The sequence below is a fragment of the Crassostrea angulata genome, chromosome 4, assembly GCF_025612915.1.
Source record: "Crassostrea angulata isolate pt1a10 chromosome 4, ASM2561291v2, whole genome shotgun sequence".
Lineage (NCBI taxonomy): Eukaryota > Metazoa > Mollusca > Bivalvia > Ostreida > Ostreidae > Magallana > Magallana angulata.
In genome coordinates, this window is record NC_069114.1 from 8,278,317 (window position 1) to 8,418,758 (window position 140,442).

General features: G+C 35.7%; 3 protein-coding genes, 4 long non-coding RNA genes and 7 pseudogenes across 7 annotated transcripts; 6 read left to right on the forward strand and 8 right to left on the reverse strand.

Annotated features, from left to right (window-relative positions):
- Positions 1-3,108: 3,108 nt before the first annotated feature.
- LOC128179441 (uncharacterized) lies at positions 3,109-13,697 on the forward strand (annotated as a pseudogene).
- Positions 13,698-15,611: 1,914 nt separating this feature from the next.
- Positions 15,612-19,848, forward strand: LOC128179442 (uncharacterized). The gene is made up of 3 exons (XR_008243081.1): positions 15,612-15,672; positions 17,066-17,131; positions 19,250-19,848. It is a non-coding gene; the product is annotated as an uncharacterized LOC128179442 (long non-coding RNA).
- Positions 19,849-24,802: 4,954 nt separating this feature from the next.
- On the reverse strand, positions 24,803-33,017 carry LOC128179392 (uncharacterized). The gene is made up of 10 exons (XM_052846802.1): positions 32,936-33,017; positions 31,887-31,958; positions 30,234-30,341; positions 29,966-30,141; positions 29,468-29,585; positions 29,248-29,314; positions 28,852-29,001; positions 27,264-27,379; positions 26,427-26,511; positions 24,803-25,081 (listed from the first exon to the last, which is right to left on the reverse strand). The coding sequence occupies exons 2-10, from the start codon at positions 31,947-31,949 to the stop codon at positions 24,966-24,968; spliced, it is 999 nt and encodes a 332-aa protein (XP_052702762.1). The 5' UTR covers positions 31,950-31,958; positions 32,936-33,017; the 3' UTR covers positions 24,803-24,965.
- An 11,871-nt stretch (positions 33,018-44,888) lies between these two features.
- Positions 44,889-45,541, forward strand: LOC128180380 (ATP-dependent DNA helicase RecQ-like). The gene is made up of 2 exons (XM_052848448.1): positions 44,889-44,952; positions 45,072-45,541. Exons 1-2 carry the CDS (start codon positions 44,889-44,891, stop codon positions 45,539-45,541), a joined length of 534 nt encoding a protein of 177 aa, XP_052704408.1.
- A 466-nt stretch (positions 45,542-46,007) lies between these two features.
- On the reverse strand, positions 46,008-51,932 carry LOC128180638 (uncharacterized; annotated as a pseudogene).
- A 16,215-nt stretch (positions 51,933-68,147) lies between these two features.
- Positions 68,148-69,775, forward strand: LOC128179930 (putative nuclease HARBI1; annotated as a pseudogene).
- On the reverse strand, positions 69,426-70,558 carry LOC128179931 (myb/SANT-like DNA-binding domain-containing protein 3). Its single transcript, XM_052847617.1, has 2 exons — positions 70,121-70,558; positions 69,426-69,804 (listed from the first exon to the last, which is right to left on the reverse strand). The coding sequence occupies exons 1-2, from the start codon at positions 70,556-70,558 to the stop codon at positions 69,451-69,453; spliced, it is 792 nt and encodes a 263-aa protein (XP_052703577.1). The 3' UTR covers positions 69,426-69,450.
- A 1,472-nt stretch (positions 70,559-72,030) lies between these two features.
- Positions 72,031-82,170, forward strand: LOC128180639 (uncharacterized; annotated as a pseudogene).
- A 508-nt stretch (positions 82,171-82,678) lies between these two features.
- On the reverse strand, positions 82,679-90,389 carry LOC128180640 (uncharacterized; annotated as a pseudogene).
- An 898-nt stretch (positions 90,390-91,287) lies between these two features.
- LOC128179933 (uncharacterized) lies at positions 91,288-92,483 on the forward strand (annotated as a pseudogene).
- Positions 92,484-95,312: 2,829 nt separating this feature from the next.
- Positions 95,313-96,109, reverse strand: LOC128179938 (uncharacterized). Its single transcript, XR_008243166.1, has 3 exons — positions 95,906-96,109; positions 95,724-95,783; positions 95,313-95,634 (listed from the first exon to the last, which is right to left on the reverse strand). It is a non-coding gene; the product is annotated as an uncharacterized LOC128179938 (long non-coding RNA).
- A 1,297-nt stretch (positions 96,110-97,406) lies between these two features.
- Positions 97,407-98,449, reverse strand: LOC128179939 (uncharacterized). The gene is made up of 3 exons (XR_008243167.1): positions 98,401-98,449; positions 98,252-98,289; positions 97,407-98,153 (listed from the first exon to the last, which is right to left on the reverse strand). It is a non-coding gene; the product is annotated as an uncharacterized LOC128179939 (long non-coding RNA).
- Positions 98,450-98,543: 94 nt separating this feature from the next.
- Positions 98,544-99,447, reverse strand: LOC128179937 (uncharacterized). The gene is made up of 3 exons (XR_008243165.1): positions 98,892-99,447; positions 98,724-98,793; positions 98,544-98,620 (listed from the first exon to the last, which is right to left on the reverse strand). It is a non-coding gene; the product is annotated as an uncharacterized LOC128179937 (long non-coding RNA).
- An 8,323-nt stretch (positions 99,448-107,770) lies between these two features.
- On the reverse strand, positions 107,771-111,989 carry LOC128180641 (uncharacterized; annotated as a pseudogene).
- Positions 111,990-140,442: the final 28,453 nt, after the last annotated feature.

Here is a 140,442-nt window from a genome sequence, read left to right on the forward strand (position 1 = left end):
GTCGTGAATGTCGTTATGCGCTATGACCAGATTTTTTACTTTCCAAATCTGGTCATGACCAGATTTTTACATGTTGGAGGTTGGCAAGTACGCTGGCATAAAAAATTCAAGTGACCTCGAATTTTTACAAAAGTGGGAAAATCAGGCAGTTTACACGTTGTTTTTTATCTCATAAAAAACTACAGTTCCTGTCGCTGGCGGAAAACCCCAAAAAACGAAGGGAAATTCGGGAATTATTATGCCTCAGCCATGTTTTGTCGTGAACCTTCGGAAAAATAGTGTTGTGAGACCATAAATGTATGTCGCTTAAGGGCTAAGGATGTTAAAAATGTGTGAATTACCTTTACTTTTTCAGGATAGAAATGTTTCTATGGGCTAAGATAAGAGGGGTGCCCGATCAAATGAGATGGACTGTAAAAGCTCTATCTGAGGATAATGAGGATGATGTTAGAATTCAAGTGTATTGCTTGTCCGATGATGCTATGTAAGTATTCATAATTAATAGTTCTAGTAGAATCTATTCTAAGTAATTAACAATGATTATTGATTTAATAATGGTAAATGGATATTTTAGTTTGTAAAAAATCCATTTCTATATTGCATTAACATACATATAGCTCTATTCTCTAATATGATTCTGTGTGTCTTCATTTGTGAAAATGTGCAATGTATTACATGTATTTTGACTTCATTTGGGCAAAACCAGCAGGCATTTCATGTTTGCCCTATTTGCAATGATGTACACCTCTCTGAATATTTTTATATTCCGGTTTCTTAAGAGGTGGTTCTCCTATGTAATGATATAAAAAAAAAATTATTTTTTTTATTTTGGCTAAATTAAGGTGATTATTGCAATTCATATGACTTGTCACTGTAGATTTTCTCTCAAGAGAGGTGATGTAGAACCATTTGAAAATATCCCGAAATGGGAAGAAAAGGCAAAAAGTATATAATATATACAATTCAAGGGTTGAATTTTTATTATCATTTAAAGAGGAAGGTTTGTAATTTAGTGGAAAGTCAAAGGTAAAAGAATGGTATCAAGTCGATATTGTTTCAGAGTTTCCAGAACTTGTCATTTAGAGTGATTATCATGATTTACTAATACTGATGCAATGTTGATAAAACAAACCTGAATAGATGGTGGGACGTCATAGATTGAAGTTCAATGGCAGCTCCCATAGTGGCGGGAAATTTAAATAAAGCTATCGATTTTTCTTGATTTTTTCTTTGTTCCGAGGGTTCTTAATGATAATAAATACAATTTACAATTATAGTAGATGATAATTGATTCATTATACAACATATTTTGAGTTTCCTTCCCCTTTGACAACAAAATGCTGTCCAGAGTTTATGCTTGTAGTCAGAATTAAATGTAGGGGGTACATATTTTTGATTATGAGAAAATACACTGCACCTGTGCATGGACCTCATGTTTCCAACTTTCATGATATGATAAATACAACTTTTGTTAATTTTTACAGAAATTGTGAAAACTATCTTGCCTATTACCTAAAAGATAAAAGCAAGTCAATTTTGGGGTTATTTTTTGTAACAAGATTATTTCAAACTTGCATGAACTCTATCTCAGCTGTTTACATGCATGATAAAAAAGTTCAACTATTAATAGTCAAGTTCGGTTTTACTAATTGCCACAAACTGTGTGGAGCCAATTTATCTTGTGTATGTACAGTAATTTCTTCATGAGCCAAGCATACTAACTGAATCATTTTTGTTTCAATTGTTGAATTATAACACAAAAAGACAATACAGCAAAACTTGAATATAACGAACACAGATATAGATCTATATCAAATATATACATCTATAACAAATTCATATTTTGACATGTCCCTGCAAAAGTTCTTATATAAACCTATAGAAAATTACTTAGTCTAGATAAAACGAACACAAATCTATCGAATATGCAGCTATAAGAAATTGATTTAAAGATGCCCGCTGGCAAAATTGTTATTTTTTATTCAGGATAGATTGTCTGCACATAAAAGCTGAATATACAAATTTGAAGTTTGTCTAGGAAAGTTAGATATGAGAAAACCAGTGCAGTCTGAGTCTGAAATGATTAAAGCCAATACTAGTAAAGAATTCGGTTCTAAGTTTTGAATAAGGTGTACAATATAATAAAAAATGAAATTCGTCTTCTATTGCTTCTACAGAACGTATAATACATAGCCTATCGTTTACTTCCTCCCCCCTAAATCGCCCTGTTTGTATTCTGATAGGAAGAACACCACACACACCTAAATTGTGCTAATATAGATCTGTGAGGTTTGTGTATGTCCATTGTAATATATTTTTCTAAATTAAAATCACTTTTAAAAGACCTGTAAGTTCTGAGTTTTGAAACACTTTGTAGTTCATTGTGCCAATCATTCACAAATTTTGGTTGAAGATTGATCTTGGCTAAGTTCAAGTTATATACCTCCCGATTTATAAAACATGTTGACATATCGCTAGATTGGAGTAAAAGTTTAACATGGTGTCCCACATGAAAACTAATTTCGTAACTGTCGCATGTTAAGTTGATGGCGATAGAATGAAGGAAACCAGCCACTATCTCCTTGAATAGGCTTAGCTAAAATCGGAGTTAACCAGTGCACCCCCAGAAAGTATCGCAGCCCGTAGCTGTTCGGATTCGATGTAATGTTTTGTGTGCCCCCACACTCCACTGCAGTTGTCAAGAATTGGCACAACTCTGCATCTTTTAGTATGTGTAAAATCCTATCAATTTGTTTGAATGTATTTTCGAAATAAGGCACGTCTGCCAGATTTAACGAAATTTTCTGTATTATTTTTAAATGTAGCAAATTCGTCGAATAGAACACGGAGATATTTATAGGATGTTGTATAGTCAAGACAGTCCCTTCCGATGCAAAATACATGATCACTTCTCTTTCGCTGATGCTTACGAAAATGTACTACTTTAGATTTGAGAGAGTTAATCCGTAGCCACCATTTCCTACACCAGCCAGACACAACAACGAGCATTTCATCCATGTCACCCTCGTTTTCGGCAATTAATGCAATATTGTCTGCATTCAGAAGGACATTAAGTTTATTGGGGCCAATTGGAATCCCACTATTGAGATGTTTCAGTTACATGGCGAGGTCGTTAATTAGTGTAAGTGGGTTAAAGGGTTGGACTCATGAATACCCCAAATACACAGATCGAAGTATAAAGACTGATTTTATAAATATTGTCATTAGGCTGACACAATTAAGAAACTTTTATCTGTAAAAGGTATAAATACAAAAATACATTAATTTTTACATGAATACAAATGAAATAACCTTTTTTTTTAAATTCTAAAAAATTGTTTGATTTTTTTCTTTGCCACTTGACATGTAGAAATTAAACAAAAACTTTTTGGGAAATTTTAAATCTTCATTAACAAACTTGTATCACACACTGTGAATATATTTTTTTCCTTCTCGTTATTGCACACATGTTCTTAGTTTTAAAAATATTTTTTTTTAACTTACTTTTTAAAAAATCCTTTCAATCTACCCTACTGGTATTTTTTTGTTCTGGGTACAGTACATAAAACAAGGGAAAAATTTCCCAATTTCTATCAAAATGTCACATTTTTCCCAATTCATTAGCCCCGGCCCCAGTACCAAAAATGGGTGTGAGAGGCCTGACAAATTACGGTTATTGAAGTTTTTCTACATGGTCCCTTGAAATTAGTGAGTTTTGCTGTATCGTTCTTACATTGATTTTATGTCAGAAGTTTCTTTGATTCTGTATGTATTATGATTTAGATGTTATATTTTCAAACATTACTGTTCCACCAAAATCATAGCCTTAACTAGGTTTCAAAGTCAGTAAGCTATTTCCATGTCATGTTTTACAGTTGTAAGAAAACTTAAGTATTTCATATATAGTCTAATGTACTTGTACTTATATGTAATTTTATATTTTGAATACTCAGAAACTGACAAGACTTGCTAGACAAATTTTTACATGATTGTGAATTAAAATTTTGATTCTGAGTGCTTCTTACATGCCCATGCAAAGCTGAGGCATGGTCAGATTTTTGTCAAAATTTATTTTTCTATTTTAATTGTTTTCAGTGCTTTTAAAGAAATAAATGCATTTCTAATGATCAACCAAACTTTGAGTGTCAGTCGTCGAGTAATAAATGAGAGATTATGCAAATTTAAGCTTAGGTCATGTTTTTACGGTTACATTGCACCATTGTAAGCAAAATCATGCCATGAGCCTTGTTTATATAAAAAAGAATTGTAAGCTATTTATCTTGCTTATAGTTATAACCCCACAACTGACACTCAAATTTGGTTGATCATCAGTTACTATTGTAACTAAAACTAAACCATTGTAAGCAATAAAAATAGAAAAATAAGATTTGGCCAAGATGGTGACCATGCCCCTTTACAGTAAAACCCTCTAAGATGAATAACACACATAGCTTATTTTGTTATATGTACTATTCAACAAAATTATAAATTTCAGGTTGTCTGTCAAGAAAGAAAAACACATTAGAGTGCTTTTTGGAGGACTTAAAGTGGGCTAAAGGTAATCATGTTCTATTAAGACTTGCAAATAGGTTCTAAATATAAAACCTGAATGCATATTCATATGGCATAGAAAGTGAAAAAAGCACATGCAAGATGAAATTATACATATAGATCAGTTTTCAGATTTACAAAGTACATACATGCAATCAAGTATGGTTGTAACAAGCCTGACACAAACTATTGAATTTATTGTTTGGTTGATTTAGCATGAAATGTTTTGCTCTTAATCCATTGATAGATAAATTGTATTAATGATCTCCGAACCTCAGCAATGTTCGATTATTCTTAATTAACCTGATTTCCTTTATCCGTACCATAAATTGACTTTCATACAGACATTGTTCTATTGTTAGTATTACCACCATTTACACAACTAGGGTGTCCAAGTAGCGTAGTTAACAAAATGAATGCACTCGCTTATCACCCCTGTTTCCTGAGTTCGATCCCCGTGATTGACAGTGGTTGTATGTAAAAGGGTATGATGGTCGCCCGCTTGGACATGTGGGTTTTCTCCGAGTACTCCGGCTTCCTCCCACAACAATGACCCCCTTGCACTAACATCCGTGCCAACGAAAGATATTAATATAAGTTGTAGAACTTGTTTATCAATCGTTGTAAAATAAATAAAGTTCATTTTTTTTTTATTTACACAACTACATGCTTGGCATTGTGGATCCACAGAGAACTACTAATAAGTGACATGTTGGTAACGAGTTTGAGCCATCGGTGCACCAGCACTTTTTTTCAAATGCGTTATTTCTACTACCAGTATATCCACCGTAGGAAAATTTGCAATAACTTTGTAAAATGCATTGATGCCATCTAAAATTTTATTTTATTGCATTTCATTTATAAAGTTTAAAAGAAACATAACACTTTTATAATGAAAAAATACTTTAAGGCTGAGGATCGGAGAACCTTAAAATGGCCATTTAAAATTAATATAAACTGTTTATTCAGCAAGGGCAATCGAGGATGAAAGAGGGGAAAATAGAATAAGGGCGAATATTTTTTTGTATACTGAACTATTTTAGAAAATTGTACAAAATATTTAAATAAGCTTACAAATTGCTACATATTATATATTAAATATATTACATATTTCCTAGGGAAAAAAATCATTATTTAAATGTGAAAATCTTAAAAAATATCACCAGCAAGGGTATAAAAATTACTTCGTTTTTTGTGCATCCATGCAGTCATAATTTCAATGTCTAAGATGTAAAGTTTTCTATTAATAGAAAGTCATGATACAAGTAAGTGTCAAGTAAGGGTCTCTAGGAAGAGAAAGAAACAGAAAGGCTGCAAGGTAAATTACATTATATAAGAATTTAAGTTCATTTTAATCATTCAAAAATTGATCAAAGAAAACAAATTCAGAATGGTCACAAGGTAAAAAAGAAAAATCAAAGTACTCATAGTACTGAAAAGCGCTAACCCAGCTTCTGTTTGTAAAAGATATACATGTATGTATATAACATTTTAGTTTCTGTATACGCGATATATTTCCTCATCACTGCGTGGCAGCCCCTGCAATGATGTATGTAAGCCCTGTACATCAAATTCACAGTAGCCCGTACTATCCCGTGCAGCTCCTGAAACTGGTTCCCTAACCATGCAGTTTAAATGATGTAAACTTCTGCTCATAGGGGGCGGTTATTCCTTGCACCGGAAGTAGAAGTCTAACGACAATAAAGCGCTGAGCTATGCGTAGCGCTTTAAAAAGAACATCGGAAATGTTTCTCTAACATTAATTGTTCATACAAATTTAAAGTTGAACTGATGATTATTTTAGTATTTCAAATCTTGTTTAGGAGCAGTGCAGCAGACAGAAGAAAAAGAGAAGAAAATTCATAAAAATTCAAGACGTTAGAAATAAATTACCAATTTCAAGCTGCTTGGATTGATTTTAGAGTAATTTTTGGGCATTCGTAAAACATTTGTTTTACCAATTATATGTATATAAATGGATGATGTTTATTTGCATGTAAATGGGCGATGTAGTAGCTATTAAGTTGAATTAAGCAAATTACTTTGAATGAAACTGTGTGTAATTTGTATTAGCAAAACAAAAAAATACTGAGAAGAAGATAGGAATATTTAAAAGAATAATGGGCAATTTTCCCCTTAGTTCTATTTACTGGGCTGATATAATGCATTTATATAATAAAAAGACTTAAATTTTATATATTTTTGAAGGTCCAAGGTTCGGGTGATGTCGACTGTCCCCATTTATAGCCCAAAGACCACAGCTGTATGGAAATCCAAGCAGGTCTGGGTGATGTAGACTATCCCCAACTCAAACCTGATGACCACAGTTGTTCAGAATGCCAAGAAGGTCTGAGTGACATCAACTATCTCCAACACCAGCCCAATGACTACAGTTGTCCGGAACTCCAAGTAGGTCCAGGTGACGTAGACTATCCTCAACTCCAACCCACTGACCATAGCTGTCTGGAACTCCAAGTAGGTCAAGGTGACGTCAATTATCCCCAACTCCAGCCCACGGATCACAGATGTCAACTTCAGTACGATAACCATAACTGTTCAGAACCAGAACTCCAAGCAGGTCCAGGTGGTGTTGGCTATCCCCAACTCCGGCCCGATGACCGCAGCTGTTCAGAACCAGAACTCCAAGCAGATCCGGATGAAGTAGACTATCCCCAACTCCAGCCTGATGACCTCAGCTGTCTGGAACGCCAAGCAAGTCTAGGTGACATTGACTGTCCCCAACTCCATCCTAGTGACCACAGCTATTAGGAATGCCAAGGAGGTCCAGGTGACGTCGACTATCCCAAACCTAATCCCACTGATCACAGATGTCTGGAGCTCCAAGCAGGTCCAGGTGGCATTGACTATCCCAAACTCCAGCCTGATGACCACAGCTGTCTAGAACGCCATGTAGGTCCAGGTGACGTAGACTATTCAGAGGATTGTGAGGATCTTGATGATCTAAACTATATTGTAAAGACTGAAGATGAAGAGACTGAAGATGAAAGTGACAGTGAATCAAGCATATTGGATGATGAAAGCAGCAGCAGCTTGATGTCTGAGGATGAAGAGACCGAAGATGAAAGTGACAGTGAATCAAGCATTTTGGATGAAGGCAGCAGGAACTTGATGAACGATGTTGTAGTTGAATCATGTCCGGGTGAAGTTTACTTTCTCCAACTCCAGCCCGATGACCACAGTTGTCCAGAACTTCAAGTAGATCCAGATGATGTCGACTATCCAGGGGATTGAGAGGATCTTGATGATCCCGACTCTATTATAGAGACTGAATATGAAAGTGATAGTGATTCGAGCATTTTGGATGATGAAAGCAGCAGCAACTTGATGACTGGAGATGAAGAGACCGAAGATGAAAGTGACAGTGAATCGAGCATTTTGTATGATGAAAGCAGCAGCAACTTGATGAACGATGTTGTAGTTGAATCATGTCCGGGTGATGTTGGCTATCCCGAACACCAGCCTGATGACCACAGCTGTCCAGAACTACAAGCAGGTCCAAGTGAAGTCGACTATCCCCAACTCCAACCCACTAACCATAGCTGTATGGAATCCAAGCAGGTCCGGGTGACGTCGACTATCACCAACTCCAGCCCGATGACCACAGCTGTCCAGAACTCCAAGCAGGTCCAGGTGATGTCGACAATCCCCAACTCCAACCCTATGACCACAGCTGTCCAGAACCAGAACTCCGAGCAGGTCCAAGTGACGTAGACAATCCCCAACTCCAGCCCGATGACCACACCTGTCTGGAAAGCTAAGCAGGTCTGGGTGATGTTGAATATCCTCAACTCAAGCCCGATGACCACAGCTGTTCGGAACGCCAAATAGGTCCAGGTGACATCGACTATCCAGAGGATTGTGAGGATCTTGATGATCCTGACTTTATTGTAGAGACCGAAGATGAAGAGACCAAAGATGAAAGTGACAGGGAATCAAGCATTTTGGATGATAAGAGGAGCAGCAACTTAATGAACGATGTTGTAGTTGAATCATATCCGGGTGATGTTGGCTATCCCGAACTACAGCCTGTTGATCACAGTTGTACAGAACTCATAGCAGTTTCAAGTGATGTCGACTATCCCCAACTCCAACCCGATGACCACAACAGTTCAGAACTCCAAGCAGGTCCAGGTGATGTTGACTATCCCCAACTCCAGCCTGATGACCACAGTTGTGCAGAACTCCAAGCAGGTCCAGGTGATATCGACAATCCCCAACTCCAACCCACTGACCATAGCTGTCTAAAACTCCAAGCAGGTCCAGGTGACGTTGACTATCCCCAACTCCAGCCTGATTACCACAGTTGTGCAGAACTCCAAGCAGGTCCAGGTGATATCGACAATCCCCAACTCCAACCCACTGACCATAGCTTTCTGGAACTCCAAGCAGGTCCAGTTGATGTTCACTATCCCCAACTCCAGTCCAATAACCACAGCTGTACAGAACCAGAACTCCAAGCAGGTCCAGGTGACGTTGACAATCCCCAACTCCAGCCCGATGACCACAGCTGTCCGCAAGGCCTTGCCAGTTCAGATGACGTCGACTATCCAGAGGATTGTGAAGATCTTAATGATCCCGACTATATTGTAGAGACAGAAGATGAAAGTGATAGTGAGTCAAGCATTTTGGATGATGAAAGCAGCAGCAACTTGATGAACGATGTTGAAGTTGACTCGTGTATGGGTGATGTTGACTATCCCCAACTCCAGCCCGATGACCACAGTTGTCCGGAACTCCAAGCAGGTCCAGATGATGTCGACTCTCCCAAGCCAGAGGATTGTGAGGCTCTTGATGAAAGAGATTTAGATTGTGACAACCCACCGTGCAAAAGAAAACTTGATGAAAAAGACTGTTAATTTGACAAAAAGTTCCCAAATGTTTTCATTAAGGGATTGAAAAAAGACAATGCAAAATCCAAGCACAATAGGGTATATGATTGTGTTCATGCCTGTTTATACTGTCATGAATTGTTCACCAATATACAAAGTCATCTAGAACGTAGACATGTAAACCACACAAGGGTAAAGGCTATAAAAGAACTCAAAGACCAAAAGATTAAAGAAACTAATCAGGAGAACATTGATGAGTTGGAGAAAAGGCTGAATTCAGAAATGAAACTTCTTAGAAACTTGGGAGACCACCATCATAATATGAAAGTTCCCAGGCATAAAGAAGGTGAGCTTCTCTTGCCAAGAAGAAGGCTTGTTACCTTTAACTTTGAAGAGTATGGTCCATGTCCTAAATGTAAAGAGTGGATGGTACTGAATTCTTCTATCAGTAATCATCAGAAAACATGTCCAGTGAAAAGTACAGACTATCACAAAGGTTCTACAATCATACAAATTGGAATCCTTACAGGAAAAGTGAAGACAACAGGTTCTAAACGGATTGAGAAAGAAGTGTTACCTTCAATGAAAAGAGACAAATTTGCAGAGATCTGTATGAATGATCCACTCATCCTTGCATTGGGAGACGTTTGGTTCATGCAAAACATTGATAATAAAAGAAAAAGAAAATACTATTCTAGTTTTCATATGAGGCTAGCAGCACGGCTTCTTTTAGCCTTTAGGAATTTGGTGAAAAGAATGGACGTTTCAATGAGTGAGATGCTTAGCCCTGAAAACTTTAATAATGTGGCAGAAGTAGCTCTTCTTTGCAATAGTACCGAACATGAAGAGGATGAACTCCAGCATCCTAGCACAGCAATTAAGTCTGGGTTTGACCTTATGAGGATGACATCCTCAAAAGTAGGAATTTCTATCAAAACAAAAAACATTTATGTATCTTATGAGTAAAGAATGGGGTTACAAAGTTAACAAAGTTGCAAGAAGTACTCTGTCAGAGCGAATGTTTAATCAGATGAAAGAGCTCCCTTACCCCGAAGACATCATGAAGATATCATCTTATTTAGTGGAAAACTTGGAATCTGTAGATCTATCTTACACTGCTGTTAGTGGTATGATGTTCAGACGCATTGTGATGCTAGTGGAAGCACACCTCCTTTTGTACAACCGCAGGAGACCTGGAGAATTAGAAGCTCTGAGGTAAGACAAGTTTTGAACTCCCATTTTTAACCAAAAAAATGAGGTTTTTAAAACCATGATGTCAAATCTTAAAAGTGGTTGTTTATGCGTGGGGGAAATTTACAAAAGTTGCACGATTATGTTAAATCCGCGAAAAATATCCCTGCGCGTGTGATAAAAAATTCAAACCCTTGAGTAATGAATCGCTAATTCGCGTATTAAACCAGTGGCGTAGCTAGAGCTAGAATGAAGTATAGGCACCAAATACGGCGAGGGGTCTGGGGGCCGCTCAAGGCCCCCAGCGGGTCCAGGGCAGCGCCTGGGGGTTCAGGGGGCGAAGCCCTCCGACGGAAAACGGATTTCATGTTTTATAGAACACACAGGAACCAATTTTAGGCACTTTTCGCACATAAAATTTTGAGTTTTTTAAAAGATTTTTTCGTAGAAAAAAGGCAAAAAACATTTTTTAATACAATTCAACATTGTTTTCACCAGCAGTCTTAATTCAAAGTGAATGGCGGGAAGAAGATGGGGAAATAAGATAGGGCAAATGCCCATTCGGTTTCATCGTAAAATACAATTTTGAATTTATTTTATCAATTAAATTAATTCAAATTTATTATAATTCAAGTTTGCAAAAGCACAATTTCTAAATAAATTAAGTTTTTCATTATGTTAAACAAACGATAGAAAAAAAAATACTACCTTAAATTTTTGTGGAATCGAACCCACAACATAAAAACCCTACTAATGTAAGGTTAGCTAATGTCTGGTGCTCTAACCTCTGAGCCATTTCACACACATCAAAATAGGGTGTTTATAGATTCCGAGTGCCTTGAACTTTGGTCACGAATTTACGGACGATTTATTTTTTCAAAACGTTCAATTGCTGAGATACAAAATGAAATTTTTTTTGTATAGTGGGTCACCTCTCCACGTTTTTGTTGATTGAAACCGGTTTGTTTTCCATAAAACCTTATTTAGACTATGAGAAAAATATGGAGTAGAGACTCACTATAAAAAAAAAAGACCTTGAAGTTGTAAAAAAAAATGACACTATTGGAAGTTTTGATATACGTCGTATACGCCTGTTTGAGTCAACATATTCCAAGTATTGAACATATTTAAAAAAGGTTAAAAATTGAGGATATGTTAAATATTTATTGTTTTGAATATATCTTTTAAAAAAATCAGATTTATTGATATTTAAATTTTTCAGTATCTTTTCCGTCCGTGCATACGATTTACACGCCTTATCCACCCATCTTCTTACACTAAAGCTATTATCTGTCTCTATAGTTTAGTTTACTATTAAAGGGAAAACATTAAGACTTTGTAATTGAATGTCATGATTCAAAAACAGTTGTAATGGTTATTTTAAATTTTGATAGTAATAAGAAAACAGAAATATTGCTTTGATTTTTTTTAAGTCGTACATGATGTTTCACGAAGTCAAGGCGTCCATTTTTATTAGCGCATTTGGTAATGATAGTTGAGATCGCAATATGCCTCGATCTATGAATATGATTTTTTAAAAACATTTCATCCAGTGGTCTTACTTTTGGTTTATTGCCGGACATGTTTTTCACTGATTGGCTGCGCAATAATTAGCATCATCGACGTCACATATTTGTGACCTCAAACAATCAGTTTTGAAATAGGGAAAAGAAAGTTAAATGTGATATTTTAACATTTTTAATTTTTGGTCTTAAAATAATGTGTAGGCACGTGCCTTAAGTGCCTAACGGCAGCTACGCCACTGTAAACACACACATGTACTTAACCACCAATGTAAATAACCACTTCAACAGTATTTATGGCTCCTTTTCATAGAGCATTGTATATGTTACTGTAAAGAAAAGGTTAAGACTAAATGCAGGTCTTTGCTTTTCTTTTTAGCTTGCAGTGTTACAAAAATCGATCAAAGGAAGTCAGTGCAACCGATCTCTCTCTTAGAGAACAACTTAGCAAGTTTGAGAAGGAAATGCTTGACAATCAGGAATTGGTGGAGATACGGGGAAAGGTGAGCTTTATCCTGGAGACAATATGTTAAATATTTGTTCAGATACAATAGTATTTATATATTTTAAGCCTGTCAGGCTACATAAAATTAGTATGTAGATTCATCCTGATTTGCAAAAATATAGGGCAGGTGGATGGATTTTATTTTCTATTTTTGAAAATATCTTTTCACATTCTTGAAATAACAATTTATCTATTTTGTTTAATTGTTATTGCTGATATAAGTACTTTAACCAATTTTGATCTTTTGATTCCATTTTATTCCACCTTAACTGTTAATATGGTTAATTTCTCGAATGGCTACTTGCCAAAACACACATCTAATTATTTTGGGCAATAAAGGGGTCCTCTTAAGGTAAAATTTACCTGTGTTCACATGGATTTCTAAAATCAGTGAAAACATTATATGAATTCATTAGAAAAAAATGCATTTCGAGCTCTATAAATTTAGTTTTAAGCTTTTTTTTAAAGAAGCACTATGATAATGCAGTTTTAAGTAATTTTTTATTCAATTTAAAAAATCAATTCTTAAAAACATGTATAAATAGTGCCATTAAGTAACTTAAACATATAACCCTTTAGATTTGAAAGGCTTTTGTCCAATTTATGGCTTATAATGTATATTGTATAATTTGTTTCTTTGATTGACATACATGTATCCAAACCACTGTCCTTAATCAACATCACACCCCACCCAAAACCCATCAACAAAAAAAAAATTTGAAATTAACGTCATTGAGCATGTGGAGTACATGGAAATTTTTGAAATATGTATAATACTATAAATTGAGTTGCATTAAGTTAAATTATCTGCTCTTTGTCAAGAAGTACTCCACTCCGTTGAACCTTTTTTGTTTTGTCCTATAAAAGTTCAGGCTGTGAAGACTAATTGAATAGTGCCATGCATTAGCATTTTGTTTTGCATTCACATTAATTTTTTAATGAGCAGTTTTAGCAGTCATTTTTCAATGATTTGGAAAAAAAAATTTAATTGGTTGCCTCTTCTTGCCAGAATGGGACCAGAGTACCGGTTATTTGTCCGAAGGAGGTTATCCCTGCAATGAATTATCTTGCCAGTAAAGAAATTAGAAAAAAAGGCAGGAATTGAAATCAATTTGTCAAAAGGAAATTAATTTATTTGCTTGTAAATATCACAGTGACAATTTTGGTAAGCAATGGAGTCCAAAGTTTGATCCTTTATCTTATAAAATCAAATAAATGAAATATTTTGAAAAGCGATATGAAGGAGCAAAAAGACTCTGTCTCCATTTTCAGGCTGTATTTCATTGTCAAATATTAAGTCAATGTCTTGGCTCCTTTCTAAAATTGGACGGAAAATATGCTTGTTGTTTGCAATGAGATCGTGCCTAGTTAAGGAGGTTATGCCCCCGGACCCCCCTAGCAGGCTCGCGCCTTTGGCGCTCACCTATGGTGCCTCCTACTTCACTCTAATTCCCCTGCTACTTGTGATATTAAGGAGAACCATGATATCAATTGAGGCTACCATTACTGCACCAGTCACGTTTAAAGTATGGCATCTGATTTTTAAATAGGTTGGGAGATCATGTGACCAAAAAATCCCAACTTTTGATAGCACGATATGCCAAGGGTTTGTGAGGAGTGGTGCAGATTAGAAACCCTTGGCTAGCAATGCCGAATATAATACAGAATTTGTTTTTCTAGAAAAAGCTTTTGTATGACTTCAGAAAAAAGGGCTGACCCTTAAATTGGGGATCAAGAGGGCTTTCTTTTATCCATAACACTTAACTGAGAGATATTTTGTAATTTGTTTTAGAAGCAACAATGTTCATCTCACAGTTATATACCCATACATATTTAAAAAGTTTTCTCATGTGTTATTTAATTATGGGTATTTGGTTTTTAAATGTTTGACAACAGTTTATTTCATCGTCATATTTCAGCTGAAGATGTTGTTAGGGCTGGTCTGGGTCTGGAGGAAATACGAACAGAGTGCCGTTCTTTGAAATTTCCTGATAGAATATACGCTACAAACCTTAGGAAATATTGTGCCACTATTGCCCAAGTAAGTATTTGGACTTTATACTTAGTGGCCCATTGTAATTTGTTTTGGGATGTTACTGTCTCCAAGAGCAAATGATTGTTTAATCTTCTGTAAATTAATTAAATGAAAAATGAAATCAGGCCTTATAAAACTTAAATAAGTTCTCAAGCCAGTGTGCATCAGTTTGAAGTAATGCATTGCAAATTTGTTCAATTTTCTTTTGTTAAAAGTAAGTAAAATGATAGCCCAATGGAGAAAAAAATATCAGTTTTATTTTTGCATTGCTAGGAACTCTTCAAGTTTAACTGTTACTATTGCAGATGCTAATTGGTTTCACTTTTGGTTTTGAATTTTGACATTTCTAAATTCTAGAAGACCATGAAGATTTGTTAGTTTCTTTTAGTCTGGGCAGTGACACTATATAAGTCGGGGTTGAGTGAAACTGGAATCCTACTTACTCCTTAATTTTTTGGTCCCATTCTTTGTTAGATATTTTTCTTTATATCTCTTTTCTAGTTTTTCAAGTTACATACATTAACTCCTAATTTTACAAATTAACAGTAGGACATGTTTAGCTATCTATTCCTCCATATTGATAGTTACTTTAAGTTTCCATTCTTGCTTTATACTAGGTGTAATGTACTTTGTCTTTATTAGGTTATTGGGCTCAAGGATCATGAACTTAAATACTTGTGTAGACATATGGGGCACACCATGGAAGTTCATGAGCTGCACTCTCGCAGCACATCAGGACTAATAGAACGACTTGAAATTGCCAAACTTATGGTCATGCAAGAATGCAATGTCGTTGGAAAGTTCCATGGAAAAAGTTTGAAAGATATTACTTCGGAAGGTAAGTAACTGCAAACTTATCTTGAATTAAGCAAAACTGATTATTTTAGTTAATAAATTTTCATAATGCTGTTTTTGTATTTTTCAATCGTTCTTAATATTTAGACATTTTGGATAAGGAAGACATTTCCCCCACAGAAGGAGAAGCCGCTAGACGAGAAGAAACTCCTTCAGTAGAAGGTACTAGTTAAAGATAAATTGTTTTAATCTCCTTAAAGCTGAACACCGGTCGTAAATAGGCACCGTCACATAGTAACATGTTATATAAACCCTTCGATTTCATTACACATAATTGCACACCTGAAACTCCAGGCCGACATGTAGTATTCCTTTCGTGGTCTTTAAATTATATGCATTTTTTCTTATGTGCATATTCTGTTTGTAAATAATGCATTAACCAATTTATTTAATGTTGGTATTCTTCTGGCTTGAAAAAGATGCGTAAAATTTGATAATTTCATCGCGACTGAGTAACATGGCGAGGCAAGATGTATGTCCAGTGTCGTCCACAGGGGCGAGACCTCTACAGCGAAATACTTTGAACTGTTTAGAGGTCTGCCTCTTATACAAGGGTTGTAGGGACAGCAGTGATTAAAGAGAAATATGGCGGACAGTGCCTATTTACGAGCGGTGTTCAGCTTTAAGATGGCAACTTTCTAGAAATTTTGTCACTACCGGTACTTAAAGGGATAAGAATGAACAAGTTTAGCTTTTTTAAAAAAGCTTACCGTCTTTAGAACAAACCCTAGACAGCAATTAGTTATCAAAGACAGTTTAATTCTTTTTTATATAAATGTCACCTTCCTCTACATAGCATGGCGAGTGGATTTATCCGAACATTTTTGTGTCATGTGTCGTTTAAGTCTGTGCGTCTAAAATTGAGAACTGTGTACCCGAGCTTGTAAGTTGAGATCGACTGCAGGGTGAAAGAGATCTTAGGTAGGGTCGTAGACTCGTATTATTTTGATAAAATTAAAGTTATACCACTGCATTTATCTATCTAAGGTGCAAATAACTTTACCGGTATTAGGCATATCGCATCAATTTTTTCTTTACCTTTGGTATAAATATTTGAATAAACAATGCTAAAAAAACCAAATGATTTTAATAGATATTGTAGAATGTTACTTTCAACTAGTTGGACCTGAAAACCAAAGGCTGAATTTCATTCATAGCAATTTGTATTGCTTTTTCGTTTTCTCACTTTTCAAGATTTGAAATCTACGAAATTTGTTAAGTCGTACGTGAAAAAGATCATCAGAAAATTATCTCCCTTGCGCCGAACAGTATTTTAACCAATGAAATAAAAGTAAATTTTCACATCATGTATTTTCAACCAATCACAAAGGAGAGGAAGTGAACAACCCGGAGACTGTAAATTATTTCAACTCTTTATACCGTCTTCCAAGGAAGACGGTAATTACAATGAAATAGATGAACCTACTGTTTTCTTAGTGAGTCTCTTTCTCTCTCTATTGTACTTGTGTTATGTTGACCAAAAATCTTAGGAGATATTATTTTGCAGGTTTAAACATTTTCTTATATTATTTTATTTTCTTAAAAAAAAAAACAGATACAAGTCTATCTCTAGATGACATGGAAGAGGATGTATTAGTATCAAGAAGGAAACCTAAGAAAAGTAATTCATATAATACATCTATAAAAGAAAAATTTAAGGTCACTAAGTCACCCAGATGTCATTTGTCATTGTGCATGTACATTAAAATATCATTAACTTGGATCTGCTCAGAAGTTGCTAAGCCATAATCAACTAAAGGATAATATCACTAAACATGAAAATAGCCCCTTTCCATACAATAGAACATCTACAATGCTTTTTGATATTTTTAAAACAAAGAGTGACCATTTAGTATGACACATCTTGATTAGTGTTGATAGCTTGGATTTTCTATTGTAATGATTGATGCATTATCAATGATTTTGTATACCCTGTAACAGTGAATTTAGTTCTGGTGTCTGATCCTGTCCTTCAATTGGGTGGAACTTCATATAGTATGAAGGAATTAAACAGATTGGACTAGGCTTGTTTACTTGATTATCTATTCTTTATTTGCTTATGGCATTATGCACAACAAAGTTTACAAAGACGATTTTCTTTTGAAACATTTGTGTGCCGACCACTTTCAATAGCAAGGTTATGTGTAGACATTGTAATTCTAATGCACATCTCACTCGTGGCCATCTCGGTTGGGTCCTCTTTGTTTGGGCTTTCATAGACTATACACCTAATGTTTTTTCGACAGGTTTCTGTTTTTCCTTTTCCGCTTGGTTTTGGAACCACGAGATGAATGCGGCATTGGATATCACAACAAAATTCCCTAAGAATACTTTCTCTATATCACACTACTTGTTGTATTTACTCCCTGAGAAAAAGCACACCCGCCATGTACCTTACCATGTGACCTATAACTTATCACATGACTTATTTTCATTGCCAAAATTTGGGAGGACAACTTCGAAATTGGAAATGAAATCCGTTGTTAATTGATGTTGAACATACCTATTTCATATGCAAGTTATTAATACCTATTTCATATGTAAGTTTTTAATTTCCTGAATTTTATATTTATTTTACTTTTTTATGCCCTTTTAAAGAAGGGAGGGCATATTGCTTTGCTGCTGTCCGTCTGTCTCTCCGTCTGTCGGTCCACCAACAGTTAACAATTCATTTTCTTTGCAGAGGTTTCACGTATTGAAATGAAATTTGGTGTACAAATTTATCTTTAATATCTACGGGGTAGGTCAAGTTTGATTCTGGGTTCGATCGAGAAATTTCCGACAGAGTTATCTCCTGGACGTAGAAAAATTACAATTATTTGCAGTTTCCGTTCATTTTCTTCACAGAGGTTGCACTTACTGAAATGAAATTTGTTGTACAGATTAAACATAATGATATTTAGATCAACTTAAGATTTTGGTTTTGATCGAGCAATTTTGACAGAGTTATGCCCCTTGGATGTAGAAAAATTCCAATTGTTTGCAGTTTTCGTTCATTTTCTTCGCAGAGGTTTTCAAGGGAGGGGGCATAACATATCTTGTTATTATTTATTGTGATATCTCAGACACTGCAGTCATAGAGCTGAAATAAATACCCCAAAATCAATATTACAATATTCATTTTTCATTTGAATTTTCTATTCCACAACATTATATTTAATCACCTTACTTCTTATACTTTACTGTTCATTTTCTTGTCGTCTGCCATGATGCATGGAGGGGATGCTTGGTCAATCATAACCCTCAATTTCATTAATAGAATATCTATTGAAAATAGTCCAGCTCCTCACTCCTTATCTTTATTTATTTTTCTTGCTTATGTTGAGATGAATCAATTGTATCAGGCAGGTACCCCAGGATTATCCCATGCATCATTATTTTTGGTCACCTCAGTCTCTCAGATGACCTATTGCTATCTGTTTTCATTAGTCATTGTGCATTTATTAATATTTGAACATTTTCAGTTTCTTCTCTGAAACCTGTTGAGGTCTGATGAATTTTTTTTTGGTGGGGGGGGGGGGGGTACCATTGGTCATAAAGTAAATACTAAATAAGCTTAATTTTTTTTTGCAATTTATGTCAAATAAGTATTTTTTGTGCAAGTGCCATGTTGCAAATTGTTAAATTCAATTTTATTTTTGTGAAAAAAGATTCATGCAAACTGAAATGATGTACATTATCAGTGAATGTTATCATACTAAAAAAATTCAATTGCATTTCAAATATCATTACCATCTAGGTGTAAGAAAAGCATGGACAAAAGAAGAAGAAGAAGGAATGAAGAAATATTTTAAGACGTACTACGATGGTACTACGAAGAAAACTTGCCCAAGTAGAGCAGAATGCCAAAGAGCAATTGAGTTGGGCAAAAACAATGGTGGATACATACACCTGAGGAGTTGGGAATCAATAAAAAAAAAGTTAACAATTTTCTTTTCAGCTCTGTCAAGAAGAAGTAAAAACAGATGTGCAAATATGACTGGAAACGTTGGACATTAGGCTAGAACATATTTTTTTATCATGATTGTTTCGCATTCTTCTACACTTTTTTCAATGATTGTTTTGCAGTGTTCTATACCATTTTTTTTTAATAAACTCAGTTACAAAGTAATTGTAGACAATTCTGTTGTCAAAGCTAACTCTCTGGTTCCTGTTTAGTTAGACCAGATCTATACTGAGTTAAATTTTTTTTAATATAAAAATGGGACACAAGTCTATGTGATTAAAGTCAAGTTTTCTCTGTTGATTGTTGCCCCATTGGTCATTTATAAGGCGTCGAGAAAATGTCAGCTCGATGCCTTTGTGGCCATTCCGGCCTTTGATTTATTTTTTGCTATTGTAGAGATAAAAGAATTCCCTCTTCAAATAAATTGGTTAAATAAAGACATTTGCTTTACTTACGATTCATTGTTTCTGTTAATGAAATAGCCACGTTTTTAGACATGACATTGTCTGCAGAAAGGAAAGGAAAATTTATTCTAATGGGTTTGACGCGTCCTGTGCTTTTGGTACAATACCTGATATAATAAGGGAAAGTTGGCATTCTGCATATGGCATTGTCATTTATAAGCACTCCAGGAAATTTTTCGAAGAAATTGAAATGTGTTTTAAAGTTTAAAAGTAGACCAGAAAATTGGGTTTATTGGGGCCATTTATTTGTTTCAAAATTTTATTGTGTCATAATTCTAGAGGAAAAGAATAATCCACATAGAAAAGAGCTTAGTTTAGGAGCTAAAAGTTTCCACAGGTTAGGAGAGAAAGGGTAGTCCACAAAAATACTCTGGTTTCATCAATATTCGTTAAATACCAATTTTTGTGGATTTCGTTATTAAGTTGATCCATGAATTTAATGTTCATTGAAGTGCAATTTCTATTAACATTTTGTATTCATATGGACATTGACCTTAAATTTACGTATCCTTAAAACTGTAATTTTCACTTTTTTCACGAAAATTGATACCCTTGAATATTAATGAAACCACAGTAGAGTAATTATCTGTATCTATTAGATTGAAGATTAGGAGCTAAAAGTGTCCATAAGTTAGGGGGAAAAAATGGTCCACAAATGAAGAGTTATTGTCTGTATCTATTTCATTGAAGATTAGGAGCTAAAAGTGTCCATAAGTTGGGAGAAAAAAAATAGTCCACATATGAAGAGTTATTGTCTGTATCTATTAGATTGAAGATTAGGAGCTAAAAGTGTCCATAACTTGGGAGGAAAAGAATAGTCCACAAATAAAGAGTTATTGTCTGTGTCTATTAGATTAAAGATTAGGAACTAAAAGTGTCCATAAGTTAGGGGGAAAAGTTAGGGGATTGAAGATTAGGAGCTAAAAGTGTCAATAACTTGGGAGGAAAAGAATAGTCCACAAATAGAGAGTTATTGTCTGTATCTATTAGATTGAAGATTAGGAGCTAAAAGTGTCCATAAGTTAGGGGGAAAAGAAAAGTCCACAAATAAAGAGTTATTGTCTGTATCTATTAGACTTAAGATTAGGAGCTTAAAGTGTCCATAAGTTAGGGGGAAAAGAATAGTCCACAAATAAAGAGTTATTGTCTGTATCTATTAGACTTAAGATTAGGAGCTAAAAGTGTCCATAACTTGGGAGGAAAAGAACGAAGGAAGATGCTTGAAAGTTTTACACAGTATTTGTATAGGCATGCTATATCGTGGGATGTATTTTTGTACCAATCAGACGTCAAGTTCCTGTTGAATGACGACTTTGTTTATTTTTTGCCAAAATTTTCAAACAAATTTCCGTCAAGAGATTCTCAGCAACTATTTATTTCAGATGCTTGAAATTTTAACACACTATTTGTTTAGGCATGCCATATTGTGGGATATATTTTTGTATCAATCGGACGTCATCTTCCTGTTAAATGACGACTTTGCTTATTTTTTAACCAAAATTTTCAACAAATTTTCGTCAAAGATTTCTCAGCAACTATTTATTGCAGATGCTTGAAATTTTTACACAATATTTGTATAGGCATGCCATATGATGGGATATATTTCTGTACCAATCGGTACAAATTTTCAAACAAATTTTCCTCAAAGATTTCTCAGCAGCTATTTATCGCAGATGCTTGAAATTTTAACACACTATTTGTTTTGGCATGCCATATTGTGGGATATATGTTTGTATCAATCGGACGTCAACTGCCTGTTAAATAATGACTTTGTTTATTTTTTGCCAAAATTTTCAAATAAATTTTCGTCAAAGATTTCTCAGCAGCTATTTATTGGAGATGCTTGAAATTTTTACACAGTGTTTGTTAAGGCATGCCATATCGTGGGATATATTTTTGTACTAATCGGACGTCATCTTCCTGTTAATTGAGTACTTTGTTTATTTTAGCCAATTTTCAAACAAATTTTCCTCAAAGATTTCTCAGCAGCTATTTATCGCAGATGCTTGAAATTTTAACACACTATTTGTTTAGGCATGCCATATTGTGGGATATATTTCTGTACCAATCGGATGCCAGCTTTCTGTTAAATGTCGATTTTGCTTATTTTTCATATTCACATCAGAGCGGGGGTATCACTAGTGAGCATTGGCTCACAGATATCTTGTTTTGTGTAATTTTATTTTTCTCAATCACAATAATCTAATCAAACTCCATATTTACCAAACCCTGTTGTCTCTAAGTCAAAAATCAAGAAGGGTTTACAGGTTAAAAAAGAATCTGGTTGTTCAATGGTAATATCTTCAAGATCAGGACAGTTATCAAGCTAAATGTTGCTGGTATATGTGTCAGCTGTGAAATTAAATTACATTAAATAACTGGCATGTTAATTAAAAAACTCTGAGGCAAACTTCCTAAAAAAAAAATAAAAATTGTTTTGCCAATATCATACTTCCGAGTACAGACATTTTAAAACGACTTGAACAAGGCAAATGAGATTTCTAAAACAACTATTTATTAATGCTAAGAACTGCGAACGCTAACGCCCGTTTCCCGCCTACATTTTACATCCAAATATTTCGGAATTTCTGTCAGATATTCAAAAACTAAGTTTTCTCTTAAAAAGTATAATCAAATCCTAATCAATATATATATCAAAATAAAATTTGTAATCAAATTATTTATTTTTTAACAAAAGTTTTGCTAACGCGGGGTCTTAAAACATTTCATTGAAATCGGTCTCTATGAGTGAGGAAAATATTTAGCGGCCAATTTGTGCATAAAAACTTAATAATAACATATTTACGATTTATATTAAAGTAAAATTTCATTTAAATTCATATCTGTTAATTATTTTCCGAAAATTTACAAAACAAAATTCTTTTTTTGGAATGTTGAAGGCGAAACCTTATTATTGTATACAATGTATGTGTAAATATAATCTTACCGTGTAAGAGTGGTCTAGATCACAAGGTGAGCTCGACACATGGGAAATTAGCGAAATGTCGACATCATTCAGTTGTTGAGATGCTTTTCTTGCTGGATTACTTTTTAATGCTGACAGCTTATTATAAAGGGACATGGAAACAAACTTCCCTTTATGGCGAGCATTTCCTAAGTTAGTATTGGCAGGCGACATTTCTATCGGATGTTTTTAAGATGTAATACTTAAAACCAACTAGAGGTACTGTGAGCAAGCTCACAATTGATACCCCCCGCTAAGATAAAAATCATAATGCGTGTATTTTTCCAATTATAGAAAATATCGGATGAATCTATTTCACCGTTTATTTTCTATAAATATTTTTTTTTAAAACTGTTGGTCATAAGCAATATTTGTGTGAAGTAAGAACATTCAATGCTTCTCCATAAGAAAATGACCGGACATAAATTTTGCACTTTTTCTGCCAGTGACCTTGACCATGCCCAAATGACCTTGGGCCAAGGTCATGACGCTACCTTTGGTCTTAAGCAATATTTGTGTGAAGTTAGAACATTCAATGCTTCTCCATAGGAAAGATAATGACCAAACACGAATTTTGCACTATTTTTCCCATTGACCTGGACCTTGCCCAAATGACCTTGGGTCAAGGTCATGACATACCCTTAAGTCATAAGCAATCTTTGTGTGAATTAACAACTTCAAATGTTTCTCCATAAGAAAGATATGGACGGGACACAAATTTGCACTTTTTCTGCCCTTGACCTTACCTAAATGACCTTGGGTCAAGGTCATGACACACCCTTAGGCCATAAGCAATCTTTGTGTGAAGTAAGAACTTCCAATAATTCTCCATGAGAAAGATATGGACCGGACACGAATTTTGTATTTTTTCTTCCAGTGACCTTAACCTTGTCCGAATGACCTTGGTTCAAGGTAATGACACACCCTTAGGTCATAAGTAATCTTTGTGTGAAGTAAGAACTTCCAATGTTTCTCCATAAGAAAGATATGGACCGGACACGATTGCAGACAGACGGATGGACAGACGGACAAGGTGATTCCTATATACCCCCCCCCCCCAAACTTCGTTTTCAGGGGGTATAAAAATGACGAAATTCGGTTTGACACTTTAATGATAGACAATCTGTCAAAAAACCAACTCAGTGCTGAATAAAAGTTATTTAGTAGGGATTATTTCAGTGGGTTTTTAGAGGTTCATCAAAGAAATCGATATTAGTTTGTCCTCACTAGAAATATACACAGCGTGTATACGATGCTCAGGTGAGCGTTGCGTCCCGTGGGCCTCTAGTCTATTATTGGCTCATCCATTGTGCAAAATAGTGTCTTCGAATGTTTTTTTTAGATTTGTATCTGGAAGTATATGCTTAATTTTTATATGCGTCATGTCTTTCGTAAATCGAAATGATTAAAAGGTAAAATTCGACACAGAGCTTGCTAATATAAGGCGAAATTAAATTAATTGTAACATTCTTATCGCTACTTGCCTCACTGAAAATGGCCCGCCCCGATGTATTTTTCTCTTTTCACAAATCCAAAATAAATTTTGTTGAAAAAAATTTCAGTAAAAAAATCGTGCTCGGAATACCAAAAATTCTAAATATTTAATGGCTGCTTGACATGTAGATTAATGTTTGATTCCAGTTGATTAACAGTTAAGTTGAAATAAAAGGGAAATTAAAGAATAGGAAATGGTCCATGTACTCATGTTAACATAAGCAATTAAACAAGAAATAGAGCAGCTGTTATTGATAAAAAAAAAATGGACGGTTATTATTAATAAATAGATAGCATTTTCTACGATAGCAAACTACTTCAGTTATGATTTTTTCTCTGAGCGGGAATACAATTCGTTTACTAGTTATATTTGTCTAAAAATATTTGTATCTGACTGTGTGCATCAATAAGTATCAAGAAATCAACAGAATGTAGAAATTTATTTTAATGCTGATGTACATAAACTTCAGTGAACTGGTTCGAAGTATTCTTAGACGCATTTACACAATCGAAGTATACATCATGTTTTGTCCAAGATCGTTTTTCGTGAAATGAACAATATTGCCTTTGCAAAAGTAGAGATGTATTATGGCTGGCATAGTGTAGACAAAATATACCATCCAAATCCCTCATTCTCCAGAACTTTCATTCGAGGTACAAGCTCAAAAACTTGCTCCTTTTTGTTGTAATACACATACATATCTGAAACATTAAAAATAAATGCAGCATAACTTCTATTTTTTTGATCACAGAATCAAATCACCACCCACAGAATCACCGTACGCGACGAAGGCTAGTGGCGTAGCATAACAACGGTATTAATGATAAATTTATTCTAATCATTTCAAATTGGCCTTTACAACCATGGAATCATCTAGGAACTATACACTGAGATGGTGATCTCAAAATGCGCAGCTTAAATAATGAAATATAGTAAAAAAAAAATTCAGAGGATTTTGCTTTGACATTTACCTCTGACTTGGAAATTTTTAGGTTTGCATAAAACTGTAAGCTTAATATCCTTTACCAACAGGCAATTCTTGGTTTAATACTTAAGCATTTAGGAAATAATATGTAGTCTAAATCTAAATTTTAACGAGATCTGCGATGACATTCACATTAGACCATGAAACTTTGTTTTCGGTTGCTGCACACCTTTACTAAAAGGCCCTCTTTATGTGATGCATAAGGCAGATGATGCAAATGGATAAGGAATATGCTCTGAATGTTTTTTACGTAGTGATATGACTTTGGTGCTTTACCTCGAAACGTCATTCATTTTATGACTAAAGGCGTGCACCATGTGGGCGAAGTATGAGTAAAATTAGATTAAAGAGTAGATAATTTTGCTATGAGCTTAACCTAAGACCTTAAAACTTGGTGCATCAAGGTCACTTCACATTATTGACCCAAAGCATTCTGTAGTTGAAGTATAAGCCAGAGTGTCTTAAAGGAACAAGAATTTTGAGAGTATTCACGTTCCCTACCGGTTGGGATTATTAGTGAACGCTTCGAAGCATACAACTACTTCAGAACTATAAAGAGATAAAAGAAACAGATTAAATTCAAACAATACAATTGAAATTAAATACAAAGTGGGTACATGTATAAAGATATTCTTTATTTTATGTTCTGTGCTTTTGCCAAGTCTATCGAGTATTTGGTGGTATTTGGTATTTTGTGAAAACAATGAATTGTTATGACAATATCATTTCTTACCGTTATATTTATATGATTTTTATTTATTTTAATTTAAATTTTCTTGAGAATATGTCGGCCAGACGCTACAGTTCTTATTTGGCGTTTTGAAGCTCGTCAGCAAGTTTCATATTATTCCTCAAACGGATAAAGAAAAAAGTGTGGAAAACTGAAGAAGGACAAACAGACTGACTGACAAGAAAAGCAATAGTTCCCTCCGGTGAAACTGGAACTGGGGACTAATGTAGGGGACTAATAAGGTATTCCTCGGAAACACAGATGGATGGAAGGACGGACTAATCACTACAGGGCACCCGCAGAGCGGGGCCTAAATCGATGTGACGCTTACCGTCTTTTCCATATGGTTTTAAATAAACGTCCTTGTTAATCTCCTCTCTTCGAAATTTTTTAATGTCTGCGTCGTTTGTTTCGTCCTGTGAAATCACAAATAAAATAAATGAAACATTCAATTTGCACAGTTTCATATTTATTTTCACATATTACATGTTAAACATTCATTATATATCTTTCAAAAAACAATTATACCCTTGATTTCTACAAAGCACGAGAACAGCTGTTAATGGGACAACAAACCGGGTGTCCTTTTGTGTGAACAATAGCAATTTGTCGACGCTGATTTGATCAACACTACCTGGCCAGAGTAATGTGGTACTGTGTATGAATATTGGGCCAAAAAAGACAAAGTTCAATAGCTGCTATTTTTTGAAAAATTAGTTAATATCAAAATCAATTTAGTAACATCCACATGACTGATACATTAATTGATCCGCAAAACAAATTTTCCTATCTTTGAAATTCTAGGAGGACTTCTCCGTATGCGTAAAACTGGGGTATCCATAAATTACACCAACAAAAACCTAGTCCAACAGCATGTATTTTTTCGCTTAAGTTATTAAATTTCAAAATCTAAGTATTAAGCACATATCTATATTATATGTAAATTTCATCTTCAAAACAGATAACCTCTTTTCATAAAAACTGTAGGACGAGTATTCCGTACAACCAATGTAACCTTTCGGCTGCCGGCTGCCACCTCGCCATTTTCACCATTTCAATCAGAAGATTTTATTACGGAAAAACCGGTTAATAAAAAGTGATTTCTTTTTACACAATAATTAAAGAGATGTTTTCTGTTATTTCAAACTACGAGTAAAAGTAATCTTACAACGATAACCAACTTTGTTCCATTAATGCCCAGAAATTTTGATCTATCTTTCTGAACTTGAAATGTGTACACCATGTAGAGTCCTTCATCTAAAGTTTTTCTCACTATAAAATGATCTACAAAAGAAAAATTAATAAAACATAGATTTTCTTTTCAGGTCACCTGAGTCAGTCAATTAGTTTCCGTCCGTCGTCTTGGGTTATATGTTACAATTGACCACACACATCCACACAGCTATATATCAGTATCCAGTATGGTACTCAGGAAACCGTAAAGACCTTTTGGCCTCTTGTTCAATTTACAACTTAGTCACATGGTATCAAGGCATGAGTCTGTTACAAATTATTGCAAATAACTGTTGTTATATTTTGCACTAATTTAAAGCTGAACACCGCTCGTAAATAGGCACTGTCCGCCATATTTCTTTTTCATTACTGCTGTCCCTTTGCTGTAGAGGTCTCACTTGTGTGGACGTACATTTTGCTTCTCCGTGTTACTCGGTCGCGATGAAAATATCAAATTTTAGCCCTTTTTTCTAGCCAGGAGAATAGTAACATTCCACAATATCACATTTGCCTTGATAAACAAAACAACGATATTACAAATACGTGTAAATTTTTACTGAAAATTTGTCTTACATTCTGTTCATCAAAGGAAATACGGGAGATAATTTAACTCTAACTCATTTAATAGTGCATTTAATATGAAAAAATCCCGAGAGTTCCGAATGCTAAAATGGTGTAAATTCGAAGCGAGTAAGAAACATTGGTGAAAAACGGCCTCAAAATAGTTTGTTTTGAACAATTTGACTTATTTTCAATGCAGCTTCATTGATTTTCTCCAAAATCGTTTCGGAGCGATTCTGCAGTTTTCTGCTACATTACGGGTATATGGGAGGCATTTTAAATGTGGCATAGTCCCGTCTCGAGACTCAGTTAGATTATACTTACTGAGCAGAGTGTAGTGAAATTAATAGCATTTGTGTAGCCTTGAGGCTTGGTTATGTAAATGTCAACAATACGGTGTGTCGATGTATCTATTTCGTAAATGCTCGATATTATATGCAATAAGTCAACCCGTGCGTGCACGGGTCAAAGTCTAGTAAGATTTAAAATGCACAAATTCCAAAGACCACGAAAGGAATACTACCTGTCGGCCACGAGTTTCAGGTTTGCAATCGGGTGTAACGAAATCGAAGGGTTTATATGCGAGTTGACGGTGCCTATTTACGAGCGGTGTTCGGCTTTAACTTCAAATTATTTTCAATGACAACGTTACTTCTTCCTTCATGAAGTAACTTTTATATGTAATGCCCGTTAATGTTTTGGAATACCAAGATTAGGATAGCTTATACAAGTACTGATATTTTACTGTTTGAATAATTAGAAAAAAATGATATGGGCAATCTAACTAAAGTTCGTGGAAAACAATTCACCTTTGATAGCCTTAGATTAACATCATTTTGCGTTAAATGTCAACTACTTAGAAATGTTCTTCCTTGAGCCATTTTTGATTGCTTTCCACATGTTCTGGTTTTATTCTAATCAAAATTGTCTAAGTTTAGACCATAGAATTGCCAAAGACTTACGTGCACAGTCCGACATGACGTTGGCAGATTTACAGAGAGTCAATTTTCCGTTTTGATAAGCCAAAGATGTGAAGTCTCTTCGAAAAAGCAATGCTTCTACGGTAGGTGGCTGGGCCATTAGCTTTACGGAGTTTTCCTTGACAATGATATCTGAAAGAAGTGCCATATATTTTTACGAAATGTTAATTGGTACAGTGATTATATAGATTTTGTTACATTGCACTTTGCCTTTAAAATGAATAATAGCTTTGGAAATTAGCTTTTATAAAATTTAGATTTCTCGATATGAAATAAGGAATTAGAATAATATAATTTCTACTTTATTAATTATTAAAAATTGATATACGTCACAAACTGTATTTTTAATGTGAAGATTATAGATCTGTTAAAACAAACCTTCTTTTGTCCATTCGAGCAAAAATTCCATGGTTGTAAACGTGTCCGATTTTCGGTTGTATTTCACCTTAAAATGTACAAAAAGGTTTTGATATGCGATCAATTAAAACAAATTATTTTTTATTTATCGTTAAGTAACATAAAAGTGCAAACGAATTTAAAATTTATATTGTATTTTTGGTGTAACATTTTTTCTCTGTTACAGTAAACCGAGTATTACCATTGATATTGTCGTTGACAATGGTAATGTCCAAAAGAGTTCCAGAACACCCTCATGATCGTATTCGAATGATCCTAGAGTCATTTTTCCGTTCACACATACTAAGATATCTTTCTCTCTATTGAAAATTGAATATTAACAATTAAAGGCAGTGAATACATTATCCCATTGATAAAAATATGGTCACAAATGTAACTTAAATTTTTTTTTGTATTTTCAAAAATAATAATACATTTATATATATGATACCTCAAATTGACGAATAGTGAATTCAACTTCTATTTATCAACATAATGCTCATTACATGTATTTGTGAAAACGCCATGTTACTAAACTTTTGCAAAAATTGACACTTAAAACTAAAACAAAATGTATGCGTTATTATTGGCAAAACCTTTACATTCAAAGTCAAATATCCAATCTACTTATTTAGTTCCGGTTTAGGTAAATGAAATAAACGATCGCACTTTCTTCAAAATACCTTTTTTCGCTACTTACTTGACGACTAGGTCCTTTGCTAAGATACCGTCTTTTCTAGGGGTGCAGAATGCGTGAAGAAATGTCCCATCACTCCGGTAACCCGAGGAGAGAAACCCCCCAAAAGGGGCACCGCTGTGATTATTTTCGTCGGGGTGTTTAACAAAGATTTCAGACACAAATGGACTCTCGTCAAGCTGCAATTAAGGCGATTTTGTATATTTTTTAATGAACATTTTTACATGCATCATAAACCAATATTTAGTAATGAATTTTTTTTGTAAGTTACCGTGATACTATCTTGTGTGTTTAATCTTTGTAAGCAATATTTTCCATCGCTTTTTTCATTGGTTGTTGAACTATCGGCTTCAGAAAACGTGACAACATTCGATCCATTCTGAAAGAGAAAGGTTTTTGAAGATCATTTTATTTGAAACATGGTTCTTCTTATTTTTTTTTACATAAAAATATGAGTCATGAGGCCAACTGGCTTAGCGGTCACTTAAGTACACAAATTCGTCAAGGAATCGTATATATGTATTTCATTGTTTTCTTTTATAGCATAAAAGATATATTATGATTACCCCCCCCCCCCCCCCCCCCCCCACCCTACCTGAAACTCTTGCAAAAAGGATTATGAAACCAATAATTTTGGTGAAAACCTTCGATATCATTATGGAGTGCATTCAGCTAGGAAATAATTTTCTCATATTTTATTTTATTCGTTTTCTTACATACGAGTAGTGTTCCGATTTTTTTCTTCTTAAATTGCTTTCTTTAACTAGTCTTTAAAATTGACATAAAAACAAACTACGTGTCTTGATTTAGAGAAAAATGGACATGGATGAAAATCTATATTTATATCGATGATTATGTTTACGTAGCCTTATTTTTTATGCAGCATCTGGCTGGGTAAACAAAAATTACTGTCACTTCCCCTGTTCAACTTCCTCGTTTTATGTATGCATCATTTATTCAAATAGACGTAATATAGAATCTGTTCATTGTGTACAAATAAAAGTTTGAGGTTTATTACCAGTTTGTCGTAGTTACATAACATAACAATGTTGGCCCCGCCCTAGAGTCAGAATCCCTAAGTTGAAAGACATGAAATTTACAATTTTAGCTTTATTGAGGGCTTTAAGTTCTTTATTCATTCTTTATTAATTCTTTATTCATACGTAGTCAGTTTTTCATCAGTATAAACAGAGGTAAGTACATATATAAGACGGTTTTAAACATTAAATTACAATAAAATTGCTACTATGACCATTTGGTCCCGCCATTCAAGTCAGAACACCTATCACAGGGGTATGAAATTAACAATTTTAATAGAGGGTTTCCTGGTACAGATGAGAGGGAGTAGAGAAAAATAAAACTTTCAAATATTTTATGCATCAAATTGATAGGACTTTTTTGACCCTTATCCTAAAGTAAAAATCCCAGTCTCAGCGGGAAACATCAAATCAACAATTTTTGTAGAGGGCTTCCTTGTCTACATAATAATGAATTTGTTTCGTTATACATATGTATAAGAATAGAGAAGGAAGTTTTTGAAACATTTTCGAACTTTTACTCTTTTTCCTGTCCTTTCCTTGGGACAAGAATCATGAAATACAATTTATGTTGCCCTAACCCAAAAGATGCATCATACTAAATGGAAGAGAATTCACCGTGTTTGGCGTTAACATACGAAACACGACGAAAGACGAACACCAGCTAAAATAGGTTACCTGAGTGACTCAATATATAACAGTTTTTGTTGTTTTTTTATCCCAATGCATGTATACTTAAATATTCTAAATTTAGCGAGTCTCTCACAAATAACAGGTTATATGACTTCATTTGCTGTATTGTAGTTATAGTAAAGCAGTAATGTAACAGTGAAGTATGTGCAGCGCGAGGTGCCAGTTGTAAGTAAGAGATGCCAATGTATACAAACCTCGAAAAAATACGTCTTTGATTGTACTCGAGTAATCGAACCAGTAACCTCAAAACCATTCATATTCTCCTTCTAAAAATGATGATTTCATCAAATTAAATAATTTCTACAGCAAACATAGAAGCTAAATTGTATGTTATTAATTTATCTCTGTTGTTTGTATTTTGAATTCAATGCTTAATTAAATTTCTCAAATGTTGTTTCTTTAAACGCTCTGATGAACCAAAATATTTTTTTTTTTAATTTTCAACCCGATTGTATTTGTCTATTTGTTAGTAAAGAAAAAATACAAATTTAAATCTGACCGTTTAAAGCTGCTTGGTCTGATTTTATATCAAATTGTATGCACGCTTTTAAACGATTGTTATGCTAAGTATATGTATAATAATAGACATTGCAGTAGTTTTCCCAGTCAATTTTGCAAAAATTCAATGAAGAAAAATACGTACAAAATTTGCTAACAAAACAAACGACATAAAAGGGTACCGCGTTATTTCGCCTCATGTTAAATTTCACCCCTGACGAGGAGACGGGTATGGTTGTATTACGACTTTGTCATCGCTTTGAATAAAGGTCGAAATGATCAGACAAATTCCAAATAAACGTGTACGTTGTTCGATAATATTTCTGAAGTTTGCTTTCTTTACAATCGTTGCATAGCATGCGGGTTGAATGTCCTAAATCATTCTGGGGACGAAACCAAACGGTTTCTTTTTCTAAACATTCCCGTGGTGCATTTTGGTTTGTTTTTTCGTTTGCCAAAAAGAAATTATTTTTATTTACTTTGAATATTTCTAACTTTGAAAGGAGACTAATTCTGCTGGTGTAAACAGGAGAAAGTCTATAGCTTTCTAAGATAAATGGTTTGTATGAAAAAAAACAGCTTTAAAATAACAGCGAATTAATAATATAAAAGAACTAAAAATTGGTCTTTAAATTGCAAGAAATTCTAATTATGAAGTGACAGGGAATTTTAAAGCAGCAAGCAAATTCTAGCTACAAAAGAATTTCGTACCCTAAATTCATTACAATACACAATGAAAACTTACTTTTATGTTGAGACGCAGCAAAATAAAAAAAAATTAACTTGCCTTCCGCCTTTTATCAATTTCTGATTTAAACAAAAATGCCATATTTACTCAAAATACTTTAAAGTGGAGTCGGAAAAAACACTTAAAGGTCCCTGTCTTTAGGATTGGTTCGTCCTTATAATATTTGCGATAAGTGAGCAGTTTCCGGGGTTTTTTTATTGATACTTGTAAATGTTCTTATTTTCAGTTTTGTCTTAACCGTATAACACCCAAATGCTATTAATCCCACGCATTATTACTTCCTGGGGATTGGCCAGGCTTAGGATAATTTTTACCGCAAACATCGTAAACTTCTTAGAAACGAGTGGGCCCTCTCGTTGTAGTTTTATTTTTATCGCAATTACAAACAATACCTCAGAGAATAAACAAGGGGACCGCAAAGCGAGCATCCCCTCGCGACCCGACTTGTTGTAGCGGGAAATTCATTATTTAGGAAAATACATGTAAATTTTTCAGATCAAAATTAATCAGATCAAAAAAAATATGACACAAGTATTTCTTAAAACCACTTTGAATTCATAATATATATTTTATCCTTATCCACAAGCTTTGTGGTGTATGAATTTGATGGGGGGGGGAGGGGGTCATTATCCTTATCCACAAGCTTTGTGGTGTATGAATTTGATGGGGGGGGGGGGGGGGTCATTATCCTTATCCACAAGCTTTGTGGTGTATGAATTTGATTGGGGGGGGGGGGGGGGGGTCATGTACGTGGTTGCACAGTTTTCCTATTCCTAGCAGAAACTCAACACAGGTATACATATGCTTTAAAGTTAAATAATTTAGATTCAATAAGTGACATTCATTTTATAAAAGCATACATAAACGATCAGTATATATTATGAAACGTAGATAAAGATCTAGCGATCTGTAGTTTGCTCTGATTGACCATTCTAGTTGCTTGTGGTATGTCAACCCATAGTAGTAGATATGCAGCTATTATTAATATGGAACAATCTTCGCGTGATAAATGTGCGATATCTGTTAAAGTCTCCTCTGAATTTTGGACTAGTTCTTTTGAAAGTAATACGGGAAAATCTGTCCGAAAGTCGACTGCTTGTTTCGATGTCAATCGGATGACTTTAATTTCTTGCCCGCTTCAACTTTTACCTATGGGCAATCTTCTAACCCTCTAATTCTACAAAACGTTTGGAAATCAATAAGGTTTGTCCTTTTACCATGCCAAAGAAATGTACAAAGTTTGATGAATATTTATTGGAGGGTTTTCTGGGAATTTTGCTAAAGAGCTGACAATGGACGCACACACATACAAAAATATACAGACACGCACAGCAGCGATGCTATATCCCCCTCGCAACAAGTTCCGCAAGAGGATAACAAAAGGCCAAAAGGCCTTAACTGTCATCTGAGTACTAAAGCCCATACACAAACTTGTCGAGAAGTCTCATACATGTATCTGCATTTAATTGAATTTCATTCTGGAATAGAGAAATAATGATATTGTAATGACAACCACCTCCCTGCCTGAAATCTTTTAATAAGGACTATGGAATCTGTAATTTAGCAAAACCTTAAACCCCTGTCACACAGGAGCTGCGTTCTAATGACGATCCTGCCGCCTTCTTAAATAATGTTAAGGTTTCCCACTCAATGTTCTTGTATCAAGAATTTCTTGAAGTTATATAATTGAAATTTGTAGACAAACATACTTAAACAATTGATGTAAAACACTTATGCCCGCTCCCTCCCTTGGAAACATCTGCGAAGAAAATGAACGGAAACTACGTACAAATAATTGAAATTTTTCTAAGTCCAAGACACGTACCTCTGTCAAAAAATGCTCGATCGTATCGACAAATCAAACTTGACCTAGATATTATTATGATAAACCTGTATACCATATTTCATTTCAACATGTGAATCCAATGCAAAGAAACTGAACGAAAACTGCAAATAATTGGAATTTTTTTACGTCCAAGGGGCGTTGTGGAAATGCCCGATCGCACCCAAAATCAAACTTAACTTAAATATTATCATAATAAACCTGCAACCCTTTTCGAAAAAAAATGAACGGAAACTGCAAATAATTGGAATTTTTCTACGTCCAAGGGGCACAACCCTGTCGAAAATTGTTCGATCTCACTTAAACTCGAACTTGACCTAGTTATTATTATGATAAATCTGTTTTCTTAATTTCATTTCAATATGTTTCTTTGCGAAGAAAATGAACGGACACGGTTGGTGGACCAACTGACCGACAGACAGCAGCAAAGCAATATGCCCACCCTTCTTCGAATGGGGGAATAAAAATATAAAGAAAGTGGGGGGTCAGTGATCAACTCTCTAAGTTAAGGCCAATTTATTTTGACCTTTTTGCACCAAAAATGAAATTTCAGCCTGACAATGATTTGTTGTAGATAGTTTTATTAAAGCAAACATATCTTCAATTATTTTTTAAAATATGCACAATGGTCACACTGAATAGAGGGATTACGAAAAATTTTGTACAGAGCTGCATTAATTTTTATGTGACCTTTTTGCACTTACAAAACCAATTTCTATAACGGTTACAATTTTATTTTAAACAAAAACCTTTTGGAATATCAAGAATTATGTGATCATATATGATATAAAATATATGAAATATGATTAATCCAGTTTACCTAGATATGTATTCAGTATTATTTTGATACAATATAACATGGGGGTCAGTGATGTCATATTTTAGATATATGGTTTTAATTTAAAGGTAAAATTATCGCTAAATTTGGCTTAAACAATTCCTATATATTTGCAATATTTTATGCTATATATGTATCACTCTTCCAAGATTTAATTTTGTATATGTAAAACAGAACCTATAGAATATGTTTTAACCCTGTCAAATGGTAAAAATGTAGATAATGAATCAAGTTGATAAAAAGAAAAGTATACTGGAAATTCATAAAATAACTTGTTTCTATCAATTTCGTCTAAAAACCCTCCGCCTGAAAAAATAATTCTCCCGAAAACTTGCTTGTTTCTCGAATTCATATGGATTTTCTTTATGAATGTTGTGTAATTTGTCGTAGGTGATATCGCCTCGAACATTATAAAACGCCATTGAACTTGCACAAAGTATGGGCAGTGATTCTGCGTTCGATTTACGCGCAGTAGAAATGGAGTGAGGTCGCCGTGACAGCGCCGTCAGATCTCGAACTGCGCCACGAGTGCTCCGTTGGCGCGCTCAAGGAACGCAGATTCATGTAATCAATGTAAAGACGCAGTGATAATTAAGTTAATTGCGCTTGCGCGCGGAGTCTGCGACTCTATCGCAGTCTCGCTGCGCATCCACAGCCTTTGAACGAGTTTTGAACGACTTAATACTTTGTTAGATGATGGCCCTGCAAAGGTAATAAGCAAACTTTTTTGAGAAATGGGGAGTTGGAAAGATGTCCAAAGTGAACAACTAACCCAAGCAGGGGATTAAGTTCACCCTAATTTAATTAAACCAAGCATTTGTCTGAGCCAAATTTCGGGGTATAAGTCTATTTATCGAATTATTTCAAAGGCATATCGACGCCAGCAACGAATACTTTTGTCCAATAAATGTACGTTGTCAGTAAAACACGGTTTATATCTCAAATAAATTGAATAATTATTATATGCGTTGTAGGGTGGTAATCTAATTCTAATTAAAGTATGAGTGCATTAGAAATAATTCGAAATGCATAACCAAGAGAAATCAGTGTACACATCACAACGGAAATAAATTTCAGTTGGTGCATTTCGTAATAGATAAGCCGTCATATTTGCAACGGGTACTCGACGCATATTCATGTATACAATACTAAATGATAACTGTTTTATAGTCGATATTTTCTAATTTTATTTAACTAATGAATAAATGTACTGGCCTAATAAATTTTATTGTCAATACAGATGCAAAACGAAAATATATAATTAATGAACGAGAGAGTGTTAACTACATTGTAATTACACCCCACCTAGCAGCCCTCTGGCATATATTGCCTTTTTAAGAGAAATGTTCAATTGAAATTATTTTTTCAATATTAAATTTAGGCGTTGTGAAGTGGTTATGACAGAAACAGTGGATGAGTCTAATGACAGGAATGACCATGATGACAACGCAACCCATTCTACATCAGATGCAAGGAAGGTAATAATCTTGAATTCACATGCATTTGTCTAATTATCGGCAATCATAAAATTGTACTTGACAAAGATTTAGAATTAGGCTATATTTCAGTAGGTTATGAAAGCATTAAAAACTGCCCGCCCCCCCCCCCTCCCTGATACTTTCCAAGGAAGTTAAAGGCCGAGGTTTTTAACCGAGTGGTTTACCTCAGGTACATTTGTAAGTTTAGGTGGGGGCGGAGCTTATTTCATACAAGCGTGAAAGCCCCGAGTGAAACACGCTCGAGTGCGGATTTAAACTATATATAGAGAATGTTCAAATATATGACCTGTGTTAAAAGCAATCGTAATATTGGTTATTATAAATAAATAGTAAAATCATTATCACTTTGAATAATGTTTTATCAAAATATGTTTATATGTTTTGTAGGTTGAGGACGTTAGCCATTGACAAATTATCACTTTGAAAAATGTTATATCAAATTATTTTTATTTATTTTGTAGGTTGAGGACGTTAGCCATTGACAAATTATGCAGTAGTTAATTTATTCATTGATAATATTCAATTACTGCATAATTTGTTAATGTTTCCAGCTCTAGCAACGGGGTGGCCTCCTCAATGTTGAGCCATGTTAATGAATTATTTTCTTTTTCACTTTTTTTGTATTTTTTTCGTTTCTTTGGTTTTTTAACAATTGAATAATAAAACGCATTTGGATAAACATACGTTCATATACACATATATACAAGAACTAAGACATTCATATATTCTTCACAATAAAAAAGATCCATAAATCTTCTCCAGGTCCTCTCTCTGTAGCTGTACGTCCTTTGACCAAGGGTGCGTTTAGTACGGCCGGTTACGGACTGATATGTAAAGTCGCTTGCCGATCCACGTTTTCATGCCAATGGCAAATAGCGAGCGAAGTGAATTTCATTACTCTGTGTCATGGGGTTCAGACTCTAGGGTGGGGACCAATATGGCCATATAGTTAAAATGTATTAAATCTTAGAAAATTTTCTTCTCTACTACCATATACATTTGCATAAAACTAAATACATGATTATGATGTCCCTGAAGCCCTATACCAAAATTGTGAAAGTCATGGCCCCTTGGTCAGGGGTTCTAGCTCTAGGGTGGGACCAATATTTCCATATAGTTAAAATGTATTTATTCTTAGAAAATTTTATTCTCTACTCCCATATAGTAATGTTTGTTAAAAAATAAATACCGGGTTACAATGTCCATGAAGCCACCTTCCAAAATTGTGAAATTCATTACCCCTGTGTCAGGGGTTCAGGCTCTAGGGTGGGGCCAATATGGCCATATAGTATACATGTATTAAATCTTTAAAAATCTTTTTCTTTACTCCCACACATAAGGGTGAAAAACTGAATACATGGTTTTGATGTCCACTAACTTCTCTACCTAAATTGTGAAATTCTTGGCCCCTGGGTTAGGGGTTCTCTATCCTCACACATCTGTATAAAATACTGACTTCATAATTATGTTTACCAGGAAGTCCTTTACTAAAATTTTAAATTTCATGTAACCCGGTGAATGGGTTTTGACTCTAGGGCAGGGCCCAAATGGATATATAGTTGTTTTAGACCAATTCTTTGTAACAATCAAAATTCGGTGGCCACGCATAGTCACGGATTTTCTTCATACTTGACAATTTGATAGACTTTGGTGAGTAAAAAAGCCCAACACCATTTGTTTGTTGCTATGTGGTCTCGTTGCCATGGTAACCGCGGGTAAAGATGTAAAAATGGCATTTAAATGCTTATTTGAGAACATATTGTGAGTAATGTGCAGAACTTCTGGTTTCCAGGGTAGAATATATTATTAAAAATAGTTGTCATTTTTCAAAAGAAAGAAAAAAAATTCATGGAGAAACGCATATTTTTAGTGTTTCCATGGTTACCTTACAGAAATTTTTTAATCTGTTTTCTTCATTTAATTTGAATAAAAAGTGCAAATCTTGGATATTTTGGTAAACACTATTATGATTGTGCAATTAAAAATTTAAATATGAAAATTGAGAACCGTTGGTATGGTAACAAGCTTAAAAATAAGGAAAATCATAATATTTTTTGGCATCTTTGAAAGAATGGTATTCCTTTATAATGAATAAATATATAATATCAAATGGTGAGAAAAAATAAAGTATTTCCCTATCTTTAATGACAATTGAAAAAAATCTGAAATTTTCTAAAAATAACTGCCGTTACTATGGACTTTTCGAAAAGTAAGAATTTTTGTTTGATTTTTTTCCGCAACTTAATTTTCCATAGCAACAACACTTCTCTGTTACATAACAAAGCTTTTTGTGGTATATAATGAACATTTAGATATAATTTACAAGTTCCAACTAAAACAATTGCAGAAAAATTCTAAAATTGGGAATTAAAGCTTATCAATATCTTCTTCAATTTCTTAATTTTTCCTATTTTTTGGCCTTGTTGCCATAGCAACGGATGTCAATTTTCATAATAAAATATGTATAGCATGGACATTGATATGAATGTAAAAATTTACCGGTTTCTTTTTTCGGCTTATTAAAAAATCGCAAAAAACTGATTTCAAAAATTCGTAACGGTTTCCATGGTAACCTTTTTAAAGTATTGGTTTCTCCATCAATTTTCTGATATAATTAAATAATTGAAAATAGGAAAAGACTGTTTTTGGTAGTTTAGTTTTAGTTTAGTGGGCAAAACCTTCTAATATGGCTTCAAAGTAGGTAAATTTTGCTATTTTTCCATATTTAGCTTCTATAGCTTTAGCTTCTATTACTATGGCAACGGTTACCCCTAGCAACCAACTTTTAGTGCTTTCATGTTTAGTGGGTTCATGTATGAAATATAAGGAAAATTGGTGACTATGCGTGGCCAGACCCTTTTATAAATCTTTGATTCTTACATAGAATTGATCTTGATGCATATATTGTTGTGTGGACCCTGAGGTCCACGCAGAAAATATATAAGCGAGGTTAAACCGGTGCTATGGGGAAAATTCAGCCTGTGCATGAGCTAGCCTGGTTCCTGTGCGTAATGGGTAGCTCAGGGAACCAGGCTAGCACAACGTTTATCTAAATCGGGTTCGGGATTCCGTGTCATATGCACACATAAGTTCAAAGGCGCTGTAATTGTAAAGTTGTCGCTAACAGTACAGAAACAAAGTATTCATTTTAAAGGAATAGTTGGCATGTGATATGAACTATCAGTATTATGAAATAAGTTAATGTTATGCCGAAACTACAACATGCATCAAATAGCATAATTTGCAATGTTTTGTTGTTTTCCGAATACACATGTAACTTAACTTTACTTTTATAGTACTTCCCGATTAAACTTTTTAAGCATATAAGTATGATTGAATAATTCTGTCATTGTATACAAGTTTAAATCTGAAGAAAAATGCATCAAAATATGATTTTTTTAATTTACACAAAGCTGTCACTGCATAGTTAACAAAGTAGTGCGAATCGTAATGTGTGCGCAAATAGTAGAATTCACCGAATGCCTGATACTTTATATGCAAACTTTATTCATAGATAGATCATAATTATTTTAGAAGTATGAACCCTTTAAATTCTGAGATAACAAGCATTTTGAGAGTATTGCATAAGCAATACACGTCCCCTACCGGTAACCCCGTTGATTGAGAATGACAAAAGTTTGAGACCCTGTATATTAAATATCACCTATCATAAAGGTAGTAATTGTATAGTATGAAATTATGAAAAATGATTATAATAAACAGCAAACAATCTCAGAAATCCATTAAAAAAATACCTATTTGAAGCAAAGCAAACACAGAAGTCTAGTCTATCATTCAACAGCCCAAACCCGATAACGAACCCGATTGTATAATAATAATAAAACCCTGCCGTTAAAATGTATAACACGATACTTGACACCATTTTACAGAACTTCTTTGTTTGTTATTAGAAATGATAAATGTAATGATATAAATAATGCACGATATTATTACTGACCACATAATGTCCTCGTTCATTTAGTACACACCGAGCCCGATAACGAACCCGATCATTTAAAAATTTGGAGTAAAAAAAATTAATTTTCTGGAAATTGTGTTGACCAGACGCTACAAAAGTATAAACTTGGTCTGCTGTTTGATATTTTGAAGCTGTTCGGCAAGTTTCACATCATTCGTCACACGCTTAAAGAAAAAAACAGTGGAAAACTGAAGTGGGACAGACAGACAGACGGACGCAGAGGAAAGTTTTAGTCCCCTCCGGTGAAAACCGGTAGGGGACTAAAAAGCCAGGGCTATATACGTAATACAACGTTCAACTTTAGTGGTTAAAAGCAGAGGGCTAGAGACGGTGGAATCTCAGATAATCTTAAGGCTTTCAAGTTTTTGTTGGAAACACATGCAAATGGTCCACGTATTGTAGTCCTTTTTTAAAGGACAGCAACTTGTTTTTAAATTATCTTCTTTACTCCCACACACCTGAAAGGAAAACTTAATTCATGATTTTGTAGACCAGATCTTTAAGATTTTCGCCAAAATCATAGGTTTCATAGTTCTTTTTGAAAGATTTCAGGCAGGGAGGTGGTCTTCATTACAAATTTATAATTTTTCTACTCCAGAATGAAGCTTAATTAAATGCATAAATGAGACTTCTCCACAAGTCTGTGTATGGGTTTTATGCTGCTCAGTTGACAGTTCAGGCCTATTAGCCGTTCAGGTTTTATTAAAGGTTTCGATATCAATTGCGTATACTGCAAGTATTTTTTTAGTCCCCTCCGGTGAAACCGGTAGGGGACTATAGCTTTCCTCTACGTCCGTCAGTCCGTCTGTCTGTCCCACTTCAGTTTTCCACACTTTTTTTCTTTATGCATTTGAGGAATAATATGAAACTTGCTGAACAGCTTCAAAATGTCAAACTACAGATCAAGTTTACACTTTTGTAGCGTCTGATTGACATATTTTCGAGAAAATTAATTTTTTATATTCCAATTTTTTAATGTTCGGGTTCGTTATAGGGTTCGGTTAGTCTGGTACCCTTCCCACAATTCCGTTCGCGCACTCTCTACATTGAGGTCAGGCACCGGTTAATTTGAACACATGTAATTGCGCAATTCAAAATGGCGGACAAAGTAAGTGTGCGACTCGCATAAAGAACGTGTCTCTTCTCTCTAGTGAAATGGTTTTAGTATTATTTATTTGCCTTATTGTTTTCCTATGTTGATTTTATTATGTTTCCTTTTATTATTTTGCCGTGTCACGCATCTAGAATCGCCGAAACACCTAGAATTCATAATGTAAACAAATGGAGTGTACCAACGGTGGTAAACTTTGGCAGCTATTATTCTTTAACCCAGAGACCGACATCTAAATTGTGGTACAGCATCAGTTACAAGAGGGATCAAACTTTTCGTTGACGCATGGGTCATTTATTGTCGCGTTGTTTTTAATCCATTAATTTGCTCTGATTGTAGGTAATCATTCCTTTACTGTATGCATCGCTTTTTTCTATATAAAAATACATTTTAATCCCTTAAAAATATGAATGTAAATGTAAAAACGTAGTGTCACTCAATTCTTTGAATCTGTTTTACTCAGGAGACTTGTGGGTTCGAATCCCACACTGCTTAAATATAATTTAAAGCAGTTATAATGGTTTAGTCTCCTTTTCTTCCCTCAGCTCTCACATCAGACAATATTTTTGTTCACTTAGCAGTATTAAATGATAGTTTTTGATAGTGTTTAATAGGCCCAGTACTGCCATGTTCCTGACTACAGATAAATGGTTAATGGACCCAGGTTCGAATCCTAGTCTGGTTCTTTTAAGTGATTTATTCCACGCTGTTACATTATGTGCCATGTTTTGATAGCCAGGACCAGATAGCTCTGCCAGTAGAGCACCTAAATAGTAATTCAGGGGGTTCACGTTCAAATCCTGGTTTGGCCAATCATTAAATCTCCCATCTTGTTCCTTCATACTAAATGCTATGTTGGTTATTTAATAAGCCGTCTTTTAATTTCATGTGTCCTCTTTATTTTGATTTTGATTTACATGCGTCTTTTTTATTTATGACTGAGTTATCATGTGTCCTCTCTGGGTTTTCATGTGTCTTTTTGATTTATAATTGGTTTTTCATTTGTCTTTTTCATTCTTTATAAATTTCTCTTATTCTTCTTGCTTCTCATCAATATTGAACTATCCTGTCTTAAACAGCATGAACAAAGATGCTCAATAAAGGTCATCTTTTCTCCATCTTTCTTTAGGCTGGTATTTGCATCATCGAGGAGAACATTAAGTTTAAAAGAGGATTGCAGTTACTGAATTTACATTGTGGTACAGACATTAACTATCTGAAACCAAAGCAAGTTGTAACGATAAAGCAAGCCTTAAAAAATGATTGCATATCAGTGTTACCAACTGGATATGGGAAATCATTGATATTTGAAATTCTTCCCTTTGTGGACTTTTCATTCTATGATCGACAGTGTTTAGTTCTGTTGATATGCCCATTGAATGTTATCATTGAGCAAGAAATTGCAAAACTTGGGGCCAAGTCCATAAGAGCATCAGACCTCCTTTATAAGGATGAGAGTAAAGACTTGACACCAATATTGTACATTGTTGGCCATCCAGAAGATATCACACAGCCATCTATTTTAGAAGAAGTTTCTCGACTTAACAGACGGACATTCATTGTTGTGGACGAAGCTCACTTGGTGCCTCAGTGGGGGGAAGAATTCAGACCAATGTTTAAAAACATCTGCAATTTGAAGTCCATTAACTCACATCTTACATCTATCTTAGCCCTTACAGCCACTGCTTCCGTTAAAGTTCAGAAATCTATAGCTTTACATCTCACCATGAAGAAGCCAGTTTTTCTCAGATCATTACCTGTTCTTAACAGCAACATTAAGATGACTATTCAAGAGCGTCTTTCTTCAACTGGTGGAAATAACAGAGTCCAGTCTGCATATGACTACATTTTCAAACCTGTATTTATTAATCTTCTTATGAATATGAATTCTTTCCCTCTGACAATAATCTATTCCAAGCTTAAATGGTGTGCTTATGGGTATGATCTAGCAAAACGCATACTGAAAGAGGAGATGTATAATGGTACTCCTTGTCCAGAAAACAGCCGTGTCGTACAGTATCACTCAACGCAACCTGAAAATGTATGTTTTACTCTAAGATTTACAATTTCTTTATGATGTAATAACCAGTGTGCTTTATTTCTGTGTATAACAAAATGAGGAAAAAATTGTAATTTTAATTCATAGTTTCCAACAATAAACACTTGATGAATATAGAAAGGTAGATTATCGAGCTATGTCACACTTATTGATATTCCAAAATCTCAGCTTAACAAGCTAGAGAGCTGTGCAACATGAATTGCTGGTTGCTACTTGAAATTATACATGCATAATCAGTCAATTGTGTACCGGTAATGTACTAGGTACCTTCATGCATCTTGTACGTGTACTGGTACATTAAGCTAAAAATTCAGGACCAAGAAATATTTAAAGTGTTGAAATAATTTACAAAGTACTTTGATGAAAATTTACCCAATGCATGCTTAGATATCTATCCTTATTTGTGTCTTAATTTTCTTCAGAACTAGATATTATATCAATGAATACCTTAATAAATAGTCTACCTCTACATAATCAAAATTATGTACAACAATTTGATGGCTTTGAGTAAGAATTTCTGTTGGTATTTCTATCAATACCTAATAGGTAAATTCACAAATTATTGAGGACTTAAAAAGCAACAAGAAGGTTAAAGTTGTGTTGGCCACTGTTGCTCTGGGAATGGGTGCCGACCTTCGAAATGTGAAGCATGTAATTCATTCTGGCCCACCAACCAGTCCAGAAGGTAATCTTAAGAAGAAGAGTTAATCAAATCAGGTCCTAGTTTGCATAACCTTCTGATTCATTAAATAACAGTATTTCAATGATTAATACCTTTACCATATTCACTCTATTTTTGAACAGTCTATGTACAAGAGGTTGGACGAGCTGGAAGAGATGGCCAGGCAGCAGAAGCCAAGTTATATTTCAATAACTCTGATTTAGCAGAGAAGCTTATTGATAACAGTATGATAGAGTTCATTAGATCAAAGTCATGCAGGAGACAGCATCTATCTGCATATTTTGATGCACCCTTTGAAAGTGTGGATAACTGTTGCGATGTTTGTTGTAAGGAAGGAGCAAATGTTATTGGTTTTAAGGTTCCTTCGCTGGAACAAAGGCATTATGTTAGACTTTCTCTTCAGACATACATAAATGCTGACCCTTCAGGAGAGTTAGGATTTATTATGTCTGAAGAAAAAGTCCAGATTATTGTTGATTGTTTTGAATTCATTAAAGATGAATCATATCTTTCTAAATTGCTAAATTCAAGTGTTCCTGAGTCAGTTCCTAGTTCACTTTTTGCTATCTTATCATCATTTCAAAATGACTGAACACTGTACAGTACATGCTGTAAATGGATGGATACATTGTGTATGTTTATATTGCTTTATGTCAGTTAACTTATTTTCTTTCTTCATTTTGCAATTCCAAGTTCTAATAACACATTGATTTGCCACAAATGTTTATATGTATCCTTTAAACTGTGATTCTTGCTTAATATGCATGAATATTAATGAAACCAGGATATACTAAACTAGAATAATAAGTATGATTAGTATATGAGCACATTATGATGACTGTCACATTGAAATTCATATTTAAGGACTTATTAATGAAGAATTCTATCCTTAGCATTTTTTTTTCAATTGGCAAGTTATATTCATAATAGTAAAATCAATTGTAAATTCACAGATTGTTGTATTTTGACAGAAGCTTCAGAATCTATATATATTTTAATAACTTCAAAACCCATTTGCCTGTACTTAAACAGCAAATGAAAGGAGGTATAATATGATGACTGCTATATTTAACCCATTTACAAGTATATGCATGTATATATAAGGTGTAAATCTGTCTATATAAAGAACATGTACTTACATATGTTTCATGCAGCCTACTTTCCAGAGTCATAGTCCAGTATACTTTTATGATGTTCCACCCAGGCCTTGTATTTATTGTCATTGATAGAGAACAGAAGAGGACTAGTTAGTCCTTTGAAAAATTCAAAACTCCTTCCTGGTGTATAGACAAATGGATTGACTTCCATTACATCTTGTATCATTTTTATTTCATCGTCATTTTCATTTTTCAATTTGTGGTGATGAGATCTCAAAATTACATTAGTGTCTGTGTCATAATGATGAGAGATGGCATCCATTCCAGCTAACGCTTTTGATCTTTTAACAATAATTTCAGGTGTTTTGTTTGATCCTAGGCTTTTAAGCATACTTTTGGTCTTTTTGACCATATGCTCCATATGCAGATCTGCAGTGATAGATGAGTCTAGTTTCCCCTGTGTATTCACAAACAGACCATAAATTGACTGATATGAAGTCTGAAGGCTATATGATGCCTGGTGAAAGCAAAGGAAACGCAAAATTTCCAAAGCATATTTTGAGTTATTGTTCACCGTTTTAAACATCATCATCATACATTTCATAACAGTCATCAGTCTAGCTCTATCTGGGGATTTGCAAACATCCTGAAATTCTAGGAACATTAATCCCAATTCCATCACTAACACTCCATACTTATATACATCATCTTTTGTATTTTGATTTGTAGTACTTTGATTTTGGGGATTTGATAATGGGATGTGAATCTGAATCTGTGTCCCATCTGGTAACATCAAATTTAAAGTTTTGTGTGTGCAGGTAATTTGCTGATCTCTCTTGAATATACATTCATCAAGGAAAGTTTCAAGGACTTCTTCCTGCCATTTTTTCAGTTCTGACAGGTCGGATGGAGGTTTGTTTTTGGTCAATGTTGAAGCCCTGTCTTTAATGCCAAAAAACTCCATTAGAGCGGCAGCTATGTAGGATTTTACAAAACTCACAACAAAGTCCTTGTCATCATCATAATGATTTTTTACATCTTCATGTACAGAGGATCTGTTTAACTTGACTTTTTCTCCATTTAATGTCCCTTTATCAAATGTTTTCTTCTTAAAAAGTACTTTAAACATCAATTCAAGAAGGTTCATTGATGTATGGAATAGTTCAAAACTGATGGGATATAGATTCTCAAATCTTTCCTTGGCTGTGTATGCACCACCTTTAAGAGTTTTTGCACCTGAAAATCTTTCCCGTGTTAACTGATCACCACCAATTTGGATAGAGTCGAAACTGGTTTCTGATTTTTCATTTATTTCTGTAACAAATTCTTGATAAGAGTCCAAAATTTTGACTACATCGCTGTAGCATTGCTCATTTAAAGGTTGGACAGGAAGGAGAATGGATCCATTTTTCTTTTGAATAATGTCTGGGTATTCAGGCCTAATATCAGTTGTAGCAAGAAAGGACAATGCTGGAATAAGTTCTTTAGCTACTTTGGCAATGTGACAGGTATAATTAGTCTTCAGAGCAGCAATATCAGATTCAGATGGTAATATAAGTGTCAGATCAAGACCTCTAACTGGTCCTTGAGGGACATCAGAGTATTGAGAAAATTCACAATTTTGAATAATAGCACACGATGCAAACCAGTGGTACTGTTGACTTTGCTTTTCATTGCTACTTTGAAACTTTTTTCCAACACGAAAATTCACATTGTCACCTATGAGACGATACTTTTTTCCATTCTTTAGTTCATTAAGAATGTTTTCATAACACCTATCACCAACTTCCTCTATGACCCTCATAGCTGCAGATCTGTAGCTCTCTGGTTGAAAAAATTCGGATAGACAAACCAGAGAGCTACAGTTCCAAGCGTTGTAAAAACCTCCGATTTACGCCGCCATTTTTGTGTCGCTCGCTTCGGGAATTATATCCGACTTTAAAAGCATTCAACCGCCTAAAAATTGGATTTATTAATTAAACATATAGTTTACCCTAACTCTGCTAACTTTGTTTTCCTTTCAATGGTTCACAACGGCCATCCTTCGCCTTGGAATGTCATCGTTTTAAAAAACTCGCCTTATGACAGCCATGTTTACCTAGTAGCGAGATCTCGGGTGTGTCGATTTACCCAAATGGACCCAAATGGTTTGTCTATCCGAATTTTTTCAACCAGAGAGCTACAGATCTGCAGCTATAATGTGGAGTAGGAGCTTGTTATGCCGATGGGTTCCAATCGATCAAATACCTTAAATAATTTTTGAAAAAATTATTATCATTTACTAAAAAGCATATGTATAATGTTTAGTTGTTTTTTTGAATGAATAAATATATAGATGTATGATCATATAAGGCAATATTTAAAAGACAGGCATTCAAATCTTAAAAGGACCATTCATAAAAATTGACATTTATTCAATAAATGTCACTGTATTGTCATCGATTTACTTGGTATGCTCCAGGAAGACACCAACTTAAGTAGCTATTGAAAAACAAAACAAACTCAATTAAAATCATACGAGAGTCATTAGATGTCAAGATAATCTATGAAATGCAAAAATAATAATGATAAAATTAAAAAATATACAAAAAGAATAAGTTTAAAGAGAGAAAAAAATTATTATAAAGAAAAGGAATAAGAAAGAGATTAAATAAAGAATGGAGACTTTGCCAAGTAATATACACTACTTTTAACCATTCAAATAAGCAGTGGTGGGATTTGAACCCACAAGTTTCCATAAGACTGTTAGTTGATGCTCACAGTAAAGCAGACATACATCTATATCAAGTAGTACATGCAATTTATTACATACAAGAGATATTGCAACACAGACAACAAGGGAAGGGTAGGTACTGAGTATTTAAAGTGCAGAGTAAGTTTAGATGGAAGTTCTAATATCTAGGTCAGATCACAGATTCTGATTTACCAACAGGAACATGCATAATGATGAAAATACAAAAAATGTCAGGGTATATTTAATGATTTTCAAGTAATATTGTTTGCTGTTAACCAATAGTTAAAAATGTACCAGCACATTTAAGAAATTATCAGAGCTAACAATATAGCACCATGACATTCATAACTAGCAATTATGACTAGGCTTTTTACCTTTTCATGAGTCTGTTCATCTTTCAGCACAATAGCCAGAACTCTCTGAACCAAACTCAGCTTATGGTACCGTTCCTGCATTAATATGCTGTAGATCAGTCCAAGTTTTGGCACCAAGTTTTCTGAGAGACTGTCTGTCGTCACCTTATTTCTTGACATAACAGTAAGCAATATATTTGCTAAAGTAGGCTGGCAAACATCCATTTCACCAACAACATCAACCCACTGAAACGACTGCAAATCTTCAAAAGACTTGTTATACAAAACAGACTTATTATTTGTAATAAAGGCAGTGTCTGAATTGATACCATCTTTGACGATTTTTTCTACTTCCTTTCGCGTTTGTTTGATTGCCATAACTTTCGCTGCAATGTCATTGGCATTACCATGAGTAACTGTGCTTAAAAGATCTGCTCTGTCTTGAAGGCTAATGCTATGGTCTGCTTGTTGTATGGTATATGTTGAACTCCTATATAAGTGTCAAATTTATCAAAAATTATTTTTTTCAAAATGTAATTTCACCCCCTTTTTTATAATAGATATGGGGTTGGTCAAATAATTAGTTTCATCAATCAGAGGCATACATCCTACTCAGTATGATCATTTATGTGATAATATGATACTAACAAATGTATTATGATATGCATAAGTATATATAATAGAAAATCAGATATTGAATTAAATACATCACAACTGGAACTTCAGGTTCTGTAAAAGTTGATTTGCTGTGGCTACAAATAGGTGGTGTCTGTGTGAAAACAGATGTTATAGAAGGTTGATCTGATAGCTCCAAAAACAAGGACTTGTTCCTCTTGTATTGTTGTCTACACGAGTCTCCTTTGAATTAAGAAGAATATAAAATTTATGAATATTGAAAACATTATTTTTCATAACTTGACGCAAAAAGATCAAATACAAATTTGATAAACAGTGTATCATGTTCAGAAAGATGTCAAAAGATATTTATCCTTTTTCAATTATATAGCATTTTTGCATTAAATTACAGTTATATTCAATAAGTACACCAGTGCCTGTGGAAAAAAAGGAGTTGACACATACACTGTAATCTTATATGTCAATAATTCTGAACAACATACCGGTTCTTAACCAACCATGCACTTCAGAGAGGTGTATGGCACAATTCTGCCAGAACTCCTCAGAGTTAGAAAGAGGCACTCCACAGTTCTTAGTTACATAAGTCCTTAGAGTGCCTCTTTCTTCCTGAGTCCACTGTTGATTCCGTGCATTTTCCTTGGCGAACTGTCATAAATCAATAGAATTATTCATATATAACAGTTAATGCAAAGTTGATTAGTTCATATAATTGCAGCTCAAATCAACATTATAAGTGTATTATTTCAAATGAATTAGATTGTAAGATAAAGATTTTATTTCTGAAAAACCTTATGGGGCTGCAGTGGAGTTGCTCCTGTAGGGGTACCTCTGGGTCTTTTTGACTGGCGTGTTCTCACTGGGGACTTGCACAATGAATAATTGTGAAAGGATATAAAGAAAGGATATTCCTGCAACAATATTTACCATTTAAGTTCAAGAGCTCTTCCAGTAAAATAAAACAATTCATTATCAAATACAAAACAAAATGCAAAATTAATTAGAAGTTGTGACTCTTGACATGTTTATAGATATATATTCAAATTTATTCTACACAATTTGTACGAGTTTGTGGTGCTAAATACATTGGTTAGAGCAGAATGCGGTATATCTTCAATATCTATAAAGAGAGAAAAATGAAAAAGACAAATGAAAAACCAATTATAAATCAAAAAGACACATGAAAACCCAGAGAGGACACATGATAACTCAGTCATAAATAAAAAAGACGCATGTAAATCAAAATCAAAATAAAGAGGACACATGAAATTAAAAGACGGCTTATTAAATAACCAACATAGCATTTAGTATGAAGGAACAAGATGGGAGATTTAATGATTGGCCAAACCAGGATTTGAACGTGAACCCCCTGAATTACTATTTAGGTGCTCTACTGGCAGAGCTATCTGGTCCTGGCTATCAAAACATGGCACATAATGTAACAGCGTGGAATAAATCACTTAAAAGAACCAGACTAGGATTCGAACCTGGGTCCATTAACCATTTATCTGTAGTCAGGAACATGGCAGTACTGGGCCTATTAAACACTATCAAAAACTATCATTTAATACTGCTAAGTGAACAAAAATATTGTCTGATGTGAGAGCTGAGGGAAGAAAAGGAGACTAAACCATTATAACTGCTTTAAATTATATTTAAGCAGTGTGGGATTCGAACCCACAAGTCTCCTGAGTAAAACAGATTCAAAGAATTGAGTGACACTACGTTTTTACATTTACATTCATATTTTTAAGGGATTAAAATGTATTTTTATATAGAAAAAAGCGATGCATACAGTAAAGGAATGATTACCTACAATCAGAGCAAATTAATGGATTAAAAACAACGCGACAATAAATGACCCATGCGTCAACGAAAAGTTTGATCCCTCTTGTAACTGATGCTGTACCACAATTTAGATGTCGGTCTCTGGGTTAAAGAATAATAGCTGCCAAAGTTTACCACCGTTGGTACACTCCATTTGTTTACATTATGAATTCTAGGTGTTTCGGCGATTCTAGATGCGTGACACGGCAAAATAATAAAAGGAAACATAATAAAATCAACATAGGAAAACAATAAGGCAAATAAATAATACTAAAACCATTTCACTAGAGAGAAGAGACACGTTCTTTATGCGAGTCGCACACTTACTTTGTCCGCCATTTTGAATTGCGCAATTACATGTGTTCAAATTAACCGGTGCCTGACCTCAATGTAGAGAGTGCGCGAACGGAATTGTGGGAAGGGTACCAGACTAGGGTTCGGTGTGTAACTGCATAAACGAGGTCAGTATGTAGTCAGTATACTGTGCGTTACTTGTACCATTCCTCTTCCTGTACCATTCCTTTTATCATTTCTAACAAACAAATGAATTCTATAAAATAGTGTCAAGCATTGTGTTGTAAATTTAATCGGCAGGGTTTTTTTGTATTATTATTACAATCGGGTTCGTTGTCGGGTTGGGCTGTTTAACTGTTTGGTTTGATTCGGGGTACAGAAGACGGTAAGAAATGATATTGTGCATAACAGTGCATTGTTTTCACAAATTTTTACCAGCGAATACAGAATAGACTTGGCGAAATTACCGGAGATGAAATAAAGAGTACTATTTTACCTATTTCCTATTTAATTTCTATATCAACTATATAAATAATTTCAATTTCCTCTGTTCTTTTATCTCTGATTAAAGCATGACATCTCGTTTACAATAGCTCTGAAATAGTTGTGTGCTTGGAAGCTTTCATAGAATAATACAAACCGGTAGGGGACGTGTATTGCTTATGCAATACTCTCAGAATGCTTGTTTATAAAGTTTCTAGTCCACTTGTCAATATAAATACTTGTATCCAATGCAAATATTTGTACCAGTACTCCGCTTTTAAATCTCATTAATCCTAAACCTATTAGATATACCTGTTTTTTGTTTAGCACTCATGTGCATATGAAAGCTTAACAGGGATCACTTGGGGCTGCGCTTTTGCGCCATTGGTGCACAATGTTTGCAAATGACGCACTAAAACTTTAAAAAGGGGTCGGTCTGGTGCATGTCATACATATATGGCGCTGTAAGATGCAAAACTGCGCGTCGAAACTCTTGATGCATATTAGGACCGTTCTGTAGATCTATGTTCAAGCTGACCGATCGTCATACTCCCCATCGAGGCCTCATCTACAGAGAGCAAACGAACTCTTGTGGAAGTTTGACCAATCGTGTGACGTATCTGAGCAGGCTGTTACTTCGTTCAATTAGACGCTTTGTAGTCGCGTATGTTCTTTACATCAGCAGAGCGTCTGGTTGATCAAGACTAATATTGTATACGGAATATTTCCTTCGTTTAGATTACGCTGGAAATTATTTTCCGAATACTGAGTCAATTAGATTTATTAATATTAGATGTAATGATTTAAATAATAAGCATATGAAAGATATACTCCAGTAAAATGTTTAATATGTAATATTGATTTTTTTCTTTAAAAAATGTGATTATTTATTTCGATATGCATCCAAAGGCGAAGATTGGTATTGGGCCAACTGATCCAAAACAACGAAAACTTCTGTTCCTCACAAATTAAACGACATAAACGTTTCCATCCGAAGACTCGGCAGACGTCTCTGACTTACAAGAACAGACCAAGATGTTAACTCCTGATGCCAACGGCAACGTTTTTCGTCATTCCCAGTCCAAGTGAACTGCCCCAGCTCAGTAATGTTCATATAAGTTTGCATCCTTTAGTTTAGCTCAACAACTTTCAAGAATTAAATCGATAAAATCAAAAGGATGAGGAATTATGTATTCTGTTTAATATCAATTACTCTGTTGTATGAAGCCTTAAAAAATTGTCAAATGACATTTTTCAGTACTAAGAATCATTAATGATGAAAATTAAATAAAAAGGTTCTTTTATATTTTTCATTTTATTAAAAAAAATGAAATTGGTTGTTTCAGAAATGGCATTTAAAAATCCTAAAAGACCCATCAAACTTACTTGAAATTCATCACAATATATCATAAAAACATAAACATCAATTTTTCCCGGTGGGGGGGGGGGGGGGGGGGGCTTCGCCACCCTCTACCGGGGCGATACCCCTAAACCCCAATTGGTGCCTAACGCGGCCCCCATACCCCCGTCGGATGGCCCATGGATTTTAATGTTGATTAAAATGCTTCAATTAGCCATAAAATCAATTTAAATCATAGCCCGGATCATATGAAGACTCGTTAATTAGCGTGGTACGGTGACGTCACATGCGACATTCTTTGAACATCTGATTGTAAACAAATGGTAGGGTTAGAATTATCCCCTTTGAAGTTTTTACATTTATTCACCATCAATGTTTTGGGTTTTTTTTCGATGTTAACTAAATTAAAAGAATTTTACCATTCAGTCGTACAGGTTTGAGCCAACAGTACGGATAAAAAACGATGTAATAGACGAAGATGTGACTATGAAGTCGGCAATATTAATCAGACTGGTCGACGTGTTAACATTGTTAATATAAATTAATTAGTATGGATATTAGCTAAATAAAATGGTAACAGGTGTTTATTTTATCAAAATCTACAATAATTTTGTTCTTTGGCGTTCTCTTTATGACCCATAATGTGCATTGTTGTAAAACTGTGGTGCACAAGAAGTTTATTTCTTCGGTCAAAAGTGGTCACAACTTTCGAAGGTTCCTTACTTCATTTTACACTGTGTATGTGTGTGTGTGTATATATATATATATATATATATATATGTTTCTTCTGTAGCATCACATATCCGTTTCAATCTATTTACGTATACATGTTTCACTATATAAATAGTGCCCGTTTGGGAGGGTAACAGTTGAAATTGAAACCCCTCGAAAACCATTGTCAACCTCCGCTTCGCGTCGGTTGACAATGGTTTTCTCGGGGTGTCAATTTCAACTGTTACCCTCCCAAACGGGCACTAACAATTTAATTATACTGAATGTCTTAATATTCTTGTTGAGTTCTTGCTTGGATAGACACTGATAGACCCTCAAATTCCCCGCTTCCTTTTTTTTTATCAGGAAGATGCGGAATAGATTGACAGACCTCTTAATAGTACGTTTAGTACTAACAGAGTCTTTCTCATCAGATAATTTAGCTATTTGGGACTCTTCCACATTTGCGAACATGTTTTCCGTCGTCGTTTGTTTTTTTTAATCAATCATACTCGGGCGCACGCTTAAATAAACTTTTTATTTATTCGCATTACTTCAAACGCATAACTGACTCCTTTAGGAATGATGTGAATTCTACGGCGAACCGTACGCGCATAATTTACACGCATGTAACATTTTTTGTGTTACCCGTTGCCAAGTGCGATGCTAACGCTGAGGGTGATAGAAGGGTTTATCAACTGCGTCTAAGCCAATCAGATTTCAGTATTTAACATGAAATTATAATAATATATAAATAGTGCCGGGTAACATTTGAAATTGACACCCCAAGAAAACCATTGTCAACCGACGCGAAGCGGAGGTTGACAATGGTTTTCGAGGGGTGTCAATTTCAACTGTTATCCTCCCAAACAGGCACTATTTATTTTGTTATACTGAATGTCTTAATTTTTAAGAAAATTTTACTGCTTTTATATAGGAATAACGTGAATTCTACAGCGAACTGTACGCGCATAATTTTCGCGCATGTAACAATTTGTAATGTTACCCGTTGCTAAGTGCGTTGCTTACGCTGAGAGTAATAGAACGGATTTTGAACTGCGTCTTAACCAATCAGATTTCAGTATTTAACATGAAAGTATAACAAAAACTAATGCTATTTCTAGCGTAAAAATGGTAAACATTCAATATCAACAATTTCTTGACTTTCCTGCAACAATAAAAGTTACAGAAATTTCAAATACCGTACATATGTTTTCTGCAGAGGTGAACTATGAATGAAGAAATCATTTATACAAAATCGACGCATTCATGTATGACTAGTTTCACAATATCAATAAGAAAACAGCTAATGAAGCGAGGCGATATCCAAAATGACGTCCTTTCGTTATTTTCCTCCGATGAATTTGCTTTTTGAATACAGCCGTCCGTGCATAAACTTTTATTTTTCTCTTCGAAAAATAAATACGATTTATTTATGAAACTAACATTACAAAATTAAAACATTATTTATAATATATGTGTTGGTAGATTTTTTTTTTTTATTAATCCTCTCGTCGACAGGTATTTGTCCATACTTTTATTTGCAATGATATCAAACTCCAGGTCAGATTACTCTCTTGAGGTATATATCTACCTCTACCTGTCCCCTATTCAGTGGGTGTATCTCGTACGGTGTACATAAAAACATTTAAATTTTGGAATGTGACCTCGGATATTGATTGTCAAAACGTTCGTTGAAAATCATGTTGCCAAAGGAATACAACTTTATATACTTGTGCCAGTTTATACTGAATTCTTACGGAAGTTTTTTTTCTTTTTTACATCCATTTATCATTTCATTTGATTAAAATCAGAGCTATAGCTACCTCATCTATTTGTTTATTTGCTTCGACAAAAAGCGCTACCCAAAAATGTACACAATCGTTCATACACTGTGTCTGTAGTATATTCATTTTATAGCGTAAGAATTGGAGGATCGGTATATAAATTTCTTCCGTGATCTTAAAGTTTTTGACTTATCTTTTAGGACACTTTAAAAATTTAGATAAAGTTCTTTTCATGATCTTGTCTGAAAGTTTTTACTCCATCTTTATCAGACATTTTAAACATTTAGATAGAGTTTCTTCCGTGATCTTATCTTAATGTTTTTGACGTCATCTTAATCGGACACTTTAAACATTTTGTTTTAGACATCAGGTGCTTGAAGAGAAAGAGAGAGAGGTACATTTCATTTGTAATTCACTAATAGAAGGCATTGTTTTTAATTCAGTTATTCAGATTACTTGACATTGTGATAGAATATAAAGAGTTTCAGTCCACGTTCTACACATGTCAATCAAATCATCCCGCAAACTACATCATGTGCTCCTTCAATCTTGTTTTTCAAGTCCGTACAAAATAGAAATATGTTTGAAATTAACAATTAGGTATTTTACAGTGTTTTAAATGTATAACATGATTTTTACACGCTCTGTGTGTCAAAGTTGATTTGTATATATACAACGTTGTTTAAACAGAAAACTACACGTGTAACACGGCTCTCTCTTTCTTTCTGGGTGTATATGTATGTGCAAACAATATTGTGAAACATAAACAGATCCAATTTGTTTTTATCATCTTTCAAGTCCAATCCAATCATTTCCATTCTTTTTCATTTAATGATATGTTTTAATTGATGTTGCATATTAAACTTGCCGACAGTCGAGGACCCCCTCCTCCATTTTCCTTACCTTCTTCGAGTTCATCGTTCATGCATTTAAAATTAAAATCTAAAAGGCTATGAAAGCGTTAATTTTTTTTTTGTTTCCTGTAGTTTGTTGAATAACCAATGGAAGCCGTAAGGTTCCTGTATTTAACTGACTCACAACACATTGGAATAGTTTCTCAAATCACGGAAAATTACTTGATTTTAAAAGATGCATTGTAGAATAATGCATCAAAGTATATGCATGTAGGCCTGCAGTTCAAGAGCCTGAAACTCGTGCACAGATCATAACAGTATGTTTTTACAACACAGATCAACTTCTCGCGTTAAAATGCATGACGTCGCGTTAAAAATTTCGATGTCTTGCGAACACGGAACAGTTTTCAGCATAAATTCCATGATGTATATGTTTAAGTCACGCATATAAGTTATATACCATTAGATTTTAAAAATTCAAGGCTTTTAAAATGTTTTGTGCTTTGCATATTTGAAACACGGCTTATTTCGGCCAATAACGTCCCTTGTTCTTTCTCTAGTTTTTAATACTTGGTCAATTAGTATAATAGTTTATGTATAAAAAGATTTTTGTAACTCTGGATATTCTTATGTTAATCAATTTAAACGTTCTTTATTATTCAGGATGTGGGAACTTTTTGGAGAAAGTGAAGAAAAGTGAGAGACAAATGACCCCAATCCGGCTCAGTTCTGGTCCGTTTTAAAGGAGGCGGAGAAGATTTGCAAACTCAAAGCAGACCATCCGTAATGAGGCGCTAAGAGGATTAAGGATGAAATCGGACCTCAAATGCGCGAGACAACAATCTGGAGACATTTTTCGATTTTTTGTTTTACATCGATTTGCATGTTCTTCGGGAGCTCTGTGGTAAATTAGCAGCAGAGGAGGGTCCTTTCTAAAGATGAGCAAGTAGCGGAAGTAAAGAGGAACCGTTAGTTGTCAACCGGAAATGTGATTTCCGTTGATGAAAGAATTTATTCCATCCCCCTTCCGATAGTGGCCTATCCTACTTTCGGAGATAATAATGAACAAATTTGAACTACACAATCTGATAATCTACCAGTTAAAGCTTTCCTGGCTAAATGGTTTTTATAATGATAATAATGATATTTGATTATCCAATCACAGCTTGCATAACACGTCCAGTGTTAATGTGAGTATTGATTAAGAAATTGTCAACGATCAAGAAGTAAGGATAGGAGAAAACTTTAGACAATGACTATGTCTTGTTCTGTGTAAGCTTCAAACAGAGCTAATAAGATATTTAAGAGTCTTTTAAAAAGTGCTCATAACGGTTACCCCCGCTCTGATATAAATATACAAAGTTATGAAGATTCATATATCTGCCTATAATTATTAAATTGATGATAGGTATTTTATTTCCAATTTGATCGAATACAGAGTTCAGGTACATTCTATACTTATAAATTAAGACATTTTTCTACGAAATGCCTGCACCGGAGTAATTGCTTACATATTTAGTATTTCATTACTTGTAAGTTGATGTCCGTAAGCTATTATTAAAATTTACCCTATACATGATGGAGAAATAAATTAAAATTCGTTTCATTTTTGATAAATCAGCCCAAAATAGCAAAAATGAGAGTAATGTGATGGACACGCTTTAGCAGATCGAAGTCAGTGGGAATTAGCATCAAAATATATGCTTGCAATGAAATCATATTAAGGATTACGGTCACTCTTCTTTGCATCTCTCTCTGATTTCTTTACACCCTTTAAAGGTGGAACTAGATATAAGCGAGCTAGACACCTCAAAAACATTGACAAAGGAGGAGGTAGAAATGTTAAGCCCAATTCTTTGTGTCTTCTTGACCCTGTAAAACATTTTTTCCTTTTTTAACGAATTAACGAAACCAATTATTCCTTTGTTTTGAAGGCTGTATGGTCAACAAAATACTCGGCTGATCTATCTTAAATTTTCTCAAACGAACTGTTTACATTTTATATATGATTTATTTCAATTATTTAATTACATATATAACATATGTAAAGTCCAATTTATGCGGAGATCATATAGTCTAATAATTACAGTGACCATCCAACCCTCTTACACAATTTCGTTAATTTTAAAGAGTTTACGAGTTTAGTACCCGCATAAACCGTTACACTATTTACTTTCTTTCTTAACAGTGTCTTGCTCAGGCAACGGTTAGATTTGTGGGGTTTGGGGCAGGGTAAATTTTTTAAATTTAAATACTGATTTCTTTCCGTCATTAGAAATCATTTATTCCTATGTATCTGCGGTGATTAAAAAAACTATTTTAATTTCAATTTGGATTTTGTTTTTATCCCAGCCCGTGTAAACCACCAAATACCGATGCACTTCATGACGATGACATGGAATGTTTACATGTGGGTAAGCTTGAAAATATACAAATCAATCTAATAGATCGTTAATAAATGTAAAATGAAAAAAATTAAAGATATGAACAGTAATTACTCTAGGACATTTGCAATACAAAGTGTATTATTTTCTAAAATTAAACAAATGAACAAAATAACTTCTCGATTTGATAATTCCAAGTGCTTGATGATTCAATAATGAACATTTTACTTCAAGAAAAAATTCATTGACGACATAATCGAGGACAGAACATAAGGAATGTTGTATGGCGCAGAGAGATGACATCAAATGCAGTCTAAAAACTTACAATATCGACGTGATTGAAAATGTACTTTTTAATGCATAGAAGAATTACTGCTTCACATACAACCACCAACCTTCTTTGTTAAAGCCTTGTTTCGATAAAAATAATTTCATTTTTTTTTTTATAATTGATACATTTAGTATGAACTCTATGTAGTGATTTACGCTGACTTTGATTAAAGGCCATAAATACCTTTATACCTGCATATATATTTATAAATATTCCGTTATGAACTAGTATGTATATATTACAATGTTTAAATAGATATATACGCATTCAAATATTTATATGGATAAAGCAATGCATATGTCATGCTTGGTATTTAATAGAGAAATAACAATGGTGTTTCTGGTATACTATTTGTTGAATAACTTAATATTTTAATTGTTGTTTTAAGAAAAGATTGTATCAGTATTAAAAGTGAGTAAACGAGTATATGCTTAAAACGTACTATAAATATTATAGAGATTTAGAGAGAAGGACTTAAGCGTAAGGAATTTACTAATAAAGTGCGTTAATAATATACATGTTCATATGTGAGACTTGTGTCTTCGACATAAGGTCTTTAGGCGGGAGGGAATGTAGTTGTATTGTTGTTTAGAGTTATCTCGTTTTATTCTTGGATAGAGTGCGCGGTTGTTATTGACAACCGGTGCTATCGTCTGAGACGGTGGTGTTTATTCTCCGCTCCCTGGAGCATTCGGTAGTATTTCATTCGTAACGGACGTCTCTGACTTTGTCTCCTGTTTACATAATCATTGTCGTCCAGAGGTTCTTATTAACTTTTAAAAGTCAGAATCTATCATAGGTAAACATTTCTAATAATCCACTACATTTTCCTGGCAGTTTTTGCTTACTTAAATAAATAATCATGTTATTTGTTTTGATTTATTAAACATCGTATAAATATATCATTAAAATAAACAGATATTTGAAAACTATTGGTCATTGTTGCTTATTACATTCCATATAACAATTTATTAGTTGCGAATGTAAATTTTGATACATTAAACATGCTATGGTTTATCTTTTTAAAGAGAAATCTTGACATTTCTGGCTCCCATTGTGTGTACTGTTTTTGTTTTGTTTTGTTTTTTTTTTTTGGGGGGGGGGGGGGAGAATGCAGTTGAATAAGATAACCTTACAATAAATATTTTATATTTTTGCTTTAAATGTTGAAAAAACAACCCACAGTCTGACAAAAGGAAGTCTTTACTTAGATCACCTTTATCACTTGAATGGGTAAGGAGGAGCACTTAGGAGAAAGAAGAATCTAAATCTGACGCGAATAATTCCGAAACAACTTTAGACATGACGTCATACAATGATTCTCACGTATGTATTTTGGCCATATTTATACCCCCCCCCCCCCCCCTTTAAAGATATGCCCCATGACCTGGACAGTGATTTCACCATCTCACATCATGACAACGTGAAAATAATAACAATGCATGAGTTTATTTCCACCAACTGTGATAGCACCGGGGAGAATATTTTAATTTAAAATCGTTTTCACTATTTGGCCATATTGGCCCCGCCGTAAGGTCTGAGCACCTGACCCATGTATTCCAATGTAGTAGAGGACCTCATGAGTATCATGATCTGGCATTTAGTTTTTCTTCAATAATTTTTTACTAATTGGCCATATTGACCCCAATCAAGGGTCTGAACCCCTGACTAAGGGGCTATGAATTTCAAAATTTTTAATTAACTATGCATTTATTTTTCCCCGTATGTGTTTAAGAAGAGAATATCTTTAAGATAAGATCTTCAAGATGTCAACTTTAAATCAACGTAGGCCTAAGATTCTTCGCTGTTTGATACCTATTACATTTATGGTAACTTATCATATACTAAGTGAAAATAAAATATACAATGGTTTACAAATGCCTTAAATAATTCCATCTTATGGATTTCTAATCACGCGTATTGGCCCTTAATCATACAACTGTCTTACTTTATTTAGTATTTATTATGTAGGATTCCCCATATTCTGGGTTGCATCGACAGAACCTTCATTAGAATTATTGCTCCTAGCGAAAATGAACCAGATTTCGTCAACCGAAAAGGGTTACACTCACTGAATGTACATGTACACGCCCCAGTGATAAATAGTTTACATATACGAGCTTCCCCCTTTATTACACCGTTTGACACCGTTGTTACATGTATTGTACATTCAATTATGTTTAAAATTATATTGAGTTTTTATTTTCATTCATGTAATTTAAGCGTAGAGTCAATAAACATTTCTAGTACAAAATGAAGAAGGAATAACACTGAAATACATGTAATAGTTTTGGACAATGTTTGGTGTTTTTTAAGGCGCTGTGCGAAGCCAAATTTAAGATTACGAGTATTTGCGTGAAATCGCCCGGGAGCGTGTTTCATTCGAACAGGCGTTCATAGAGGATATCTTTTGGGTGATACAGGTTATCCTTTTGAAAGGTACCCAATGACACCTTTTCTAAACACGTCCACTGCCCCTCAGCAAAGATTTAATGCATCCCTCTATAAATTTGGAAATTTGAATCGTAGATTTTCTTGTTTTCAAGGGTGTTTTAAAATATTGTGGTCATTAATTCAAAAGCAGGACAAATCCAAATGAGGCGACAAGATGTCATTGCCTGCATGTCTCATCTTGCACAATATTGGTATAAACAGGGGTGACATCGTAGATTCTACACAAGATCAAGTTCAACTTCGCGGTGAAAACGGGAACAACATCGTTTCATTCGAACAGGCGTTCATAGAGGATATCTTTTGGGTGATACAGGTTATCCTTTTAAAAGGTACCTAATGACACCTTTTCTAAACATGTCCACTGCCCCTCAGCAAAGGTTTAATGCATCCCTCTATAAATTTGGAATTTTAAAACGTAGATGTTCTTGTTTTCAAGGCTGTTTATGTATACGAAAGTCTGTAATTAAATATCCAAATATATGCATTTTTGTTTCATTTACATAATTCATACGCTTATATAAATATTTAATGAATTAATATTATCATATTTAGCAACAAGTGCATATTTTCAACGAAATTCGGCATATACTTGGATTTTTAACCGGGTTTTCCAACGGAAAAATCCGGTTATTAAAATGGTGAAAATGGCGGGCGGGCGGGCGGCTGCCAAAAGGGTACCCTCATTGTACGGATAACTCCTCCTACAGTTCTCAAGATAGGAAGTTGTTCTTTTGCAGATCAATTGTAATTATATCAGAGGTGTGCAAATTGCTAGGATTTTGATTTCCGATAATTTATCGAAAAAATACCAGCTTTTGAACTTAGTCATTTTTTGGCAAAATATTGCATATAGGGTACCCTCATTGTACGGATAACTCCTCCTACAGTTCTCAAGATAGGAAGTTGTTCTTTTGCAGATCAATTGTACATATATCAGAGGTGTGCATATTGCTAGGATTTTGATTTCCGATAATTTATGGAAAAAGTACTAGCTTTTGAACTTAGTCATTTTTTGGCAAAATGTTGCATATACATGTAGGGTACTCCATTTCACTGGATAAGGGTTGACATGGATTATGGATACAGTTTACATAAAAGAAAACCCGGTTTGCTGTCACATTGACAGTTTTCACTTGTAAAATATTGTGGTCATTAATTCAAAGCAGGACAAATCCAAATCAGCGACAAGATATGTCATTGCCTGCATGTGTCATCTTGCACAATATTGGTATAAACAGGGGCGACATCGTAGATTCTACACAAGATCAAGTTCAACTTCGCGGTGAAAACGGGAACAACATCGTAGCTGGCGATGGTGTCAACATGAGATACCACATTTTCGACACATATTTCACTTGAACACAGTCCTGCTCCAGATGTCCTGCAACAGATCTTTAAAGAGGAAGGGCGACAACCCGTTTGCATTCAGTCGGACCAAGGGAGGGAATTCACAATCAAGGAATTTCTGCGCTTTTTTGAATTCATTCATTTCATCACAAATCGCAATGCAGAAACAAAAGCAAGTATCGTAGAGCGTTTTCAAAGCATCCTAAAAGCTCGCATTTGGAGATATATCACTCGTCATAAAAGATATCTGGATATTTTACCCGATCTGGCATATGCCTACTATCACTCATCATCGCAGTATAAAAAGAGCTCCAGCTTACGTGAATGCATCCAATGTCCTATAAGTGTGATAAACTCTGTATCAAAAGAACTCCCCTACACCTTCTTTTCTCCTAAATTTCACAAAGGAGACAGAGTGCGCATCAGTAAAGCAAAGCGAACTTTTGAAAAGGGATTTCTACCTTACTGGACCAGGGAGTTGTTTACTATATCTCATCGAGTCCAGGGAGCTGTTCCTTATAAATATAAGGTACATGACTATCACAGAGAAGAATAAGAAGAAACATTTTACGTGTCTGAATTACAAAAAGTCATGAAAGAAGACGACGTCTATAAGGTAAAGAAATCCTAGACTATAAAAAGGGGGAAAAGTCATTACAGAAATCAAAGTGCGTTGGAAAGGATACCCCCCTAGCTTTGACTCATAGATTCCTCAGATCTGCTTCTCCCCAAATGAGTTTTCTTGGAAAATGTTTGGAAAAAATTTCTAGAGCTGAAATAGTGTATTTTGTTCAACTTTTGATCTGCTTGACATTAATTATCGCTTATATCGTCATGTAAGCCTTACATAACGCGAATCGAGAATATTGGATGACTTATGTTACTGGTTACAAATGGAATGTGATTAAAGTCATGACTAATTTCTGGTCATGTATGACCTTTATCCACAATATCAATAAATGTCTTACACCACCTAAGATTATTATATTATAATATATTATGCAAAGTCCCACTCTACAACTGAAAAGCACCACCAAATTAAGAAAAGTATAATGAGAATGGAGGTCACGTGATTGTGAGTTCTTTATTAGAGAAGTGCAGCTCGAGGTTTAGATTATTATCAGACCAAGCGATGAGCAAGCTACATACGAAGAACAGTTAAGGTAGCCAATAAAAATATTGGCAAACTTTAGTTTAACTGGCATGACTTTTTTAAAATCAATAACAGTCACTCAAATGCAAGATATTTCTAATATATATATATATATATATATATATATATATATATATATATATATATATATATATATATATATATATATATATATATAACAGTACACTATTTTATGTTGATAGTGGTCACGTGATATGGCAGTCGCATGGTACAAGCAGATGAATTTGTGGTTTTGAGGTAATTTTAAAAATTCAAGGGCATAATCATGTCAAAATTCACAACTGAATTATAAAATAACTTCATGTTACATGTATATCGTGGACTTTGAAAAACGTTACGAACTTTGTAAGATAAGATTATTTGTTAGTAGAACCGTAATTTATAATGCATATGTAGACTAATTGTGAAGGTCACAGAGTTAATTTCATTGAAAAATAGTTTGTAAGATTTTACAAGGATCGTAGCATTTTTAAAGTTACATAGCATGTTTCAAATTCACATGTAAAAGTTTGTCAGGATCAGTTAAGTGTATGCTCTTTCAATTAAATGATTTATTTAGGTACTCAGCTTTGAGATATACGATATTTTACACAAAACCGAGGTTGCCTCTTTAAACAATGCATACTTATAACAAAATGAAAATAAGACTATATGGTAGCATTTTACTAATAATAATGTTGAACAAAATATTCATTTATAATTCTCCGTTAATCGGCAACATTTAATTTTTCTCGCTAATGTTAGCCTTCAATGACTTAACTTCATGCGTCATTTTGAAGCATAGGACGTCATATTTTGTAGTACAGCGAGAACGACATCTCGCTTATATTTCAGTGTGTGCGCGCGATATAACGGACATCAAAATTGTAAGTAATAGCATTTGTTGTTTTCAATTAAAAGATTAGCATAAATAAATAAGTACTTTTGAGGTTTGTAATATTCTGTGATGTCATAATGCACATTTCCCGTATTTTTTGTCTGAACGGAATTTATTGACATCCTTAACTGTGCTGCGTAGTTGATGGAGAGAGAGAGAGGATGAATCCCATACAGTATCGTTGGAAAATCATAGATCCTAAAGGAGCTCCTAAAGAAAACCTATATCTACTTGTACAAAAGGATTCAGATTCCTCATAGAAAAAAACGTTTCTGGATGATTGGTAAAATTTAATAACAGCAATTTCCATGGAAAGTCAATGGAATGTGTTTCATCCTTTTAAAGACCAGGAACCAGCATGGACTCTCAGAGAAGGAGACTGGACCGATGATTTTGAAAAGTGTTCAAAAGACTTTCGCGCCACTATCGGTGAATATTATTTGCACTCTTGTGTACCATACGAGTATGTGTACATGCGGAAAACCCTTTACATTCCGGGTCAAAATGAATAGATCTCACAGTGTACGACAAAATTCATCCATGTTTGTTTATGTTGTTGTTGTTGTGGTTCAAATAAAAAAAATTAAGAGTGTACTTTATGTATGAGAATACAGGGTTTTACATGGCTATACCCAGTGATGGGTCTATGGCCACTTTCCCAGAGAAGCTTATTTTAAAACATCTATAATTTCTTTACAGAAGTGGATAGGCAAAGGCTACTATGCCTGTCCACTTCTCAAAAGAGAATAGACCCATCTATACCTCCCTTGCCCGATCCTATGCTCCTGAATGCTAAAGAGTACATGCCGCATTTTATTGGTAAATTAATACTTTAGTTGCATGCTTACAGGACTCCGAATAGTCTACATAATTATTTACTTAAATTATATTTGATGATATGATTGATTTAAGATTTAATAAACTTAATTGTACATTTAATTAATAAAAAAATAAAAAAAATTGACATTGCATGTCATGTCCACCTCTGGGACATATTATTTATATCTTTTTTTAACCTCTGATATTTCTGCTACATAGGAAAAATGTTATCATATAATAAGTTACTTAGTTAGCTTTATAAACCGAAATGCATGATTTTCAGATGATAGCATTTTGAAGTAAGCAAATTACATGTATATAGCAAGCAGTTTCTCTACTGATTTTCTTTCAAATATTTCAATGTCATAAACATTTACACCATTTTTCCCACTTATGCAAATACAGCCTATTTACAGGTGACATTAAAAACACACACAAAATCATAAACCATTTCCCCAAGGCATATTATTAAACTTTCAGCCAAGTGGGATACTTAAATGACAGCTAGGTTTAAGTGCTCTAAAATGTATTATTTCAACTTTTTTATTGCGTAAGATTATTAAAAACAGTAGTTTAATTACGAATTGTTAACGCAATTAACAAAATGTATCATTCAGACCCAAAAAAAACCCAAATCTTACTCTAACATATTTATTCGCAATTTGAATAACAACAAACATTCAATTGTCTTCAGGCTTATTAGCTGTTGTGACTGGCAGGAAGTTGGGCTGGAAAAAAAAGAATACGAAAGATTATTCAAATATCAATTTAAAAAAAATTCATCTATTTTTATATAAACATAAAAAGATTGAATTCATGAAATGGAGTGAAAAAGTACATTAATCATTGATAAGGAACTTAAACATCATGCCACATAATGCATTAAACTTGTTGTACTCACCTCTTTAGCAGAATTTAAAGCTGTACGCTTTGACAATAATGCCATCCTCAAACAACACAGTTACACCTGAAATTAGTAAAAAGTTATAGCTGAATTGAATAATTTCTTAAACACTATTAGGTATATTGTTTTTTTATGCAAAATCTTTTCTTATTTGTTTAAAGTTAAAAAGATATTAAGTTGCTTAGTAAATGAATTTTCCGAAAAAAAAGTCCATTACATGTTCAATAAAACACATTTTATGACTATAAAGTTGTCAAAAGGATTGAACAGCACTCTTCTTTAAAATTCCATGTTACTTGTGGTTTTGCATACCAAGGAAGGAATGCATACATAAACTTAAATGAAGTATTACACAATAAGTTTGCAAATTGAGACAATGTGCTTATTAAACAAAGTGATACACTGTAATACTAAAATTACCTTTCTCTTCAATGCATCTGACTTCTGCTTTGTGGGAAAAAAACCATCTTCCCATCTTGCCTTTACTTTCCTCCCCACAGCCTGTTAAATAGATGAAATTATTGTTTCACATTGTATAGTCTTATAAACGTGAAAGTCTTTTAAATCGCTAAGCATAGCCTAGCGCTTTATTGTCGTTAGACTTCTACTTCCGGTGCATCGAATAACCGCCCCCTATGAGCAGAAGTATACATCATTTAAACTGGTTAGGGAACCAGTTTCAGGGGTTTATGCATATAACTGCACGGGCTATTGTGAATCATACGGGCTATTGTAAATTTAATGTACGGGGCTTACATGCATCATTGCAGGGGGTGTCACTTTTGGCCACTTGCATACGTTTGGCTTAAGCCTGGATCAAGGTAATCTAGGCTTAAGCCAGGCTCAAAAATTTTAAATCACTTGCACACCTCTCTGATTTATCTGAGTAGAGCTCAGAATTGAGGCTTATTGTAAACCAGGTAATGGGCAGGTTTAAAGGAAGGTTTATAGTGATGGAGCATTATTTTGATGAGATGGACCAAATTTATTTAGTGGAAAGACTTATAAGGCGAGAGAGAATAGTAAGAGACAGGACAAACCCTTTTTTGAATTACTCCGAAGAGGAATTTATTGACAGATTTCGATTAAGAAAGGAATGTGTACTTGAATTATTGAATGAGATTGGGGAACATCTTGAGCCAAAATAAACGAAGATTTCATCAATATCACCCCTTAATCAACTACTGATAGCTTTACGGTTCTATGGAACTGGGTGCTTCATCCGAGTTTGTGGAGATCTATTTGGAGTTCACGAAAGTTCAGTTTCTCGCATTGTGAAGAGAGTATCATCTGCACTGGCATCGCGTTACAAGAATTATGTAGTATTTCCATCGGGAAATAGAGTAACTGAAATCCAAAGGGGTTTTATGAACCATAGTGGTATTCCGGGAATAGTGGGTGCAATAGACTGTACCCATATCCCAATACAATCACCTGGAGGTGACATGGCAGAGCTGTTTCGAAACAGGAAAGGATTTTTCTCCATCAATGTGCAAGCAATCTGTGACAATGATTTAATGCTGACAAATGTGGTTGCAAGATGGCCGGGAAGTACGCACGACAGTCGGATTTTCGAGAATAGTAGTGTCTGTGCTCGTTTCGAAAGAAGAAATATTCCTGGAATTTTGATTGGAGACAATGGATACCCTCTCAGGTCTTATTTAATAACACCCCTTCTTACTTGCCGGACACCACAAGAGAGGCGCTTTAATTTTGCGTTGAGAAACAGTAGAGTTAAAATTGAAAATGTATTTGGCATTTGGAAAAGACGCTTTCCTTGTCTACGTAACCAATTAAGATTCAAGATTTCCTCAACCTTGCATATCATTATTGCTTGTGCAGTATTGTACAATATTGCCAGGAAAGCTGCCATCCCGGTACCAGATGATGACTATGAAGGAGATATTGCAGTTCCAGTTCCGGTACTACCAAATGCAAACCAAGGAGGACAGGCTTTAAGAGCAGTTTTAATACGACATTTTCAGTAAAAAAAAAAACAGGTAAGTTTTTTTAATTAATTGTAAATTTATTTTGTTTTAATCTCATATTTTAATGTACGCATATAAGCAAAATAATAATTATTGTGCATATGGCTGCCAGAAATATCCACTGTTGTTGTTTGAATCTGTACCCAGGGGTCCCCCACATGTACTGGGTTGAGGCACAGGCAAATCACGTTCACTTAATTTTATTTCATTCTCTAGTTTCTGTTTCTTTAATTTCAAAATGTCTTCTTTCAACTGGAGGATTGTCATCTTCTTACAATGTTCTATTTCTGCCATTTCCAGGAGCCTATTCTTGACTTGGTCTTGACGTCCAGGACCAGCAGCTTTTCGTTTTGTAGCAGAAGCTATGGATGCTGTTTGCGGCTGTTTAGCAGACTCTTCTGACATTCTCGGCGCTTCCTCCTGAATTGTGTTGGTGGTCATTATCTGTGAACCGAAGCATTAATTGTAATCATTATGACTAAATAAATGATATTATGATATTGATATAATGGTTTTGTCAAATTAAAAAAAAATAAAGCATGCACACCGTAAATTACTCATGAAACGCGAGGAATTAATAACACTGTAAATTCGTTAAATTCTATTTTAACGTATTTAAAACACTTTAATTTTAATAGCATTGACGAAAATATTGAGTTTGTGGCAATACCTACATGCTCATTTAAAATATAAGAAATTTACCATGTATGCAAAGAAATTTGAATTAAAATTTTTGATGCTAAATTAATGCAAAATTTACCTCGTCGTTATCATCTGAATCTTCATTGTCATCATCTGGTTCATCCCCATGGAGACTTGCATCATCGTCGTACTGATTTTGCAAGCTGTTAATTTGCTGCGGAAGCATTTCCGAAATTGTGCTGGCAATTTTATCTAAGCTTTTCCCAGCTGGTCCTCCACCTGTCTTCTTCTTCTCTCTCCTCTCCTTAGCAACAGCAGACTTTGTTCTGGCTTTAAGATTTTTCCATAAAGATTTCAGCTGGGTTATGGTTCTCTTATTAAAGCCGTGTCTTGAATTAAATTCCTTCTCAATATTTGTCCATTCTGTGTTCTTCTTACTAACCATTCTGCCATCATTCTGCTTGTTTTCTATGATATCCTTCTTAGCATGAATAAGTTCTAGCAAAATTTCTTTTTCTAGTTCAGAAAAATTTGCTGACTTCTGTCTCGCTGCCATTGTTTTCAATGAATGAGAAAAGCTTAAGCTGTAATCAGGTAAGATAGACTTGAGTCACAGGTTTGCAACCCAACTACTTCTCACCTGAGTACAGCTTAAGCCAGGTTTCAGACAGGGTTACCTGATCCTCAGATCACCTGTTAAATCAAGGTTACCTGAGCTACAGGTGTGCAAGTGGCCATAAGTGATGAGGAAATACAGTATAGTGTCAATACAGAAGCTGAAATGTTATATACATACACTGTTTATCCTTAATATACATTCAGAAGTTGGGTTAGCGCTTTTCAGTACTATGAGTACTTTGATTTTTTATTGTGTATACCTCTAAGGATTTGGCACAACCATCTTATACTAACAATGGATAAGCTTTCACTTCTTCTTTTGCCAACCATTTGTCGCACTGTTTTCCGTACCCGAAGTAGTGGACTTTGATGCCACACTAACAAGAATTCACCACCATGTTACTGGAGTCCTTGAGCATGGCCAAAGAAAGCCGTACCTCTTTACGTGGACGGACAAGTTTACCTGCGACACCAACATCACTATCAATTGTCTCCTCAAAGTTTAAGAAAATGTTTCCAATGCGAGTACAGATATATGGGGTCTTTTGTAAAATTATGATAATAAAACAGAAAATTAGCCGTGGTTTTATCTGTTCAGCTAAGAATAAACAAGTTCGAGTCGGTTTGCATATTAGTTTTCAATTGTTAGGCTGTCCAGACTTAATTCTACTTTTAACGTCACGTCAAAATACCAACCTATGAGGGAGGGCAATGAAATAAAACCAAACCAATTTTTTTTTCACACAAATGATTTTAATCATTTATAACAATACAAATACAATGAGTATTCAAGCTACATGTAGGCTACCTCTTAAATGATAAATTTTTCTGAAAGGTCCATTGAGTCATTCAATATAATTATATAGTCCATTCTGTGCTCTAAACATTTCAACAATTATACAGATTGCAATAATTTAGAAAATAATTAAAACTGGAAAAAAAATTATTAAAATAGGAGATTGTTTTTTCTATAAGACAATTTCTCCTAAACCTACGCATGTGGGTTACGTTAAACGTATAATTAACTTTGGACAGCCTTATAAACATTTTCCTTATCTTGTTTATATTACTCAATAAGATGGATTTTCATAACTAAAATGTGACACTTGGAGTGCCCAGTATGCTATTATATTAAAACAATAATATACAAAAAGATGAACTCTAATAACTAAAAGGTCACCTGACACTTTGAGTGCCCATCGCGCTTTTTCATTAGAAACAATAAGACTTAGTGATGAAAAAGGTGACTTAAAGTTTATGTTTTGTAACATTTTAATACTTATATTTGTATTAAGAGACAGAATTACTTCAGCATATATTTTCTTAGCAATTATATGGTACATATGTACTTGGACTTTATATATTGATGTTTTCAAATTTGACTACTTACTGATTTATCTTATTCGGGACATGTCGCCTCCACCAACGCTGTACAACCAAGCAGATAATTCAGCTGAAGACAACAAAGACTTTATTCTCATGGGCTTCCTCGCCAGTCTTGTACAATAGAATGTCTTTAAATTGGCATGGTCACGATTTTGGTCAAAAATTATGTTTCCGATTTTAATGTTTACAACGCCTCAGTAAGGCATTTTAAATATGCAACCAAAATTCGAGTGTCATTTGTTAGTTATAAGCGAGTTACGGAGCTTACAATTCTCTGCTATGTAAACAAAGCCTTTGTTTACTTTTTGAATGTTGAAGTGAAAATTACAGTTTAAGACCAACAAAAATGTGTTAAACGTTAGGAACTGTTTGTTTATGCTGAAAATGAATAAGAAGATACACAAATCAGTTTGAAAAGATGTTTACTTGTTTACATGGCAAAGAGTTGTAGCATGTGCCTACTCTTCCCATCCTCCAGGATTTGGCAATGGAGGCATACCACCCCAAATTTTCAACATCTTGAGAACATTTGGGACTACAGACAGATGGGAATTTATCGAAAGTCCAACTTGTTGGCCACAGCAGCCCCCAACAGTCTGATTCGTGAAAGAAGGAGATAGAGTACTGTGGTGTTCGTGGAACCATTTCTAGTACGAGCTACCTAGTAGCCATGACGTCAGAGGGCGGGAATCCGCTCGTGCAGATTATTCCAGAAGCTGACAGCTACATGTGAAGATGTATAGGTGAGTTCGGGGCAACCCACGGTTATTATATAGATAGTGTTAGGTAGATAAATACCATATTGGCGCCCAACTCGCGGCCCTGAACTCACGGTATATATTAGACAGGAAAAAAATTTTCCCGCAAAGTGTCAAAGCTGTTCAATAGGCGTTTTCGTTTTTTTTTTATAGATATACGGGTGTAGCCGCCATTTTGGGGGCCCGCCACGTGCTTAGGACTGTAGGGTTAATTCGTGAATTTACTTTCACCTTTGCATATTTTGTGCATAGTTTTTTTCGTTTAAAGTTTTATTGCATCGTTGATAGGTATTGTTTTTTTGCATTTAGCACATATTTTTGCATTTTCTCGCATAGTCTGTGTTGATTTTGACTTCGAACATTTTTGTGTATTGCACCATTCGCTCGTCATGAATGTTTTGTTTGAAGAGGCTTTGCAAGCCTTGGGGTTAGACGACACTTTAACTCCCGATGAGGGTATATTAGTGGCAGACATCATGGCCCAGATAATGTCGGTTTTAGAACTCCGGGTGATATGGGTTACTGTGCTCCGAGCACTGTTAGGGTAGGTCAGGCTGCCGGCCCATCCCGCTTTCCAGGGGGGCAGGCAGGCTATCGCCAGTGTGGGAGGGGGGTTTGGCAGGGTACAGTAAGGGAGCCAGAGGTCACCGTGGCACATTCTGTTGTGCCTGGGCCAGCCAGTAGTATTCAGCCGGGGGTGTCCCCCGGGTCTTCGGTTAGATGCAGTTCACCAGTTGGTTATAGGGAATTTGTCCCGCCCAGCGATTATATAGGGGTCCCCATGTCACGTCGTTCCCATGTGGCCCTTACCCGTCAGTGTGACCCAACTGTTGTCTACCGAGGGCCTGAGAATACCATTGGAGTCACCCCGCTGCATCCGCCTCATCTTCAAGGGGACCTGAGACCCCACCTGCTAGACCTGGATTCCCCCATCACCCCTTCCCCCTCCAACCCCATGCCCGGCGGGCCTGTCAGGCCTGCATACCAGCCCACACCCCAGCCCTGTAGCTATTGCCCTACTAGTTCCACCACCCATCCCCAGGACCCTGCTAATGTAAGCCAAAGGCAGCTTGTGGATTTGCCACATGCACCCCAGATTGTTGATTTTCAACCCCAAGCTTCCCTTGCTCAGCCTACCCCTGCCCCTGGGAATAGTAACTCGATGTCAGGTAGTAGGCCCCCTCATGGGGTGCCTCGCCATCCTCCCCCTGGGGGGGAGTACCTTGCCACTAGGGTCCAGGAGTCCTTGGTCCATACCTCACAGGGATCCTTTGGTGTGCGCATGTGCACTGCTGTAACCCAGCCGGGTGCACCCAGCTGTTATTACCCCACACCCCAGCCCCGGGATGATTAGTATTTAACTGCGCAGGGGGGGGGGGGGGGGCAATGTCAGGGCGCCACCAGTATTTTACAGGTTATGCGGTCCCAACACCTGTGGCCTCCTCCCAGCCCAACAATCCTGGGGGAGAGGGAGGTAGAATAGCGCAAGTCCAGCCACAGTATCATGAGCCCATGTCTTGGGAACCCCACCCCCTGGGTGACCATACATATGTCCCAGTACCCCATGAATATGAGCCCCCGGCTAGGGATGTACCTCCCCATGCAAGTCACGCGCGGACTCCCGCTGCGTCTTGCAGTCCCCCTGAGTACGCGCGGATCTCCACAGCGTCTCACCATCCCCATGAACATGTGCGGTTATCCGCAGCGCGCCATCATCCCCATGCAAGTTACGCGCGGACTCCCGCTGCGTCTTGCAGTCCCCATGGATACGCGCGGTTATCCGCAACATCTCACGCACCCCCGGAGTACGCGCGGTCATCCGCAGTGTCTCGTGGGGTCCCCGAGTTTTTGCAGACGCCCGTCGCGACCTATGGAGATGTGCAGCTGCCTGCGATGCAGTACAATCCTCAAGACTATACCGCAGTGCCAGCCAGTTCCAGCCACCCGACCGTCCGGAATAGACCTAGATATAAGGATCTCCGCTATGATGGTAAGTCCAACTGGAAAGCCTTCCTCCATAAGTTTGTTCGCCTCTCGCGCAGCCAACAGTGGAATGAGACCGAGCAACATGATCAATTCTGTTTCTTCCTGGAGGGCCCGGCCAGTGAGTATTACACCTTGATGCTGGAGACTACCCCCCGCCTGAGGTTCAGCGAAATACTCCGGAAGTTCGACAAGCGCTTTGGCTCATCGGCACCAGACCTCACTCATCAACTTAATTTCCAATCGGCGACCCAGAATAGTGGTGAGTCCCTACGACAGTGGTCTGACAGAGTGCTCACTTTAGCTACTTGTGCATTCCCCCAGCTACCGGATGTTCATACCCAGGCTATACCGCGTCTGTGTTATGGAGCTGAGGACCGGGAGGCGGGATTGTACGCTTTGGATGGCCAACCCAAGACTGTGGAGGAAGCTGTCGACCGCATGCAGTACTTCCAGCATTCGCGTCAGAGCAGACCCCCCCAAGCCTAAGCGGGAGGCGGTTAGGGCCATGGCGGATAAGGACAAGGTAGCTGAAGATAGCCAGAAGGATGGTGAAGGGGAGAATGAGATTAAGGAACTCGAGAGCCGCCTGCAGCAGTCGGAGAATGCCTTAAGGGAGAGTAGTATAGCCCAAGGAGACCCGATGTCTCCGTCACCGCCACCTCCTCCACAAGGAGGGCCGGTGGCACCCCGAGCTAGCCAATGTTTTAAATGTGGTGGGGTCGGGCACTTCCGGAGGGAGTGCCCCACCAATGTAGGGAGGAGGACTGACGCTGGTGTGGGTGGGGACCGCCCCCCTCAATACTGTGGTGGACACCGAGAGGATATGGGTCGTGGAGGATCCAGATATAGCGGCAGGGGACTGGGAGAGACAACCAGCCACCAAGGACTGTGCGTACGCTGACGCCTGACCGCGATGTTGGGTTGGAGAGACAGAGAACAGAAGACAGTCAAGAGGACCTGCAGAGTGTGAAGCCAGAGTTTGGTCAGTCAGGGGAAACCCGTCGCTCCTGCCTTAAGCATTCCAAGCGGCGTGGTGGATTCGGAGTGCGTTTCAGAAATCAACCCATACCTGAACCCTTTCCTGAGGAGGAGCTGCTGACCAAAGAGGAGGAACCCCCGGTTCCTATTGATGAGATCCTGACTCCAGTAGACCACAGTCTGGAGCTGCAAGCGCCGCCGAGGGAGGATACGACCTCAGAGTCCGGACCCCCTGGAAACAGCAAGGATGGAAGTCGGATGCCTCCGAACCCACAGGCAGTCCCTATGGAGGGGGAGTTGTGTGTCACAGTAAGCCAGCTTTGCCCACGGACTGCATTTACCATAAAGCTGAGGATCCAGGGAGCCCCCATTGAAGCTGTGGTGGATACCGGGGCAGAAGTGAGTGTTCTATGACAATTTGGAGTCAAGGCCCCCCATTAAGAGACAGGTCACTTTGCTGCAAGCCGGAAGTGGAGCCCATCTCCAGGGATTTGTTGCTGGCCCATTTGACCTTGGTGTGGGCCAGCACACTCAGCAGGTGGATCTCTATGTGGCCCCTCTTAAGGACAGGATGTTGTTGGGAATGGACATCCTATGGGAACACAAAGCCAAGATGGACCTGGAGCTCGGGGTGATAAACTTATGTGGGGAAGAGATGCAGATGACCTATGGTAGAGGTGAGACGGAGAGCGTTGCTCGCATGAAGCTAGTGCGCGAGGTCTGCGTTCGTGCCGGCTCAGCTGTATTGTGCCCCTTAAAGCTGGACAGGAGTCTGTCTGAATTCATGACCATTCCGGGTATAGAGAAGTTGTCAGAGGCGTTGCTTATGCCCCATACTTACCACGCTGCTGGAGATGCCTCTATGGCTTGCCTGGTGAACGCATCGGAAAAGGATATTACTCTGAAGGAGGGGAGCTTCTTGGGAGAGGCAGTTGAGGCTGATTTGCATGTGCCTGCGCCCTACCCTAGGAGAGCGGCCCGGAGTTTAGCTGAGGGTGAGCCTGGGAGATCCCACCCTAAGGTGCCCGCCCATTTGCAGGATCTGCTAGAACGATCCTCTGCGGAGCTGAGTGAGGAGGAGCAGTCCCAGCTCGCTGAATTGTTGTCAGAATATCAGGATGTATTTGCCCAGAGCGAGTTTGACTTTGGAAACTTTAGTGCTCTAGAGCATGAGATCGATACTGGCAGTGCGGCGCCTATCAAGGAGAGGATGCGGCGTACACCAGCATTCTTTGTAGGTGAAGAAGAGGCGCATCTGAAGAAAATGCTGGACGCTGGAGTGATTCAGCCCTCTATGTCTGAGTGGGCATCAGCGCCGGTGCTCATCCATAAGAAGGATGGACAAGTCCGATGGTGCCTGGACTACCGCAGGCTGAACAACGATACCAGGAAGGATGTATTCCCTCTCCCATTGATCGACGAGTGTTTAGACACTTTGTCAGGGAAAATTTGGTTCTCTAAGCTGGATGCAAACTCCGCTTTCCATCAAGTTATGATAAGCCCTAAGGACCGGAAGAAGACTGCCTTCGTCACCCGATATGGTCTGTTCGAGGTCCGGCGGATGGGTTTCGGTTTGTGTAATGCTCCGGCAACCTTTTCCCGAGCCATGAACTTAGTTCTGCGGGGGCTTACATGGAGTATAGTCCTGGCATTCCTGGAAGATGCCTTGGTGCTTGGGCGTGACTTTGAGGATCACCTAGCCAATCTGAGGACAGTGTTTCAGCGCTTCCGTGAATACGACTTAAAGTTTAAGCCCAAGAAATGCGAGCTGTTCCGTAGACGAGTGGAGTTCTTGGGGAGACAGGTGAGCGGGACCGGAGTAGAGATGGGGGATGAGTATATAGAGGCTGTAAAGGACTGGACGACGCCTGCCACGGTGAAGGATGTTGAGCGGTTCCTCGGCTTTGCCAACTACCACAGGGGGTTCAATGCCGGCTTTGCCCAGATGGCCCAACCGTTGTACAGTGTCACCGGGAAGAAGCCTTTTGTATGGGGACCGGAGCAGCGGACTGCTTTTGAGGCCCTCTGGAAAGCTCTTACTTCACCTCCAGTCCTTGCCCTCCCTACTGCGGAGGGCGAGTGTGTACTGGACACTGACGCGTCAGCGGAGGCGATAGGTGCTGAGCTCTCACAGATCCAGGACGGGCAAGAAAAGCCGATAGCCTACGGTAGTCTCAGCCTGTCAGCAGAACAGAGGAGGTATTGCACTACCCGGAAGGAGCTCCTAGCAGTTGTCAGATTTACGCGCATGTACAGACATTACTTGCTTGGTCGTAAATTCATCGTTCGCACGGATCACCATAGCCTTATTTGGTTGCTCAACTTCAAGTACCCTCAAGATCAGCTTGCTCGCTGGCTCGAGGAGCTTAGTCAGTACGATATGGTGATCCAGCATAGACCGGGTAGGCGCCATGTGAACGCCGACGCACTGTCCAGACCGCCACCCCCATCCAGGTGTAGGGGGGGGTGGATTTCACCGTTAACCTCAGTGATTTGCCTTGTGGTGGCTGCCCAAAGTGTACTAGAGCCCACCAGTCCTGGATGGCTTTTGCGGAAGAAGTTGATGATGTGGCCCCTCTAGCTAGGCCTGGTAGTTGGACATATTACCCCTTGTTGGGGGAAGAATCTAGCCCTACAGAGGATCAGAGCCCCGTCATTGGTGACCGAGAAGAAGCCCAGCCCTCTATCAGCGAGGCAGCACTGGACCATGTCTCCAAGAAGCTTCTGGGCCGGATCAGTGAAGACGACTGTGAGAGTCAGAGTAGTTCAGATGGCCCATGCCAGTCTCAGATCCAGATAAGTCATCACCCCCAGTTTGCCTGTGTCATGGGAATTTTCTCGGAGGGCTTGGTTGGCCCGCCTTCCTTGGTGGGCCCCACCCCCGAGGAGATGAGCCGTAGCCAGTTAAGCGACCCAGAGCTTAGTCTAATCTTGGATTGGCTGCAGGGAGATGTGGAGCCAGAGGAAGGCAAATTGTTCCTAGCCAGTCCAGCTGTCAAACATTACTATATCAACAAGGGGTTTGTTGCGGTTAGACAACGATGGGGTCCTTTGGAAAGAAATAGATGAGGGGGGAGAGAAAAAGAAAGTTCTGGTCGTCCCCATAGAGCTGAGGAGAGAGGTTCTGCGACTCTGTCACGATGTACCGGCGGCTGGACATCAAGGTATCGAGCGCACCAAGGCCCGGCTGAGAGAGCATTTCTACTGGTACGGGATGATGCGGGAGACTGAGAGGTTTGTTAGCACTTGTGGCCCCTGCAGTAGAAATAAGCGCCCACAGCGCCATGCCAGGGCCGAAATGATAAAGTATCATGCCGGGGCACCCATGGAGAGGGTGCACCTCGACTTCCTGGGACAGCTCCCTAAGGCACCGAAAGGGAATGAGTATGTCCTAGTAATGGTGGACCAGTTTACTAAGTGGGTAGAGTGTGTCCCCCTCCCCTCCCAGACAGCTGAGGTTACGGCCACAGCGGCAGTTGACGAATTCTTTGTTAGGTTCGGCTGCCCCCTTCAGATATTTACAGATCAGGGGCGCAACTTTGAAAGTAAGTTGTTTACTGCTGTGTGCAATCTCCTGGAAATACATTAGGCCCGCACCACCCCCTATCGTCCGTCTGCCAATGGACAGGTGGAGCGCTACAATAGGACCCTTATGGATACAGTTAGGTGTTACATCGATAAGGCCCAGGACTGTTGGGATGAACATCTGGCCCAGATAGCGGGGGCCTTGCGCTCAGCAGTCAACCGTAATTCAGGGTTCACTGCCAACAAACTCATGCTTGGTAGAGAGGTCAACACGCCAGCCAGCCTTATGTACAGGTCCCCCATGCAGGAGGGCCCTGCGGATATTGACACGTATGTGAGTGCTCTTGAGGACAAAATACTGACTGCTCACGAGACGGCCAGGAGGCGCTTGCACACCTCTGAGGAGAGGATGAAAAGAGATAACGACGTCAAGGCCGCCACCCGCCCCTTTGAGGAAGGAGATATTGTGTATGTGTTGGACACTGCGACGGTGAAGGGAAAGTGCCGCAAGCTTAGCCCGTCCTGGAAGGGCCCTGGTATCATCGTCAAGAAGCTGACCCCCCACCTGTACCGAGTAAAGACCAAGTCGGCAGTCATGGTGGCCAATCACGACCGCTTGAAAAAGTGTGTCGACAGGGACATCCCCCAATGGTTAGTTCGGCTAAGGGAGAACTTTGAGAACTCTGGGAGTACCAGGCAGGGGACCGGAAGCGACTTGGCTCCCAGCCCCCCTGCCGGGGCGGCGGGCGCCCGCAAGCTTTCCGAATCTCTGGACTCCACCCCCAGCCACCGGCCACGTCGAGGTCGGCCCCCTAAGCGCTCCCCTGCTGCCAGAGGGCCTCCTGACAGTCCTCCCCTGCCCCCCAGACGTCGGGGGCGTCCCTGTAAGCGACCTAACATAGCCTCACCCACATGCCCCTCGTCTCCGGACCCCTCTAATGAGATTGTGTTTTGTACCTGTCGGCGCCCGGACGACGGGAAGTTGATGGTACAGTGCGATCATTGTGATGAATGGTTTCACGGTCTGTGTGTGGGTGTCAACTCTGAAGAGGCCTCCACCTTGGAGCAATTTGTTTGCCCTAATTGTGTTTGGGGGGGGGGGGGGGGAGTTGTTAATCGTCTTGTCCTCTTTTTCAGAGATTCCGATAGTGACGAAGATTGCGCCTCCTCCCACCGGGAGTGGAGGAATGAAAGGGCACCGATGGCAGGCCCCCCTGAGGAGCCGCCATCGCAGCCTGATGATGAGGAACCGGGTGCATGAGGTCCCTCCCAACCCGGAGGCGAATGAAACCTGATGGCTGGACCCCTGTGGAGCCGCCATCACCGCCTGACGATGAGGAACCTGGTGCCAGAAGTCCCGCCCAACCAGGAGACGGCCCACTTCACCACAGGAGGCGGTCACCACTCTCTCCCTGTCCCTTCCCCAACTGTCCAGAGAGGACGCACAAGCTGAGGGACCATGTGACCCTCTACCACCTCCACACTGTGTTCCGTAGGTCTGTGCCTTTGGGGGATGAGGCTACATCCATGAGATTGAGGGTGTGCGAGTGGCTGACCGACCATCTCATTGGAAGCTGGGCCACCTTGACTGACCTAGTGTAAAGTGTGCCCACTTTCCAGGTTTTCCGGGAACCTAGTGCAGGTGTGCCAGGCGACTTGAGGGACGCCATGGACAGTTTGTGCCATTTTGTGCAGGAGAGCCCACCCCGCGTTTACCGCCTGTGGAGCGTACTCCACCCTGCCATGCTGCTGCACTGGAGGGTGCAGGTATACCTTGTCTCCCGGTTGAGCCTGGCGTTACGCAGGGCTTACCGGGCCCTGTTTTCGGACGAGACAATTGCCGGGCACCCCTTGTATCGTTATTGGCTGCGGTACCTGGTTGTCCCTCCCGTTCCTGCCCCGACGGTTAGGGGAGTGGTCGTCAACCCTCCAGCCGCCAGCAATGGGGATGCCACTCCACCCCGATGCCTCCTGGGCCAACCTGACCCCCGTCCGGATGATGATGAGGCCAGTCAAAGGAGGGATGCCCCCCAGGTGGGGGAGGTTCCCATTCCGGAGCAGAGTGAGAGCTCCCTAGTCCTTTGGGAGCCCGGGAGCAGAAGCAAGTTTCGCTCCCAACCCGGAGTACCCTCGTCCCCCTCCTGGAGCCCTGACCGGGGGGTACGTTTTGGCGGAGATGCCGCGGGGTTATCTCGCTCGCAGGGTGCACATCCTGATCCTCTAGGAGTGGTAGGGTGAGCTACCATCACCCCTACGGACGGAGGCCAGTTTTGATATGGCCTTGGCCGCCCGGCTGATTTTCATCCCGGCTGTTGCTGGGATGGGCGTTGTAGCGCCACTCTGATTGTGGGTCCCACCTGTAGGTGGGACCAGGTTCCCTTTCATGTTATCCCGGCTGTTGCTGGGATGGGCGTGATTGCCCCACCCTGAAGATCGGTGGTCCCACCTGTAGGTGGGACTGGCTCCCCAGAAAGAAGATAGAGGGGAGTGTGGTGGTCGTGGAACCATTTCTAGTACGAGCTACCTAGTAGCCATGACGTCAGAGGGCGGGAATCCGCTCGTGCAGATTATTCCAGAAGCTGACAGCTACATGTGAAGATGTATAGGTGAGTTCGGGGCAACCCACGGTTATTATATAGATAGTGTTAGGTAGATAAACACCATAGTACTGATGCATTTTAAGGAATGGCACCTCAAGTCAACAACATATCAGGGTGTTGACTTCACCAGCCTTGCTGCTGCGTACGAAAATGAGCCAGAGCCAATCCAGCAGATTGCAAAAAAAAGAAGGAAGGTTTTTGAAGCCATGAAGGGGGACCTTGAAAAGTGGCAAAACATTGGACTGTCATGTTGTTTGTTTTCTAAAAAAAATAAATCGTATAACCGTGTAATCAAAAGGCGTTATTATGTGCCATGAAGGTCTATCCCGGCCTTTGAGCAATGAGGGACTAAGAACTCGCAGCAGAAGACGGAAGAAAATGAAATTCTAGATTTCTCCCCAGAACTCGAGACCGTTCAAGAGGATGGGTGTACTAGTTTCAGCATCAAAGTTTATTTACATGTATATATATTAAGTCAAAAGTCTGTTGATGGATACTTCTTGTCTAACTTTATATTGATGTATGAGAGTTTAGTTAGAATTGATTTAATTTGATTTTGTATTACACAGGCAAATGAATGTTTTAAAAGTGTTATAGATTGATGTCATAATTTAATTTTCATATGTAAAACATGCAATTTTCATGTGAATTTCGCATGAATTTTAAATGAATTTGACACAAAAAAATCTAATCGCATCAAAAACATACGAAAAATTATTCGCATGAAAATTGAACATTTTTCATGCTAATATCATGCGAACATGTTCATATGATATTCGCATGAGAAACTTTTCATCTGATTTTCGCATGATTATTGCATGATTTTCATGCGGAAAGGTAAGCGCAGTGATAAAGCTGTTCAAACTGTAGGAGCACTTCACCTGTTCCAAGGAACATTCCCCCGCAAACCCTCAGCAAAGTATTCCAAAATATCGTGAATGGGTCAACATTCTCAGAAAACTCGCCGATGCGATTATAACACACTCTCTTTGAGTCAAATCCTGGGGGAATTTCTAACTGAAATTGCACATTTTTATCAACTTCGTCTCCAAAATATCAAATATCGAGCCAAGCGTAGTAGGGATTTTGGAAAACTTGCTTACGCACGGTGTCGGCCACCACCGCGTACTTGGAATGTTGAGTCGGAGTGTATTCTGGAATCACTGTATTCGGGTTGTTTTTGGGATAACCTGGCACGTTATTTCAATAAAATAGATTATCAACACCGTATTGGCAGTCTCTGTCATGGCTTTATTTTAATATATCAGTACATCATAAACTATTCAACTGTATGCAAAATATTGCAAATATAGCAATAGAGTAAGTTAAATGATCAACATCGACTTTTGGGTAGTTATGTTGTTAGATCTTCAATGAAACAAACAATCAATCAATCAAGATGAATCAATCAATGAAATCAATCAATCAATAATTCAAACAACATTTCAATCAATCAATCAATATGCAAATCAATAAAGTATAATCAATATTTTGCTTTAGTGAATGTCTCAATGTGACAATCAATGTATCAATTTAATGGATTACCCAATGCATTCAATTATGACAATCAACCCAATGTATCAATAGAATTATTCAATTACTCAGTGTATTCAATGACTCACTGTCAATCAATGTCTGAATCAAACAAAGTGTCAATTATAGTAAGCCCGATTATCGGCCACGGACCTGGAAGTAAACAGAATCCGGGGCAGGCTTAAGCAAAATTCATTAGACTGATGACAGCTGCACGCCACACGTGTCGTTGTAAAGCCATGACGCTTATCTATGGATGTGATGAAACTACTACTTTAAGGAATTAGGAATCTGAAATACAGAAAAAAGAAGACAGAAACACGAAAAATATGGAATATATAACCTTACAAGAGAGGGTGGGAGGGGTAGGGATTGAATTTTTTCCAGGTTGAAGCTGAGAAAGGTCGATACACTACTGCGCATGCGTAATATAAGGACCACAAAAGGGGCCGTGAGAAAAGTTACGAGAACCTCATATTGAGGAGTTATCTTTCTTTCGATGTATAAATTAGTGAAATGGTTAATCTATTCATTTCCATAACATGACTTAACTCATATCGAGTTAAGTCGGATTATAGACAGATCTGACGTCTTTTAAGAGCTTGAAGGGCTAAAAAACAGTCCGACTTGTCAGGTAAATCATGGTGTTGTTGATACGGTCAGATTGCAGCCTTTCCTTCAGCTCTTTGAACTCCTCTGAATCCGTGTACACCACCAGTGGATTCAACAGATACTTGAATACGGTCGCCCACTTGAAGTACGTCTCTGTTGAGAAATGCATGCTTCCAGAGCATTTCCGGAACGTTCCCAGATTCCAGTAGGCCGTTACTATAGTCAGGATAGAGGGCAGGTGTCTGGATCGCTGCACTGCCGATTGATTCTTGGAAGGATTGGTGAAGACATTGTCAACCGTATTTTCTACGTGTTTGTTATGCTTTGTGTTAAAGAAGGAACTCTCTCTTGTAGAAATCGCAGTTTTCACTGGATGGAAATGAAAATCGCCCCATGCCTGTAAAAAGAGTACAAGATACAATGTTATAACGATTTAATTTTAAAAAAAATGTTGCAGTTAAATCATTTCAGATTATCACGAATTAAATTTCGCGTTCTGTCTATTTTCGCCAAATATATGAAACTTTTTAGGAAATACTAATGTCATATTTCTAGTATACGCGCTATTAATAGTGTTTATACATAGGCATTTTTTTTCTTAATAAGATTAAAAGAAAGGGGTGTGTTTTATAGTAATAAAATATATAGCTTGGGATGCGTGTACAGTTATACATGGTTGTACAGGACCAACGTTGCTGTTTCTTCTAATATCCAAACCATAGGTGATGAACGAAAATTAAACCTTCCATTTCCCAGATCCTGTCTTTTTCTTTAACTACGTTAATAGTTTATTCCATTGAAAATTAGAGATATTACAATGTGATTTCATGTACCTCAATCTTCACACCCTGGTACTGCGACTGCAACGATTCAGTTAAGACTGGATTCAATTAAATATAGAAGTATTTTGCGAATTCAGTTTTAAAAAGACATTCTACACCATCAATTTATTTACTCGGCTGTCTGTCCTAACATGTATTAAAATTGATCTAATAAATCTAAAACATGCATCATCTTTGGTCTTATCTAGTTACATGATTGTACTTGGAATGCCACGTAACTTTATATCCATAATATTCAAAGAATGATTCCATATTGCTTGTATTTATGTTCACTTTCAAACAACATTATTTTAAAACCACTATTTATTTTAATGTAGTACATGATTGGTATTACTACGCGGCGCAGCCAATACCATTTTTCGGTTATGCTATAAGACACGCCCATTTTGTGTCACTCATGTTTTCTAAAGTTATTGGGTTTTAGGGTTCGAAATTGATTCGTTATGTTACCACAGACAAAAACAGTTGAAAATGTGAAATAAGTACATATCTACAATTTTCACGGTAGGAACGTTTTAGTAAGAGGTATTTTACAGCAGCATAGAGCAGAGACTTTGATAACTTACGTAATAGGCAGTAAGTCTTACGGACATGAGGCATAAAACTTTAAACAGTGAGGATCGCCTCTTTTCCATCCGTCAACAGTGCCGCGCTCTCGATCTATGCAAAACTATTTACGAGAATATATACAAGTTACTACGTAGAAAAATGACACTTTTGCCTGAAGAATAAGTGTCATTTCATAAAAATAAGCATACTCTACATGAAGAAAAGTGACCCCTGTAAAATGATGACTCCCTTACAAATTAAAGTTTTTCAGTATAATTTTTTTGTATTTGTGAAATAGTCTTTTCAATATTGAAATCTTTACTGCAGCTTACAGAAAGTAACGAAAATTATAACTCATATTCAATTAAACTTAAAGTAAAAGAAGGGGGTATATCTTAGAAAATAAAAATCCGTACGTTATAACATGACATTGACGTATTGTATAGGGGAATTGGTTTTCATCTTAATGAGTTATATTTACATGTTTATATTTCTCATTATAACGAGTGACAACACATTAAAATTAGTTTGAGATACAAGACACTATAAAACAAAATTCTTTTTATTGGCGATAAAAGAATAGACTCGATATTGTTCATGAATTATACTTACATTGACGATTTCCCCCTACTACAGACTACTGGGTATGCAAGTGTATCACCCAGAATTAATAATGAAACCAAAATTATGAAAAGTCTACTCCATTGTTTGTCATTATAACAATGCTGAAGTTATAGCAACCACTTACAGCAGCCATTCAATATGGAAAATCGTCAAAGTACTGAGAGTACTCGAACAGAAAATATATTTTACTTTATCATCAGCATATTTTAATTAATTTTGAAATGCATAATCAATACACTAAAAAAAAATTGTTGTTTAAATCATGTTTAAGTCACTTTGTAACTATAATATAAGATCGTGTACGCAGTAGTCTGATCAGTTTAAATAGCGTGTAAAATTATAACGGTAGAACATATATTGTCTCCCGTAATATTTTTTCACGAACTATATTCAACGAAATCAAATCTAAGGGCTGATGAAAAAAAATTGTATTTTCTCAAAAAGAATAATATAGTTTTATAGTTTGTGTTATTTTAAATTTTATTTTTTCTCTATAATACATGTTTGTGGTCACAGTGTAGGAACGTAAGTGTACAGTTTTGGGTAGTGATGTTTGTCGAAGCGAGAGAACAAGTAGCGCTGCGAACAGTATTTTGATCGTACATTGTAGATGGAAAATACGTAAATAACTAGTATCTGGAGGGACAATATCTCGATTTTTATACGGTAGTTAACTAGAATAAGTTAAACTTTATGCTCGTCATTTCAATCTTGAAATTTCTTTTCGGAAAATATTTTTATTGGATCAAAACAGTGCAAACATTCAATAAGTTTGATTCAAAATGTTTAAAGAAGTGTTTCTCATTTCAAAAAACATGCTTCTTGTTTTGAAAATATTTCCCCAATACGATATTTTTTAGACAAAAAAACTACGTATATGAAGGAAGCGATGCATTCTTTGAATTTTTTGGGCGGAGGGTGTTTTTTTTATTTTGTTTTTATCATGCCTCGATATTGCTTACTGTACGCGTAGCTCTTGTAAGTATGTACGGGTAGGTCTGATTTGCAGATGAACATATGTATGCGTAGCTTCGAACATAACAATGAGCTAAAATACTTATGCTGATTAAAATTACGTTTTGTAAGACTAGTTTGTTTTTTTAGAAACGGTTAAAAAAACCAATTAAGAAAAAAATCAGACAGAAATGTGTACAAAAAAAACAAAGCCCATTAACTTGTAAAATGTTATATCCCGCGATTGCGTGGGATGTCATATAGTTATTTTTATATTAAAGATTTTGGTATTTTGAACATATTTATTGATTAAACAAAAGGATCAGAAACAAGTTCTAACAACTTACAAGTTCCTCTCCTTAAATATAACAATAGTCGTCATGCATATGAATATAGAACGAAAGAAAATATAATATAGATATACACAAAGAAATATTATATTAAGGATTCGTCTATAAACTTTTGTTCAGAAGCAAAAATGCTTTTTTTTTTATATGTAAAGGTAGGTTGTTGCTGCCATATAAAAGTAAATTAGTATCAATATTGACTAAATCTAACATAACAATTGATCAAACATGTTGTTTCTCGCTCTAGAGTATTTTTTACAAGAAAAAAAAGAAATGATGTACACATCTTCTGTTTGATATCAATTGAGTATACTGTAAGTATATTATATATAAAGTTTCTAGTTCAACTTGTCAATATAAATACTTAAATCCAAGTACTAGAACTCCGCTTTAAAATCTCATTATTCTAAAACCTATATAGTTGTTTTCAAAATAGCACTCGTGTGGATATGACAGCTATGTAAAAGGATGTGCAAGGTCGATTAAATACTACTAATTACAAAATATTTCAGCAAAAATATTTGTTTTTCATCATTGAAATTATATGAATTGATGAGATTATTCATACAATGGTCATTCTATTGAGTTAACTAACTGATTGTATTTCGTAAATAATAATCATTTCAATTTTGGAATGTGACCTTGGATATTAATTGTCAAAAGGTTCATTGAAAATCATGTTGCAAAAGGAATACAACTGTTTATACTTATGCCAGTTTATTACCATAACGTATTAATTAATTGTTAAGAAGATTTTTTTAACATCTATTTATCAATTCATTTGATTATAATCTTCGACAGTTCGCAGAGCTACCTCTTCTCTTTGTTAATTTGTTTCGACATAACTGTAGACTTCCGTTCCTACACTGTGCATGTGGTATATTCATTTTTATAGAGAAATCGTAGAATATAAAGTTTCTTCCGTGATGTTGTATTAAAGTTTTTGACTTCATCTTCATAGGACACTTTAAACGTTTAGATAAAGTTCCTTCCATGATCTTGTCTTATGGTTTTTTACTCCATCTTTATCAGACATTTTAAACATTTAGATAGAGTTCCTTCAATGATCTTGTCTTAAAATTTTCGACTTCATCTTTACCATACAATTTAAACATTTAGTTAGAGTTTCTTCCGTGATCTTGTCTTAAAATTTTGGACTTCATCTTTATCGGACACTTTAAATATTTTGTTCAGACATCATTTATTTGAAGAAACTAAGAGAGAGAGAGATTTCATTTGTAATTCACTAAATAATATGTTATCGTTTAAAGTTTAAAGAGAGATATATTTTATTTGTAATTCACTAAATAATATGTTATCGTTTATAGTTATGCACATTGTAATAGAATCCAACAAAGCAGTTTCAGTCTGAGTCAACGTACTACACCTGTCAATCAAATCAGCCCGCGAGCCGCACCATGTGCTCTTTCCGTGATAAAGTTTTTCAAGTCCGAAGAAAATAGAGATATGTTTTACCATAAAGTACTTTAGAGTGTTTTTTAATTAATAATATGATTTTTGCACTTTCTATGTGTGAAAGTTGATCTGTTTATATACTACGTTGTTTAAGCAGAAAACTACACGTATTACCTCTCTCTCTCTCTCTCTCTCTCTCTCTCTCTCTCTCTCTGAGTGTAGTTTTTGTGCGAACAATATTGTGAAACATGAACAGATCCCGTTTGTTTTTAACATCTTTCAAGTCCAGTCCAGTCATTCCCATTTCCATTTCTTTTTCATCCAAAGATATTTTTATTTTTTAATTGAGATTGCTTATCAAACTTGCAGAGAGTCGAGGACCCCCATCCCCCGTTTTCCCTTACCTTCTTCGAGTTTATTGTTCATGCATTTAAAATTAAGACTTGTTTAATATAGTAGTATAGATTGTAAGTATGTTTACATGAATATAATGATAACTGAAAACATCTAGACCGACTATGCCAGACGAATGCATCACCGCCCATGCCATGATTTGAATGTTTTCGACGGGGTTTCAGGAACTTAAACTTGGTCGGTGCTAGTTATCAGATACTTACACCATCAAAATAATTGAAAAGAAGACGCAGAATAGCCAAGCTATCAAATTCATTGAACGACTATAGGATGCGACTGACAAGTGGATATTTAATTTCCTGACAGAAGGTCTACTACGCATATCGGGAGGAATCGTCAAAAACAGAGTTTTAATTATAGACACACAACACTTAATTTGCATTATGAAATAAATTCAGTGGTATTAAGTGTTTATTCGAGAGTTTAATCAATTCTATCATTTACCAAGAATCATCCACATTGCTAAATAGAGGGACTACGGTTTTTGTAATATATATATATATATATATATATATATATATATATATATATATATATATATATATATATATATATATATATATATGCATGCACAGCCACACACACAGAGAGAGACACTTTAAATATGCAGGGTTGAATTCAATAAATATTTAATAAAAGTTCAGGTAAAATAATTGATTAAAAAATAATTAGTACTTATTAAAATTTGCAGTTTACAATGCCCCCCCCCAAAAAAAAGCTTCAAAAATCTACAAGAATTGCACTGATGAGAGCCTTGTCTGGACAAGGCAATTGTTGCTGTCAAAAGTGGCAGTATGTCTTATAGAAAGGCCTGCGACACATTCAAAGTACCCAAAAACAACAGTTTTAAACAGGGTAAATGGAGACGTCATCGACAGTGGTGACGGGATTAAGACTGGCCGAAGACCTGCACAGAAAATAGTGGATTCCTCCCAAAAAGCAGCTGAAATGTGTTTTGGAATCTCAAAGTAGCAACTTATCTGAAAGGTGTCAAGGCTCTGCAAAACGCTAGGGTTGAATGTTAAGAACAACATCCCAAGTGATGATTGTAGGAGGGGATATCGTTCTCGCCATCCTGAAATATCGCTGCGGAAGCCCGAACCTCTTTCAACACTGAGGTCTAGAATGATAAAAAGGGTGGTGGTGTCCAACTATTTCTCAGAATTGCTTTAGCTGATTTCCGACCACAGTCTCACACCTGACCTCATCAGGAACATGGACGAAACTGGAAAGCAGTTTGAGCATCGTCCAACTACAGTTGTTGCCAGGAAAGAGGTTAAATCTCTTCCAGGAAGGACAGGCAATTCCAAGGAAAATGTCACCATCCTTGTTTGCGTCAATGCCCAGGGAGGAGCTCTCCAACCAATGTGCATAGGGAAAGGCAAGACTACCTGATGGCTTGAGTCTTTCGCCACTATAGATTCCCACCCCCCCCCACCCCCGGCACTCTTTGGACATACCAGGAGAGGGCTTCGATGTGCGACCTCTTACGGGAGATGTGGTTTTGGCAGGTGTTCATCCCAAACAACGGTCCCAAACGTCCCCAGCTCCTAGTCCTTGATTCCCACTCTTCACATGAGGATCTTGGTCTTCTTCAGGAGGCAGTTAGAAAAAACATCATTCTGGCTATGCCTCCTCACACATCTCATCATCTTCAACCTTCGGAGAAATGCGTCTTTGTTCCTTTTCCCATGCCTATGACATGGCGTGTACTGACCTCCATTCAGAACACCCAGACCTGTTGATAAACAAAACAACATGGCCAAGAGTTTTCAACACAGCCTATACAGCAGTCTTCGCCATGGAGAACATAGTCAGTAGGTTCATAGCTACAGAAATATGTCCTCCATATTTTTTCTGCTATCCCTGAGAGTGCTTTTTCCCCTTCTCTTCTTAGCGACAAACTCCCAGATCCCTCTTCCTCTTCTACCATCTCCTCTTCTGCAGTTGCTAATACATCTGTTTTACAGCTTCCAACAGATTCGGAGATGCCTTCCACCTTGACTGAGTCTCCTACCTTCAAAGAGCCAATCACCTATGCAGTTCTTTCTGAGGCTTTGAATGACTCCAATTCTGACCTGAATCTCTCTCTTCTGGCAGATGCTGCAGAAATGCACACAGAGATAGGTGCCGATGCACCAGAGATCGACTGGCCTATACCTGATGTCCTTTCCCTTCTGACATCTTTGGGAAATGGAAATTTCATCTTGAGAGAGGAAGAGCTCAGTTCAATCTTCTTCGTCATGGAACCAGGAGGTTGAGAGCATCTTCTGCATTCCTACTTTCAGTGCAAAAAAACAAAAAGCAGCACGACAAATAAATCAATTACATCCCATAGAGTATTGACGAGTGAAGAAGTTATAGCAAGTAAACAACAGAAATTGGCTGAAAAGGAAAGGTAAGAAAAGCTCGGTGAGGAAATAAGGATAAAAAAATGAAGAATTCAACTTAAACGATCTTAAAAAATCTGTTTAATCTGTGTTCGGTTTTTAACATATTTTTTTATTATTTTGAGAATGCAACCACGTAAGAAATCCAATTCCGTTGACGAAGGGACAGGGGAGTCAGGAGTAAAGCGTAGATCTGTGTACTCGGGAAAGGCCAGATTACCAGGCAAAAAGAAACCCCGGGCTTCAAATACCGAAAAATCCGGAGGACCACTTCGACCACAACAATCAAAGGATACAATCACCTTTGATACGGATGGAGCCGCCATAGGTCTGGAACAAGTTGTGTCATCGGTGGCAGAGCGGATGTTGCCGGAAATAAATAAAAAGATAGAAACGATTATTTCTCAGCTGCTGGACACATCCATAGATGAAGGTACCAAAATCTCGTCTAATCCAGATTTATCTGTTTCGAACGAAGTTATTTGTTTCGATACAATTGAACCACCATGTTTTGTCCATGATGATCTAGCTATGCACGTTCCACAGTTAGTTAAGCAAAAAATCATGAAAGGTGAATTCGTTGAGCTGAATACACTCCTGAATAAGCAGGCAGATTTTGACACACAAGACAGTTGAGTTCTATTCATGAATGGGCAACATACTTTAAAACCTACAAATGCAACCAAAATAGTGTCGAGTTTCTGGGGATTTAGGCTGGAGAGAATATGACCGACAATTTCGTTTAAAAAGAGCGAAAGACAACAGTTGCTGCAATAGTGTCTGTATAGCCCCTAGAAGTGCAGGGGGCGGGGCCAATTTTACGTCATTAAGATGAAAGGAAGGGGAGGGTTATCAGATATAGCCCCAGACTATGATTGGTTAAGGGGAAGGGTTATCAGATATAGCCCCAGACGATGATTGGTAAAGGGGAGGGTTATCAGATATAGCCCCAGACGATGATTGGTGTCAATATGACCCACAATGATATGAGATATGAATTAAAGATGAGCTGTCTTATAATGGAATTTGCTTTTCCTGTGTTTAAATATAAATATTTAATCCTAATATGAAATATATGTTACTGTTTATGACTGGTTTTGAAATATCATTAACATTTACGATGACAGCTTCAATATGTAATTGAAATGTAGAGACTAAATGCATCCACATGACAAAGCAATTATTGAACTAACTGCATTACCTGTGTTGTGGTTTTTATGACTTCGAAATAATTAAAAACATCTCTGAGATTAAGTGCATTCAAGTAATGGAGTACGACTTGGGCTATATAGAAATTAGCTGCAATAATGTAGCCCTCTCCCGAATTTTTTTTTTTTTTTTTTTTTTTTTTTTGGGAGAGGGCTACAACTCCATAGGATCTCCGCAACGATTTCGTCTCAAATCGTTTATAAATGAATATAACATTTGCATTTCTTACCTGAACTCAAACGTTGTAGATGTCTATGGCATAAATTAATCGAAAAATATCAAGTAAAGTCCATATATCGGTTATTTTTCGTGTATGTCAACAACGAAAGTTGAATTTGTCCGCCATGTTTACCGACCTTGACCAGTTTTATTTTTGGACAGCCAATGAGAATTCATGTGCGGATCTTGGACTGAATATAGGATTTCCCCTATTTTAAACATAATTAACGCGGTAAATATGAATTTTCCATTATATACCGTTTTCTTAAATGATGTTTTAGTGATATAACGAGGTAAGATCGATTATTTACACTGACATTCACGTTATCAAGCCCATCAAAACTCCAAGCGTACATCCCATAAAATCACGCGAGAACTGTCATGGCTGCTGAAAAAGACGACTGGTAAACATGCTGATGTGTTTTATCTGGTTTTGGTTAATATACGGTTAAATTGTTCAACCTGAATTAAAAAATCATTTTATCTAAAGGAAGTCAAATATAAAATCGATCTTTTCAGACCGAAGTCAACCGCATTAAAAAATTAATTTTGCACCATTATGGAGATCCTGTGGAATTGTAGCCCTCTCCAGTAAACATCAGATATAAAAAATCGGAGAGGGCTACATTATTGCAGCTATATAGAAATCGACTCATCTTGCAGAAGGTTTAGAGGCAGTAGCTGATAGCGGAATGTTTTCTAAGATTGTCAGTGAAATTTAGTACAAGGACAGAAGTAGTTTTATAATAATAAAAAAAAAAAGGAATCAAAATGGTCACTTAAGTTATTAGCTTTATGTATTTAATAAATGACGCATACCGATAATACAGTGTTAGTGTTGCACCATCTTATTGTTATGAGTTAAAGGAAGGGGGAGGGGGGGTAGTAGTTTAAAATTGTTTTAGTAGAAAAAAGAGGGAAGTGAGGCAGATAAATCACCGTACAACAAATGATATAGGAAGGGGGTCACATATAACAGCACAGTGTCAATAGAAACCAGTGGGAGGGAACATATTCGACTTGTGGTAATATATAAAAGTCCCAGGAAATTCGTCTAAACGTATGTTTGATTGTTCCTAAATAAAAACAACATATGGAGATTATATACGAAGACCCTGAACCAAACGATACATTTTCATGAAAAATTTTCCAAAGTCAATTTTTTATAGAAGAATGTTGACAATATTCTTTCTAAAATGTTCTGCAGAAGAAGTTATAAGATTAGACAAAGCCTTTAAAAAAAGTAAGAGGAGGAGTCAGAGGTTTAATTAAAGATGAAATGATTTTGAAATTAGGCTTTAGATAGTGTTAAAGAAAAGTGGGAGGAGTCAAAACTAATATTTAAGAACACGTCCACTTTATTGAAAGCACTGTGGAAAAAAAAACATCAAAAAAAATGTTTTTAAAAAATACTACATTGATTGAAAGTAAACAGCAAATATGGAAGTTATATATTTAGCAAATCTTGGGAATGAAAGAGAAGTCAGGGTTTGCATAGTGAACAATACAAAAGAAATTATAATAGGAGAATTGGAAGGTGATGACCGGCAAAGTATTACGTTAGACAGATGCAAGTGGACACATTTAATGAGGTTTGCTCAAAACGCAACAAAAGCAATGCAAAGTATGCAAGAAGAAGAAGAAAACAGCGAAGTCAATTATATGCAAGATTTGGGAGGTGATATTTATCTTCAAGTACATTCACCATTTCGATATGTTACTGTAAGAAAATTTGTATCTGCGCCATACAGTGATCCTCTTCTACCTTATCCGCATTGTCCAGCAAACAAGGGGAAAGAATCGTGCCCCACTAAAGACGGTATAGGTCTACGTGTTTTAGAATAGAATCGTTTAACTGAACGCTTGCAGCTTATATCAATTTTTTTTAAATTGAACATTTAATTTAATTTAAGGGTGTTCTTTGGTTATGATAAGATGTACAAAAAAAAAAGGAAAATGTTGAGTTTCATAGTTTTATTTAGTAAATTGTAATCTTTGTACAGAACATCAAATTACAAGGTAAAATGCATTAAAAAGTCACATATAAGAAATGCACCAACAACAAAAAATCCCCCAGAAAAAAAGAATGACTTTACAAGGAAATAGACAAAACATTCATCTCGTTCAAAACATTTAAATGAAATGTCGAATAAGATTTATAATTGATAAATTTGAAGCAAAACTCACGAAATACATACAGAAAAAGAGGTAATATACAAAGAAAGTATTATAAAAAAAAATAATGACTTTACAGAAATAGACATAACATCAATCTTTTTAAAAACATTTAAATGAAATGTCATAGAAGATTTATAAGTAATAAAGCGTATGAAAAAACTCACGATTTCAAATACATATCAAATGATAGATATAGGAATATGTCGTTAACATAAGAATCTCGTTAAATTTACAAAAAAGGTTAGAAAAGTCACTGAAATGAATGTATTTGTCAGTAATTAGTTACATGAATTATCCCTCACTGTATAAAAGAGAAGAACATTTGTTTGTTTAGGTCCCCTATTTGTTTTCCTAAGGTTTCGTTGGCACCTTGTTTTGATGCAAGCTCTGTGGTCAGTCGCTTTTTCTCGTTTTTCATATAATAAATAGTGATGTTGGTAGGTCCGAGATCTACAGTACTAATATCATCATCATCCGTTTGCGAAAAATGAGGACTATAAAAAAGGTCATAAAATCAAAATTTATGGTAAAAAAAAAAACGATTGTTTAAATAAAAGCGAGAAAAATTATAAAATTAAAATACCTCTTAGGGGGAGATGTTATTTCCGGCGAAGTAGATCGCGATGAGACAGTGGAAGGAGATCTGGAAAAAAAATAAGACGACTTCATGCCGAAACACAGAAAGTTTGTTCGTATCATCATGTTTTAAAAAAAAAACAAAAGATTGTAGTTTATACTTCATTCAAAACTTAAGAAAAGCTATACCTTGTTATTGTCGAAAATGAAGTCGACAGGTGACTTGAGGATGATGATGAAAAAGACTCAGACGATGGTGATCTTAAATAGAAAGTAATAATTAGAAGGAAAAGTAGATTAAAAACAAAAGAAGAAAAGTTTTGTTGTAAAATAAGTATGACAGGAAAAAAGAAATATACCCTATAGAAGGTGTATTATTAGACCCGGAGTCGATATAAATTGTTTCTTCGCCGACGCTGTAAGACAGAGAACAAATAAACATTTAGCATTTAAAAAAAAAATCGAACAACACACTCCAGCCCCCCCCCCCCCCTTCCAAAAAAAACCCCCACAAACATACTCCTTTAAATCATTTGAAGGAGTCCGGGGGTCGCTATTCTTTTTTAACCTGATAAAGACAAATAAAACATAATAAAGAAAAGAAAGAAAGCAAATATAACCGGATACCTAGGGAACCCTTGAGAGAAAGAGAGAGAGACTTACATTTCTGTGATCAGTCGTTGGGCCATATTGCAAAGGAGGAGGGTAAATGAAAAAGATAGAAATCGGACCTTTTTTATAGTAATGTTCGTATTAAAATATTCTGACGATGATAAATGACAAGTCTTTTATAAATGCTAAAATTACTGATATATGTCACGATTATTAAAACATCTTGAGCTCCAATTTAATGATTAGGTAATAAAAGGGAAATATGACGATATATGTCAAAATATCTGAGAACTGTTGAGAATTTCTCATAGTGATTTGATATTATAGCTCTATATCAAGATCTCCAACATGGCCATTATTTCGATCACTACGCCTCCTCTCAAAGATATCCACATACCCTCAACCGGAGACTGGGATGCGGAAATTGAGGTAGATCCAAACCCCCAAGGAAGGCTGCGATTAATAAACGAGCAGTATGTGTTCATGAAAGATCATGAATACGAGGCCATGTTGGAGGCAAAAGAAAAGGATCAATAAAAATAATCAGCATCTAGACCTACAAAAAGGAAATAATACGAATCGATCCTGTGTGTACATGTTTCTCTCTCTTTATAAAAGAAAAGATGTAAATACTTAGCATTTAGTACATGCCGAGATTATGGTACATAGAGTTTAGTACATGAGTAAGTGAATTTATGAATGAAATTATAATTATACTGCTACCCATAAAGTTGACTTCATTTTCTTAAAGTATGAAATAAACTTTCGCTTTTATTATTCACGGAGAGTGACCATAAAAAAAATCAATATGAAGATCCATTCAAAATAATGAAACAACATTTATTCACTATATATATAAAATGTAAACTATTTTCACATTAAACATAAAAGTAAATAAATGATACATAAAATAGTTACAACACAGATGAGAGAAATATATATATATATATATATATATATATATATATATATATATATATATATATATATATATATATATATATATATAAATGTTTTCAGTAGACGATAACACAATAATCCATTTCTTTCAAATTTAATCCAGAGCGCTTTCGCCTGATCGGCTCTTCAGTGGATTTCAAATTATAACAGAAATAACAAACGTTGACGTCGTTATTATGACGTCATAAAGTATATATATATATAAAAGAAAATTAATGGCGTCTGAGCACCCGTGTGCTTGCACAGGTGGGCAACCTTGGGTTTCGGTAGGGACGCCTCCCTACCTCCTAAGCCTCCTGCTCCTCAGACGCGGGACATCATAAACAAAACACGGACAAAAAAGGACAACTATTAAGGAAAAACAATGTACAAAAAAAATAAGACATTTTATCATTCTTAGGACGATGGAACTCCACATCAGACATATCAGACACGACAGAGTCGCCGTCCCCCTCTCCAGACAAGGGCAGGTGATGGTAGTTCATTTCGATATCACCAGGGGGAGGAGGGGAACCGCGACAACGACGACAAAAACACAAACAGAGACACATACCAAACAGAACGACGAATGACAAAACACCTACAAAAAAAGTCGTATATACGAATGAATGAATGAAGTTAAACTGTAGTTGATTTATATATAGTCTCTAATTGTATTGATGCAGAGCGTGTAGGACGATGCGTGCGTTTATAATATTTAAAAAGCAGGACAAGCATAACAGCAATAGGAATGCATAATAAGGATAAAACTTTAGATTTATTTTTAAAAAATGTAATTATAAAGGATAAGACATAATAAATAGATGTGTGTTAAATTACTTACTAGAAATAATTAAAACTGCCGTAAGAGTCAACGTAATCTCTCCTGAAAAAAACACGTCATTTTAAAAATTAAATAAAAAAAAAAATAACAACCCCCCCCCTTTTTCCCTCCCAAAAAAGCAATGTATTATATTTATTTACCTGTGTTTGTCTCATGAACTGAGGTACCGTCTATACTACTACAAAAAAAACCCCGAGATTAGAGCATGAAGGAAGATTGGAGAAAGAGAAGGTAATTCAATACATCGCCAACCCCCCCCCCCCATATATATATATATATATAGCATTACCGGAGGTTGATGATGATGTCCAAAACACCCCGGAAGCCTCAGCATGATCTATAAGAAAACACAACTCTTGTAATTAATATGAAATGGGGGGGGGGTGTTTTATATAAAAAAAATTCTTCTCTTTTAGAAAAAAATATATTTACCATGCGTAGTGCGACGGGGGTTGGAGAACGTGGGTGTTCATCATTGGGTGTTCATCATTGGAGCTCATCAGCGTGGTCTACAGGGGAAATAAGAAAACACACGACTATAATTAATAATATGAAATAGTGGGGGGTTTGTTTTATGATAAACTCTTCTCTTTTAGAAAAAAATATATTTACCATGCGTGGTGCGACGGAGGACGGGGGTGTTATCTCATCAACGTAGTCTACAGGGGGGAGAAAAAGAAAACTAGACCAAATTAATGTAATGGGGGGGAGGGTATTAAATCTCTCTCTCTCTCTCTCTCTCTCTCTTAGAAATATATATATATATATATATATACTTACCATGCGTAGTGCGACGGGGACTGGAGGACAGGGGTGTAGTCTCATCTCCCTGGTCTACAGAGGGGGAAAAAAAGAAAAACTTACGACTAGACTATAATTAATATGTTATTGGGGGGAGGGCACACGGCTATAACTAATATGCATTGATGGATGTTAAATGATCAATTTATCGGACAAATCGACTTAAAAAAATCAGAATAATATTAATTATGCATTGTTAAAGAAAAAAAAGTAGTATGTATAAATGGGGGTTGGGTGTGGACACACTTACCTCTAGCGGGGTGGACATCGCCGATATCCGTTATTTTCTTGAAACTAAATTCAATCCGGCGCAACCCTTCGCCAAATCGGATGTGGAGAGTATCGACAACTCCGGTCATCCCCACCGTAAAGAAAATGCACTCGCATTCCCCCAGACATGAGGCGAAGTCTTCCTCGCAACAAATTGTTGAAGGAAGACATTGTAAAGATGGGCCATGCAGAACAAAGATGAGCAGCCATGCTGGTCGAAATAACGCCATATTTGTACTGATCCTGTTTTTGGGGGGCGGCAACATCTAAAAGATGCAGGCTCGCACGCGAAAAGAGAGATTCTTTAAATCTGTACTAAAATCGCAATTTGTAAAGAAATAAAATTAATTACAATTTCAGGTTTATAACAGACTTCAGCTTATAAGTGTTTTGCTAAATGAGCATTTGGGACATTTCAACCAGGAGCTTATTGATGCTGTAAATGAAGGAAAGAGGTTCCGCCTGCTTGTCAATTTCCAACTCACTGCAAATCATCAGCGCCAGGGTCAGTCGAAGCACATGGAACACTGGTTTGCTTCTGCAGCTATCATCCAGAGCGGAGACTTCCATACACTGCCTAACTTTGCTCTTCAAGTGCCCCTCATGCAGCTGTCTGCTAATTTTTTTACCGCAGCAACAGGACTGGGATGTGATCCAGCATGAATACAGTGTGCTAACCCTCCGTGTGATTATCAAATTCTTAAAGGCATTCCAGGATTTCAAGATACTGGCCAAACGAATGACTGAAGAACTGCAGCCAGTATCTCACGATATACGCTCAGTACACAAAATCATTCCACTGCCTTTGTTGGCCAAAAATGAACAAAAGTTTGCTGATGTTGCCGATAGACTGGATGCATATGAAATCTTACCGCAGATAATTTCAATTCTGCTGGTAAACTCCTATTAACAAGCACTAGAGTGTTAATTGGAGGTGGCCAGCTGAACCGTGAGCGTTTCTCTGGAGCAAATAGGCTTCGTTCATGACTGTGCAAATGATGATAGTGGAAACCTTAGTCATCTTACCCCAATTACATCTTCAATTGACAGTTTTATAAACTATTGTACTGAAAAGACAGTCTTGAACCTTGCACCTTTTATGCTGAAAAAAGGCTGTCAGAAGTGATGCTAATGGTGATGTCGTTAAAAATCACTATGACCACTGTAAAGAACTTGTCATTTCTCTTATTGATACATATATCACTGTTGCAGCAATGAATATTTCGGTATGGCCACATTGGATTCAGAACCTACTCAAAATTTCCCTGAAAAAAATTGAAAATATGACAGACCTGGAGAAAAAATTATTATTGTTTGTCTACCAGATGGATCCAGAATTAATCTATCGGTGCCTAAAGCAACCAACCAAATTAAATCCTCCCATGTTACAAGTACTTCTTATCTTGATAGAGTGAAAATGTATGGTCCTTGTCTTCTTGAACTTGGTTTTCTTTACAAAAGTGTACTGCAGAATGTTAAAATTTTAGAGAGAGATTCATACCACTTTTGAAATAATATGATGTGTCTAAAGTAAGGCTATGCCTATTAATGAGTCATATTCAGCTTCACCCAATTCAATAGAACCTTTGAACCGGTACGTCATGAGCTAGAAGTGCAATTAATATCAAACTATATGTATTCTATCTATTTCCAAAGACCATAGACATTCAGTACAAAATTTAAGAAAAAAATAAAATAAGTTGAATGTTACAGTAATGTGTACAACTGACTTCTTTAGGAACAAGTTAACAAATTTATCTGTTTGTCGGAAAATTAAATCGTACGTATAAAGTGTCTTCATGTGTCAACATCGCATATTTTTATTCACAAACCGGTTATAATACAAAGCGCTATAGAAAGTGATAGGGCTGAGTTCTAATCAGTTTATAGGTTGGTCAAAATCTTCGGTAACTTAAGAAATGATGTTAGTGCTTTTTGTAAAAAAAACATTTCAACAATAATCGCCATCTTCATTGTTGTTGTCTAGCCGATATTATATAACCATTGTACACATACACCATAAGGCAGTACATGTAGCCCTTACCTTGAGTGATCAAGGAATATACATGTAGGTACACAGGACATATGCATGTACAAGGACGGGTTATAAAACATTGACTGTCTGGACAGTTAACACTGGAGCTCCAGGTAATGGCTTAGGTATTGGTAGAGGACAAACCAGGGTCAGGGGTTTATATTAACAAAATGCTTTTAATGCTGGAGAAGGATTAAACATAAGAACTAGACAACATTGAGATGGTGACCATTTCAAAGGGCCCCGCTTAAATAATGGACAGTGGGATGAAAACCATTTCAGAGATTTATTATTTTATGACCTTGTCCTATAACTTTGAAATTTTTCAGCGAAAATTAAAATATTTAATTCAATCTTATTACCCTTTACATGGAGGCAGGTATATTCAACCTGAGCAAGATAAAGCAAATGGAAAATAGTCTACAGTCTGCAAATTGATTATGAAGAGATGCGCTATGACTGTCACATTCACTAGGTTCAAATTACACTGCACACCATTAACCCAAAGCTTTGTTAATGTGAATTTTGCATGATCCAAGACGACCTTGACACTTGACCTACAAACATCATTCAAGGTCACTGAACACCCTGTGATCATAGGCACCCTGTGAGTGAAGAAATGGCCAGATTGGAACAAAGGGAGAAAAGATATGCTCCAGACATGAATGTTTGATATTATCTTGTTAAAACTGTCACATTTGATCTTTAAACGTGGTTTTTAAGTATGAGCAAAATAGGTTTAAGAGGAGAATATATATGCTTTGAAAAAAAGCATTTGCTTGATCAAATACGATATACGATAATACATTTATTGATCAACAAACTTCATTCAAGGTCACTGCACATCCTTTGTCTTAGGCAATATGTGAGTGAAGTTTGAGCCAGATTAGATTGGGGGGGGGGATAAAAAGATGCTCCGGACAAGGATTTTTCATATATTTCTGCTATGAACTTCAGCTTTACCTAGAACATAGTTCAAGGTCACTGCACACCCTTAACTCTCTGGGTGAAGTATGAGCAAGATTGGGCCTTGGGGAGAGAAGATATGCTACGGACAAGAGATCTCGGACGAACGGATGGACAGACTGACCACTATAGGCATCACAACGGGGTCCTAATAAAGATATACCTTTAAAAGAAAATCAGTTCCTATTGTTTGTGTCTCCTTATCAAAGTTTTATTTGTGGGGAGTCGGTCCTAAGAAAACAGAGTTCATAGAAACAGATCTAACGCCACAAATTTGATCCACACTAAAGCTCACCACAGAAACTGATAATTCAGAGATAAATTCACCTTAGAAAAATTGTCCATCCACTCATCCATTTAAAAAGTTCCGGATCTCCTATAAAACAGTTAAAATGAATAGGCTTGTCTGGATTACACGTCCTCTGAAGTATGTGTGTACATCGAGCGTGAACGTCCATTTAAATCCTTTGTAAAGATATCCCACGCAGGTGAATCCCTAAAATCTTGTCCTCACGTAAAAGGGTACAAGCACTTGCTGGAAAATTTCCTTTTGGCGTCTCCATAGCTTGACAGGAACGGTACGGTAAGGGTCAAGTTCTCCAAGTGCCACAACGTATGGTATCAGAGCAGATTCTTTATATGGAATGTAGTCCTAGAAGTCAAATTTTGAAAATGTTTACGATGCACAGCAACTCCCGTAAGACTTCAAAACTTACTTGATAAAAGCAAGTTCACTGATATTCCACCGTGACTTTTACATTTAGCTGAGGACGGCCAGTCCCTGATTCGGTATGAGGAAATACATCATCCACAATCTTCCCAGACCACTTTCTCTATATACGATAACAATTCAAGATGAAAATCACCATCGACGACTTCGTGTTATATTTATTTTTCGACATCTTTGTGATATGGCATATGATCACTGACTGGTTCTGTTAAAGAATTCACATTAGAGCTATAACTTGCACCTACACAAACAACCGACACCTCTATCCGTGTACTCTCTAAATAAGAAACGGAATGATTGTTACCTTAACACTCTTCACGCTGCACAGGTTGCAAAGCCGCACACCACTAGCCAGCTCTAATGGATTATTACAGCCGTTGAGTTGACTGGACCCACAGTAAAACCTTTTGGATGGTCTCCTAATGCACTCTACTGTATCTGGATTTTCCGGAGAAATCTGATGTGTTCGGTTGACATAATTCACTGCTGTGAACAGACGTACACGTTCAAATGCTTAACCTCTCAACTTTTAACAGAATGCACATTAAAAAATAATATGAATCAAGAAATAAAATAAAAACAAAAATCACTAATTGTCACCAGGAAAGATAAATGTTTTTTCCGCTTACTCTTCTGTAACGTTGACATAAGCGGCGTGAAACCAGTCGCGGCATTCTTCGCACTGAATCATAAACGAACCCGTATCAAGACCATCGTATGTTTATGTGTAAAACCAGTAGTGCCTCTTTTTTTGGTGCAGTATCTTAGGGTGCCCGTTATTTGAGGAAGGAGTACATCCTAGTCTTCTGTTGTTTTTTAGACAAAACAAGGAATATAGATATGTTTGTTGTGTATTTCATTTTAAAAGGTTTTTTTTATATTACACTACGGCATGTTAGTAATCTTGTTAAGATTGTAACTTTTTCAGATGTTTAGGACATATGAGCTCAATTTATTGCAATATCTTTGTCTCTTTGCGATTGTGTCCTCGATCGGTCGAGGTTCCGGTGGAACCTTTGTTTATTTTCCCTGGACTTTCTTTCACACATTACAACAACACATGCTTTTAGAAAACATCATTTTTGGGTTGTTTGTCAAAGCATAGGAAGAATTTACAGTAGTATCAGAATACCCCAGAAGTCTTGCAATTGACTTGAAAGTAGAAACTTTACCTTTGCATCCTTGTTTATTTATTCATGAAAACGTTCTTCAAAAAGACGTAGTTACGGCTTGGTAGGCCTCGTCCACTGTAATAAAACAGTTGTAAGTGCAGTGGGCGAATAGTAAATCTGCATCTGGATTATGCGATAAACAGCTCTCTGCTTCTTCTTTAAAATTGGAAGACCTCGTCAATTTTCAAGCCCGGTCAAGATCGTGGACTTCAGTTATAGAGAGATGAATAGGCATAAGCTAATGATTAAAAAAATGTCACGGTGTAAAATTCAATCTTACGGACTACTTTTAATTACTGTGTAAATTAATCTTTTAATTGACTTCTGTTAATGTTTATTGACACTTCTTTCATCTTATTAATCTTTTTATGTACATGTTGCTAAAAAGTCACGAGTTACTCAATAACTGTTCTTTTATTGATTTTTCTTACTTCTGTATAATATATTATGTTAATCCTGCATTGTGTTATTCCATTGTTTATTATATAATATTCTGAATGGTAGATTATTGTCAATTGGAATTAGACCTTTGGTGCTGATGCATACCAAACTCAATTAAAAGTATATTTCATGTAAAGTCTATATAAAAGTCTGAAAACTAAAACGCTTGTTGGCTTGTTGGAGGTTTCATGAGACTGGGTCCAACAACAAGAGAATTAGCTCGGGGTTGGACCAGTATTAGTCCTGTACGGAGATTGAGCGCCCCGTAATACAAATATCAAAATATACACTATTTCCACATATTTCATATCGCATATGAACTTACACTTGCAATAGTATACAACTCTTACATAATAAAAATATATCTCTTAGCTAATGAATTCTTTCTCAAATAAACAATCAGATATAGTAATTTGTTAATAGCAAACTTTTAATTTATATATAATTTAAATCGAGTGAAGAACAATTTTAATGGCAAATTTTGAAGACAGAAAGATTAAAATGCCGCAAAAGACCTTCACATGAATACAAAAATGTTTAGAAAAATAAAAACGGATCAAACATTTATTAATTTTTTTTAATTCAATTTAAACATGAATATATTCATCGTCAGGAATCACTTTTGTCTTGGTTAATTTTAAGAGAAAACATTTTGATGCAAAAAATGGTTGGAAATAATACACATATCAATTGTTGTTTACCTTTGCAAATCCAGAAGTGTTTAAATACATCTAAAACAAATGGTAAAATCACGTGACCTTCGGTTTGCCATTTACTTTCTCTTTATTAGTCCCCTACCGGTTTCACCGGAGGGGACTATAGCTTTCCTCTGCGTCCGTCTGTCCGTCCGTCCGTCCGTCCGTCTGTCTGTCCGTCCGTCAGTCCGTCTGTCTGTCCCACTTCAGTTTTCCACACTTTTTTTCTTTATGCATTTGAGGAATAATATAAAACTTGCTGAACAGCTTCAAAATGTCAAACTACAGATCAAGTTTACACTTTTGTAGCGTCTGATTGACATATTTTCGAAAAAATTAATTTTTTATATTCCAATTTTTTAATGTTCGGGTTCGTTATCGGGTTCGGTGTGTAACTGAATAAACGAGGTCAGTATGTAGTCAGTAATAATATCGTGCGTTACTTGTACCATTCCTTTTCCTGTACCATTCCTTTTATCATTTCTAACAAACAAATAAATTCTATAAAATAGTGTCAAGCATTGTGTTGTAAATTTAATCGGCAGGGTTTTTTTGTATTATTACAATCGGGTTCGTTGTCGGGTTGGGCTGTTTAACTGTTTGGTTTGATTCGGGGTACAGAAGACGGTAAGAAATGATATTGTGCATAACAGTGCATTGTTTTCACAAATTTTTACCAGCGAATACAGAATAGACTTGGCGAAATTACAGGAGATAAAATAAAGAGTATTATTTTACCTATTTCCTATTTAATTTCTATATCAACTATATAGTTTTAATTTCCTCTGTTCTTTTATCTCTGATTAAAGCATGACATCTCGTTTACAATAGCTCTGAAATAGTTGTGTGCTTGGAAGCTTTCATAGAATAATACAAACCGGTAGGGGACGTGTATTGCTTATGCAATACTCTCAGAATGCTTGTTAAAGCATGTTTCAGTTTCAGAATATCCATTTCTGTCCATTGACATTTTTAAATGATGATTACAAAGACCTGCCAGGGATATAGTTGCGCTATCATTTGGGGTTGATATTTAAGGTCAAATGCGACCTATCTTCCATTTTTTTCTCTTTTTACCCATCTCCGCAATGTGAAGATTTCCACTTAGTAATTTTATAATTTTATTTTTATGTTAAATGATTCTTTTTTTATTTAGATATAAAGTGTTCAATTGAAAATGAATAGTATGGCTTTATTAGTAAGCATTCAAATGCATTTTGCATGAGCATTCAAATGCATTTTGCATGATATTTTAAGAAAAATTCGAAATATTTTAGCTCTGAAAAGAACCTGGTAATGTACCCTGAATTTTTGGGAATGAACAGGTTTAAATGATAATAAATAAGGAATAAAATATCAAGGAAAATTATATAAAATTGAGGAACGTCTCGTGTATCCTTAAGACGCGTTTATTAGCACGATAAAAAATGAGGCTCGGTATTCTGAAAATTAAAGCTATACACGCTATAATTTACGTCAATTTTGAATGACAGTGAAAACGCATGTGTTTGTCTGCCTATAAAAGTTATCCTTAATCTGTAAATTACAATGGTGAATTTCATCTCGTTACAAAGATATAGATTTTTGATTGTTTATTTTACTGCCAGGAAAATATACCTTTCCATGAATATTGATGAAGGAAGAGCGAAACCGACCTCATTGCGCATGTCCGCGGAGAACTAGGTGGTCGTTATTGTTTGCCTAATTGAATATCCAACTTGATTTTTAATATGCTTAACAGTTGTTAATTTGAAATACATACATGTATAATGAGTAAAATATGTTTGTCATTCACGATACCCTTACATCTGCATTAACACTTATAGGATCTATAAATAGCACATAGGGGAAAAACACAGGTCTACGTCATTTTTTTGAAGGAAGTATTAATTTCTACTCACGGGCTTGTATTTTTTTCTTTTGTTTGTACTCGTATATCGGACAAATTTATGCTTTACTGAAATATCCTTTCCCTTTGTGAAACTATCACAATTATGAAGATGTTGACCCTTCACCAGTTGTGGTATGATAGACTAAATTTAGCTCTCGATATCACGTGATAGATTAATATTCACAAGGAGGCATTACTTTCCTGGCAGGAAAATAAATATTTTTTGTTGTTTAATATTTGATATATTTGTTACGTGATCGAATTGAGCATTATGATTAACAGCATAAAGGTAACTTTTATTAGTAATCAAACACATACATTTTCCCCGTTATTCAAAATTGACGCAAATTATAGCGTGTATAGCTTTAAAACTATTGTGTTTAGCTTCATAGATTTTCTGGTAGACGATTAGTAATTAATTTGTTGTATTGTTTGTGCTTGTTTCCAAATTTTCGCCGTAGAATTGCATAGCCGTGATTTTGAAGTTGGTTTGATCTACGATGTTTGTTTTAAATTTTCGATACTTAAACTTGTGTTTTTTTATTTTACCATCGAACAAGAGATTTTTATCCAAGTTTAAAAAAATAAGCTGAAGTAAAGGAGACATTGGGTACAAAGGATACACTTGAAAAAATGAAAGGTTACAGCACTATGAGAAAGTGATACAAGGTTTTAGAAGTCTATATAGATATATTTCTAAGTAGAAAAAGCAAACAAATAAGCTGAAGGAAAGAGTATATTGAGTACAAAGGGTACATGTACACTTAAATACATGAAAGGTTACGACACAATTAGACACGCAAGGGGAGCTTAGGATCAGCAGGATGAATATGTTTGGTCTGCCCCATCTGAAAATCTCCTCTGGTCTGCAGAACGGTGGCTGGATAATGCATCTTTTTAGAATGAACACTGCAGACCCACATGGTGGAGGGCTAGTTCTCCCTCTAAAATTAAAGTAAAGGAAAATTTGTAGCAAGTGATAACTATAAGGAGGACTCAATCTATGGTAAAAAAAAAAATATATCACTGTTAGAGCATATAAATACCTTGACGCCATAAGTGAAGCCATTAATCAAAACTTCAAGACGAAATTAAAAGGTGGGATGATAGTGTTGTCAGCTGGTTCTGGTTCTCGAAGGGACCTACAATATGTCAATACAGTAAATTAGAGTAATTTAAAAAAGAGAGAGAAATGGAGAACTCTCAATATTATATCAGTTATTTAAAATACATTACCTTTCAACAGGGATCCCTGCACCATTGGTACCCCTTCTTGTCAAATCAAATGATGCATGCAGGGCAAGACAAATTGGGGCAGCATCTTATATGATAAGGTCAAATGATGCACTAAGTTCCTGGACTGGATCTGCCTGTAATACAAGGAACTTATAATGAAATAATGGTAATGATATAGTACATGTGTATCTTTGTCATTTTTGTGGATTAAGTTTTGAAATCATTTTTCATAAAACAGTATATAATAAATTATAAGGCAATATATTTTTTAATAGCTATATACCTCTTCATCAATGATGGTGTCCTGTTCATATACATCTCTGGCTGGTTCTGCCTCATGTTCAGGTACAGTTTCACCATCAACGTCCATAAACTCTGTAGTTACCTGCTGAACAGCATATGGGGCACTGGAATACAATAAGAATAAACAAATATAAATTAGGTTATATAATGATGTATATTTAAGGATGTATATTTTTCATTAATTGTCTGATTAAATGGAAGATCAACATCGATAAAATGTATTGGTTTATAAATTATTTATGACTATATATCATAAATAAATAACGAACATATATTTTATTACATCTGTATGTGTACAGATACGTGGTTCTTTTGACCTCAACGAGTCTGGAACTCTCCAGTGCTGGTTGCCGCAGTTCTGATGTGGAAGAATCCTCCCTGTTAGAATGGTCTATATTAGGAAATGAACAGTTTCGACAATATCATGAGATCAAACCATTACCATTCATTATGTCTACATATAGCTCCTTGGGAATGTCTACAAAATAAGGACAGAATGAATATCTTTCTCTCTCTCTCCTCTCTCTCTCTCTCTCTCTCTCTCTCTCTCTCTCTCTGTATCTATATATATACTCATCCTTTATTTTTCCAAATCAAATTAGCTAGCAACAAAAACTTTATATTTAACGGCTTCATTAATGGTGGATTATTTGCCGACTAATTAAACTGCTCAGGTGATGTTTTAAAACATTTAAGCCAAACATGAAAAACAAGTAAAAAGAAAGGTTTATATCGGGGTTTTTTTAATCCTGACAAAAACCGGAAATGTCAAGGATACAATTACACAAATCCAACAAATAAAAGATTCATTAAATATAATATAGCTTGCTTTAAATTTATGTATGAAATGGAAAAGTAATTGAATATCGTTAAGCATACAAATTAACAAAAAATGATTTTGAATAAATAGTTTAACATCACTTTCTATTTACACTTTCTACACTTCATACTTACCTGTCAGGTTTGCACACAACACAATGCCAGACAGGGTCTGCGTTCAGCAAAACATACTCTCTGTTGGTCATGCTGGTACATTTTCTATGATACCATTTCTGGCAGAAATCGCGCCCAATCCAATGCAAGTGATTAACTTCCCCTTCTCTTGCATTTGAAGCACGTTTCAGTTTGAAAGTGAAAAAGTTGTTCGAATCAAAGCAGTTCTGGTACACCGTATGTCATAATCAACAACTTTTTTAAAAAAAAACATTAAAAACAAATTAATGTTCCAAATTGGTCATTCTTTTTAATTTGATAAATACGTTACCTCTGAATGGGATTTCCTAACAGGAAATGGTAGGCATGGAGACGGCTTGGCACTGCATGTTGGGACTCCTGTTGTATATGATAATTTAGTTAATTTAAATTAGTTTAATTATGTAAAGAAATAAGATTTGCAACATGAGTGCAAATACATGTATATGTACATTTTATGCATATGTGAAGACTGCATCATAGCATATGTCTTATAACACTTTACAAATTTATTTTTTTAATAACTTTTAGTATATTATACAATCAAAAACTGTTGGAACCGCTGGGGGTCTTCTCCCTTAATCTCCTGCACTGATGATAGATTGGATGTGGAAGGGCTGAATCTTTTATGTTTAAAATCTACTTTGCAAATGATCTAGAGAAATGTCATGCAAAGGAAATAGAAATGTAGTATGTACCAGCAGGTGTGTCTTGCACATACGGGGTAGATATCTCCATATCCTCACATGGGTGGAATTAAGGCTAAAATGATTTAGTCTATGTTTAAAGCTATATTAATAGGAACTGTTGAAAGCACTTTTACCGAATTATTTAATCCATTTATATTATTCAATAATTAGAGCATTTAAAGTTGATGATTTAAGGGTTTGCATTACTATATGTGGAAAATTGCATGAGTTGAACAGACTGTTTTTTCCTCACGAAAAGCTTGCTGCAAAATGTAGATCCACGGAAAAATTCGGGTTCACATGCCGTGTAATCCAAAAGACGTTTTAAAGCATATGTCTTCGCTTATTTGCTTACAATATATCTGTACTGAAAATCTTTGAAACATCGTTACCAGCTCTGTAAAATGAAGAAGTGTGGTTTATATATAAATATAAATGTGGAACTGTAAAATGGTGAGTCGACCTGCGCGTGAATTTTACAAACCAAGGTCGATTAGCGTGTTTGGGAGAAAATAAGCGGCAAGTAAAGCATCAACATCAGTAGTAAATATTTTTTAATGAATATTTAGGTACATGTAAAAAAATTAATGTTCTGAAAGGCTGAACTCGTGAGTTACAAAATAAGGTTAATCACAATTCAGTCCAAAAGTGGGTGACGTAAATTTCAAGTTTTTTGTACATGTTTAAAAACACATGCAAATTTGTAGAATGGTCTTTCACTCATTGATCAGTTTTTATGTTCATTAAAAATTTCTTGCTTATGTAACATTTATTGTTAGTATATGTTTGGAATTCTTTAGAATAAGCTACAAGAAAATAAATACTGCCTCAACCTTAATTGATTCATAAAATTATTAAATTTATCGATGAAGCATTGTGCAGAAAAATGCAGTGGGAAATCTGTTTAAACAGTGTGTTATTGACAATTGTTTTCATCATAAAAAATAAGGTAGTGATTATTGTGAGAACTCTTGGTCGTTAATTTCAGTGCTTTAGTTTTAGCATAAACGACACAGCTGGCAGTTTGTGAATAATTTATTAATAACACGGTGCGGGTAAAAGTGGGCGGGTACTAAACGGCCAATAAAAAGGCTTGTTTTAGAAACTGCAACTCGTGATCCTTCTCTTTGACCTGATCCGCCCTGACTGCAACAAACGAATTGGACTCAATTGTTGCAACTTGCTCCTCGTGCTAAAAATAAATAACAAAAACATTTAACTAAACATTAAGAAAAAATTCTTGCTTTTAGTTCATACTTAAAGGTATATATATGCATTATAGTATATATCTATAAATCAGTTATATCATTTCCAGATAAGGCTTGAACATTTTGTAATTTTTTTGGTTTGTTTTGCACACTCTGAAAATGACTGCCAAAGCTTAACCCAACTAAGGTCAGGTTTTCAGCTCTGGTGACCTTTTTGCAGGCAGGTGTCGGGCTCTCCTGATAATAAGGTACCAGGACATCATTGATGTAGACTAGGACAACATTCATCAGATTATACCGCTGAGCAACATTCAAAACCTAAAACAATTTAAGAAATACGTGTAAAAAAAACCGTTATACGTGTATTATTTATGGACACTATTAATTTGAATAAGAATTAAGCAAATTATCATCCCACCCTCACAAGGATCATTGGCAGGGCAATTCCTTCCAGGATCTTGATGTCCATCCCTAGAACTTACTGCAGGTTCTGCATCTCCTTGTTGACGTCAGTGGCAGTTACTGAGTTTAGACCTGACAGGACAACTGGAAAGGTGGAAGAGGCTTCCCTGGCAGCATCCTCAAGTCCTCTTGCATCGCCTCTCTTCCTCTGGTGTTTCGTTTTGTTGATCTTGATCACAAAAAAATTGCTGAAATTTTTAAAGAAAATATGCAAACATTAAGTTATGGAGGCTGGGTGGTCAACAAATTAACAATCAGTTCTACCTTTGACATTGTTGGCCATAAGCTAATATTAAGGTCGGTAGCGGGTTTAAAATATTGCGCCCTCTGTGCAGGGTATTGCGCATTACTGTTGTAAAACACAAAGAACAAGTGCACTTAAGCTATAGAGAATGGGCCCTTTTTCAGTGCCGTTTATATGTAGAAAATATCAACAAATTGCTTTTTTCTCGTAATAGTAAAACACTCATAGATACTTCTGATTTATATGCACGCTTAAATTTACCAAAATTAGAATACAATTTAAAAAACTGAGGATTTTTAAATGCCTATAAATAATCTAAATCCGGAAAAATCGAACCGAACCTACTTGAATTGTGTCTATTTAAATCAGAGGGAGGAGACATTTAAATCAACATTGCTCTGTTGGTGGATCGATTGGCGCGTTTGCTGAATTATACTTTATGCATCATTTTACGTCTGAAAAAAAAATCGTATGAAGCTTTGAAGTTGCATATTACCATAGTGACAAACAAACATTCCTGACCATACAAAGATGATGGAAAGCGATCTCAAACGTGTCAATGTTTTACAGTGAGCACATTTGACAAACGTTTACCTGTATAGAAACCACGTGATTGTTTGAAATAATTTATTCCATGCATGAGTTCAAACATGGGTCACGCAGGTAATAGCTTTCGCTTGCTATAGGAAAAACCTTGAAATTTTCATACGTTTTTCATTTTTTAGGCACCAGCCTAACCGAGTACAAACTTCTTACTTTCACAGGAGTTTACTAAATGTATAATGCGTATTTTGTGTTTTCCACAAGTTTGTACTCGGTTAGGCTGACAGTAAACAAAGACTTTTAAATGAATGCCTGTCCTCGATTTACTATACAAAATCACGAATGTCTGCTGACCCCTACTATGTTTTAAAGCTTCGTGCATTTTATATACAATAAATTCAGCGCTAAAACTTGTTAATTCTTATGGAATAGATATCAATAGATAATGTTAGGGGAAAAAATATGCTTAATTTGATTCTTCATTTTTTCACTTTTCACCGGGGCCCATAAGTGCACTCGTCCTTTAAAGTAAAATTTTTAATGATACAGGTTATCATCTAGCGTTTTTATTTCAGAAAAATTACTTATCAAAAAATTATTTTAAGTGAAATGATTCGTTAGAATAATGTTAGAAGTATTTTAATTTGTTCGCCGCTTCTTCAAAATCGACGTTATTGTCGTCGGAGTCAACGTCTTAGGATGACGTCAGTTGAGACTGACGTAACAATTGACAAAAATTAACGTCGTGCATTTTCTATTACAGCGTCAATAATTAAAATCAAAACTATAATTTGCAAAATAAAAACATACGCGACCTTTCTACGTTCTGTGTGAGTGGAAATGTATTTTTCTTCTAATACAAATAAAATTAAATTTGATTCGTAAACATCCCTTTGTTTTAAACAATTCTATAATGTAAAATGGCTGGCATGGCACGTTTATAGGATCAAACTATGAGGACGGATAGCCTAAAAACCATCCGGTCAATATGGTTTTTAATTTGGCAAAAAGTTTACTTATACGTTAACCTTCCATTGCTGAAAATTTAAAGAAAATCGTGTGCATGTTTGTAATTTTTTTAATATGAAATTGAAAATGAAAACCCTCATTTTCCAGTATAATCCTATATAAAATGTCGGTGATGAATCGGACATACGACCAAAATTTGAGCGCGACAAACAGATAAACTATCCGGTCAATTTACTTTATATTTTGCACATAGTTTACTCATAAGTTGACATTTCACTGTAAAAAATTTTTAAAGGAAATCGTATGTTTGAAACATTCTCCCCCGAGACTCCTTAAGTAAAGATCTTCGTCTTTAAGAAGTAAATATAGGCAAAAAAACGTTATAACCATAAGGTCCTCTTTAAATTAATTATGGCATTGTTAATTTTCGATTTTATTTCTCTTTTTCTCATTCTAACTTGTATGCAGCACTCATGTCGAAGTTAGCCATGACCAAACAACCAGTAAGTGGCTTCCTCGTCTCATCGTTTGCCTTCGCTCTAACCTTGAAAATGGACATAAATCATTACGGATTATATTTTACAAAAATATTAATAGATATTTTTTAATTCAATTTTTGATGTTATAAAGGATACAGCTGACACATAAAAATAATACGTGCTGAATACATGTTTAGGTAAATCATAATTGATATATACACCCCTGCGAATGTTATTGTCATTCAAATTTTAGACCACTTGGTTTTGTTTGACCCTTTCGGTTTCGCAGTAAAAATCGTGCCTGTGTTTATAGTCTATTTCACAGAATTTAGGTTCTTGTTGTCAATTATAAAATCTAGAGGTTTGTTGATTTTAAATTTCTCTTCATTAATTGGTGAATAAAATGTGGTCTAGAAATAAATGTGACAATACAAAAATTAGTTTTTGTCTGCTGTTGCAACAACTAACATGCTTAAAAGAGATCCCTTCTGAGGATTAATAATTGATCCGCGCCTGACCTAGTAATAACATCAATAGTGAATTAGACTATACTATTTTATGCAGAATGTTCTTTGAAAATTGCTCGATATACTAAGTTTTTATGCAAAACAGACACCCATTATTTTTTTAAACATGGTATTGCACAATACAAGCATCAAACATGGCTATGATATTATTAAGCAACCCAGTCTTTATATTTTCAATCACTCTACACGTGTTTGAACACGAACGATAACTCTGTTCTGAATATTATCGTTTAATATAAATAACTGTAAGATAGTGGAATAAGACATACATCTTAAAAGCTTTCCACGTTTTAACATAAATCAAAGTAGGATATGATATGAAAAACGACCAGTACTCACGTATTTTGAGAATTTTATCCGAACACTTATACTTCCGCTCGAAATTTCACAGGAATTGAACACATCTCGGTGAAGTCTCGTGAACTTTCATTCGAGCACCTCTGGATATATTACGTACTTAGCAACGATAAAGAAAACATTCCGAACACATTCGCAGGGGTGATATAGAAGAGTTTTATAATGCTATACAAATTACTTACTGCTTCATTGCCAAGATCAGTGGCTAACTGTGACACTTCATCACCTGATATTGGGTCATCCCACACAATGGAAGACTGCTAGTGGTCAGCCAAAATGTAACAAAGGCCAAAGTTCATCTAGAGGGAATAGAGAAAATATAATTATATATTTACCGCAAAATTACAATTTTATAGTATTTCCATTAAACCGTTTAATCATTAAAACCTCTAATATAACCTTGAAAGGTTTGATTCCTGAAAATTATGTCAGTGTTAAGCAAGAGTATTTATTTACCTTGAAGCAATGTGCAGCTCACTACAACCTGTCAACCAAGCTACACATTGTGCAAAGATAGTTTTGTCTGCGGCTGTAGGACCATATAACAGTGATAGGTTGAAATGGCGCAGTTCCTCAATCCACTGCAAATACAGGTTCGGCCCGTACGTGGCACCCAATGCAAGAATCGCTGGACCAATGTTCTCGTTGAAAATTCCCTCCGCCTACTCTATGAAGTGTCGCAGGACAACGGATCCGGTGGGTACCTGGATATAACGCGCCAAATCCAGCTTTTGGTCCCTCAACTGGCACGGGTCTCCTCTCAGCTTCATCTAAGGACAGTCCATTGGATGAACCTGAAAATATTGTCATCGTTACTCAATGTTGGTATACTTTATTTAAACCCATTTTGATGATATCATGCTTGTAGTGTATGGTGCAAAAAACCTTTCATTTCCTACAACATTATAAGTGCAATAATGATAATTCTTTATAAATGTACAAAAATAATTTTCATAAAAATTGTTAATTACCAAGGATCCTGTTGATATGTCGAGGATTTGGGTTGGACATAAAAATATCAGGGAATTGTGCCGTCCTGTCGACCTGCGTTGGCAATCGTCCTCCTTCTGTATGTGACAGACTGCGCTCTCTTCCAGGCCTCTGACGCCAGATTTGCGTCAAAAAGGAGTTTCGTTCGCTTGAAATGGCAGAGTGGGGTTCCGAACCTGAAGGTTCTGTTCTTGACTGTCTGGAAGCTGTGAAGGTCCCCTGCCTTGAAGAAAGCTTCCCTGAAAATTATCAAAATCACCATTATTATATATTAAAGTGGACCTTTTTTCAGAAGTGTAAGGAATTAAAAAGAACTTGCCCTTTTGTCAATTATATGTAGTGACATCAACTACATCGATGGAGTCCTGTTGGTGGCAACTTCTTACAGAAATTTGCAAATGCAGTTGGATCTCATGTGCCATCTCTCGCCAATATTTACGTTCCACTCTCCATCAGGTACTTTGATGTATTCCATTTTCTTGCTGTTGCTGTGTTCTGAAAAGATTGTAAAGGATGGTCATTTGTAGGCATTCAGATATTCTATTTTCAACCGTTTTCTCGTTGCATTTAAAAGTTTACATAAGGAAACTCGACAAGGAAGTGAATGGAAGTTTGTGTGTTATTATACCCCATGCATTGAAGTTGACTGGGTATAATTTTTTTATCAATAAGTCAATCCATCAATCCTCTTTTTGAAAGCACATTTCCTGCACAGAATTTGGTTAAACTTTGTAGGTATTCAAGACATAATGCGTAGATGTGCATATTTCTAGGATATTCTGATTCTAAAGATATTTTCTTGAAATTTAGGCCCTTTTGAACTTTTGGTCCTATATATTGAATACACTAATAAACAGTTTGCGGTCATTAACCTCCCTTTACAATACCACAGAATTTTTAAAACATTTTAGGCATGTAGGACATAATGTGTAAATGTGTAGATTTACCCATGCAGGAAATTCTGATTTCATTATTTTTTGGGAATATTTATTGGTTCTTTGGAATTCTGTTGTTGTCAAATTGTTGTGCCTATTTGCATGAGGTTTTTATAATTTTTTGGCGAGCTGTTCTCTTTATCAGTAGTCAAATAAATTGATTTTATAAAGCTGATTTGATTATGGCTATTGTTGCTCATGTGAGCGATGTTACCCATAGGTCTCTTGTTTAACATTTTAACCGTTTATTGAAACCTGATAGGTTAGAGAGTGCGTTCCAAAATTGAGTTTTAATGAACATTGTTTGAACCCTGATGTACTCTGTTATTAAGCAAGATGTGAATCGAGTAATCTTGGGACAAAGTTAAAGAAGGATGATCTGTTGAGGATGACAGTATGAGAGGTCAGCTAATTTTTATTGAAATCCTTGACTTAGAATGTGACTCACATGCATTACGAAAGAATTTCACATTCTTACAATCGTAATAATTAATTACCTTAAAATTTAAAAAGCATTTCATAAAAAAGGAGATGGGCATGAGAGTAACTTATTATACCTTGCTTGAAAAGCCTAGAGGAAGTATTCGGCTGACGTCGTGTAATTTAAATGAAAATGCCGACTTTATTGTGTTTAATGAAAATAACCCTGTTGTAAAATAGTAGTACAGTTTTTAATCCCAAGGTCATTAGCGTTCATGAACATCGCAGTCAAATTGGCGTCCAAACAAATACTATTTTTAAAAAGATATGTACTATCCAAAAGCAACATCGCATCAGAGTTCAAAGATGATAATTTAAGTATAATCGGGATTACTTTGAACCAAGAAGTTGGTCAGTCCTGGAGGATATATCTACAGCCCTGTTCAAACTACATTTTGTTAGTTTTGATTAACCTCAAGGTAGTCGAGGTACGTGCACCAGGACACCCTTTGTAAACTGATGTTTAAAGCTGACATGAATTCATAAATACGCATTATTTCCCTTTTTTTCTCCGACTACCGCCATATTAGTTGTCGATTTCTATTGTTCTGCTCATTGCTACACACCCCCTATATAAGGCTGAGAGCAGTATTCATACTTCACCGCATTCGGGTATTTCATACACCAGAACACGTTACCTTGGACGAAAAGACGTGTAGAAACGCGTTTTGAACAAAAAAAATATGAAAACCATAGCACTGATAAGGAATATATCCAATGAACGACGAAACAAGACAGACTGAAATCCAGGCACATAAACATAAAAAACCTCGATATTTGTAGACCCTTTTCCTGTTTATCTTATAACATTGCACATGCGCAATCACACACTGTGAGTGATCGAGCAATGTCAGTGATCGCATGGAAACGGAGCGTTTTTATAGAACCGATGGAAAAGATTCGGTTACGTTGTTACTTTCTCGGAATTACTATAATTTAGCTACTGGGTTGGATGTAGTGCCGCCGGGGTTTCTAAAAGATGCAGACGTTATGCACTGTGTATCGACGACACACGTGTTCGATGTGCATGTGAAAGTAAGGCAGCACTATCTGCGCAAAATAATACGGATACTAGTACCTTGGGATTGCTTTCAAAGAATAAATATATTTTGTATTTTAATGATTGTTGTTTCCTTTATTCTTTATTGCAAGCATTTTACTGCAATGTGTATTAGATGCATTTAGAAGTCCGTGCAACCTGAATGCCTCGATCGGAAAGCAACCGACCGTAACTTTCTCTACCAGTATATATACCCTAGTGGCAGTAGAGAAGCGATCGAAACTAATATGGCGACCAAACGCTTTTATGAATTCATGTCAGCTTTAAAGTAAGCCAACTTTGACTATGAATTGACTTGATTTTGTTGTATAAATTGTATGCATGATAAAATCGAGTGTAATCGCTGATCACGTTTATCATAATATTCAACAAACAAAAATCATAAAGCGATATCTTTTTCCATCTAATTTTCACCATTTTTTGGAGTTGGTTTTAATGAACTCTCCTATACAGTTACGCAGACAAACCGAAAGTGAAACAGTGTTTGGACCTCATCACAAATCATTGCTGCTGACAAGACTTAGTTCTTGAAAAAAATTGATGAATTCGATGTAATGTATGCTAAAGCATTGTTTTTCAATGAAACTTATTTTTAAATACCTTGAAAATAGTCAGATTTTAAATAGTACGAACAATTTATATATTTTTTGTAGTCGTATGTATTCCTACGCCAGAGTTCAATATAGTCTCGTTCAACTCGACGCTCGGCTGACTCCGTAAATCCTTGTCGGAGATTTACGGTGTCAGCCGAGCGTTTGGTTGAACGAGACTAGAGTTCAATATTGCTTGGATCCATACAATTTTCGAGAAATATTTTTATTACTGATACATAGTTTGATTGAATTAATTTTATCTTTAAATATTATTTAACATGATTCATATGGGGGTTTCTCGACATTCTTGTCGAAAAAGTCCAAAAATTCACATTATAAAAATGTGCGTAATTCAAATTAGAAACTACATGTACTTGTCATGCAAAATAACATATCATTGATTTTTAAATAAATAAACATCGACAAAATCAACTCCCGTCAGTTCTTCAGTACTTTGATTAGTGATATTAATCTTTTATATATTTCGGACGTCCGTGTCAGTTTGTTGAGCCATCGCATTTTAAAGTACTTTCACTTTTAATTAACGATAAAGTAGTGTCGTATTAGGTTTGATGGGTCACCATTTCCTAGTGTATGCGCAAGCACTGATGCAGCTTCCCTTTTTACAATGTCGATGCATTTCTATTTCGGCAGTGTAAGAGTACTTTCTAAGGTCTCCTATATTGACCTCCATGAAGGTACTGATGCAGATCATTGCGCTGCGTTCAATTTGAAAACAATAGCCCCATTGTGTTCCTTCTGTACAGCCGCACGTGTCCAGAACAATAGCTTCATTCATTTTGAGAACAATAGCTCAATTGTTTTCCCCTTTGTACAGCCGCTATTACTACTCTTCTTTGGAAACTGTAAACTGCGCTTTTCTGGATAAATGTGTAGGTGCCATCGAGAACTTTAATGGCATCACCAATGTTGGTCACAAACAACTTTAAGGCAGTCTCGGTCGAGTGACTTCTGCAGAACTCATCGCAGAAATACGTTCAAATAGGGCGGAAAGTCATTCTTGAATGCCTATCGAACACTTGTAATAGATCTTTGAATCAGTGCCTCTTCTAATCCTAGTAAAACCGAGATCGCCTTGTTTGAAAGCTATACAAGCTATAATGGATCTCACTTTCGACTTGTGTAGGGAAGGTAATAAGCTTGATAAGTCCTGAAATTGTTCTTTGTTGAGGCCAGTAAGGGTAAAGTAATCCTCTGATGTAAGAACAGCTGGATTGTTGACGTTAGGTGGCTGCAATTGGCAGTCATCCTTTGGCGAAAGTTGTTGACAAGTTGGCATATTTGTATGTCAGATCTTGAAAACCAGATCTTTTCTTGAAGCTATCAATCAAAGTGCCTGTCTGTTGAAGAAGCCAAACATCTATTATCTGCGTAGACAAATAATCCAGTTTTGATAAAAGCACGTGTTGCTGCTGACTGAGGAATTTGTAGGGGTCGAAGTCGTCTACTTCTTTCATCCCGTCTGTAGTCAATAGATTACTTGTGTGCTCTAGGATTAGAGGGATATGTAGAGAAATTATAGACTTTGGACTTTTAAACACTTTAGTAGAAGATTGTTAAGGTGGCAGGGGACAGTTTTTTTGATACGGTTCATTGTAGCCAAGGGATGCATGTCTTCGGAACTCTGTAACTAGAATTTCCTCAGTTCCCATTCAGCACAAATACCTTTAAGGATGTTGTTTACTCAGGGTTTGAGTTCTCGAATTCGGATTGTTATAAAGTTCAATTTCATGAGTAAAATTTGTTCTAAACACAAAAAGTATCTGGGAAATGAATTATTATTGACATAACATTCGATATTTCTACTATATTATGGAATTATGCCAAAACAAAATTAGACTTTTAGCCAAACAGAGGAAATTCGGACTAAATTTTGTAGATCTTGTTTTCTGCTAAAACATTTTTGCAAGTACTCTAATATTAAAAGTTAAGATCTTATATTTTAGTCTATATAATTTTGCATATTTACTGGTAGTTTTACCTCATTTATTCATTATAATAACCGTATGGCATGAATTTAAAAAATATTGAAATTTGCTTAAAAACGAGAAAAGACACCATATCTCAAAATTTTGATCATTGACCTCATATAAATTATATGCCAACATAATAAGATCAATATAAGAAGTTTATTCCTATAAATATTTTTGTATTATCATCATTCAATTTTTTGTAAAAATGGATCAAAAATGGGTAGGAATTTGAAAAATGATAGAGGAAATTCGGACTGGAATATTCATAAAAATTGTGAAGGAAAACTTGATGCTTTGTATGTATTAAGTGTCACTGCCATTCATAAATTGTCTCTTGTTTTCAAAAGTGTTAAGCAATTTGTATTAATTTCACAATTACAAAAATCTCAATCATAGTGTACAATTTTAAGTGATTTTCCTTTAATTTTCCAAAAATATACAATGGCCATTAACTCAAAAAGTAGGTCATTGACCTACTTTTTTGAAAATGAAAATTAACATTACAATAAAAGGCCTATAACACACAATAGTTGGTTTTTCATTATCATCAGTGGTATTTTTTTTCATTCTGAGTAAACGTCATCCTTAATTCACACTTTATAAGGCCAATCACCGATTTCTGAAGAAAATTACTAGTCAAAACCTGTAAAATTCTCTACCTACTGGTTTTTATGAGATTTTGACCCTTTCATATTTTGCTAATTTTTCATGATTTTTCAGCTTTTTAGACCTCCCCCAGCTAATTCCCTGCAGAGGGTTGACCTTCCGTACCGCGTGCATGTTGCACTATCACATGTCAGAAACTTACCGGTGTATACATTCGCACCTGCTGTTACGGCCACCTTTAATCAGCGGCCACTCGCCATGAGCGGCCAGTTTTAATCCCGCCCGTTTAGTTTTACACTATATTTTAACTGATTTAAGCAGCCACCTGTCTAACGCGGCCAGCGACCACTGTTTTTAGGTCCCGTGGCTTCAACATGCCTGTTTTCAACGGCCATTTTGTCTGTTTTGTCACATGACTTTTCAATCTGACATGTGACCTCTTATCGAAAGAAGCCAAACTTCGAAAGCTGATAATGAGTAATGACAAATAATTGAGTGTGTTATTTGAAGTCTGCTGAGATTTAATGTGATAATTGATTATCATAACACCTGTTTTGGGTTGTTTATATATCGACACGTACTTATATACTTCATTACAAAGTCATTGTATATGACCAGTCTTGCGCGGAACAGCTTAACATGTGCAGCAATTAGCCGGTAATATGCACTTTTTTTCCTAGAAAATTTCCTTGAGATAATAAAACGGGTTCTTAATTTATATAAGAATGGAAGTTTGATACTTTTTTAAAAGGTAAAACATCGGCTATCGTAGTTCAGTAAGTAGCCTTTGTACGGAAACGCTACTTCTTTTTGTTTCCCGCATTTAATCCCTTGAAAATTATCATTTGGGAGTATTTAGCAGAAAATATTTTGTTCTTAATCCCTTGATAGATAAATGGAATTAAAACGGCCATTTAAAATTGGATATGAGTTTGAAGGACGTTGCTCAGGGCATAAATGTTCTATTGCGATGAAAATCAATGAGGTGTAGCACAGTCAAGGGAAGATTTGTCAAAAGAAGGAGATGTATCAAGGAGATCTGGGGCGTTTGGTGTTGCTTTGTAGATCTCGTGATTCGTTACCGTTTCAACGTAGGTTCGAACTCGCAGTTCTGTTACAAAACGGTTATCCCCCGTCATAGCTATGGAAGCAGAGCTAAAGAGGCAACTTCCATCACTCAGGGATTTCAACGGTATACCTGTTAAAATAAAATTATTAGATTTAACCCTTTAACGGCCGCTGTTTTGACAGTTTTTGCATGAATTTAGCAAACAATTTTAAAATGAAATTTATGACATTTTCTGAAAGACTTTACATAAGGTAACGCATATATATTATGAAAGGTCAGATACCAAGGGTTCATACTATGTTGTGTGTCACAACCTTATGGTAACCATGGCAACACAATATGGTCACGAACACAATATTTGATGTATTTTGAGTGTTTTTGACATGATTTAACATGCGTTAATGTTAAATACTTTATAAAAGAAACTTTATCAATTATTTATGCAATTATCCATGTTGTGTGCTAAAAAAATTTAGTTATAGTATTTTTTAACCTTTGAATCTACCCATTTAGCATCTAAATGCTTTCCTTTTTTACCGTTGGCGCCGTTAAAAATGATAACAGAAATATGTATTCTAAATGGTTATTAATAGTAAAATATATCTAACTGACCACCTGATATCTTGCAAGTCTATTGATAATTATAAAACTTCGATTATAAGTTGATTCCTCTGCTCTCTCCAAATATCATTAATTTTAAAAGGTCAAAGGTTAATTTCTATGTATTATTACATTATTACATATAGTTCTGTCCATATCAAATAACGAACAATATTTCAAGAACACACTGTTTGCCAGCCATCAAACTTTACACAAAGGGTGGTAATAGCAAGAAGATGGCAACATTTTATTGAAAACCAGTTTACATGTCACAAAACATCAAAGGTAACCTCTGAAGTATCTTAGCTTGGACAAGAATAGACAATGGTTTCATGTGGAGAGTAAGCTCATACAGTCAAAGTAAGCGTATCTAACAAAGCAGGAATTAACATTGGGAAACCTATAAAAACTGTTAGTTCATTGTATACACTAGTCTAATCAATTCTATATTAGGTGTGATCACTTTATATGCTAAAAAATTACTTCTTAACTACATGTAAATGGAATCAATTACACACACATTAAATACCAGCACTAATTCAAATTTATGTCAATGTATGAGCCTAAACGCATATAGTGATATACCAGTGTAATTCTTTAGAAGACAGACAAATAATTATCAAGTAATAAAGGAAACCTTTGAAATACATTCATGATTATAATGCTGTATTTCATGGACAATTTGCAGACATTGATACATTCAACTAAAACAAATTTGATGGGAAAAAGATGTGATATGGTATAATGATAGTAAACAAAAAATTAACAAATACATTGATGTGTTTGAAATTCACAGCGACTCCAAATCTAAAGTATTCAAATGTTTATATACATGTGTACATGTAATATTTAGTAAAATGTAACCCTAACATGAATGTACTGAATCTTGAAATGTTTATGATAATTCGTTTTTATAAAATCCATTCAAAGACAGCAATTACCCTCAAAATACATTCTTGTTTATTTGCCAATCAACTACCGTATATCCCATATAATACAGGTATCACTAAATTATGTTCTAACATTTTCAGATTAGAAGTTATAATCAAAAATCTCTCGCTCTCTTTTTCTCTCTTTCTTTCTCTTAATTTCTAATAAGTAAGTCTCTGAAAGTCAAGTTCAGCTCAGGTTAATGTGGGAAAATTTAATTGACGAGTGTAAAATATTTACGATGTGAAAGAAGGAAGTAAGCAGTGTAAGGGTGACGTAAGATGTTTTGAATGCGCCGTGCGTTTAAAGGTGTAATGAGTAGTGTTGTTTTCACAGTGATTTAGCGATTAGTGTGCACGTTAGTGATGATGATTTGGGTGCACTGGATTTCAATATAGTGAAATATAAAATTACTTCTGGTAATGTTAATAGAGAAAACATCCTGAAGTGGTTGTGTGTGCCAGTTGTTAGGGCAGAGAGGCAAGGTGATAAGCTGGATTAGGTCACACACTGGTCCAGTGGTAATTTCTAGGTCTGGACAAATTTGCTCCAGAGGTAAGTTATGCATGCAATAACAAGAAGAGTTGTTATAACTGAGAGGGAGACATATGGCCAAGGGTTTGTGAAGGATGAGTAAATATGCTCATCAATGGTAGTTGAGTTAGTAGATTCTGGGGATTGGTAAATAAAAGACAATGGTGGTTTAGGTGTTAGTGCAGAGACAGAATGAGTTTGATGGAGAAGAAATAATGGCATTAGAACTGTTCTAAGTTTGTAACAAGACCAAATACTAAAAATAAAACCAAAGGTTGCCAGGGATGTTGCAATGATGGCGATGATTCCGCTAGTATCATGCCAATTGTCAACAGCAAATTCAACTTGGCTTGCAATCATGGTTTCAGCTAATGTCTTGAATACCTGTCCATCACGCTTGACGGCATTGGCTATATATTTCAAACTTAGATGTTGGTTTCTGTCATTGGCAATAAACTTGGAGAAGGAATGGTTAAATATATTAATATATCCGAATGAGAGTCTGGTTTGAAAAATTGTTTGAGGAGAGCCAGGTTGATAGGGGGAAGGATAGAAATTTTATCAGCGTTGTTGTTACACTTGCCGAGTCGAGGTGGAAGGTATAAGTTGTGAGTTGATATGGAACATCTGCAAGGAATCTTCATTATACACAGAATGTGCAGCCTTTGAGAATTTTCTGGCTCGAGGAGCAATCAAGTGCAATTGTTGTCGTTTGGTAGGTGAAGGTGAAATCTCAGAAATGGATGGTTTCAATGAGTTTATCAGGAACCGAAAATCACAAAGTTTAGTTGTGTCTTCTTTTTGGTTAAAAAAGATTGAAGAGAGGCAATTGGGAGATGCACAAGCAGTCAAGGCGATATTAAAGGTGCAGAATAATGTTGTTATCCCACTACAGTGTGATAATTGATTGGATGTCATAGTTGCATAGTGTTGATTGTCTTGGTAATGAAGTATTCTGCTGTATCAAGGAGTTGCGTGACATGATTTGATGAAGAATTGACAGGAAGAGGAAATGAAAATACTTTATAGACACTGGGCGGACGTTTGGTGAAATTGGTATTTTAAGGGTTAGATAAAGGTGTGAGTGAAGTCTAGTGAAACTTGAGTCTCCCTGAGAGTAATAATACAGAGGATCTTTGTGGGAACTGTGAAATTGTGTAAATTTGTTAGAAAGAATATCTTTTACTTGTCTAAGTGAGGATTGTAGGATGTCAGGAGATGTTAGGATAATTTTCCTTTGTTGAGATCATGAACACCAACTTCACGTGCTCAAGTTCTTTTTCTAGTTGTGCTGTGACATTGGTTTGTGTGAAGATGAGTTCACATAGTATAACAAATTCGTGTTCCAGAGCATCCTTTGATCTGTGGGCCAGGCTGGATAAAGCGATGGCGTCCTGATGGTTTTTCTGGACTGCAGACATTACATTGTTGAAGCGCTTATCTACTGTTGAAATGAAGGATGACAGATGATGATCTTGTTGGGCCATTGCTTGAGCTAATTTTACATTGTTGTTGTTAAGAGTCTGCATGTGTCGTTTTAATGCGTTAATGTCGTCTGATGTTGCAGTACCGAAAAGTGATTTTGCAATTTTACCCACGAAATCGAAAAGTCCTCTCTTTTGTCTAGATGATCCAATGTATGTTGTGAGGTAATGTTGTGGAAGGAATTAAATGATGGATTTGGTTGACGGTGGTGTTTAACTGACCTACACTGCATATGTAGAAGGTTAATGGATTTGATAATATGGCCGACTGTCTTGCATTTTGGCATGTAACAATATAGGGAGTCGAGATGAATCTTCTTTGGGAGTTGAAACTTGAAGGTGTAGAGCCAGTTTTCTTGACTCAAGAAGATGTTGGTTGATTTTTCGAAGATGATGCCAGAATTGATCCGTTGGATGGTGTTGTCAGTGTTTGTGGCAATTCCAGGGGTACCAAGACACAAGATAAGAAACAGAAGTAGCAGGTGTGTAAGTTCACTTCCACCTACGAAAAGAGGTATAAGAGGATTGTGCATTGTATAAGATTGAATGCCAGTATCAGTTTGATCAGAACTGAGAAGCACTAAATTAACAAATTACACAAAAATGAAAAGTTAAAATTTTAACACGATCTTATACAAGCACAAGGGAAATGTTAGTGATAGAGAAAGTAAAAGTGGATAGGGTGAAAGAATATGACTAAACATTCCCTTCTAGTTAAAGCAAGAGCGCTTTCTGCATTTGGGGGCTTTTCCTTTTTGTGTCCTATTGATATGGAATTGTTGGATAAGAGTGGGTTTTATGTTGTCCTCAGGTTCCCATGTTATCTCTGAGTGTCATATCCACTTGACATTGAAGTACTTTTTGCCGTTGATGTACTTGTAGGTAAGAAGTTGTTCAACGTAGCCTATGTTGTTGTCTGATGTTTGAGATGCAGTCGGTTGAGTGTCCTCTCCGGTAAGTGCGTCGGGAGGATGTATCTCGGGTTGTGAAGACGGAGGCTGTGAGCTGTTCTCTCCTTGAGGTGCGTCAGGAGGAACAGGGTTTGGTGCACCAGTATTGTTTGCTTGTGTAGGTGTTGGAGGCTGATCATATGGAGCCTGTAAAGGTTGAGTGTCATCGTTGTTTGCTGTGGCATCTTGTGTGTTGTTGGGAATTTGGTTGACGTGCTGTTCATTGGCATAGTTGTCAGGTGGTAGATGCATGTCGTCAATGATTTCAGTATCTGGTTGCAGGTCTAAATGTTGACAATTGGCAGGGTTGTTGTAGGGTTTTAGCCTGTTTGCATGTATGTGAGTTTTCAGAGCTTTGTTGTTTGAGCAACGGATGATTTTGTAGGTGTTGTTTGCTCCTTGTCTTGCAATGTAGAATGGTCCATCCCAAGGTTTGGTAAATTTTGGAGAAAGTCCTTTTCTCCTTTCGTGTTGTGAAGTGGGACCCATTCTCCAACTCTGAATTCTTTGTTGACTGCTGTTTTGTCAGATTGTGCATTTTGCCTCTGTTGTGCATTGTGGATGTTGTCAGTGGCAATATTTTCAACGACCTTCAGATGTTTTATGAGATTTTCCACATGAGTTTTGGCGTCTTGATTCATGCCATTTTTAGGAATTAGAGATGTGTCGAAAGGTAATTCCATTTATGAGCCAAAGAGAATTTGATGAGGAGAAAGGTAAGAGGACTGTGTTGAAGGGCTCATTCTGAGGGCCATCAGAATTCCAGGGAGTAGCTCTGTCCAGTTATCCTGATCTTCATTGATGTATGTTCGGATACACTGAGCAATAGTACTATTCATGCGTTCACATGCTGCGTTGGTTAGCGGATGGTATGAGCTTGTGTGATGGCGGGTGACTTGGAAAAGCTCACATACAGCCGTGACTAATTTGCTTATGAAATTTTGTCCTCTATCAGTGATGAAAGTGCGAGGTGCACCATAACGAGCAAAAATTTCACGAAAAGGTACTGTTGCTATTTCTTTAGAATCCTGGGTTTTCAGAGGAAATGCTGAAAAGGAAATTTTGAAAAGGAGTCCACGACTAGTAGAATATACTTATGACCTTCAGATGTTTTAGTGACAGGACCAAGGATATCAATGTGAATTCTGTTGAATGGTTTGGTGATAGGCATGTTGACAAGATATGCATGAGTATTTTTTGTGGATTTCTTTGCACATTGACATTGATCACATGAACGTACGTAGTCTGCAACATTCATATACATGCCAGGCCAATAATATTTTAGTTGGATGTATCGTAATCGTAAGTTATCAACACCTCAAAAAGGCATTCTCTAATGAATGCTGGTTCTTGTACCATTTCCAAATGGGCAATTTGGTCAATGACAGGCCCAATGTTATCTTTGGTAATTTTCACCTTACAATCATGAGTGGAGAGGATCTCAAGAAGTTCATACATGTCTGCTTTCTCCATGTCCCCAATTGCATTGGAAAGAATCCCACTTTCACTTTTTGGGATAAATTGGAGAAATTCTTCTCTAAGTTTGTCACTACCAATTCCAAACAATGAGGATTTAGGAAGTTGGGGGCTAGTCGTATTGGCAGTATTTTTTGAAGGGTCCAACCTAAGGCGATAATTTTCCCGACAGCCCTCCAATCGTCTGCCTCCATATCATGTCGGAGACATGAAATTTTCAAATCCGTACCAGTTGTGCACTGTTCATAAAAGTCTTCCCAGAATTCAGAAAGCATATTCCTCATGACTCCCCCGCTGTCATAAGCCTGTTCTCTTTCTCCGTTTGGAAGAATTATTGAGGCAAGTATAATGTCCTTTTTAAAATCGACATCAGAATTTTCTTTGAATATTTTGATAAGCTCTCGAAGAACTTGCCCTCGATGCACTACAATACTAAATTTATTAGGCTTGCGAACTATTGGAATAATTGGAATAGTGGGTGTTACAGTCGCCTCCCCCAAATTGTCTTCCCAAAGTAGAAGGATAGCAGGATCAGGTAGCGAGGAGCTGTCACTGGCATCTCCTACATCAGGATTCAATGGATGTTTACTTGAATCTTCTTTTAGAACATTATCTTCCGAACTTTCAATGAACTCCAACACTTTTTCAGTTAGGTCTGTAAAATGTTGAATAGGTTTGGTTGACGTGTTTTTAGTGCTCGAGGAAGGGTAGTTTTCGTCCTCCTTGACAACTTTAGAGGATTCTCCTGGCGTATTCTTTGATTCTTTAAGCTGCTGTCCAGCCTTACTTGGTGATGCGCTGATTTTGGTTTGGTCAGTTTGTTCTTGTGTTCCATCCAAACCTTCATCATCTGATGATTGTTTTTTTTGTCCTGTACGCAAATAGAAGTGTACAAACTGAAATTTGGCTTTGTCAATTATCTCCCCCAATGTTGTTTCCTCATCTTCTAGAGGTTTCAGTTGAAAATCCGTTATTTCAAAATCCATGTCCTTCAGCTCTCCATGTTGACTTTCGCCATCAAGAAAGAAAAGATTTAGACACTCCTTTATGAAGGATTGCTTGTTCAGTGATTTGTTCAGCATCACGGTTCTTTTCCCTCCTCCTGCTTTTGCTTTTAAATGCACATACATCTTTTTTCCTTCGTCGAAATGATACCAACCAAGATGTACTTTGTGGGTTTTTTTTGGCACTTGGTGATTTTTTTGGCAACTGATTCTGTTTCCTCGTTTGACGTATCTGTATAACTGGCCCTGCTGCTTCTTAACGTATCTCTAAGTCGATCCATAAGACTAGCCTTTCTTGTCTTAGGTTTCTCCAGTCCGTCTGTCAGGAAATCCCTCAAAGCAAATCGGTCCCCCCTTTTTTGAAGGTATTCCTTTAAATCAGCATCCGTCATACCTCTTGCGGCATCCTCATCAATCTAAAAATAGTGATAAGGTATTAATGAAAAATAATTATTAAATATATCTTGAGTTAAACTATATTTATAAACTACACTGCAAAAATGAGGGTTTTCGCAAAAAGTCAATTTTAGAGGGCGATTTCTGATATGTTTGGTTTGAAAACAGTTTTAAGTACTAGTTTTGTATTTAGGGATAATTAAGAACATACTATCATAAGATGAAAAAATCTTCAGTATGGACTCAATGTTAAAATACTTAGTATTCATTAAACGTTAATTAAGTATATCGCCTTTCTATTTTTACATATATTTTCGATTTATTAAAGTTGTTTGGGTCAGAGTTGTTGGCCATTGTTCATCAGGTGAGCGATATGGACCATGTGCCTGTTTATAGGTTTTAACGGAAAACGTATGGTGCTATGTACCAAAGATATTTTATCTGGCGGCCGCCAAATAATTCGTATAATTATCTAGCGGCCGCCACTTACATGTATTTATTTGGCGGCCGCCAACATAGATATATAGCAGCCATCAGATAATAAACTTGTGGGTAGATAATTAAGTTTCAGTCGCCAGATATTATGTGGTTGCTGCCAGATAACAATTTGTTGGCCGCCTGATGAAATATATTTGTTCCACTTGTCTCTTTCAACCTTCCATAGTTTATTACGGGCCGCCGGAAGTCCGTTATTTGATACACATTTAAATATTGTTACTGCGTTTCTGCGGGATAGTTCTTTTTTTTATAGAATTAATATTATGAATATTTTTATGAATTAAAAGTAAATTTGCATGTAGAGATATGTTTTATGCCTTTTAGAAAATATCGCATATTTTGTGTTTTACTCGTAAATGAAAAATAGGTCATACTTAGTAGGTTGTCTTGTTTGGCGCGTTTTTATCGAGACTATAACATATTCGGAAAATTCAGGAGTTCTTCATTCTGCATCGGGATCGGTATGCGGGACATACTAAAGACGTGAAATACTAAAGACCTGAATATCATTAAATTTTATATGAATGATATGTTTGAATTTCTATGTGCCGTGTCAAATTAAATGACTGTGTGTGTGTATTTTTTATATTTCCATGTAAAATGTGGTAGAAAATATTATGAAATTACATCCATATCAATTATTTACGCAAAAATATGACAGAAATGAAAATTTGAATTGACTGGAAAATTTGAACTAATCAATTTCTATTTTATCATGTGGTTACAATGCAACAAAATGGTTTGAAATACATAATCTCAAAGAGGAAAATGATGAGTTGAACTTTGTATTGTACAAATCAAAGTGTTTTCCATTACTTCATACTATGGCAATGATCAAACAATTACCGTTAGAAATGCTTACAGTAACGAACTCGATTCATTATGATAATAGTAAAATGTTAAACTTCCAAATAAGCTGCTGAAAGTATATTTAAATTTACCATAAAAATTATTACAACCAACTTTAATTTTCTTCTTTGTGGTGTGTTTTTATGTAAACAACCAATGATTCATACAACAATTATATTTTTTGCGGCCCATTTGACGCTTGCGTCAAGATGATTTCTTGTGCTCTTCTGTAATAGATATACATGTTTGCCGAAACAGTTCTGTATGGAAAAAAAATCAGACAGTTGAAAGACTCATAGTTGAATCTAAAAGCGTTTGTGGGAAAAGAATCGGACGCGTTTGGCGAACGAAAGTCATCTTCTAAACAGTGCAAATTTTTAGCTATTATTATTTTCTATCAATGTTGCAAAGGACTATATATGGTTGGAGCCTAAAATGGCCCCCTAAAATGAACATTGTCATTTTACTGTAATTCTTTGTTTTATTTCTACAAATATGCATTTGAAGTTTTGTCATAATTTTCAATTTGATTTTTGTGCCCACAATTTAAAAATATGACATCATAGTGTTTACCTTTTCCCGCCATTTTCTCATTTTTAGCATAAAACGGCTTGTTTTGAAGCAGTTTTTCTTTAAGGAAACATTGAGCGACAGCTTGAACAAACAAAATATTTTCACCAAAGATGTATCTCTCCAATACTTATGAGTGACAAAAAGTTCGTTCTTGTTCAAAGAGTCGCTTTATATATCCCATTCGAAAAAAGATAAGAAAAATGTCAATTTTGGATTGAATTTGGTTGCATTATAAAAATAGCGTTACTTCATTTAAATCAAATTAATAGGTGAAAAACATATTTCATGCCAACGTTTTTATGATATAACACAACAAATTAATGTACCTGAATCATTTTTAAAAAAGCGAAAAATGGGGGCCAAATTTGACTAATATCATATATAGTTTTTTGACGAAAAACAAAGGAAGGCCTATTTATATCATACATTTGAAATTCAGGGACAAATATTTTCTCGGCAGGGTTATTAAAGATTATAGTACATTCAAGCTCCAATCTTCTCAACTTATCGTTTCTTTTCAGTTTCTTTTTAAATTTCAATCTGATTTACATGGACGAGTGAAACGGTTATATTATTTCTTATTCTAAAGGCGCTTGGCGTTGTACATTTTTTTTCACATGACATTGAAACATTAGGTCTAATAGTATTTCATTATTACTGTTTCACTTTTTGGAAAATTAAAAATCTGTAATGTGAACTGAATTTATTGTCGATTGCAATGTTTGTAACTAATATTCAAGCATGATCAAAGAAATGCCGGGCATTTAACTAGGACAGAAATGCAGAGTCAACACAAGTTGTTAGCCATACAAATACGGAACATCGCTATTCAACATTTTCAGAGCAATTTTTCCCTACAAAGGCAATCATTTCATATCAAGAGAACAGTTTATAAACATTCAAAGATTTGATGTTGATTTTTTTCTTTAAAAAAAAATAAAAGGAAAAAAAGAAATGTATTAAAAATATTTAATTCCGGCCAACTAACCGATTGCAGAATTAATGCAGCCGGTTACCATCGTTCCGAGCGATTAATCGGTTAAGCGGTTAACTTTAAAAATTGCTGTCACTATTATAAAATATACCTGTATGTTTAACTAGTATGACTAAGTTTTATCTTTGTGAAAACAGTTTTGTAAAACATTTTAGATGAAAAGAAAAAGTTCTTTAATAATATTTTATGTAGAACAAGAACACCATTCAAGTGCATGCACATGCTGCTTTGATGACGTAATAAAATGTACACATTGTTTCGCTAAAAATATCATTTTTTTTTTCAAACTGGTCAGTTGAATGCCCGATCCAGTATGAGTCTATGTGTTCTGGCACAATGTACAGTATATTCAAGGGGTTTCTTCGTCCGTCATACTATTAAATCAGCTAAAATACTTCCAAATAGGGCAAATCTCTATGCAATTTTTTGGCCTAAAACAATTTCTAAGATTAAAAAATGACATTTTCTCTCTGTCTGTTTCAACACTTAATTAATGAAGTGAAAGTTTTGAATTATATACTTATCAAAATAACGTAACACATACCACTATGTTATTTGTATACCAGTGATATACAGATTAAAGTGTAAAATTTACAAATTAAAGTGTGAATTTTACACCTTAAAGTGTAAAATTTACACATTAAAGTGTAAAATTAACAGATTAAAGTGTAAAATTTACACTTTAAAGTGTGAATTTTACACTTTAAAGTGTGAATTTTACAAATTAAAGTGTAAAATTTACAAATAAAAGTGTAATTTACACTTTAAAGTGTGAAATTTACACTCTAAAAAGTGAATTTTACAGATTAAACTGTAAATTTGTATGTGAATTTTACACTTTAAAGCTTTAAAGTTTGAAATTTACAGAATTAAGTGTGAATTTTACAGATTAAAGTGTAAATTTTACACATTAAAATGTGAATTTTACAGATTTAAGTGTAAAATTTACAGATTAAAGTGTGAATTTTACAATTTAGGGTGTGAATTTTACAGATTTAAGTGTAAAATTTACAGATTAAAGTGTAAATTTTACAGATTAAAGTGTGAATTTTACACTTTAAAGCTTTAAAGTTTGAAATTTACAGAATTAAGTGTGAATTTTACAGATTAAAGTGTAAATTTTACACATTAAAATGTGAATTTTACAGATTTAAGTGTAAAATTTACAGATTAAAGTGTGAATTTTACAATTTAGGGTGTGAATTTTACAGATTTAAGTGTAAAATTTACAGATTAAAGTGTAAATTTTACAGATTAAAGTGTGAATTTTACACTTTAAAGTGTGAATTTTACGCTTTGAATTGTGAAATTTACAGATTTAATTGTGAATTTTACACTTTAAAATGGGAATTTTACAGATTAAAGTGTGAATTTCAAATTTTACACTTTAAAGTTTTAATTTTACACTTTAAAGTGTAAATTTTACACTTTAAAGTGTGAAGTTTACAGATAAGTGTAAATTTTACAGATTAAAGTGTAAAATTTACAGATTAAGTGTAAAATTTACAGATTAAAGTGTAGAAAATTTTAAAAATGTGAAGTGTATATGTGGCACTAATACGCTTCCGTAATTAATTAATTGCACTCCATATTTTCTTTCCTAGATATTAATTGTTCATAAAATACACAGACTGAGATGTAACTTCCACAAAAATAGAGAGAAAAGCAGCGTTAATAGTTTAAACGTAAACAAATCCTGCCAGAAAAGGCTATCTGCTGTATCAAAACTTAATCAGTTGTAAATGTAAATAAAATCAAACTTATTTTAGTCTTTTGATTTTTAACTTCATTTGGGAGAAAACAGAAAGAATCAAACGAAATACTTTAATTGGAGACATAGCAAAAGGTGGATTATCTATAGTAGACATAAATTGTAAGTTAAAATCATTAAAAGCAGCGTGGATTCCAAGATAACTTTACTCAAAAGGCATCCTATTTGATATTCTTAGTAACCAGTGTAAAAAACTTAATATCGATATACACTTTCTTTTAAAGTGCTCCACTACTAAAACAGAGACCTTAGATAGTATAAAATTACCCCTATTCTACAAAGAAATATTTTGTTGTTTTAATGAATGTAAACGTGAACTGCACTTTGAAAAAAGATCACCTGATGATATTTTACAACAACCAATATGGAATAATTGTAATTTAGTATATAAGGGAAACTCCGTTTTCTTCGAAAAAACTGGATTAAATCAGGAATACTATACATTAAAGACTTGTTTGACGACAAGGGTAACTTCAGACGATTAGAGCATTATGCAGATATTATTAATAAATCTAACTGGTTATGTGAATACAAAATTCTTTTTTCAAATAACAAAATCAATTCGAAGACTTTTCTCATTCAGCAATGTAAACTTTATAAACATACAAAGCGTAATGAGTTTCAAATTCCCTCTGGGATATTACAACTTGACTGGTAAATCTAGTAATTTTTTCTATAAAAATCTCATTGAAAAAAAGTTTTGTAAGCCTTGTTTTCAATCAATACTGCGTAAAGAATTCGAAATATATGATGAGAAGAGCTGGAAAAATATTTATGAATGCAAGATTAAAGATATAAAAGATAAACATGTAGCCGAAATCAGTTACAAGCTTTTAAATAATATATTATGTAATAATGTATATGTGAGTAAATGGAAAAAGATTTATCAAATCAATGTGTACACAGTAAACAAATAGAAAATATAAAACATTTGCTTTTTGAATGTAACAATGTTAAAAACATATGGAATACTGTAAGTAATTTATTGTCATTCAAAATACAATGGAAACATATTGTTGTTGGTTTCTTCTATGAAAAAAGCGATAAAACTAAATCTCTAAATTTACTTATCACTTATGTAGCTTATAGAATTTACAAACAAAAAATGCTTTGTAGATTGGATTCTATGAATGAAACTGAATGTAATATATATAATCATGTTAAAAAATCCACTTGTTTTATGCCTCAGTTTTACGTTTTTTAAATGCAAATGCTGAGTGCAAGTTTTTTGAAAATCTGTCAAAGATGATGTGATATGTATTATTATCATTATGTAAAATATTCTATTATCCTAAAATTACTGAGAAGAGACCTGTCTTCCAGTAGAGCTGTCATAAAAGGGGGATATGGACGGTAAAACAAGGTAAAGCCTCCTAATTAAGACAGCATATTTTTGATTTCTATAACTTAATAATATAGACAACTACAGTGTGCAATTGTAATATAGTAGACTGTTATATACCATGTATGCATATGGTCTGCCTATGTATCTCTACACCCGGAGAATTTGTGACTGATAGTGTTGTCTACCGGGTTAGGCAAGATATTACTTGTACATTTATTTAAATCTCTATACATTGCTAATTTAGCCTTATTTGTGCACCATTTTGTTTACTTGCTTTGTGAACCTATGCTATTTGTATATACATGTATACTACACTCAAATATTATCTGTGGAATCTATACAACTCTAAATACTCTTTAAAGTATTATTTTCACAAGCAATATAAAATTAGATGACAAAAATAATAACCATAGTATTTTAGGTAAGACAATGTGCTGCCTTGTAGATAGCTAATTAGATTTTTGTGCTTGAAGTTATTGTATACTTTGTTCTTGTCAATAAATAAATTATCAAAAAAAAAAAAAATATTTTAGTCAATATAAAACGGATATTGTACGTGCAAGAAGATTTTTACCTCAGTTTTCCTCCATGTTGTTTTCCATGCGCCCGCTAGAAATTTTTCGGGCAATCCGGGCTACTTTATCATCGCCCGGCAGCTTAGAAATATTTGAAACAAGTAACTAACCCGCTTCCGGAAGTACCAACCGGCTTGACCCGGCTAATGAAACAGGTGCACCCAATGACTGTCACAGACAAGTATATATATAATTTGGAGTTGTCTTTGAATTCCTGTTTGCTGCATTATTAAAATTCCCTGGATTTTTATTCTAGTGTATGCATACATGTTAACAATAAAAGTTTTTAAGACCAATCTGAGAAGAATCTAGGATCCCGGGCGCCTTTTTTTTTTTTGCTTCTCGGGCGCTCCCATGCGCTATTTTATAATCCCGGGCGCTCTCTGACGCTTTTTAGTGAGATCGGTTAGTAAGAGTCACAGTTTACATGAAAGACACTACAACAAAACTCAATGAGAATAGAGAAAAACAAATATCAAAACGAACTCTGTAATATAAACAGTTAATGTTTAGGTACATCATATAAAATAAGCAGCAAACATCAGTTGAGTGGATGTTTTCAGCGGGCGATTAAAGACTATGTGAATTCCAATGTCTCAAATATTCTCTTTTAAAGCACATAGATCTGTGTCTTGGCGAAACTCTGCAGGTGAAGACGAGCGAAAAAAAATACGGGACGAAAATAACTCTGCATACAGTAAACTAACATTGTTTAGAATGATAGGGAGGTATAGATTTTTAATCACTGAACTAGGACTGTTAAAAAAACTCTATCTTCTTCAGGGACAAAAAAGGATGTATAAGTTGAACCCGATTTTATTGGCCGAGCCCGATTAAAAAAATGTGTAATGCCAAATTCACAATCTAAGTACTGAGAGTACTTAAAGACAGGGTCTTGAAAGTTTTAATTTGTAATTGTTCACGTTTTCCTCGATTATGTTCCAAAAATTATGAGTTTGAACTAGTTGTTTCAATCTAGTATGCTAAAGTTCGGCTTTTTGCAATTGCCTGATACTTTGTCATAATTTTGCTAAATCCCGGCCAGGACTGTTCATAATTGTAGAAAATTGACACAACGGTATATTATGTAAAATAAGACCCCAAGAAAAAATTTAAAAAACTACAACTAACCGGGAAAATAAAAACAACTATATTTAGGTATATAATTTGAATCGTTATATTTATTTATTTTGTGATCAAAGGGAAAATCTATAAGTCGGACGGTATCTGTTATACAAGGTTTATGGAAACTCCGAAAACTCTCAAACTGTTGAATTACCGAACAAAGTCAACATTTGTATACCGATAACAAACACAGGCACCTAACGTTAGAAATACTTCTTTTTTACAATAAGATTATTCCAAGTACTACAACAATAAAAACAAGTTTGTCGCGGTAGCCATTTTGATTTTTTTAGACCTTCTTACCTGTCATGATTTTCTTGTAGCGATTCAAATAAAATTAATAGGTAAAAAATAAATTCGTTCGCCACTTACTATTTTTTGTGTAAACTCGTGCATCATTTACACGAATCACGTTATAACTGTTTCTGAAATTTCATTAAAAATCATACTCCGAATTCAGTCATCTGCTTTTCAAATCGATAAAACTAGAAAATGGAGATCAAAAGTGAATGAATCACGTCATATTTTGAGGTAGACCTTTCCTGATTGGCTGTTATATATGATAATTGTAAATTGTTAATTTTAGCTATTAATTCAGATTTATTTGATTTTAAAATTTCTAAAATATGCAAAGTTAACGCTTTTAACAGTAAAATTAACAAATTTTGTAGGAAATTGTCATTTCAGGGATCTTTGTCCTTTCAATACACTCTCGTTTATTAAACGCACATTGCGTGTCTTGGAAAAATGAACTTAATTTCGAAAGCGATTTAATTTCAAATTTTTCGAAGAGCTACAATAAAGGATTTGTAAATCAGATTTTTTTTAAAACTACGATAAAAACTTACTTTTTATCTTCTAAAAATTGAGATAAGTCCTATTCATTTACATGTACTACCACACGATAAATTAAAAATTTAAAACCTAACAACTATGCGTTATCTCTGAATTCATAGGTCTAATATTGGTGCGAGATATTTATCAATGGAAGAAAGATCAGCTGAGTTTCTGATGAGAGGCATTACGAAATTGATGAAGAATTTTTTTAAATCATAAATATGACTAGTTTTGTCCGTTATAAAGTATAGAAAATGTCTCATAACATTAAAACAATCGATGAGATAAGTTCTATTCATTTACATGTACTACCACACGATAAATTAAAAATTTAAAACATAACAACCATGCGTTGTCTCTGATTTCATAGGTCTAATATTGGTGCGAGATATTTATCAATAGAAGAAAGATCAGCTGAGTTTCTGATGAGAGGCATTAAGAAATTGATGAAGAATTTTTTAAAGTCATAAATATGACTGGTTTTGTCCGTTATAAAGTATAGAAAATGTCTCATAACATTAAAACAAATCACATGTTTGTATATTCCGACTAAGCCGGACAACATGAACATTAACATTTAACTTGGTTCTTCAATCGATAAGATTGTATACATCAATTAATCTATTGGTCACCCAAAATGTATAATCTATATAGATTTTGCTTACAATGTATTGTTCAAAATTTAAATTCAGTCTCTTTGAAATCAACAAGATTTGTCTGGCTTTTGAGCGAAGCCTACGCAATCTGTGTATATTTTGCTTGAAACCAGCGTCGTTTTAACTTGTTTTGACGCAAGAAATAGATCGTTACATCCTACTGAAAGTCCAAGCTCTTGTTAAAATGGTTCTAATATGTAGGACATCTGTGTTTTTTAACCTCGGCTCGCGCATGAAGTTCGGTATTAAAATTCAAAATTTTTCCAAAATTGCCCCTTGCGTTTGGGAACCTTACTTTCGATTGAACCTTCAACCTCTTCAATTGATTTTATGAGCTCGTCCACCAACGGAATCGTTGGCGGTGTTGTGCATTCAGATACGTAACTCCATTCCACAAAACACTACAACTATTGAACCCGAGCAAGAATATTTTGATCAATAAAGCTATTTCTTTATTTTCTTTATAGAATTCGGTTTACACATAGAGGACTTAAAACGATTTAATGCGTGTTTTTATAATATATATTTACAGAAATGCATGAAAAGTTTCTGCACTATTTTCTTTCGCGTAGACTCAGTTCATGTGTTCTACGCGTGCCATCCGGTTTGAGACTTCGGCTGACAGTAAACCAATGACCCCGTCTAAAAATGAGCTTTACAAATTAATTTTCACAGTCAGTACACTACAGGTAGGTTATGGATGAAAACTGACGTTTACAGACCGTAAAATATTGGACCGTTAACAACATAAATTTATATTTCATATCCGTTTAATTATAATTAACACAATAATCTATGTTTCATAAATGTAGACTATACGTAACATGAAAAACAATCATTTGCGATTGCAAAATATACTTTTTCTGATAAAATATAGTTTCATGATTTGTGAATCATTAAGAGTAACAGTTCTTAATTAGTGTTAACGAATGTGAATCTATATTTATCAGCCAAAATCTAATATTAACATCTATAGACAGATAAACTTATATAGCGTGTGTAGACGTATCTTTAAAT

Bases quoted from the DNA above. Each gene is read 5' to 3' on its own strand.
- LOC128180380 (XM_052848448.1), top strand. From the start codon at position 44,889: ATGGGTGCCGACCTTCGAAATGTGAAGCATGTAATTCATTCTGGCCCA. The intron at 44,953-45,071 runs GTAATCTTAAGA...ATTTTTGAACAG, and splicing joins CCCACCAACCAGTCCAGAAG to TCTATGTACAAGAGGTTGGA.
- LOC128179931 (XM_052847617.1), bottom strand. From the start codon at position 70,558: ATGGCAGCGAGACAGAAGTCAGCAAATTTTTCTGAACTAGAAAAAGAA. The intron at 69,805-70,120 runs GTAAATTTTGCA...TTCGGTTCACAG, and splicing joins ATTCAGATGATAACGACGAG to ATAATGACCACCAACACAAT.
- LOC128179392 (XM_052846802.1), bottom strand. From the start codon at position 31,949: ATGAATGGTTTTGAGGTTACTGGTTCGATTACTCGAGTACAATCAAAG. The intron at 30,142-30,233 runs GTAACTTACAAA...CCTTAATTGCAG, and splicing joins ACACACAAGATAGTATCACG to CTTGACGAGAGTCCATTTGT. The intron at 29,002-29,247 runs GTTTGTTTTAAC...CACTTCTTTCAG, and splicing joins GCTCGAATGGACAAAAGAAG to ATATCATTGTCAAGGAAAAC.